Source organism: Triticum aestivum, chromosome 3A, assembly GCF_018294505.1.
Source record: "Triticum aestivum cultivar Chinese Spring chromosome 3A, IWGSC CS RefSeq v2.1, whole genome shotgun sequence".
Taxonomy (NCBI): Eukaryota; Viridiplantae; Streptophyta; class Magnoliopsida; order Poales; family Poaceae; genus Triticum; species Triticum aestivum.
Window position 1 is genome coordinate 421,269,110 of NC_057800.1, and position 144,179 is coordinate 421,413,288.

Below are 144,179 nucleotides of genomic sequence, written 5' to 3' on the forward strand. Positions count from 1 at the left end.
AATTCCTTCTAATTTACTGCACATTGAATTAACTCGCACACAAGTACACAAATATTATTTTTCAAACTGTTATGGTTAGTCGTTGCATGTAGGTGTAGTTCAAATTTGAATTAAGGTCATTAAATGGCTAGAAAATCACCTAGATATATTTAAAAGGTCGAATGACCACTGAAATTATCCAAATTTTCACATGACAGTTGTATTAGTGCATGTTAAACTTAGGAAAAACTTTGAAGGCCGTAAGAGGAAGCTATCTCCCATTCGTCATCAAACATGTATTGTTCCCTCTCGGAACCACGAGCCATCTAGTGAGTGGCTCCGGTTTGTGAGGGGTGTGTGCCCAAACTTTCGTCAAACAGGCAAATTTTTTACCACATCATCTTGGTGGCATGACATTACATCAAGCAAGGTTTCATGTTTTTCTAATCATTTTTTAATTTTTTGGAATTAAAATGCCATGGCACTCCATGTATGTGTCTATGTCGTGAGACCAATATGTTTGAAAATTCCTTCTCATTTACTGCACATGGAATTAACTCGCACACAAGTACACAAATATGATTTTTCAAACCGTTATGGTTAGCTGTTGCATGTACATGTAGTTCAAATTTGAATTACGGTCATTAAATGGCTAGAAAATCACTTAAATGTCTTTAAAAGGTCAAATGATCCAATTTTCCAAATTTCCACATGACAGTTGTATTAGTGCATGTTAAATGTAGAAAAAAATTGAAGGTCGTAAGGGGAAGCTATCTCCCATTCGTCATCAAACATGCATTGTTCCCTCTCGGAACCACGAGCCTTCTAGTGAGTTGCTTCGGTTTGTGAGGGGTGTGTGTCCAAACTTTCTTCAAACATGCCAAATTTTTGACCACATCATCTTGGTGTCATGACATTACATCAAGCAAGGTTTCATGTGTTTCTGGTCTTTTTTATTACTTTTTTTGGAATTTAAATGCCATGGCACTCCATGCTTAATTGTGTCATAGTCGTTAGACCAATATGTTTGAATATTCCTTCCAATTTACTACACATGGAATTAAATTGCACACAAGTACACAAAATATGACTTTTTAATCCGTTATGATTATCTATTGCATGTACATGTAGTTCAAATTTGAATTACGGTCATTAAATGGCTAGAAAATCACTTAAATGTCTTAAAAGGTCAAATGACCCCTGAAATTTTCCCAAATTTGACATGACAGTTGTATTAGTACTACAAATTTTCTTGTACATTTAAAACACCATCCATTGCCACTTTACTCCAAATTCGTCTTTCACAGCTAATAAAAAATATCCACAACATCACACACAGTTTTTTTGTAGGAACCGTTTGCAACGAAAATTTCTGGGTCTATTTAAGTCTTTCTCCTTAAGCTTCGCCGGCTCGTCTGCTCCAGTACCGGCAACCCCCTAATCCACGAATCCCAATCCCCATTCCTGCACCCCCTTCTTGCAAAGATGACGCCATGGGAATGCTTCGTGAAGGCCCGTATGATGGTCGCGTCCTCCCCGAGCGCTGCCGTCTGCGCTGCGAGAGCGGCCGCCTACGCCGAGAGTGCTGCCGCATCCGAATTGAGCGCAGCCGCATCCGCCGAGAGGGCGTCTGCGGCAGCTGACAAGGCAGCTGCAGCAGCCGAGACGGCTGTAGTTGCTGCTACGACGGCGCGGCTGCAAACGCCGAGAGCGCTCGAGCTGCCGTCCGTGACGCCGATGTCGCCCTGGCCTGGGTCGAGGCCATCCACTCCAAGATCAAGGACGCACATGGCAAGATATTCCAGGCCACCTCGGAATCCAGCATGCAACCCACGTCCGGAAAGGCGGCAGTGGCCATGGAGCACCTGCTTCCTCATGAGATCGCCGAGTGGGAGCTGGAGATGCAGGAGGCGGCGAAGATCAAGGAGCATCGGGAGGAGGATTTGCGCGTGGCCAAGGTCGAGGTAGAGAAGAGTTTGTTAGTCGAGGAATCAGCGGTGGAGTACCAACATGAGCTCTAGTGCAGCCAGTACTACGAGTACTACAACCTTGAGGGCGGCGCCGAGGACGCGGTCGACTTCATTAGGGGGCGCGGAGTCCACCAACAGCGGCATTTCGCCAGGACAAGTCATCAACGTCTCATCTCAAAACCGGCGATGCATAGGCCGGCGCAGCGGCGGATTTGTTAAAATTATGCATACTTAGCCTTTGTTTTTAATGATGGTCTTTTGCTAGAGGAATGTTTAGGTCAAATGGCTCTGTTTAATTACTAAAATTGCTTGATTCAGTAAGTGTGGTATGTCTGCTATACGCTCTTTTGTGTGCCCAAATTAGCAAGCGATGTTAAATTATGCAATGTCGTACCTGGGAAATTTCCACGAAAATTTGAATTATCAAACTCATCCCATGCGTGTAAAGCAGAAGAATCGTTTGCGATGCACACAATCGTTCAAAGCGAATGGTCTCCGGCGGCACCACGCACAAAGTTTCCTTCCACATTTCGAAATTTTTGGCCTACCGCCGAAATATCTACCCCCGCCCCCTTCCCCACCCCCTTTTCTCCCCGACCACAAGTCGCATTTCCCCTGTTTCCTCCTTCTTTCCTTCCTTCCATCCTAAGCTATAGCTGCTTCCTCGCTTGCTTCCTCGTTCTTGTCATCTCGCATCCTACCGCCGGGGTCGCCATGGTCTTCTTCAATGACCTCTCCAGTGGCTCCTCCTCCGATGACGACTCCTTCACCACCCGGGTATGCCTCTCTTCTCTGTCTTGGGCTATGACTTGGAATGAAAGATTTTAACCCAGCGGTCGATTTGAGTCATTTCTTCCTCTTGTAGCTCCCTAGGACCATCAGTTGCAACGAATGGAGCGGTGTGGCTGAAGATTTATCTGCTCGTTGTCACCATCAATCTCCATGCGTGAATCTAGTTGCATTTGAATCTGTGGACAGTGGGAGGAAGTTTCTGGCATGTGTAGAGAAGGTTAGACCCTCTTTCGTTGTTACAAATCATTTGTTAGATGTGATTCAGACACTGTTACGGTCCCAACCCATTCATACCATACCTTCAACCAAACGCATCCTAAGATAGTATCACAGTTTGTACCTAGTATCTAAAAATGTTGCCATCTCATCAGTGGTGCCATTAGAAAATTATTTGGCACCGCTTCAGCAATTTGTGCAGCCAACTTTGGTCCACACATCTGAGCAGCCAAACAGTAAAATACTAAATCTTTATGGCATGAAGGAACTGGGCATCAGAGCAACTAGGTGCTCTAGAGTCCGGGTCCCTGATTTTTTCCCGCTACATTGGCTCGCTAGTGTAGGGCACCGGTGCGATATGTAGCAATAGTTGTCTTTACACCGGTTTTGGCATACATAGTGGACAAACTTAGTGCTATTAGTTCTATGTTACTAAATTTGTTCATGTACACACCTGTTAGTATCAATTTGTTGTCATCCAAACACTGTCGCTATGTTGTTGCAGTTATATTTACCTTCCTCATAAAATGTTCAATTTGTTATTTATAGTACATGAGTATGAACTTGTAGCATTGTTGTAGTTAATTATAGCTTCTGGTGTTCCAGAATTTGGTTGTTGACTCAGTAGCAATTAATTCATTTGCACAATGATCTTTTTGAGAAGATATGTCATAATTAACATGTTTCTTAAGTTTTTTCAAAATAATTATTTGTGATTTTCTATTTTGCTATAAACCCATTTCCCCTACAATTGTTACTGATCTAGTTTTAAATATTATAGGATGAACGGACGTTTTATTACTTGGAGTGGGTTGATCAAGAGTGGCCATAGTCTTTGAAGATGTGCCTAGCAAAGCTCTGGAGCATGTATGAGGAACAAAACAGAGGTAGGCTTATAGAAAGTGTTGTCAATGCTGAAGAATATTTGAAGATGCGGGATAAAAAGAGGAAGGTGGAGAATGAGCTCAGATTTCTAAATCAGACTTTGCTAATATGGTGTTGGCGAAGGAGGAGGCACTTTCCTAGTTGGCCAGTGCAAAACAGGTTCTTACTGAACTGAAAGCAGAGGTGGATAAGATGAGCCTGGATGATCTCGATTAGGGAAATGAATATATTGTTCTAATATTGTTCCTATGAAGTTGAACTAGCTATATGATGTATTGTGTTGTTTTCAGGTAGCTATCGTACTGTGATGTTAAAATATATTTATGTGCCTGATATGAAATTGGAAAACAGCTATTCGATATGAAATGTGAATTTGCATAATACTAGAATTATTAATTGTAAACTAATAAACCTGCTAAATGTGTCATGGAACTTTGCAAACGGTTCTAGCAGTAAAAGCGCTTGTGATGGATAGCCCAATGCCACACCGTTTTCTTCATCGAATCGTGTGTGATGTAGTTGATAAAAGCAAACGGTCAACGAAGGCACAACGTGTGTGATAGTTACACCTATCACACATGAGACTACACATAAACCTGTGTGGGATGTACATACGAACGGAAACGTTTTCCCTGGATTGACTGTGTGGGTGTACATACGAACGGAAATGTTTTCCCTGGATTGACTGTGTGGGATGTACATATGAACGGAAAAGTTTTCCCTGGATTGACTGTGTGGGATGTACATAAGAACGGAAACTTATTCCTCGGATTGACTGTGTGTGATATACATACGAACGGAAATGTTTTTCTGGGATTCACCGTGTGGGATGTACATATGAACGGAAACGATTGGGTTTTGATGCCATGCCCGATCGCACACAAGCTCATTTTGCCCCAGCCTGTGTGCCAGGAGGACCTATCCCTGATGGTTTCTGGGTCATGTGGGAAGGACCCCCCTACCGCCCACACTCACTTGGTGACGGTTCCAAATGTCGTCATGGAAAGGGGTTAAAAACCGTGTGTATAGCACCGCCGCGTACTAGTATCATCAAGACATTCACCTAGTGGCACAGTACTATCAAGAAAAGAAGTAGTATCATCATAAGCATCATGCATAGCAGAAGTGGCATCATCAATAACATGCGACATATCAGAATCAACAGCGGGTGTAGGTGTCGCAAGTTTACTCAAAACAGAAGGTGAATTAAGTGCAGAGCTAGATGGCAGTTTCTTACCTCCCCTCGTAGTAGAGGGAAAAATCATGGTTCTAGTATCTTTCAAATTCTTCATAGTGATCAACAGATATAAATCACAAGTGACACAGAGAATAGAGCTATGGTCCCTGGCAACGGCGCTAGAAAAAGGTCTTGATAACCCACAAGTATAGGGGACCACAACAGTTTTCGAGGGTAGAGTATTCAACCCAAATTTATTGATTCGACACAAGGGGAGCCAAAGAATATTCTCTAGTATTAGCAGCTGAGTTGTCAATCCAAGCACACCCGAAAGACTTAATATCTACAACAAAGTATTTAGTAGCAAAGTAGTATGGAAGTAATGGCAACGGTGGCAAAAGTAATAGTAGCAGTTTTGTAGCAACCGTAACAGTGGCAACGGAAATGTAATGGAGCAAAGATCAATATGAAACGAACTCGCAGGCAATGGATCAGTGATGGATAATTATGTCGGATGTGATTCCTCATGCGATAGTTATAACATAGGGTGACACAGAACTAGCTCCAGTTCATTAATGTAATGTAGGCATGTAATTTTAATATAGTCATACGTGCGTATGGAAAAGAACTTGCATGACATCTTTTGTCCTACCCTCCCGTGGCAGCGGGGTCCTATCGGAATCTAAGGGATATTAAGGCCTCCTTTTAATAGAGTACCAGAACAAAGCATTAGCACTTAGTGAATACATGAACTCCTCAAACTATAGTCATCACCGGGAGTGGTCCCGATTATTGTCACTTCGGGGTTACCGGATCATAACACATAGTAGGTGACTATTGACTTGCAAAATAGGATCAAGAACTCACATATATTCATGAAAACATAATAGGTTCAGATATGAAATCATGGCACTCGAGCCCTAGTGACAAGCATTAAGCATAGCAAAGTCATAGGAACATCAATCTCAGAACATAATGGATACTAGGGATCAAACGGTAACAAAACTAACTCGATTACATGTTAAATCTCATCCACCCCATCACCGTCCAGCAAGCCTACAATGGGATTACTCACGCACGGCAGTGAGCATCATGAAATTGGTGATGGGGGATGGTTGAAGATAACGGTGGCAACAATTTCCCCTCTCCGTAGCCCAAAATGGACTCCAGATCTGCCCTCCCAAGGAAGAACAGGAGGTGGCGGCGGCTCTGTATCATAAAACGCGATGAATCCTTCTCTTTGATTTTTTTTCTCCCCAAATATGAATATATGGAGTTGGAGTTGAGGTCGGTGGAGCTTCGTGGGACCCACAAGGCAGGGGTGCGCTCCCCACCCCTGTGGATAGGTGGTGGGTCCCCTCTGGTCGATTCTTTCGCCAATATTTTTTATATATTCCACAAATATTCTCCATGGATTTTCAAGTCATTCCGAGAACTTTTATTTCTGCACAAAAATAACACCATGGCAATTCTGCTGAAAACAGCGTCAGTCCGGGTTAGTTCCATTCAAATCATGCAAATTAGAGACCAAAACAAGGGCAAAAGAGTTTGGAAAAGGAGATGTGATGGAGACGTATCAGCCTCGTCATAGTCTAACACGTTGGTTAAATCATCGATCGTGACGACTAGGTGGGTGGTGGGTGGGATATAAATTTCCCTTGGCTCTAAGTCCAATTTTGTCATAAACCGAGGTCTAACTGTCTGATATCTATAAGCTCATGATGCGATCGAGCATCTCGTTCAAGTGAGACAACTCCTCGAGGTTCATGGCCTGATCATAGGTCGAGCTGATCTGAAGTGGAATCGTGTTGGGAAATGTTGCATGGAAAACAAAAAATATATCCATGGAGATGTATAGCAACGAGAGGGGAGAGAGTGTCTACGTACCCTCGTAGACCATAAGCGGAAGCGTTTGTTAGCGCAGTTGATGTAGTTAAAGTTCTTCGCGCTCCAACCGATTGAGTACTGAACGTGCGGCACCTCCGCATTCAACACACGTTCAGCTTGATGACATCCTCTGCCTTCTTGATCCAGCAAGACGGCAAGGTAGTGGATGAGTCCCGGTAGCACGAGGGCATGGTGACAATTATGGTGAAGCTATCTCCGCAGGGCTTCGCCTAAGCACTATGAAAATATGACGAGAGGTGTAAACGGTGGAGGGGGTGTCGCACACGGCTAAGCAATTGTTCTAGTTGTGCTAGGTGCCCCTCCCACATATGTGTACGTGGGGCAGGAGGGAGCAGCCAGGAGGCGCCCCCCAAGTAGGCCGAATCCTACTTGGGGTCCTCCCCAAGTGGCGCCCCCTTTCCTTATTGGAGTGCGGGGGAAGGAGGAGGTGGCGCCCCCTCCCCCCTTTCCTTACTCTCCTGATGAGGGAAAGGCAGGAGGAGCCACCCCTCCCCTTTCCTTCCCTTAGGGCCGGCCGGCCATGTAGAGGGGTGCACCAGCCCCCAAGTGGGATGGTATGTCCCCTCCTTTGGCCCATTAAGCCCATACACTTATCGGGGGTGTGCGGAACCCGTTCCGGTGACCCAATGAATACCTGGTGCACTCCAAAACTATTCTGGTGTCCGAATATCATCATACTATATATCAATCTTTACCTCTTGACCATTTCGAGACTCCTCGTCATGTCCATAATCTCATCCGGGACTCTGAACAACATTCGATCACCAAATCATATAACTCATATAACACTATATCATCAACGAATGTTATGCGTGCGGACCCTACGGGTTTGAGAACTATGTAGACATGACCGAGACACCTCTCCAGTCAATAACCAATAGCGGAACCTAGATGCCCATATTGTCTCCTACACATTCTATGAAGATCTTTATCAGTCAAACCATATGAGAACATATGTAATTCCCTTTGTTCATCGGTATGTTACTTGCCTGAGATTCGATCATCGGTATCTTCATACCTAGTTCAATCTCCTTACCGACAAGTCTCTTTACTCGTTCTGTAATACATCATCTTTCCAATTACTCCTTAGTCACTTTGCTTGCAAGGCTTCTTATGATGTGTATTATTGAGAGGGCCCAGAGATACCTCTCCAATACTCGGAGTGACAAATCCGAATCTCAATCTATGCCAACTCAACAAACACCTTCGTAGATACCTGTAGAGCATCTTTATGATCACCCAGTTACATTGTGACGTTTGATAGCACACAAGGTATTCCTCAGGTATCTGGGAGTTGCATAATCTCATAGTCGAAGGAATACGTATTTGACATCAAGAAAGCAATAACAATAAACTCAATGATCAATCTGCTAAGCTAACGGATGGGTCTTGTCCATCACATCATTCTCCTAATGATGTGATCCCGTTATCGAATGAAAACACATGTCTATGGTTAGTAAACCTTAACCATCTTTGATCAATGAGCTAGTATAGTAGAGGCTTACTAGGGACACAATATTTGTTTATGTATTCACACATGTATTTAAGTTTCCGATCAATTCAATTCTAGCATGAATAATAAACCTTTATCATGATTAATGAAATATAATAATAACCATTTTATTATTGCCTCTAGGGCATATTTCCATCAAATCGGTGGGTCGCTTGATGCGTTATTAGCCTTGGGAGGGGCTGAGCCAGACATCGGGGCATATTCCGGATCTATCGCCGGGGTCGGTTCTAAACCTAGTGCAGTATCCGAAGCTAAACTCTGATCAGTATCGGGGCTTGATGTTACGATGGGGATGTCCGAGGCGGGGGGGGGGTAACTCCTCCGCGTATCCTAGCGGTGTTGAAGAGCCCGATCCAATGTCCTCAATGAAGATCGGTTTTGGAGTCAAGCCTCCGATGTTTGACAAGCCCTCAATCCGGCCGGGCGTCCAGCCTGACAAGACAAGCTCGTCGCGGGAATTCGTAGTGTACTCCAATCCTTCGAAAGTCATGATCTTCTCATCAGCATAGTTCTCGAAAGTGGCCAGACAGCCTGTCGAGTCAGCGCAGAAAATCATGCTGTCGAACACAAAAAGCTGGCCAGGGACATACACGTCCATGTAGCCGGCGCCATAGTTGATCTGCAGATGAGCCATCAATCCTTTCGCCGATCTCACAGCAGAACTCTCAATGAAAGCACTAGTATAGATACCAAAAACCTACAGACCTCGTGGTAGGGGCTCTCGAGCTGTGGATCTCGGAGAGATGGTGACAAGAACAAGGGAGACAATCTTTACCTAGGTTCGGACCCTCTTAATGGAGGTAAATCCCTACATCATGCTCTTGTTTATATTGATGGAGATGTATCGAGTACAAGCTTTATCTACCTCAAGATCATAAGTAGTGTCCTAACTCTAGGACTAGGTGAATGCAATTGTGTTCAAGGCCCCTCTACGGGCTAAACAACTAGGCTTATATACACACCAGGTAGGGTATATAGGGTTACATAGTCTGTATCAAGGGGATGCATGGTGGCAGCAGGAAATGTCTTAAACAGGCATGTAGCTTCAGAGTTTGTCTTGATGATAATGAGGCCCACTAGGCCAACCCGAGGACTAGGCTAACTAGGTTAGCACCCCCTAGTACAGGACACTGTTAGGGCCATCAATGTTCTTTTTGTATTTATAGGTTCATCATTTGTCTAACAATAATATCTCGACTACATACCATAGAGGTCTGCATGCGTTTTACCTAACCTATGTGGCTTAGTTGTAAGTTCGACCGAAGTATTAATATCTCATGTAGAGGCTTCTATATCAGTCGCAGTAGGAAACCCTGGAACTACTTGCAACGTTTCTTTACTTTGAACCCATGACAAAGATTATGCAATCTCGTCGAGTTACACTGGCCACCCACTCACTACTGCAGGATGCTGCTAACACGACACTATGATCAGAGACCCTTCGACGAAACTGTGTGTGATGCAATAATCACAAACGGTGGTGTAAAAACCCTGTCAAAAAAGATTGAAAACATTTGCGATGGAGGATGCATCAAACACAGTTCAGATTTTAGTTGCATGTGCGATACAGGGCATACGGTCTAGTTCAATTAACTGTTTGCGATGAGGAGGAACAAAAGAAACGGGGATCCAGATGAAGGTGTGTATGATATACATCATACGTTCACTCGGATGAACTGTTTGTGATTAGGCAACACAAAAGAAACGGTCAGGAAGATCAAGGTGTGTGCGATATACGGCATGCGGTTCACTCGGATGAACTATTTGCGTTGAGACAAGAGAACAGAAACGGTTCAACTTAACAAGATGTGTGCGTGATACGCGGCAAACAGGTCTGTAATTGGAAACATGTGCGAAGACCGATAACAACACAGATGATTGCTGCTAACAAGCCATGTGTGTTGTGAGCAAATGATTGCTGGTATACAATTGTGAGTGATTGATGAAAAGATCACCGATGGTTTCCATTGTTTAGTCCATGTGCGATGTGATTTTCTTTGTCCTCACAACATCTATGCTCTGTCTACAGAGCATCAACATGTATACTTAAAAAGACAGCATTGCATAACCAAATTAAGCATACAACTACACAAGTGACTACACACATAACATTTCCACACACCAAAGTAACCAATTACATGCATACTAAAGTAGGAGAAACGAGGATCTAATCATCTACTTATTGTTGCGTCGACGCTTGGCATTTCTCTACTTCCAGCTGGATCCCTGGCTGTTTTGGGGAAGGAAGAACTTCCTCATGTCAACGATCTGCCTGTACATGTCGTAGCTCGTGTACGCCTCCTTGGCCGCATACACGACGTGAGCTTTGTCAAGTTTCTCCATTCAGGCCGAGTGCCAGGCACGCTTGTCCTTGTTGCACGAATCCTTCATGTCTCTGTAGTAGGGGTCGATGATGGCCTCAACGAGGCGAACCAGTGAGTCCTTGATACGTCCATTTTGCATCATGCTTTTATATCGATATTTATTGCATTATGGGCTGTTATTACACATTATGTCACAATACTTATGCCTAATTCTCTCTTATTTTACAAGGTTTACATAAAGAGGGAGAATGCCGGCAGCTGGGATTCTCGTCTGGAAAAGGAGCAAATATTATAGACCTATTCTGCACAGCTCCAAAAGTCCTGAAACTTCACGGAAATCATTTGCATAATATATAATAAATACTAAGCGCGATAAGTTCACCAGGGGGGCCACACCCTGCCCACGAGGGTGGGGGCGCACCCTACCCCCTGGGCGCGCCCCCTACCTCATGGGCCCCCTGGTGGCCCTCCGGTGGCCATCTTCTGCTATATGGAGTCTTTGGATGAGAAAAAAATCATAAGCCATCTTTCCGGACGAGACTCCGCCGCCACGACGCGGAACCTTGGCGGAACCAATCTAGGGCTCCGGTGGAGCTGTTCTGCCAGGGAAACTTCCCTCTGGGAGGGGGAAATCATCGCCATCGTCATCACCAACGCTCCTCTCATCAGAAGAGTGCAATCTCCATCAACATCTTCACCAGCACCATCTCCTCTCAAAACCCTAGTTCATCTCTTGTATCCAATTCTTGTCTCTAAGTCTGGGATTGGTACCTGTGGGTTGCTAGTAGTGTTAATTACTCCTTGTAGTTGATGCTAGTTGGTTTATTTGGTGGAAGATCATTTGTTCAGATCCTATATGCACATTAATACCCCTCTGATTATGAACATGAATATGCTTTGTGAGTAGTTACATTTATTCCTGAGGACATGGGAGAAGTCTTGCTATTAGTAGTCATGTGAATTTGGTATTCGTTGGATATTTTGCTGAGATGTATGTTGTCTCTCCTCTAGTGGTGTTATGTGAATGTTGACTACGTGACACTTCACCATTATTTGGGCCTATAGGAAGGCATTGGGAAGTAATAAGTAGATGATGGGTTGCTAGAGTGACAGAAGCTTAAACCCTAGTTTATGCGTTGCTTCGTAAGGGGCTGATTTGGATCCATATGTTTGATGTTATGGTTAGGTTTACCTTAATACTTTTGTTGTAGTTGTGGATGCTTGCAATAGAGGTTAATCATAAGTGGGATGCTTGTCCAAGTAAGGGCAGTACCCAAGCACCGGTCCACCCACATACCAAATTATCAAAGTACCGAACGCGAATCATATGAACGTGATGAAAACTAGCTTGACGATAATTCCCGTGTGTCCTCGGGAGCGCTTTTCTCCACATAATAATTTGTCTAGGCTTGTCCTTTGCTACAAAAAGGATTGGGCCACCTTGCTGCACTTTATTTACTTTTGTTACTTGTTGCTCATTACAAATTATCTTATCACAAAACTATCTATTACCTATAATTTCAGTGCTTGCAGAGAATACCTTGTTGAAAACCGCTTATCATTTCCTTCTGCTCCTCATTGGGTTCAACACTCTTACTTATCGAAAGGACTACAATAGATCCCATATACTTGTGGGTCATCAAGACTCTTTTCTGGCACCATTGCCGGGGAGTGAAGTGCCTTTGGTAGGTGGAATTTGGTAAGGAAAAATTTATATAGTGTGCTGAAATTTATTGTCACTTTTTACTATGGAAAGTAATCCTCTGAGGGGCTTGTTTGGGGTATCTTCACCCCGACCAGTAGAGCAAAGAGTTGCTCGTTAACCTACTGAAACTACTAAAAATGAAAATGTCTTCTTTGAAATTCCTTCGGTATGATAGAAAAACAGCTAGCTAAACCTTTTACAGGAGATGAAACATTACATCCTGATGAGCACCTAATATATGTGGATGAACTTTGTGGATTATTTAAGCTTGCAGGTGTGCCCGGAGATGTTATTAAGAAGAAGGTATTCCCTTTATCTTTGAAGGGAGATGCATTGACATTGTATAGGCTATGTGATGATATGGGATCATGGAACTACAAACGATTGAAATTGGAATTTCATCAGAAGTTTTATCCTATGCATCTTGTTCATCGTGATCGCAGTTATATATATAATTTCTAGCCACGCGAAGGAGAAAGCATCGCTCAAGCTTGGGGGCGGCTTAAATCAATGTTATATTCATGCCCCAATCATGAGCTCTCAAGAGAAATGATTATTCAAAAAAATTATGCTCGGCTTTCTGATAACAATCGCACCATGCTCGATACTTCTTGTGCTGGCTCTTTTATGATGAAGACTATTGAATTCAAATGGGGTTTATTGGAAAGAATTAAATGCAACTCTGAAGATTGGGACCTCGACGAAGGTAAGGAGTCAGGTATGACACCTAAGTATGATTGTGTTAAATCTTTTATGGATACCGATGTGTTCCGTAAATTTAGCACTAAATGGACTTGACTCTGAAATAGTAGCTTCTTTTTGTGAATATTTTGCTACTCATGTTGATCTCCCTAGGGAGAAGTGGTTTAAATATCATCCTCCCATAGAAGTAAAAGTACTTGCACCTATTAAAGTTGAAGAAAAGACTATCACTTATAATGATCCTATTGTTCCTACTTCTTATGTTGAGAAACCACCTTTCCCTGTTAGGATAGAGGATCATGCTAAAGCTTCAACTGTGGTTCGTAAAAGCAATATAAGAACCTATACACCTCCTGAGCAAATTAAAGTTGAACCTAATATTACTATTGTTAAAGATCTCTTGTCTTATAATATTGATGGGCATGCTATTCATTTCTATGATGAGACTGCTACAATTGCTAAACCTTGTGCTAAAGATAAACATAGACCTGTGGTAGGCATGCCTGTTATTTCTGTTAAAATAGGAGATCATTGTTATCATGGCTTATGTGATATGGGTGCTAGTGCTAGTGTAATACCTTTTCACTTATACAAATAAATTATGCATGATATTGCACCTGCTGAGTTAGAAGATATTGATGTCACAATTAAACTTGCCAATAGAGATACTATTTCACCAATGGGAATTGTTAGAGATGTTGAAGTCTTGTGTGGGAAAACTAAATATCCTGTTGATTTTCTCGTTCTTGGTTCCCCACAAGATAGCTTTTGTCCCATTATATTTGGTAGACCCTTCTTGACCACAGTTAATGCTAAGATAGATTGCAAAAAGGATGTCGTTACTACTGGTTTAGATGATATGTCTCATGTATTTAATTTCTCTAAATTTAGTAGACAACATCGTGAAGAGGAATTTCCTAGTAAAGATGAAATTATTGGTCTTGCTTCTATTGCCGTACCTCCTAGTGATCCTTTAGAACAATATTTGCCAGACCATGAAAATGGTATGTTTATGAATGAAAGAAGAGAAATAGATGAAGTATTCTTTAAACAGGAACCCATCTTGAAACACAATTTGCCTGTTGAAATCCTAGGGGATCCTCCTCCACCCAAGGGTGATCCCGTATTTGAGCTTAAACCGTTACCTGATACTCTTAAATATGCTCATCTTGATGAAAAGAAGATATATCCTGTTATTATTAGTGCTACCCTTTCAGAGAATGAAGAAGAAAGATTATTTAAAGCTCTGAAGAAGCACCGTGCCGCTATTGGATATACTCTCGATGATCTTAAGGGCATTAGTCCCACTCTGTGTCAACACAAAATAAATTTGGAGGAAGGTGCCAAACCAGTTCGTGATCATCAATGACGGCTGAATCCTAAGATGAAGGAAGTGGTAAGAAAGGAAATACTAAAGCTTCTTGAGGCAGGTATAATTTATCCCGTTGCTGATAGTCAGTGTGTAAGTCATGTCCATTGTGTCCCTACAAAGGGAGGTATTACTATCGTTCCTAATGATAAAGATGAATTGATTCCGCAAAGAATTATTACAGGTTATAGGATGGTAATTGATTTCCGCAAATTAAATAAAGCTACTAAAAAGATCATTACCCCTTACCTTTTATCGATCAAATTCTAGAAAGATTATCCAAACATACACATTTTTTCTTTCTAGATGGTTATTCTGGTTTCTCTCAAATACATGTGTTAGCCAATGATCAATCAAAGACTACTTTTACTTGCCCTTTTGGTACTTTTGCTTATAGACGTTTGCCTTTTGGTTTATGTAATGCACCTGCTACCTTCCAAAGATGCATGGTGGCTATATTCTATGACTTTTGTGAAAAGATTTGTGAGGTTTTCATGGATGATTTTTCCGTCTATGGATCCTCTTTTGATGATTGCTTGAGCAACCTTGATCGAGTTTTGTAGAGATGTGAAGAAACTAATCTTGTCTTGAATTGGGAAAAGTGCCACTTTATGGTTAATGAAGGTATTGTCTTGGGGCATAAAGTTTCTAAAAGAGGTATTGAAGTTGATAAAGCCAAGGTTGATGCTATTGAAAAGATGCCATGTCCCAAGGACATCAAAGGTATAAGAAATTTCCTTGGTCATGCCGGTTTTTATAGGAGGTTCATTAAGGACTTCTCAAAAATTTCTCAGCCTCTGACTAATTTATTACAAAAAGATATACCTTTTGTTTTCGATGATGATTGTGTAGAAGCATTTGAAATACTTAAGAAAGCATTAATCTCTACACCTATTGTTCAGCCACCTGATTGGAATTTACCCTTTGAAATTATGTGTGATGCCAGTGATTATGTTGTAGGTGCTGTTCTATGGCAAAGAGTTGATAAGAAATTAAATGTTATTCAATATGCTAGTAAAAATCTAGACAATGTTTAGAGAAATTATGCAACTACTGAAAAAGAATTATTAGCAGTTGTATTTGCTTGTGATAAGTTCAGACCTTATATTGTTGATTCTAAAGTAACTATTCACATGGATCATGCTACTATTAAATATCTTATGGAAAAGAAAGATGCTAAACCTAGACTTATTAGATGGGTTCTCTTGCTACAAGAATTTGATTTGCTTATTATTGATAGAAAGGGAGTTGAGAACCCCGTTGCAGACAACTTGTCTAGGTTAGAAAATGTGCTTGATGACCAACTACCTATTGATGATAGCTTTCCTGATGAACAATTAAATGTCATAAATGCTTCTCACACTGCTCCATGATATGTTGATTATGCTAATTGTATTGTTGCTAAATTTATACCACCTAGCTTCACATACCAGCAAAAGAAAAAATTCTTCTATGATTTGAGACATTACTTTTGGGATGACCCACATCTTTATAAAGAAGGAGTACATGATGTTATTAAACATTGTGTGCCTGAGCATGAATAGGAACAGATCCTACGCAAGTGTCACTCAGAAGCTTATGGAGGACACCACGCTGGAGACAGAACTGCACACAAGGTATTGCAATCTGGTTTTTATTGGCCTACTCTCTTCAAGGATGCCCATAAGTTTGTCTTATCTTGTGATGAATGTCAAAGAATTGGTAATATTAGTAGACGTCAAGAAATTCCTATGAATTATTCACTTGTTATTGAACCATTTGATGTTTGGGGCTTTGATTATACGGGACCTTTTCCTGCCTCTAATGGATATACACATATTTTAGTTGCTGTTGATTACGTTACTAAGTGGGTAGAAGCTATTCCAACTAGTAGTGTTGATCATAACACCTCTATTAATTAAGATGCTTAAATAAGTTATTTTTCCAAGGTTTGGAGTCCCTAGATATTTAATGACTGATGGTGGTTCACATTTTATTCATGGTGCTTTCCGTAAAATGCTTGCTAAGTATGATGTTAATCATAGAATTGCATCTCCTTATCACCCACAGTCTACTAGTCAAGTAGAATTGAACAATAGAGAACTCAAATTAATTTTGCAAAAGACTGTTAATAGATCTAGAAAGAATTGGTCCAAGAAACTTGATGATGCATTATGGGCCTATAGAACTGCATATAAAAATCCTATGGGCATGTCTCCGTACAAAATGGTCTATGGAAAAGCATGTCACTTACCTCTCAAACTAGAACATAAGGCTTATTGGGCTATTAAAGAGCTCAACTATGATTTCAAACTTGCCGGTGAGAAGAGGTTATTTGACATTAGCTCACTTGATGAATGGAGAACCCAAGCCTATGAGAATGCCAAATTATTTAAAGAAAAAGTTAAAAGATGGCATGACAAAAGAATACAAAAGCGTGAGTCTAATGTAGGTGATTATGTATTGCTATACAACTCTCGTTTAAGATTTTTTGCAGGAAAACTTCTCTCTAAATGGGAAGGTCCTTACGTTATCGAGGAGGTCTATCATTCCGGTGCCATAAAAATCAACAACTTCGAAGGCACAAATCCGAAGGTGGTGAACGGTCAAAGAATTAAACATTATATCTTAGGTAATCCCATAAATGTTGAAACGAATGTTATTGAAATCGTAACCCTGGAGGAATACATAAGGACACTTTCTGGAACGTTTTAGACTCCGAAAAGGAATAGGTATGTGGTACGGTAAGTAAACCGACTCCAAAACAGTTCTAATGTCAATTTTCTTCCGTTTTGGAATACTTAGAAAAATAGAAAAATAAGAAGCAGTCCGGGAAGGACACGAGGGATCCACGAGGGTGGAGGGCGCGCCATACCCCCTGGGCGCGCCCCTACCTCGTGGGCACCTCGTGTGACTAAGTTCCGGCAACAGAAGACATCCTTCAACTTGATCACAATCTTCTTACCCCAACTGAGATCGAAGCCTTCAAGATGATTGAGTTAGCTCGTATACAAAATAAGTATCTCACATGTGAAAATATTTTGTTGAAGGAGCATATCATCGCACTCAAAGACATTATCCACAAGTTAGAAGACCTCCGACGCTCAATGTGCGACTATCCATCATCAACAACTCCACCTTCTTAACCAACAAAGAAGAACTGAGTATCTTGTATGGGCACTCCCCTTGGCAACTGTCAAGCTTGGGGGAGTGCCCCGGTATCGTATCACCATCACTTCTATCTTTACCATTTTTCCTAGTTCGATCCTTTTGGTAATATAATGATCTAGTAGTATAAAGTTTTTACTATGATCTAGTTGTGAGTTTTGCTTTATGATCCTTCTATGTAATCGAGTCCGTGAGCTATATATAATAAAGATTAGTGTTGAGTCAAGGGCTTGCTTGTTTTGCCGTGATCTTGAGTGAATAAAAGAAAAGAGAAAGAAATAAAAAGAAATAAAGAGATCATATGGATCTTATGGAGAGTAATGAGCTCACATAGAAAGAGTATGATGAATAAAAGTTATTGAGAGTTGACAAACATAGTTTTGGTCATCGTTGCAATTAATAGGAAGTAATAAAGAAAGAGAGGTCTTCACATATAAATATACTATCTTGGACATCTTTTATGATTGTCATCACTCATTAAAATATGACATGCCAAATAGTTGACGTTGGACAAGGAAGACAATGTAATAGGTTATGTTTTCTTACATCTGAGATAAATTATATTGTCATGGATCATCCAACATGATTGAGCTTGCCTTTCCCCCTCATGCTAGCCAAATTCTTTGCACCAAGTAGAGATACTACTTGTGCTTCCAAATATACCTAAACCCAGTTTTGCCATGAGAGTCCACCATATCCACCTATGGATTGAGCAAGATCCTTCAAGTAACTTGTCATCGGTGCAAGCGATAAAAATTGCTCTCTAAATATGTATGACTTATTAGTGTGGGAGAAAATAAGCTTCATACGATCGTGTGATATGGAAGAAATAAAAGCGACAGACTGCATAATAAAGGTCCATATCACAAGTGGCAATATAAAGTGACGTTCTTTCGCATTAAGATTTTGTGCATCCAACCATAAAAGCGCATGACAACCTCTGCTTCCCTCTGCGAAGGGCCTATCTTTTACTTTTATCTCCTACCTTACATAAGAGTCATGGTGATCTTCACCCTTCCTTTTTACATTTTATCTTTTGGCAAGCACAACATGTTAGAAAGATCCTGGTATATATGGCTAATTGGATGTGAGTTTTCATGAACTATTATTGGTGACATTACCCTTGAGGTAAAACATGGGGAGGCAAAACTATAAGCCCCTATCTTTCTCTGTGCCCGATTAAAACTCCATACCCATAAGTATTGCATGAGTGTTAGCAATTGTGAAAGACTATATGATAGTTGAGTATGTGGACTTGCTGAAAATCTCTTATATTGACTCTTTCCTATGTTATGATAAATTGCAATTGCCCCAATGACTGAGATTATAGTTTGTTAGTTTTCAATGAAGTTTATGATTCATACTTGAAATTGTGATTGAATTATTACTCTATCATAAGAGATCATATGACAAGAATTATATAAGTTGTTGTTCTAAGAATGATCATGATGCCCTAATGTTCGTATTTTATTTTTTTATCGACACCTCTATCTCTAAACATGTGGACATATTTTTCGATTTCGGCTTTCGCTTGAGCCCAACCGAGGTCTAAGCTTGGAGGAGTTGATATGTCCATTTTGCATCATGCTTTTATATCGATATTTATTGCATTATGGGCTGTTATTACACGTTATGCCACAATACTTATGCCTATTCTCTCTTATTTTACAAGGTTTACATAAAGAGGGAGAATGTCGGCAGCTGGGATTTTGGGCTGGAAAAGGAGCAAATATTAGAGACCTATTCTGCACAGCTCCAACAGTCCTGAAACTTTATGGAAGTCATTTTCAGAATATATAATAAATACTAAGCACAAGAAGTTCACTAGGGGGGCACACCCTGCCCACGAGGGTGGGGGCGCACCCTACCCCCTGGGCGCGCCCCCTACCTCGTGGGGCCCCTGGTGGCCCTCCGGTGGCCATCTTCTGCTATATGGAGTCTTTCAATGAGAAAAAAATCATAAGCCATCTTTCCGGACGAGACTCCGCCGCCACGAGGCGGAACCAATCTAGGGCTCCGACGGAGCTGTTCTGCCGGGGAAACTTCCCTCCGGGAGGGGGAAATCATCGCCATCGTCATCACCAACGCTCCTCTCATCGGGAGAGGGCAATCTCCATCAACATCTTCACCAGCACCATCTCCTCTCAAAACCCTAGTTCATCTCTTGTATCCAATTCTTGTCTCTAAGTCTGGAATTGGTACCTGTGGGTTGCTAGTAGTGTTAATTACTCCTTGTAGTTGATGCTAGTTGGTTTATTTGGTGGAAGATCATATGTTCAGATCCTATATGCACATTAATACCCCTCTGATTATGAACATAAATATGCTTTGTCAGTAGTTATGTTTGTTCCTGAGGACATGGGAGAAGTCTTGCTATTAGTAGTCATGTGAATTTGGTATTTGTTCGATATTTTGATGAGATGTATGTTGTCTCTCCTCTAGTGGTGTTATGTGAACGTCGACTACATGACACTTCACCATTATTTGGGCCTAGAGGAAGGCATTGGGAAGTAATAAGTAGATGATGGGTTGCTAGAGTGACAGAAGCTTAAACCCTAGTTTATGTGTTGCTTCATAAGGGGCTGATTTGGATCCATATGTTTCATGCTATGGTTAGGTTTACCTTAATACTTTTGTTGTAGTTGCGGATGCTTGCAATAGAGGTTAATCATAAGTGGGATGCTTGTCCAAGTAAGGGCAGTACCCAAGCACTAATCCACCCACATACCAAATAATCAAAGTACCGAACGCGAATCATATGATCGTGATGAAACCTAGCTTGATGATATTCCCATGTGTCCTCGGGAGTGCTTTTCTCTATATAAGAGTTTGTCTAGCCTTGTCCTTTGCTACAAAAAGGATTGCGCCACCTTGCTGCACTTTATTTACTTTTGTTACTTGTTGCTCGTTACCAATTATCTTATCACAAAGCTCTATGTTACCAATAATTTCAGTGCTTGCAGAGAATACCTTGCTGAAAACCGCTTATGATTTCCTTCTGCTCCTTGTTGGGTTCGACACTCTTACTTATAGAAAGGACTACGATAGATCCCCTATACTTGTGGGTCATCAGTCCTTCTCATGCTCCTTGCTGCCCCAGATCTTGTACTGGCCCGAGATGTCGACAAGATTCTGGCAGGCGCAATGCCCGAATTCTCGAGCGCCTTTACATCGTTGGTGATGTCCACCATAGCGAACATGTAGTGGGGGCTTTTGACAAACCTAGCAAAATGCTCGCAAGGCCTTGTGGACAGGCAATAGTGGTAGATGAGGACATGGTGGCGCACACACATCTGGGCGACGGCAACCTTGGGATGAGACCCGGCACGAGCGCGGGTGTATTCGAGGTCAAACCCGACCACCTTTTGTTCTCCTCGGCAAGCAACAACTCCATGATGTGGATGGAGTGCTCCACCCAGACCGGGTCATTGGTGTACACCACCAAGAGGTCCATGAACCCTCTGAGGGTGTCCACCACGGCATGCATGGTGAACCGTTGCTCGTCGTCGGCAGCCGCTCGGGGCACCATTGGAGCCGCGCAGGATACTCTCTAAGAATTTCTCGTGGTGGGTGTGCTTCTTGCAATGGTGGAGCGCGATCGAAAGGTTGAAGAGACACAAGGGTTAAATTGCCGTTGTAATAAATGGGGGGCGGCCGGCCTGTAATCGTCATGTATTGTCATGGCGTCCATAGCGGAGGATTCTAGTGCATGCTTGACAACACCGAACCGCACGCGTGGGCTCAAAGAGGCGCCAAATGTACCGTCGATGAGCCTGTTCCCACGCTACCGCGCAGTTTACCGTGCAAGCTTCCCGCCCGGCTAGTTTGGCCACGCATCGGCTAGAAGAGGGACAAATAGTGTGTGTTTATTGGCAAAAAGCTTTGTAAAAACGAAGTGTGTGGAATGACTTCGGTCATAAGTTTACCCGTCGGTGATGAGGCCAAAGTTACATAGAAGGGTGATGATGGACACTCGAGTGCGATAATTAATTTTGCGCTCTACATGGCACACGGTGGAAGAAACCAACTATGTGCAATAATGTCAAAGATTGCAGTCGAGTCAGCTATACCGATCGTGTGTTGTGAGATCGACAAGGTAAACAGATTCGAGAATGGTTAATAAAATCTAAGACCATTGCATATTATGGTCAAAATAGTGCTACCAATATACGAGTCTCATACGCTGCCATTTCAATGATTGTACCACAAAATCTCGAAATATTACAAGGTTCAAATTCCAGAGTTTTATGGCTCAAATTCGAAGATTACAAGGTTCAAACTTATATTAGAAATTAAATTCAGCTCATCAGCTGCAAATGCTCACATTGATCCGTTGAACATGGATATCAAAGAGGTTCAAACTAATATTACCACTTCTAAGTATGGTTTCGAAACCTCACAATTTTTGCAAAGGGGTCAGACACTGAGAAGTCATGTATGGGGTTGACACGATGACTTCCGATTACTCTGTCATCTGGAGTTCCAAAATGAAATTCAGCATTTTTGGAGCCTATCCCATTCTGCCACAGGCGCCGCCGCTGGTCAACAAACCATTCATATTTGCGAAATAAATGTAGGGAAAACCTAATTAGCATCAGCACCCTTACTCTGAGAACAAAGAACCTGGCAAATATAATCTCTGGTAAGGTCCCTCGGTAGGAGTTCAAAGTAATTTCTGAGAAATGCAAATCTAGGCATTCAACGTGATTGCTATATTGTATCACATTATCCACCACTGGGCCTAATCTTATCTGCAAAATAAGAAAACGTGTTAGTGCCTACATGCATTTTGAATATTACTACATGCCTATTTGGTTTGCAGGATTTGTAAAAGGCACTAACATGCCATCTTCGATCTGACATGATTAACATGGGCATTTGATTACATTGTAGAAAAATGTAGCCTTCTTCATAAGAGGTTGGAGTGGATGAAAAGTTCCCTAAGAAAACTAGTACAGATGAATCCAAAGGAGAAATGCTTATTGATTGTAACCATATGGATCAAGTAACCAATATGGGGGGACATGTATGTACTGAAATCCTCCAAAAGAATCCTTCAGAAATCGTAGTACATTGTCATTGTAAACTTGGAAAAACTATCACAAATTGAACTCCCTCAGAAAGGAACATCACCTAGATATATAGCTTCTCCAGGCACAGAAAGCAACTTAGCAAACTGACAACTTGCTCCAAGTTGGGGCCGATAGATTCTAGTGCGAAGACCTTCAGTGTGTGCAGTTTCGGGTCAAGCTTGTCGGAATCATTTTCTGAATGACAGACGAACAAACATCTTCAAAATTAGAAATAATGTTAATTTGTAGAAGGAGAGGTAGAAGGCGGCTGTTATACCTGAACGGGTGTGGATCCAATAACAAGTTCAGAGTATTTGTCAGACGAGTAGCCCACCACTGTCAATTTTGGCACAGAAATGAGATTGATTCTTGTTGGACCTTCTTGATCAACTACAAGTAATCTCTCAAGTGCAGGTGTGTCCTCAATGACCATACTGTGGTACATCTCTTGTGATGTCTTCCTGCCGCACCAGCAACACACATAAATAGTCCGGAGAGTCATGGAGGTGATGTGGAAGGTACTCAACCCATTGATCGCCTGAAGATAAAGGTAGTCGAGTGGAGTATAGCCACGGAGCAGGCGCTCCATGTCATCGTTTGAGAGGCAAATGGCGACGAGCTCGAGGTGCTTCAGTTATGGTAGAATAAGAGCGGGCGTGTCATTAAGGGGGGATGGCAGTTCCTGAACTTGGCAACATAAAGCGTGGGCGCGAGGCGGAGTGCGGACGTTGGTAGCGACCATATATGTCCATCAGCAAAAGTGAGCTCCTCGAGCTGATCTAGGGCGGGGGATCGGAACCAGTCGTCAAGCTTGGATCGGTCATTGTCGTTGGAATGGAACTTGCCCATTCTAAGGCCTCTGGTTGGTCCAAGGTGACTGCCGAGGATCTTGGACAATGCATCCAAATTTTTGCGATAGCTATGGAAGAGCTCGTGGGTGTCGATGAGGTCGAGAGGGCTGGAGTTCCATAGGGGGCACCACCACCGGGAAAGGATGGTTGTCCGTGCCCCATATTTGATTGGGAGGAGGGAGATGATGATTGTCAACATATATTCGTGGAGGTTGCTGATGAAGTCTAGGCCCGCTGGAGTCGCTTGCGGTTCTAGCTCGCCCCGCCTCCGCTTGTTGGCAGCCCCGTTCTTCACCTTCGGAGTCTCCTTGTCGGCGGCACTTTCTGATAGAAATGGGAGTACAGGGAATATTTAGTTAAAATAGGGCAATAGAAAAGTGTATTGGTAACTAGAAGTTATTAGGTAGGAATATAGTAAGAAAAGGGAATAACAGTTGGTTGCTTAAATACTACACAATTCATTTGATATTGCTGGGTAAGTCAACATGCAGATAGTTGAAAAGAAAACTTACTTCGAACAAAGCCTGGATGGATGATATCGTCAGGGAAGTTACCATATATCTCATGACCGGGCCCTTTTATGTGCAGTGCAATTCTAGTGCCAGCTTTTAGTTCATAAAACTTAGAAATTTCTTTCCAAAAGCCAGTGCCAAAATAGGAGTCACCACGTTCATCAAGTCTTACAGTAGCAACGATTGGTTTGTGTGTGCAGTATGACATCCATGCAGTCTTGATTTATGTGAAGGGAAAGATTGTGCACTACAGATTCTGTTGCATAGCAAGGGAGCGCTGCAGAAAACGGTAGGATTGTCAAAGAAAATATGGTAACATGCAAATATGGGCCCAAATTGAGAGAACTGTACAACAGTCGAAATCAAAGGACAAAAATCTATAATTAAACAGATATGGTAAACATGATGTCATGGAAATATGAGAGTAATCGAAAGAACAATACATCATTAATTTGCCTAATATAGAAAGAAGAGGGGGGGAATCCCCTTTGACGTATATGGTGCATGTGGCCCAAATGTAGTAATATTTAGAATATGTTCAGGAAAGTAGGCCATGCCAACCGATTTAGGGTGAGATTGAACATTCCACGCACATCCTCAAGTCATCTGGTACGGTGAGATGGAATGTCTAGTGGAGGCCTCAAGGTCCTGATGTGTCCGCGCACTGTACACTCTATGAACGGAAGAAAACCCTCAAATCAGCTCGAATAAAAATGAATTCACGACGATTTCGGCCGGCTGATTAAAGGAGGCAGATGAACTGGGATAAGAGATGAGATAATATCTCATTAAATTAGTTACCTTGTTGTCCATGAGAAAGAACCCTCAGTAAGGCAAATTCCCGAACTGAGCGGAGCTGGGTCGACCGCGAGCAGCATCGGGAAAAGTCGATGGCGATAGGCGACGGCAAGCGGAAGTGGCGAAATGAGGTGGGCTTTGCCGGTAGCCTGGCGGCGGCGGCAGGCGGCGAGCTAAGTGGTTACTATCGTGATAGGCGGTGCCATGCATAGATGCGGAGGAGCTTGTGCAGGTGTGAATAGGGACCGGAGGGGGTGGCGGGCGGGGTGAGGGTTTTTGTGACATGGGGATAGTGAGGGTTTTTTTTTGAATTGGGTGGTGAGGGTTTTCTTTTTTATTTTTTGAATTGGGTGGTGAGGGTTTTCTGTCCCACAAAGAATTTTGGAGGCGCCGGTTTGCTAGAGCCAACTGTGTGTGATTGACACAACATGCAAAATGGAAGTCATTACACAAAGTTCCAATTTTGGGAACCGCATGTGATTGACGTACTACCTCCGTCCTGGTTTATTGGTCCCCTTTGTAATTTTTACCAAATTTTGACCAAATATTTAACTAAGAAATGTTTATGCATGCCACCAAAAATTGTATCATTGAACACTATGCTCAAATACCCATCCAACGATATAATTTTTGCTGACCTGCACTAACATTTTGTCAGTTGAACCTTTGGTCAAAATTTAACACAAATTACAAAGGGGACCAATAAACCAAGACGGGGGATGATTCCATCAACCGAACTGATTGCATCCATATCCCACGGTTAGACATAAGTAAACATAGATTAAACATACTTAGTCAAAGATAATAAGCATACATGTACACAAGCATAGTTCAATCATAAGTACATAGTTCAACCGTCATTAAGCATACACAAGCGTACATATATAGTTCGACCCCACATCTCATCTCACATGTCGGCACGATCCTGAAGCTTCTCCAGGTACCCAGAGTACGCGTCATGCGCCACCCTGCGAGAATACTTCTTCTTGAAGGAGCCAACGGCCCGTCCTCTTACATGCGCCAGAACACTTAGATACACGTCATGAAGCTTGTGGTTGCAAAATGGGCATCGATAGCCGCCGTTCCAGGTCCTAATATGCCTGTTATGCTTTCCCACATAAAGCTCCCTCGGGATTTGCCTCTTGTACCTCCTATGGCCACCTTCATCCTCACTGTCCCCATCGTCATACAACGCCTATACAAATAGTAAAATTAATTTGGCATCAAATCAATGTTTACATGCCGTGAAGTAGGATTAGGAATTTATGGCTATTTATTTATACATATCCAGAGATTATGGTTCGATTTTTAAGCACAGTCGTCTATGTACAGACCAATCTTGAAGAAAATAATGGCACAAACATATGTAGGTCATTCAAAATCAATTGTCAAGTCCTGGCTAGGAATTATTAGCACGAACACTAACCCTAGTCGGATTACTAGCAGAAATCATTTGCAAAGATGAAACAACTAATCACTTATCACTTGTACCATTCAAACAATCAACACTACACGGATCTAACAAAACTTACTCGGATTTCAAGGATGGGGAGAACATAACCATAGGATTTCTATTCCAAAAAGGAGGAGGCAGGAGTAACCAGAGAAATCCCTATGATCTATTTGACACATAAATGGGAATAGATGACTAACTAGTTGTCCGTCGTCGTCGGAGTCATCTCCGGAGTGGTCGTCGGAGTTGTCACCGGAGTCGTCACCAGAGTCGGTGTGGAACTCCGCCTCCGGCTGTGGAAGCTCGACGATGTCAGGGTGCGGCGATAACTCGCTGGCGGTGACAACAACCTCTGTCTTCATATCGACACCGTGCTCCGGTGCTTTAGCAGCCCCGGCATCGCCACTCCCTCTGATGGGGCACTTCGGCGGCATCCTCATACACTGACGACTTTGAGGACTGAGAGCGGCGTCGAGGATGCAACCAGAGAGAGAGGATTGTGTGTGTGGCGACGATGGGGTGCGGCTGCTCAGGTGCACCATTAATATGGAGTAGTGGGAGTTGGGGGAGAGAGGCGGGCGGTGGTCAAACCGATGGCTCGCCTCCCGGTGAGCCTGCGCACCGGACTGCTGGCATGCCTACCATCGTTTCACACAGCTACTCGCACGCCTCCTGATGACACTGCGTAGCGAGCACGCCTCTGTCAACTCACACACCTGCATGCACGCCTCCCGGTCTACCTATGCGGCGGACTGCTCGCATGCGTCCCGTCAACTCACGCCTTCTCGCACGGCACACGGGTCGCGCGGCGGCACATATATTGTTTTTCTATTTGGATGATTAATGTTGCCGCTTTGCTTAACCGAAGCATGGCACGTATCCACTGTTGGTCTAACGCTCATGGTTCGAATAAATAATCCATTTGGGATATTGGTTCCCAGTTATTAATAATCTCCCGTTTGTAATTAGATAAAGATTACATCAAAACTGGTCTCAAATTTGACAAAAAAAGTACAATGTCAGTTTGTATTGGTGTCCATATGACAATACGATAAGTTTCATGAACTTCAAATAAGTGTTGGATGTACTAGAATTTAAAAATCAAGATTCTCAATGTTTGAAATTTGTTACACGGGGAGTAAACAAGCACCCAGTGAGACACATGTGTTTTTGCAATCCATTTAGGTGCACTGTCACGTGTGCATGTAGCTCAAATTTGATTTTTACACATTAAACCCATAGAAAATCAATCAATTAATGTACTAAAATGTCTTAATGATCTCTGTTTTTTTAATTAAAATGTCCCTCCTTTGGTAACATATGTTCACCACGGGATAATTAATTTAACATGCATCGTAGTTGCGGTAGATTCGCGGTGTGTGTGTGTGGGTGTCTGCGTCTAGGGGTGGCGGGTGGCTCGCAGTATACTACGAGTTGTGAGCCACCGTGTGGGTTGGCCGTTTTGTTAGGCATGCCAGTGCCACATCAGAGTCGTGAATTCGTTATTGAAAACATTACACAACCCTTTCATACATACATGTTTTGGCCACATGCAGTCGATGGTTGTCCTACACAACACTCGATACTCACGTGTGATGCTTTCTGTGGGCCCGCGAGGTCGTCGTCCATCACTTTGACGAACAGCCGGCAGTGAGGTTAATTTGACCAGCAAGGTAGAATCTTTTTGTTTGTGTTATGGTGGTATATAGTACGCGTCAAAGAGGTGGGAGGGGACTAGCATATATACTATACGTACGCGTCTGTGAACAAGTACACCTCACTCAGTGTCAGGACTTTTCGGTTTTCGAGGCATGTGCCACATCAAAATTATGAAATTGGCTATTCAAACATCACACAGCACCTCTTTGGGCCACATGCATGCACGCGGTGGTTATCCTAGCTAGGACACTCACGTGTGACGCTTCCATCTGTGGGCCCACGAGGCCATCATTGATGCATGCATGCATCACTTTGACCTACATCGGGAGAGGTTAATTAATTTAACCATCAATGAGGATTCTTTTGGGTTGTACATATTACGGTAGGAGCATATAGTATGCGTCGAAGAGGGGGGAAGGGGACCGTCATATGTAGTATGCTTCATGAACCTTGCTCTGTGTGGGTGCCTGGTTTACGGTTTTTGAGGCATGTGGCACATCAAAGTTGTGCATTTTGGGTATTCAACATATATATGTTTGGCCCACATGCAAAGTGATGGTGGTTTTCCTCTCGCACCCACTTAAGTGGTTATCAGCGATATCGATGCTTTCCATCTGTGGGCCCGCTTGGTCCATCACTACTTTTTGCCTAACAACGAGAGAGGTTAATTTGACTTAGGAGGGGATTATTTTTTTGCTTTTAATATGGTATATATATAGGTCATGCTCTGGGATGACATGCATGATACAGTTTGAGCACACACACATGCATGTGTACGCATGAATCCCTCCCGTCGAGTCGAAGTGGCTAGTACAACGACACGTCATGAACCGATCTCGCTCTATGTGGGGAGTGTACGATTTTCAACGCACGCGCCACATCAATGTTGTGAAATGGTATTCAAACATGCATGCACACATCACCTCAATACATATGCATGTAGTGGTTGCCTTCGAATGGTACACTCCCTCGCGTGGTTATCGGCGACAAGCCTATGGACATCCATGATCACTTTGACCGACAACAATATAGGTTACCATGGCGGATTCTTCATTTGGTTCGTGTTATCATAATATAGGTCATGGTGAGATTAAGACCTAATTAAGTTTGAGCGCATATACTATGCTGGCATGCATGCATAATTCCCCGTCGTTGGCTTGAAGTGTGGTGTAACATACATATGCATCGTCAACCTAACCCTCACTCGGTGTGGGGATTTCCAGTTCGAAATCACGGTGCCACATCAAAGTTGTTCCATTGTGTACTTAAAAACACACCTCTCCATACATATGTTTGGGCCACACACATGTAGTGGTTGTCTTCGGGGACTAGCTACTTGCGTGATTATTGGCGAGCTAGCCCATCTCTGGGGTCGCATGGATGGCCATCACTTTGACCAACAACAAGAGAGAGGTTATACGACCAAGGTGGATTATTCTTGGTCAGTTTTACGATCCATCTTGGTGAGATATGCCTCTCTGGCCCGCCGATTGAAAGTGTGTGGGGGGCTGCTACTTCGCACTTTGCTAGGTGAACCTCGGTTGGGGGGTGGCATGCATTCATAGCTTAGGATTCCCTTCGTGCCGACACAAGAGGGGGGCTGCTAGCTACTTCACACTCTGCTAGGTGAACCTCGGTTGGGGGGAGGGGCATGCATTCATAGCTTAGGATTCCATTCGTGACGACACGAGGGAGGGGGGCTGCTAGCTACTTCGCACTTTGCTAGGTGAACCTCGGTTGGGGGGAGGGGCATGCATTCATAGCTTAGGATTCCCTTCGTGCCGACACGAGGGAGGGTGGGGGCAAGCAATACTGTGCGCTTTGCGAGATATGTGTCACATCGAAGTTGCATTTGGTATTTGAAAACCAAACCGCCCTTTTCATACATAAATTTGGTCCACATACAAGTGTGTTCGTGTTCTGACCCTCTCCCGCATCATTTTTTGCCAAATTTATGAACATTAGACAAGTCGGATGACGCAACAGACTCGGTTCACTCAAACTAACCATGTGCATTGGGCTCCACAAGGCTTCCCCTCTCAAAAATATCTACCCGCCTACAGCTTTTTCTGTTTGATAACACACGATTATTGTGTTTCAACCGCGTGTGATGTTTCTTGTTCCCAATCCCGCCTACATCCCTTGGAAATATCTGCCCGCCTCGAGGGTTTTTCTGTTTCATAACACACGGTTGTTATCTTCGGACCGTGTGTGATGCACCATCATCAAATTTTTCAATAGCCCCAACATTTCACTCCCGCGTTTGACTCCCACGTAGTAAATTTTTCAGTATTCGTGTCATTTCCTCAAACACCCCCCTCCACACACACACACGCACCAAAACCTCCTTGGGCATGTGTGCGCACACACACACACACTCCCTCGCTCGAACCCCTAGCAAGGTCCCCCCTCCCGCCGCCGCCGCAAGGCCTCCATTGTCAACATCTGCTGGTTTGCCCATGCAGCTTACCCACCAATCTCCATACCCAGGCCGCCCTGAGTTTCTTAGATGACGCCTGCCAAACGCCCCCTTTCCTACAGATCCCCATCCCCCACTCTAGAGCATCGCAGCCTAAGCCCGGTTACGCTTCCCATGGAGCTCGAGGAGCGACTAGCCCAAAAGAGGTGTATCGCGGTCTCTTCACCCGATCTCGCCAAGGAAGCTGACGACCATTACTGGCGGCAGGCACTCAAGTAGTGGGCTAGAGTATGCGGGCATCTCTCGGCCGCTGGCTACAACATCGCGGTCATCGACACCGGCGGCCTGGGGCGGGCTATGTCACTGGTTAAGTGGCCCACCCCAACCCCTCGGGTTCAACCGTCGTTGATCTCATCCATGGCCCCGCTGCTAATCTCCTCTAGCTTGTTGTCAACAATTTGCCATCCTACATCGCCATCATGTTGAAAATAAGAGCAAATTGCTACAAGATTTAATCTGAATAAATAGAATATAGTTCATGACAGCACTAGTTGACATTAAACTAATCATGGGAACTAGCATAGCAGATGAACAGATCACATCTAGGGCACATACTAAAAACATGAATTCTACCACGATCACGAATAGGACCAGCGGGAGCAGCACCATTGGTGTTGATGTTGTCGCCCGTATTATTGAGGATGAGGTTGCCGAGGTCGGGGAAGAAGTCGTCGTTGGCGAAGTCGTCCTTGCTAGCAGTCGCGCGAGCGCACTCCCCAAAAACCTGATCACCCCTCTCACGTACAGGATCACGAGAGGCAGGTTTCTGGAGGCCTGCTATCCCTTCTCACGGTGCACTCTGGAAGGAGGGATGGAGAAGACTTGCGTGGCGGCACAATGCTCTGGAACGGTGGTGTGAAACCATATGATGTGGCGGCGGCTAGGGTAGACGTCTGCCTAACTATATAATGCGGGCCGGGTAGGTCGTGGAGAAAACCCCACGTCCAAGTAATAGCCCCACTATCCAAAAGGATCGGAAACGGCTGAGTAATTAATGTGTCCATTATTATTAATTAATGACTTATTAATTATTCCGAGTAGCAAAAATATAGAATACGTGCATAGCTCTGTCCTCAGCTCGGCTCATTCCCGCAACCCGCGGCGTGTCATGACGAGGCGTGGCGTGGCGAGGCGAGTGAGGAGGAGGCGCGCTCGTGTAGATGTCCTCTTCTCATGCTCATACAAGTGCACTGGTGCGCGTCGGTCCTAAACAAACGGTTTTTAACCCCTTTTCGCGACCGCATTTGGAACCGTCGCCAAGTGAGTGTGTGCGGTAGGGTGTCCTTCCCACACGACCCAGAAATCATCGGGGATAGGCCCTCCCGGGACCCAGGCTGGGCCGTGTGCGGTTGGGCGAGGCATCGAAACCCAATCATTTCCGTAGGTATGTACATCCCACACGGTAATCCGAGAAAATCATTTCCGTAGGTATGTACATCCCACACGGTAATCCAAGAAAATCATTTCTGTAGGTATGTACATCCCACAAGGTGAATCCCAGAAAAACATTTCCGTTCGTATGTATATCACACACAGTCAACCCAAGGAATGCGTTTCCGTTCTTATGTAAATCCCACACAATCAATCCAGGGAAAACGTTTCTGTTCGGACGTACATCCCACACAGTTTTATGTGTAGGCTCATGTCTAAAAGGTGTAACTATCACACACGGTCTTCCTTGGTTAACTATTTGCTTTTATCAACTATATCACACACAATTTGATGAAGAAAACCGTGTGGCATTGGGCTATCCATTGCAAAGATCCATGACACATTTAGCAGGTTTATTAGTTTACAATTAATAATTCCGGTATTACGCAAATTCACATTTCATATCGAACAGTTGTTTGGAAATTTCATATCAGGCACATAAATATATTATAACATCACAGTACGGTAGCTACATGAAAACAACACAGTACAACATATAGCTAGTTCAACTTCATAAGAACAATATATTCATTTCCCTAATTGAGATCATCCAGGCTCGCCTTATCCACCCCTGCTTTCAGTTCAGTAAGAACCCATTTTGCACTGGCCAACTGGGAAAGTGCCTCCTCCTTCGCCAACACCATCTTAGGAAAGTCTCATTTAAAACATCTGAGCTCATTCTCCACCTTCAACTTTTTATCCCGGATCTTGAAATATGCCTCAGCGTTGACAAGACTTTCTCTAAGCATATGTGTGTTCTCTTCCTCATACATGCTCCAGAGCTTCGTTAGGCACATCTTCAAAGACTGTGGCCACTCTTGATCAACCCACTCCAAGTAAGAACACTTCCCTTCATCCTATAATATTTAAAACTAGATTAGTAACAATTGTAGGGGAAATGGGTTTATAGCAACATAGAAAATCACCAATGCTTATTTTGAAAAACTGAAGAAACATGTTAATTATGACATATCTTCTCAAAAAGATCAATGTGCAAATGAAATAATTGGTATTGAGACAACAACCAAATTCTGGAACATTAGAAGCTATAATTAACTACAACGATGCAACAAGTTCTTACTCATGTACAATAAATAACAAATTGAACATTTTTTGAGGAAGGAAAATATAACCGCAACAGCATAATGATAGTGTTTGGATGACAGCAAATTGATACTAACAAGTGTGTACATGCACAAATTTAGTAACATAGAACTAATAGCACTAAGGCCGTCCACTATGTATGCCAAAACTGGGGTAAAGACAACTGTTCCTACATCTCGCACTGGTGCCCTGCACTGGCGAGCCGATGCAGTGGAAAAAAATCAGGGACCCGGCTCCGGAACACGTAGTTGCTCTGATGCCTAGTTCCTTCGTGCCATAAAGATTTAGTATTTTACTACTTGGCTGCTCGGATGTGTGGACCAAAGTTGGCTCCACAAACTATTGAAGTGGTGCCAAATAATTTTCTAATGGAACCACTGATGAGATGGCAACAATTTAAGATACTAGGTACAAACTGTGACACTGTCTTAGGATGCGTTTGGTTGAAGGTGTGGTATGAATGGGTTGGGACCATGACAGTGTCTGAATCACATCTAACAAATGATTTGTTACAATGAAAGAGGGTCTAACCTTCTCTGCACATGCCAGAAACTTCCTCCCACTGTCCACTTAATCAAACGCAACTAGCTTCACACATGGAGATTGACGGTGACAACGAGCAGATAGATCTTCAGCCACCCCACTCCATTTGTTGCCATTGATGGTCTTAGGGAGCTACAAGAGGAAGAAACGACTCAAATCAACCTCCGGTTAAAAATCCTTCATTCCAATTCATAGCCCGAGAGAGAGAAGAGAGGCATACCCGGGTGGTTAAGGAGTAGTCGCCGGAGGAGGAACCGCTGGAGATGTCTTTGAAGAAGACCATGGCGACCCCGGTGGTAGGATGCGAGACGGTGAGAGCGAGGAAGCGGCTATAGCTTAGCAAGGAAGGAAGGAAGGAAGGAAGGAGGAAACTGGGGAAATGTGACTTGTGGTCGGGGAGAAAAGGGGTGGGGAAGGGGGGAAGGGGGGCGGGGGTAGATATTTTGGCGGTAGGGAAAATTTTTGGAAATGTGGAGGGAAACTTTGCGTGTGGTGCCGCCGGACCATTCACTTTGAACGATTGTGTGCATCGCAAACGATTCTTCTGCTTTACATGCATGGGATGAGTTTGATAATTCAAATTTTGGTCTCAAGGCATGGGCACATTCACTTTGAACGTGCGCGGTGCCGCCGGACCATTCACTTTGAACGATTGTGTGAATCACAAACGATTCTTCTGCTTTAGGCGCATGGGATGAGTTTGATAATTCAAATTTTGGTGGTAATTTCCCTGGGTACATCATTGCATAATTTAACATTGCTTGCTAATTTGGGCACACAAAAGAGCGTACAGCAGACAGACCACACTTACTGAATGGAGCAATTTTAGTAATTACACAGAGCTAGTTGACCAAAACATTGCTCTAACAAAAGACCAGCATTAAAAACAAAGCCTAAGTACGCATAATTAAAAATCTGCCGCCGCGTCGGCCTATGCATTGTCGGTGTGAGATGAGACGTCGATGACTTGTCTGGCGACATGCCGCCGTTGGTGGACTCCGCGTCCCCCCTGCTAGAGTTGACTGCGTCCTCGTCCTCGGCGCCGCCCTCAAGGTTGTTGTACTTGTAGTAGTGGTTGCACCAAAGCTCGCGTTGGTACTCCACCGCCGAGTCCTCGACAGACAGACTCTTCTCTACCTCAACCTCGGCCACGCGCAACTCCTCCTCCCGGTGCTCCTCGATCTCCAGCTCCCGCTCGGCGACCTCATGAGGAAGCAGGTGCTCCATGGCCACCGCCGCCTTTTCAGACGTGGGTTGCATGCTGGAGTTCGAGGTGGCCTGGAATATCTTGGTGTGTGCATCCTCGATCTTGCCATGGATGGCCTCGACCCGGGCCAGGGCGACATCAACGGCATGGATGGCAGCTCGAGTGCTCTCGGCGTTTGCAGCCGTCGTCGCAGCAGCAGCTGCAGCCATCTCGGCTGCTGCAGCTGCCCTGTCGGCTGTCGTAGACGCCCTCTTGGCGGAAGCGGCTGCACTTAATGCGGATGCGGTGGCACTCTTGGCGTAGGCGGCCGCACTCTCGGCGTAGGCGGCGGCGCTCGAGGGGGGGGGGGTGGACGCAGCCATCGTATGGGCCTTCAAGAAGCGTTTCCACGGTGTCATCTTTGCAAGAGGGGGTGCTGGAATGGGGATCGGGATTCGGGGATTCGGGGGTTGCCGGCACTAGAGTAGACGAGCCGGCGAAGCTTCAGGAGGGAGATTTAAATAGACCCAGATATTTTCATCGCAAACGGTTCCTAGAAAACAACTGTGTGTGATGTTGTAGATATTTTTTATTAGCTGTGAAAGATGAATTTGGAATAAAGTGCCAACGGATCGTGTTTTGAATGAACGAGAAATTTTGTAGTTCAAATACAACTGTCATGTCAAATTTTGGAAAAATTCAGGGGTCATTTGACCTTCTAAGACATTAAAGTGATTTTCTAGCCATTTAATGACCGTAATTGAAATTTGAACTACATGTACATGCAACAGCTAACCATAATGGTTTGAAAAGTCATATTTCATGTACTTGTGTGCGATTTAATTCCATGTGCAGTAAATTGGAAGGAATTTTCAAACATATTGGTCTAACGGCTATGACACAATTGAGCATGGAGTGACATGGCATTTTATTTCCAAAAAATAAAAAATAAATCAGAAACACATGAAACCTTGGTTGATGTAATGTCATGCCACCAAGATGATGTGGTAAAAAAATTGTCATGTTTGACCAAAGTTTGGACACACACCCCTAACAAATCGGAGCAACTCACTAGAAGGCTCGTGGTTCCGAGAGGGAACAATGCATGTTTGATGACGAATGGGAGATAGCTTCCTCTTACGGCCTTCAAAAAAATTCAACGTCTAACGTGCAGTACTACAACTATAATGTGAAATTTTTGAAAATTCTAGGGGTCATTTGACCTTTTAAAGACATTTAAGTGATTTTCTAGCCATTTAATGATCGTAATTCAAATTTGAACTACATCCACATGCAATGCCTAACCAAAATAGTTTGAAAAATCATATTTGTGTACTTGTGTGCGAGTTAATTCCATGTGCAGTAAACTAGAAGGAATTTTCAAACATATTTGTATCACGACATGGACACATATGCATGAATACCTATGCATGGAGTGGCATGGCAATTAAATTCCAAAAAAATCAGAAACAAATGAAACCTTGGTTGATGTAATGTCATGCCACCAAGATGATGTGGTAAAAAAATTGGCATGTTTGACGAAAGTTTGGACACACACCCCTCACAAACTGGAGCAACTCGCTAGAAGGTTCATGGTTCCGAGAGGGAACAATGCATGTTTGATGATGAACGGGAGATAGCTTCCTCTTACGGTCTTAAATTTTTTCTACGTCTAACATGCACTACTACAATTGTAATGTGAAATTTTGGAAAATTCTAGGGGTCATTTGACCTTTTAAAGACTTTTAAGTGATTTTCTAACCATTTAATGACCGTAATTCAAATTTGAACTACATCTACATGCAACACCTAACCAAAATTGTTTGAAAAATCATATATGTGTGCTTGTGTGCGAGTTAATTCCATGTGTGGTAAATTAGAAAGAATTTTCAAACATATTGGTCTCACGACATGGACACATGCATACGTATGCATGGAGTGACATGGCATTTTAATTCAAAAAAATAGAAAAATGATCAGAAACACATGAAACCTAGGTTGATGTAATGTCATGCCACCAAGATGATGTGGTAAAGAAATTGGCATGTTTTGACGAACGTGTGGACACACACCCCTCACAAACCGGAGCAACTCGCTAGAAGATTCGTGGTTCCGAGAGGGACCAATACATGTTTGATGACGAACGGGAGATAGCTTCCTCTTACGGCCTTCAAATTTTTTCCTACGTTTTACATGCACTAATACAACTGTCATGTGAAAATTTGGAAATTTTCAGGGGTCATTTGACCTTTTAAAGACATTTAAGTGATTTTCTATCCATTTAATGACAGTAATTAAAAATTGAACTACATCTACATGCAACGCCTAACCATAACGGTTTGAAAAATTATATTTTTGTGTACTTGTGTTCGAGTTAATTCCATGTGTAGTAAATTAGAAAGAATTTCCAAACATATTGGTGCCAAGGCATTGGCACATGCATGGAGTGCATGCCATGGCATTTTAATCCCAAAAAAATAAAAAATGATCAGAAAAACATGAAACCTTGCTTGATTTAATGTCATTCACCAAGATGATGTGGTAAAGAAATTGGCATGTTTGACGAAATTTTGGACACACACCCCTCACAAACCGGAGCAACTCACTAGAAGGTTCATGGTTCCGTGAGGGAACAATGCATGTTTGATGACGAACGGGAGATAGCTTCCTCTTACGGCCTTCAAATTTTTTTCTGCGTCTAACTGAAAGTGCAACTATCCCTAGGTGGTTTTGGTAATTCCTAACGACATATAGCTCATTGAGCTAATGCTATTTCAAGATTAATATCTCAGGAAAGCTCAATGATTGGCATGACATGGATGAGAAAAGTGGACACGTCAAAATGCTAAGGACAAAGGATTGGCTCAAGCTCAAAGCTCAAGAGTCTACATTTTCTATTTTTGTGATCCAAGATCGCATTGAGTCTATAGGAAAAGCCAATACTATCAAGGAGGGATGAGGTGTTGCTTAATGAGGTTCTTGCTCAAACTGCTTAGTGATATGCTCCAAAACCCTCAACTACTTTCTCACATCCACATATGACCTAAACCAAAAGTCAAACTTGGCCCCACTTATTCTTTCTATCCGATGCCACTGAGTTTCAAATGTCATAGGCACTGCCACAAACCCTAGGTAAATCGGTCTCACCGAGATAGGGTTGTAATCTCTCTGTTTCCCTTCGTAACATTTTGGTCTCACCGAGATGAGCGATCGGTCCCACCGAGATTGCAATGTAAACTCTCTGTTTTCCCTTCGTAACGTTTCGGTCTCACCAAAATGAGCAATCGGTCCCACCGAGTTTACCTAACCAACTCTCTGGTTAGCTTATTACCAAAATCGGTCTGACCGAGTTTGTGTAATCGGTCTCACCGAGATTACGTTATGCCCTAACCCTAATCATATCGGTCCTACCGAGTTGCATGTCGGTCCCACCGAAAACCCTAACGGTCACTAGCTTTGCTAAATCGGTCAGACTGAGTTTAACCATTCGGTCCCACCGAGTTTGGGAAGTTATGTGTAACGGTTAGATTTTGTGTGGAGGCTATATATACCCCTCCACCTCCTCTTCATTCATGGAGAGAGCCATCAGAACAAACCTACACTTCCAACCTATATTTTCTAAGAGAGAACCACCTACACTTGTGTTGAGACCAAGATATTCCATTCCTACCATATGAATCTTGATCTCTAGCCTTCCGCAAGTTGCTTTTCACTCAAATCTTCTTTCTACCAAATCCAATCCTATGAGAGAGAGTTGAGTGTTGGGGAGACTATCATTTGAAGCACAAGAGCAAGGAGTTCATCATCAACACACCATTTGTTACTTCTTGGAGAGCGGTGTCTCCTAGATTGGCTAGGTGTCACTTGGGAGCCTCTGACAAGATTGTGGAGTTGAACCAAGGAGTTTGTAAGGGCAAGGAGATCACCTACTTTGTGAAGATCTACCGCTGGTGAGGCAAGTCATTCATGGGCGATGGCCATGGTGGGATATACAAGGTTGCTTCTTCGTTGACCCTTCGTGGGTGGAGCCCTCCGTGGACTCGCGCAACCGTTACCCTTCATGGGTTGAAGTCTCCATCAACGTGGATGTACGATAGCACCACCTATCGGAACCACGACAAAAACATTTGTGTCTCCAATTGCGTTTGAATCCTCCAAACCCTTCCCTTTATATTCTTGCAAGTTACATGCTTTACTTTCCGGTGCTCATATACTCTTTGCATGCTTGCTTGAATTGTGTTAAGATTGCTTGACTTGTTCAAAGTTGCTAAAATCTGCCAAGAACTAAAATTGGGAAAAGGCTAGATTTTTATTTGGTCAAGTAGTCTAATCACCCCCCTCTAGAGATACTTTCGATCCTACAAGTGGTATCAGAGCTTTGATCTCCATTTGCTTTGATTTTCATAGCTTTTGGAAGTCATAGCCTTGGTTTCACAACCTAGGAGAGTATGGCGTCTAGCGAGGGAAATTACCACCGTAGAGGTCCTTACTTTGATGGTACTAATTTTGCTAGTTGGAAGAATAAGATGAAAATGCATATTCTTGGACATAACCCTGCCGTTTGGGCTATTGTGTGTGTTGGCTTGCAAGGTGAATTCTTTGATGGGAGAGAACCAAATCGTGAAGCTACCGCGGAAGAGTTGAAAATGCTACAATAGAATGCTCAAGCTTGTGATATCCTCTTCAACAGATTGTGCCCCGAAGAATTCAACAAAATTAGCCGTCTTGAGAATGCAAAGGAAATTTCGGATACTTTGATTGATATGCACAAAGGTACCAACTCCGTCAAGGAATCCAAGTTGGAAGTGCTTCAAAGTCAACTTGACAAGTTCAAAATGAAGGATGGTGAAGGTGTCGCTGAAATGTACTCTAGGCTTGCTCTTATCACAAATTGGATTACTGGCTTTGGAAGTGAAGAGATGACCGACAAATTCATCATCAAGAAGATCCTAAGAGCCTTGGATGGAAAATAGGATACCGTATGCACATTGATCCAAATGATGCCAAATTACAAAGATCTCAAGCCAATGGAAGTCATTGGAAGAATTGTTGCTCATGAGATGTCACTTAAGGATAAGGAGGAGCTCCATAACAAGTCAAGTGGTGCTTACAAAGCCTCATGTGAAGCTCCCACATCATCAAGTGAGAAACAAACCTTCAATGAAGAATTTAGACTAATGGTGAAGAACTTCAACAAGTTCTACAAGAATAGAAGCAAAGAGAGAAGTTCCAAGTCGAGGTCCTACAATGACAAAAGATCTTCTAGTCAAGAGCGAAACTGCTACAATTGTGGAAGACCTGGACACTACTCCAATGAGTGTACGTCTCCCCACAAGACAAGAGAAGATTCTCCCAAAATAAGAAGTAGAAGAGAAGAATCACCGTCGAGGGAGAGAAGGAGTAGGGATGATCGTTATGAACAAAGACCCTCCCGGAGAAGCAAGGATACGGAAAGGAAGGACAAGTCATCAAGGAGCTACACAAAACGAAGACATCAAGCTCATGTTTGTGAATGGGTATCCGGCTCCGACTCCGACAATGACTCCGAGAGAAGCTATCACTCCGACTCTGAATATACTCAAGATGAAGGTGTTGCCGGTCTAGCACTTGTGTCAACCAACTCCTATGACATATTTGATTCACCAAATGAAGGAATTGGAAGATGCTTCATGGCTAAAGGCCCAAAGGTATCACACCCCGAGTATGTTGATTTCAATAGTGATGAAGATGACTTGTTAGGTGATGATGATTTACTTGTTAACAACTCTAGTGATGAATACTATGATGAAACGTCAATTAATCATGCTAATCAAGATGAAACAAATAAGGAGAAGATTGAGTCTCTAACTAAAGAATTAAACACTCTTAAGTTAGCTCATGAAACTACCTTAGGAGATCATCGAGAACTATTAAGGACTCATGAGAAATTATGTTTTGAGAAGCTCAATGTTGAGCAAGAGCATGAGTTCTTAAAGGCAATCAATGATGATCTTCGCAAGAAAAGTTCTTCTTACATTGCCAAGTGTTTACTCTTATCCACTTACATGCCTCAAGTCAAGTCTAGTAACAAGAACAAGAAGGATTCTTCTTCTAGTAGTAAAAATAATCATGCTAAATCCAATATTGTTGCTTCTAGTAGTTCTCTTGATTCCACTAATGATTCTCTTAGCCAAGTTACACTTGAGCAAGAAAATAGATTATTGAAGGGAATCATAGAGAAAGGTGTTTACAAGAGCCTTGCCAGGAGTAAGCAATTCGAGGAAATTGTACGCAAGCAAGGAAGGCACCGGAAGAATCAAGGTATTGGTTTTGAACGAAAGTTCAATGCCAATGGAGTTGAGTGGGAAGAAGATCAATACCCCAAGACGAAGTTTGTTCCTCAACAAGAGAAGTATGATCCTACTTCTTTCAAGGGGACACAAGCTCAAGATGATCTTCCACCACAAGACCATAAGGAAAAAGGCAAGGACAAACTTCAAGAGGAAATTGATGCATTTGAAGAAGCTCCTAAGGCCTTGGTCAAGTGGGTTCCCAAGACTACATCAAGTTCCACTTCATCAAGTACAACTACAACTCCGAGGATTCCCATCAAGATGGTGTGGATCCCAAAGAAGAAGAACTAGAGAGTTCTTGAGGGTGACTCTGCCAACATACTTCACTCTTATCATTTTGGCAAGAACAAGTGCAATCAACTTCCACATCTTGCACTAGTTCAAGGAGTCACAAACCCTCTTGTTGGTAAGACAAGGGACAAGGTAACATAATGCTTTCATGGACATCATATTGTGTGTGCATCACTCTATGTCTATGGATATCCTTGTTTGTTCCTTGTGGGACTAACCCGTGTAGGTATTGAAAGTGCAACTCACTCCAAAGGATAGCTCCGAATGATCTACATCAACTTAGAGCATCCACATCTTCAACACCTACATGAAGTCATCATCGACAAAACCCAAGGTTAGTTCATCCCTCTTAGGGGGGATCTCACATCTAGGGGGAGCTTTACTCTAACAATTGAGTTAAAGCAACTCCAATGGTGTGAACACAACAATGCTTTATGTAAAAGTGGTAACCCCACTTGTGCTTAAACGATGAGTATGACCTATGATCAAATGTTCTCATTTTACTCCTAAGTCAATATACTCATATATAGATGACCTAGTCATCGCCAATTGCTTGATAGATGCTAGAATTGTTTGTGCATGCTTTGCCACATATTTCATTTGTCATTTTATTGTGTGAGCATGTTGGTTGCATAATTTACTCATTCGAGGACATCCACTTGTTGTTTTGATTGGTTGGTTCCTTTTCTTTTGCCAAGTGGATGGACAAGAATGCCTAAGAACCTTCTCTAGCTATCTATGCTTTTGTTGTCTCAAACTCTATTCATGCTGCATCACAAAGTTTGATCAAGTCAGATTCGAACCACTCTGTGTGAGGAGCACTCGGAGTCCCCGATTTGTCATAGACTTAAAAATCCAAAACTTCTTTGTGCGTTTCGGTCTGACCGATTCATCCATTTCGGTCATACCGAGATCACTAAGTCGATATAGGTTTTCAATCTCGGTGCAACCGATTTGAACTTTTCGGTCACACCGAGTTTTAGTAACTGCTTGCAGTTATGAATCTCGGTGCCACCGAGTTGTTCCACTCGGTCACACCGACAGGGTCAGGCTATATATATCCATGGGCCAAATTTTGGAAAACTTTCCGAACCTCCTCGCCCGCGCTTAGCCTGCTCTGCCTCCCTGGGTCTCCGGATCATCCTCCTCGTCGCCAGGCGCCTCCTATCGCTGGTCTCCGCCGCCATCAACGTATCGTCTCCGTCGTTGCCGTCGTAGCAAGTTCATCGGTGAACTAGGGTATGGACTTGAACTTTGTGTTGTTCTAACTCTGATTCCCCAGCACATTGCTTTGCCATGTATCTTGCCACGATTGAGATCAATCTATCCATCGAAAACACTCCATAGTTTAGTCGTGAATTGAAAATTTAGGGTTAGGTTTCTGCCGAAACCATCTCAGATCGACCGAGTTGATTATATCGGTTCCACCAATTTGGCTCATGCCATTGCACATGTGATTCTCGGTCTGACCGAGAATTGCAAATCAGTGTGACCGAGTTCAGCACTTTGTGAAACCCTAGCAGTCTCGGTGCCACCGAACTGTGACTCGGTCTGACCGAGTTCACTAGTTTAGGTTCCAAAAGCTGCTTCGGTATCACCGAGTTTGCAAATCGGTAGATCCGAAATGCTTTCTGTGGAAAACTAAAACTAAGTTTTAATTCATTGTTTTGCAAAAAACCTCTGCACTTTGTGATGCTCATCCACTCTACCTCATCTATAATCTATTCACAGGGTCTGATGTCAGTGTTTGCATCATGTCAGATCAGAGTGACAGTCCGAACAAGCCCGAGGAACAGGTTCACGTGAGTGAGGGTACTAGTCCCTCTAGCAGCTCAGATGATGGAAGCAGGAGCACACCCAGCAATCTGCCAAAGGCTGCCACAAGGGCCAGCAAGAAAAGAACCTCAGAGTCAGAGGATGAGGACTATGTGGCCGAGGAAGAAGAAGCCACCTCAAAGAGGAAAGTGCTCAAAAAGTAATATGGCGCAGCTGCTGCCACCAAGCCAGGGATGAAGCAAAAGGTTCCTGCCAAGAGAGCTCCAATGTCTAAAGCCACAACATCTACTCAAGAGACTTTGGGATCTGCACCCAAAGAGCAGGTTGTGGCAGAAAAGAAAAGAAAGGAAAGGGTCAAGAAGACCACTGCCAGAGTGCTTGGGAGATCTTCAATCATGAAAGACTCTGAAAAAGAGGAAGAGGAAGAGGATGCTGCACCAGCACCTAAAGCTCAGAAACTTATGGGAGATTCCATAAGATCAGGGGCTGCTTCATCTAAGCCCAAAGGAACTCCTAAGCCAGCTGCTCCAAAACCCAAAACTGCACCCAAGAGGAGCACCAGGAACATCCCAGCAGCAGAGAAGAACAAGGCCCCAATGCCTGAAGCTGCAATGGAAGAAGAAGATGATTCTGTTGTCTTGAGGAAATTGAAGCCAAAAATTCTAGATCACAATGATGCTCATCCAGTTGCAGAGAACATGAAAGTCAGGAAGGACTCTGGTCTAAGGCTATGGAGAGAGTCTGATCCATATGCCACTAGGAGAAGGATTGTTGTGGACAACACGTTCCATACAAAGGAACAGCAGGACTTCTATGAGACCATCTTGGTTGACAAAAAGCCAATAGTGTGTGACATGAGATGGGTTGATTGGAAATTCATTGAGGAAAATGAGGATCACTTCCCTCGTGTATATGCAGCTTCAAGGCTTATGGAGTTGATGAGTTTGTGGCTCATAAGCTCACAAAATGGAATGATGAGCTCATCATGTAGTTCTACTCCACAGCTCACTTCTACCCAGATGGAAGGATATTGTCTGGATGTCTGAAGGTACTAGGTACCAGTCCACAGTTGCAGAATGGGCTAAGTTGATCAATGCCCCAGAAGAGAGTGAAGATGACTTGGATGTCTATGCCAAGAAGAAGAAGGATCACAACACGATGGCACACATGTACAAGGAGATCCCAGATGCTGCTCTTGAAACACACAAGTTTGGATCAGTACATTACCTTCTATCAGGATTGCCAACTATCAACTAGATCCTCAGGCACACTCTCTTGCCAAAGTCAGGTGATCACAAGATGATCAGAGGCCATGCAATTAACTTGCTTCACATCTTTGATGTCCCACAGAAGTTCAAAGTCATGAGCCTAATAGTGGAAACCATAAAGAGGACAGTTGCAGATCAGAAGAGGAGTTGTGGATATGCCCCACAGATCTAGGAGCTGATTAACTCCAAGATGGGCACTGGCACATATCTGCTGGACAAGGAGCACCTGCCCATCTACCCAGACTTTGAGGACAACACTATGGTGATGGACGAAAATGAACCATCTTATGTGCATGCACAAGCCAAGAAGGAGAAGGCAAAGGCTAAAAAGGCTGCAAGGATGCCAACTACTGAAGAAGCATCTCAGTATCTTCTGAAGAGCAAGCAAGATCAGCTTGGATACTTGATTGCCTCCACTCTGAGGATTGAGAAGGAACTGGCCACCCTGACTCAAAACGAGGAGAGCTTGGAGAGGATCGTGGAGCAGAAGTTCTATGACCTAGATGTGAAGGTCACTGAGATCTAGTCAGTCGTTGAGAAACTTCAGGATGAAGTGGAGGAGAAGAAGGGCAAGACAACCACTGATGCTTTTGCTAGAGTACCCAGAGGTCAGAGGTCTGCTGCAGTGCATATTCCAGACACCAGAGCTACTTCATCTGCACCAGCTACAGCTTCAGTGCCACCAACTCTAGCACCTACTCCACCAGCTCCATCTACATCGACTGATGCCTTCGTTCTTGGAGTTCTGTCTACACCACCACCTGAAGACCAAGCCTGAGTGTCGATCTAGCACTATGCATTTTTATGAACTTTTTGGTAACTTGTTGCCAAAGGGGGAGAAAATGTATAGATCATAGGCTTCGAGAGAGAGCATTTCTTTTTATTATCTCTTTTTGTTTGGTGGTTAAACTTCGTTTATTTGCATGGTTGAGATACTTTATACTTTGTGCTTGCTTGGATGATCATGTGTTTGATCATATGCTACCTTAATGCTGGTTGGATGACATTATCCTTTTTATATTCCATATGATCATTCACTTTGCTTGGTGATGAGTGCATGTATTTTAATTATTATCATTTTGAGCGCTCCACCAAGATGTATGTGACATGGAAGAGTAACCCATGATCCTAACTCTTTGTGCATTTGCAGTCCAAAGCAAATCTTAAACTATGCACAAACTTAGGGGGAGCTCTTGCTTTTCACATACTTCTGAAAGCGACAATGTTTTTCACTCTTATCATCATTTGTCGAAGCTTTGATCTATATGTTGTCATCAATTACCAAAAACGGGGAGATTGAAAGTGCAACTATCCCTAGGTGGTTTTGGTAATTCCTAACAACATATAGCTCATTGAGCTAATGCTATTTCAAGATTAATATCTTAGGAAAGCTCAATGATTGGCATGGCATGGATGAGAAAAGTGGACCCCTCAAAATGCTAAGGCCAAAGGATTGGCTCAAGCTCAAAGCTCAAGACTCTACATTTTCTATTTTAGTGATCCAAGATCACATTGAGTCTATAGGAAAAGCCAATACTATCAAGGAGGATGAGGTGTTTCTTAATGAGGTTCTTGCTCAAAATGCTTAGTGATATGCTCCAAAACCCTCAACTACTTTCTCACATCCACATATGACCTAAACCAAAAGTCAAACTCGGCCCCACCGATTCTTTCTATCTGGCACCACCAAGTTTCAAATGTCATAGCCACTGCAGCAAACCCTAGGCAAATCGGTCTCACCGATAGGGATCTCAGTCTCACCGAGATAGGGTTGTAATCTCTCCGTTTCCCTTCATAACATTTAGGTCTCACCGAGATGAGCGATCGGTCCCACCGAGATTGCAATGTAAACTCTTTGTTTTCCCTTCGTAATGTTTCGGTCTCACTGAAATGAGCGATCGGTCCCATCGAGTTTACCTCGCCAACTCTTTGGTTAGCTTATTACCAAAATCGGTCTCACCGAGTTTGTGTAATCGGTCTCACCGATATTACGTTATGCCCTAACCCTAATCATATCAGTCCTACCGAGTTGCATGTCGGTCCCACCGAAAACCCTAACGGTCACTAGCTTTGCTAAATCAGTCAGACCGAGTTTAACCATTCGGTCCCACCAAGTTTGGGAAGTTATGTGTAACGGTTAGTTTTTGTGTGGAGGCTATATATACCCCTCCACCTCCTCTTCATTCATGGAGAGAGCCATCAGAACAAACCTACACTTCCAACCTATATTTTCTGAGAGAGAACCACCTACACTTGTGTTGAGACCAAGATATTCCATTCCTACCATACGAATATTGATCTCTAGACTTCCCCAAGTTGCTTTCCACTCAAATCTTCTTTCAACCAAATACAATCCTATGAGAGGGAGTTGAGTGTTGGGGAGACTATCATTTGAAGCAGAAGAGCAAGGAGTTCATCATCAACACAACATTTGTTACTTCTTGGAGAGTGGTGTCTCCTAGATTGGCTAGGTGTCACTTGGGAGCCTCCGACAAGATTGTGGAGTTGAACCAAGGAGTTTGTAAGGGCAAGGAGATCGCCTACTTCATGAAGATCTACCGCTAGTGAGATAAGTCCTTTGTGGACGATGGCCATGGTGGGATAGACAAGGTTGCTTCTTCGTGGACCCTTCATGGGTGGATCCCTCCGTGGACTCGCGCAACCTTTACCCTTCGTGGGCTGAAGTCTCCATCAACGTGGATGTACGATAGCACCACCTATCGGAACCACGACAAAAACATCCGTGTCTCCAATTGCGTTTGAATCCTCCAAACCGTTCCCTTTACATTCTTGCAAGTTACATGCTTTACTTTTCGCTGCTCATATACTCTTTGCATGCTTGCTTGAATTGTGTTAAGATTGCTTGACTTGTTAAAAGTTGCTAAAATCTGCCAAGAACTAAAATTGGGAAAAGGCTAGATTTTTATTTGGTCAAGTAGTCTAATCACCCCCCCATCTAGACATACTTTTGATCCTACACTAACGTGCACTACTACAATTGTAATGTGAAATTTTGGAAATTTCTAGGGGTCATTTGACCTTTTAAAGACATTTAAGTGATTTTATAACCATTTAATGACCGTAATTCAAATTTGAACTACATCTACATGCAACGCCTAACCAAAACGGTTTGAAAAATCATATCTGTGTACTTGAGTGCGAGTTAATTCCATGTGCGGTAAATTAGAAGGAATTTTCAAACGTATTGGTCTCACGACATGGACACATGCATACGTATGCATGGAGTGACATGGCATTTTAATTCAAAAAATAGAAAAATGATCAGAAACACATGAAACCTTGGTTGATGTAATGTCATGCCACCAATATGATGTGGTAAAGAAATTGGCATGTTTGACGAACGTTTGGACACACGCCCCTCACAAACCGGAGCAACTCGCTAGCAGGTTCGTGGTTCCGAGAGGGAATAATGCATGTTTGATGACAAACGGGAGATAGCTTCCTCTTACATCCATCAAATTTTTCCCTACGTTTAACGTGCAACTGTCATGTGAAAATTTGGTAAATTTTAGAGGTCATTTGACCTTCTAAAGACATTTAAGTGATTTTCTAACCATTTAATGACCATAATTCAAATTTCAACTACATCTACATGCAACGCCTAACCAAAATGGTTTGAAAAATCATATTTTTGTGTGCTTGTGTGCGAATTAATTCCATGTGCAGTAAATTATAAGGAAATTTCAAACATATTGGTGTCAAGGCATGGGCACTTGCATGGAATGCATGCCATGGCATTTTAATTCCAAAAAATTAAAAAATGATCTGAAAAACATGAAACCTTGCTTGATTTAATGTCATGCCACCAAGATGATGTGGTAAAAAAATTGACCTGTTTGACAAAAGTTTGGACACACACCCCTCGCAAACCGGAGCAACTCACTAGAAGGTCCGTGGTTCCGAGAGGGAACAATGCATGTTTGCTGATGGACGGGAGATAGCTTCCTCTAATGGCCTTCAAATTTTTTCCTATGTTTAACGTGTACTAATACAACTGTCATGTGAAAAATTGGAAAATTTCAGTGGTCATTTGAACTTTTAAAGACATTTAAGTGATTTTTTAACCATTTAATGATCGTAATTTAAATTTGAAGTACATCTACATGCAATGCCTAACCAAAACGGTTTGAAAAATTATATTTTTGTGTACTTGTGTGCGAGTTAAAAAATCATCAGATGATGTAAATATCTGGTGTTCAAAAACGAAAATGTAAAGATCTAGCAAGACAACCGGCCCCCACACGATTGAGAGTCTATCTCGCAGCTCGAGGTTTGGTAGGTGAATGGCGGGGGTCATTAATCATACACGGCTCTACATTGGAAACTGTCAGCTATTATGTTCACATACGGATTTTGGCTATTATGTTCACACATGGATTTTGCTGCAGGAATCCTGTGTAATTCAAACTATAGTACTCATAAATTCCAGCGACCGGCATTTGTACTGTCCACGTCGATCTATATTCCGGCCACCAATAAATACTACCTTGCTCACATCGTCCAGCCTGCATTCTCATCTACATCCTCCCCTCGCTCGCTCTCTCTCTCTCTCTCTCTCTCTCTCTCTCTCTGTCAGCGTTCTGGGAACGGGGGTCCCCAGACTTGCCTGCCTGCGGCCTGCGGCGTGGCTCAAAGGGGGCCCAGCACGGCCCATCTTCATCAACACAAGACTCAAGACCCTCGCGAGGGGCCAAGCCTCGCGGGGCGGACGATGTGGAGCTTCCTCAGGCACGGCCTCAACAGGAGGGCTCACGAGGAGGCGGAGAAATCAAGGCGGGGTACCTCGCGAGGTGCCCGTGACGCAAGCCATGATGACTCGGGGCGCCAGACGGGTGCCAGCCCGCGCAGCGTCCTCCTTTCCTCTTTGGTGCAAAGGGGGCAAGCGCAGCCGCGAAGTACCGAGGCATCAGGAAAAGGTTGCCATTTCGGTGCAACGAGGCCAGGACCAGGAGGACTACGAGACGGAGGTCACCGTGGAGCCCAAGACGGCGTCATCACCAGAGCTTTGCACAGGCGAAGACTGCTTTTGTCAGGATAGTTGATACTTGTTGTCCCCCTTCAAATTAGCCCGCCATTGTTGGCTCCCTTCCCGCTCGATATTTGGGAAGAGGACCAGGGCCTCTATAAATAGGACCAGCCACCCACATAGCAAGGGCCAGCCGGCGAGTAAGAGTAAGGCAGTGAGTGAGAGAGAGAGAAAGAGAAAGGTGGCTGAACTCCTCCCAGCACTTCATCGCCCCATCCAAGAACAGACCCTCGCGAGGCTGTTCTTCCTTGTATTGCTCATCATCATCAGCCCCAAGAGGCAATCCACCCACCACACACTGGAGTAGGGTATTACACCACAACGGTGGCCCGAACCAGTATAAACCATGTGTCTCTTGTGCAGTTCTTTCAGTAGTCTAGATCCTTGCGAGACGGAGAGGTAGAAGGCGTAATCTCCGCGTGCACCCCAGTGTTCGAACCTTAAGGGTCTGCCGGAACCCGAAATCCGACATTTGGCGCGCCAGGTAGGGGTGCGCCAGAATTAGTCTTCCACCGCTCCATGCCCCGTCGCGTCGCCATCATCATGCCTGGTGACCAGGAGGGCAGCCCCGCCCCATGGGCTGCATGGCCCGCCCGCGCGGAACCGCTCGCCTCGGGCGACCCCGTGCCCAGGCAGCTCGCGGTCCGCAGGGCGCTGCGGGCCGCGGGTGACGCGGACAGACTTCAACAACTCTTACACCGCGACAGGCATGGTCGGCAGCAAGGGCCTCCAATCACGCCGCGACCATGACGCCGTACACCCGCCGGGAGCAGGCGAACTCGAGGGCCGCACTCACGGTGGCCCGAGAGCTGTTGCAGTGCAGACTGCTGGAGGGCAGCCACGACGTGCTGCTGGAGCGAGTGGCGGAGCTCCTCGGCTTCGCCCCCTCGGGGGCTCACCCCTTCTCCACCCAGCTCCCATCTCAAACCCAAGGCGACCCACGCGGGGGCTCCGCGCGCGCCCGCGGGCTCCAAGGCTACTCCAACGCCAGTGAAGCTGTCAGCACTAGACCGGCGGCGGCGCTGCCCCCGCCCCCGGCCCGCGAAGAAGGACTCAACGTGACCCGCGGCCCCAGTGGGCGGCCGCGCTGCCACCCCGCAGTGGGCGTGGCAGGCAGGACCGCGTGGCATGCGGGGCATTACGGCGTAGCATTCGGGATGACCGCGCCGGAGGAATACGTGCCCCTCATGATGGACCAAGGGCACCCTCACGAGAGCAGACAAGGATCGCTCCTCAGCCCAAGCTGGGGGGAAGAGGCACTGGAAGCTGGGCCTTTTCAGGAGCCCCGAAACGGTCCCACTGGCCACGCTGGAGGCAACGATTATCGGGCACTGCTAATTCTTCAGGAGCAGGTATACGCTAACCATGGATCGCAGGAGGTGCAGGTCGCCGCAGCAAGCAGCTGCCCCGCTCCCACGGTCTCCTACCCCTCGGGAGGAGGGCGCAGGGGGCTGCAAGAGAGGGGCAGGGATCCGACATCGCCACCGTGGCATTCGGAGCAAGGCGTTCCCATGAGGTAGGCCCTCCGCTGGGGAGGTGCCCCAGGGCCTACCCCCGGCGGAGGACCCGTGGTCGTCGAGGGAACCGCTGGTGACCGCTCTACCCCATCGGGCGGCATCCTGGTTTCCGATCGTTGCTGATGGCACTAGAGTGTGGCGCAAGGCGAGGCCCTCATCTGGCGATATGAAGCAAGGCCAGTACCTGTGAAGAAGGCCCAGTGCCTGTGAAGCTCGCCGCCCCGTGACACTCTCACGTAATAATGAGTGGGGCTGTACATGCCCCGAAGTCTCAGGGGTGCCAGCCTCAGGCCCTGGGGCTCCCTCCCATGCCCAGTGGCAGCACTTAGCTCCGCGCTGGTGAGAAGACGTCCAAGACTAGACTAGGTGCCAGACGCGGCCTTTTGTTTGCTTTCGTTGCCTTTCCCTTTGGCTGTATCTTTTCCCTCGCTGGATTTAAGTTGGATTCGAATTTGAGATTTGCGTGTGTTCAGGGAAGGGGTGATTATTCTCGTTCGAGCCATTTCTCGCATTCTGGCTACCACTTCGCCACAGCTGCCTCCCCTCGTGAGCCCCTCGCGAGCTGGGTCAGGCCTGGCTCGTGCGCAACCCAAACTGCCACTGTTGCTCCCTCTCGGGAGGATTTTCGGGTGCCTGCGGAGGTTGTCCTGCTTGGAAAAGGCCTAGAGCCTGTGAAGCAAGGCGAGTGCCTGTGAAGCTATCGCGTTCAGGAAAAGGCCCAGAGCCTGTGAAGCAAGGCGAGTGCCTGTGAAGCTATTGCGTTCAGGAAAAGGCCCAGAGCTTGTGAAGCAAGGCGAGTGCCTGTGAAGCTATTGCGTTCAGGAAAAGGCCCAGAGCCTGTGAAGCAAGGCGAGTGCCTGTGAAGCTATTGCGTTCAGGAAAAGGCCCAGAGCCTGTGAAGCAAGGCGAGTGCCTGTTAAGCTATTGCGTTCAGGAAAAGGCCCAGAGCCTGTGAAGCAAGGCGAGTGCCTGTGAAGCTATTGCGTTCAGGAAAAGGCCCAGAGCCTGTGAAGCAAGGCGAGTGCCTGTGAAGCTATCGCATTCAGGAAAAGGCCCAGAGCCTGTGAAGCAAGGCGAGTGCCTGTGAGGCTATTGCGTTTTGGAAAAGGCCCAGATCCTGTGAAGAAGGAAAATGCCTGTGAAGCCGTCGCATCTGGGAAAAGGCCCGGAGCCTGTGAAAAAGGTCAACGCCTGTGAAGCTCCCCGCAGGCGACACTCTCATATCCTACGGATTCAACTAAAGAACACCCAAGACATCACGCCCTCCCACAGGCAGCTTCGGGGCTTGCGCGAAACAAAGGTAAACCAGCCAACCACTAGGCACGGGCGCTCGTGCAATATGACAACTACCAATACGATGAACACAGGTTTTACATGAGGGGCTTCCCCTCCCAAAATGCTCTCACAGCCATCAGGTCAAAAACCTGAGTTCTATTCGTGTAGGGTAAAAAAGACAGGAGCGATACACACTCAGTCGGACCAATCCCCCAATGCGTCCTCGGAAGCACCTCCCGAGCCGTCGCTGGCGTTGCCAAACTCGCCGTCGTCGTCTGCGTCGCCACCAGCGGCGTCAGGACCGTTCGCCGCACCACCCTCGCCAGCAGCCACGATCACGTTGTCATCGTCCGAAGCGAAGGCCCTGACAAGGGCGTCCACGTTGTCTTCCACCCAGTGTGCCAGATCGCCTCGGACGGCCTGGGGAACTGGGGTGATGACGGCGTCAAAATCGAAGTGGGAATCCATGTTCAGGAGATGACTGGAGACACGGGAAAAGGCGCGCCCGAGCAGGGCGCGGCTCCTCTCTTCCACCAACCTGTCGGCCCTGGCCGACCGCGCCTCCAGTTGCGTCACCACGGCGGTGAAAAACTGAAGGTTGCCAGCACAGTTGGCTGTGTGCGGCTCGCCAACAGCCGCCTCACAGATGTTGCCCAAGGCTGCGCTAGCTCTCTCCCGGAGCGTGGCGAGCATGGGGCTGTGCACGTGCTCCAGGACCTGCCGCTGGCATATCTCATCCGTGTTCTGGTGCGACGCCCTCAGCCTCCTCCACCTGCTGGCGAAGACGGAGCATCTCGGCCTGGGAGGCGGCTAACTCCCCTTGCGCTACCTCAAGGGAGGCCCGGGAGGCATCGGCCAGCCGCGTCGCCTCCTCCCGCTTGACCCTCAAGGCTGCGGTCCTCCCTTCAGCTTCGACCTGGATCAACTCCAGCCTCCTTTCGAACTCGCGCTCGAGGTCTTGGCGCGCCATCGCCACCCGACGTCCGACCTCTTCCAGGACACGAGCTTCCCGTGTGGTGACATCGTCCTCCGCCTGCATCACCAAGCGCTCCCTCGTCTCCAGCCGCTCGTACTCGCGGGTGCGTTCGGCAACTTCCAGTGTCAACGCTTCTTCACGCTTCTGGAGCTCAGTTGGGTTGCCAGAGGCCACCCGCATCGATGCAAGGGCCGACTCGTGCAGCTCCACTTGCTCCTCCAGTAAGTGGCACCAGGCCAGGAGCTCCCGAGCCTGCTCCTCCGCCGCCTCTCGCCGTCGGTCAGCTCTCCGGGCCTCCTCGGCAGCCTGGGATCGGGCCACCCGAGAGGCCTCTAGCGACGCCTTCGCCTCTTCATCGTCAAGGCTGACGGCACGCGAGGACGATGGCGGCCTCCAGCTCGCGCCTCCCTGCAGCCAGGCGCAGGCCCTCGGCCTCCAGGCACGCGTCTTCGTCAGCAAGCTCCTCCCCAAGCAGGTTCACTGCGCCAGTCGCCCTTCGAAGGAACCCTCGGCGGCGAGCGCGGTGCTCCCGGGCGCGCTCAAGCATGTCTTCCACACCATCGTCAGCCCCAAGCAAGCGCCGGGGACCACGAATCATCGTTCCCCCTCCGGGCAGGGGGCTGGGGGCTAGCACGCTCGCGACGGCCGGGTGCGCCGCACCAGAAGCCCATCCTGGAGCCAACCCGTCTCCAGATAAAGGGCGCAGGGGGCGCTTCAACCAGTCGCAGTCCGCGACCAGACGAGAAGCCCACGGCAGGATGGCTATGCCTCGAGAGGGCCCGTGAAGGAAAATCGGGGGGAATGAAGGGCCGCGGTGCACCTCGGGGAGGTCCACCCCTTCGATCGCCCTCACCACAAGGGCAGAGCTGCTCGGAGCACTTGAGGACGGTAGATGGGGCGAAGCCAAAGGAGGCGGCACCTCGGCTACTTCCGCGAGCTCGGCCGGAAGGGGCCTGCGGAGCAAGGATCAGTGAAAGCAACAAGAGGATCAGGAACCAGAAAGGAAGAAGACTTACTCGTTAGTGGCGAAGTACTTCCTGCGCTTCAGCACGCGACAAGGGAAGTCATCACCCAGAGCCTCCCTTTTCCTCCGGAGGGCCTCAAAGTCCACGCGGAATTGGCCCAAGAGAAGAGCGCAAGGATCAACCTGCGACGAAGACAGAGCATCAAGGCAATCCGCGTCAGGGGCGCCTGCCTGGCGCGTGCCGCCCATCACCTCGCCAGAAGACGCGGCTGGGGCCTCCGAGGCCTCAGCCCCGGGCGCTGGGAGCGGCTGCATGCCGCCCTCAGCCTCAACGGCACGGGTCCCAGGAGCTGTCCCCTCGAGAGCATCACCCGGCGCTGTCACCTTGTCGGGAGCCCCCTCGGCCTCCGGCGCCTCCTGCCTCCCTGCTCCGCCACCTGAGGAGGAGTCGCCTTGGCCGATTGGAAGGGCAGTCACCACCACTGGATTCTCATGAGGTCCCTGGAGGCCGGCGGGGCGCAGCCCCCACTCATCAAAGACGGGCATCTGCTTTATGAAGTCGACCCTGCTCTGGCAGAGATACAGCAAGGCCCCTCCCTGCCTGACGCTGCCGGGGTTGGGGTCCCCGGCCAAGGTCAAGAGCGCCGACTCCAGCACCTCAGGAGCCACGTCCTCTTCCTGGAGCCTCATGCTATCCTCACGCCCACGGAAGGCCCACATCCGGCGAGAGTGGCGTTGAAGGGGAGCGACACGGCATAACAGAAACTCCTTCACCACCTTGGGCGCTGTCACGCCGAGCTTCCTCAGGGGCGCGAAGCGGCTCTAGACGAAGACGAACCGGGGGCTCTCGAGCGTCTCCTGGCCCCAACCCGAATTGGGGACAGCAGGCGAGGTCGGCCCCGATAGCAGGCGGATGGGCACCCCTGCGTCCACATACAGCCACCTTTCGCGGAACCCAGCCACGGGCAGGGGGAGCTTGAAGTCAATCCCAGAGGCTGCAGTCTCAGGCTCGGCAGCGAAGCTCACACACGCCCAGCATTGGGTAGGGTCGACGAGATGCAGCGAGAAGAAGTGGCGCAGCAAGGCAACCGAAGGAGGGATGCCCACCATGGCTTCACAAACGAAGGCAAAGACCGAAAGGAGGGTGATGGACTCGGGACTTAGGTGCATCATGTGGATCTGATAATGGGAGAGCACGGCATTGAAGAAATCGGAAAAGGGGGGAACCAGACCCGCCCACAGGGCGTTGTCAAAACATGGGACCTCGGTAGCTATCATGTCGATGGAGAAGTGGGGCGCGGGCCAGGCCGTCGTCCTCCCGCGCTCATTGAAGATGGTGGCCAGAGCCAAGCTGACCTTGCCCAGGCACTCTCGATCGAGTATGGTCGACTGGCCGACGGCGGGAGCCACCGATGGTGGCACACAAGATGGAGGCATGGGTTTCTTCCCTCTCTCCTTCTTTGTTGGAGCCATGGCAATGGGAAGGAGGGGGAAGATTCGAGATTGGATTGGAAGCAGGAGCTGGCATTTGAAGGGAGGAAGAACAACGGACACTCGAGCAACAGGAAGGGGAGCGGCTGTGTACAACTACAAGTCCGCCTAGCAGGGCGCAAAATAAGGGGGCGTGGGGGAACAGTGCCGCCCACGTCCAATCAACCGCCACGCAGCGCCCAAGGCCACAGGCTGTTAGGGCCCACGGCGCTTCGCCCTTGCCCTTTCGCCTCTCAGCACGGCCAAGTCCGGGCGTGCCTTGGGCCCGAGGGCTACTGTCTACGTTCTGGGAATGGGGGTCCCCAGACTTGCCTGCCTGCGGCCTGCGGCGTGGCTCAAAGGGGGTCCAGCACGGCCCATCTTCATCAACACAAGACTCAAGACCCTCGCGAGGGGCCAAGCCTCGCGGGGCGGACGATGTGGAGCTTCCTCAGGCACGGCCTCAACAGGAGGGCTCACGAGGAGGCGGAGAAATCAAGGCGGGGTACCTCGCGAGGTGCCCGTGACGCAAGCCATGACGACTCGGGGCGCCAGACGGGTGCCAGCCCGCGCAGCGTCCTCCTTTCCTCTTTGGTGCAAAGGGGGCAAGCGCAGCCGCGGAGTACCGAGGCATCAGGAAAAGGTTGCCATTTCGGTGCAACGAGGCCAGGACCAGGAGGACTACGAGATGGAGGTCACCATGGAGCCCAAGACGGCGTCATCACCAGAGCTTTGCGCAGGCGAAGACTGCTTTTGTCAGGATAGTTGATACTTGTTGCCCCCCTTCAAATTAGCCCGCCATTGTTGGCTCCCTTCCCGCTCGATATTTGGGAAGAGGACCAGGGCCTCTATAAATAGGACCAGCCGCCCACATAGCAAGGGCCAGCCGGCGAGTAAGAGTAAGGCAGTGAGTGAGAGAGAGAGAAAGAGAAAGGTGGCTGAACTCCTCCCAGCAGTTCATCACCCCATCCAAGAACAGACCCTTGTGAGGCTGTTCTTCCTTGTATTGCTCATCATCATCAGCCCCAAGAGGCAATCCACCCACCACACACTAGAGTAGGGTATTACACCACAACGGTGGCCCGAACCAGTATAAACCTTGTGTCTCTTGTGCAGTTCTTTCAGTAGTCTAGATCCTTGCGAGACGGAGAGGTAGAAGGCGTAATCTCCGCACGCACCCCAGTGTTCGAACCTTAAGGGTCTGCCGGAACCCGAAATCCGACACTCTCTCTCTCTCTCTCGCAAATCTCTGCCATGGCGCCGCTAGTCTGCCCACGCACCGACGAGGAGTCGCCGCCCCCCGAGGATGCCCACTTGATTAGCAGCGACGAGGACCCCTACGCACTGTCTGACGAGGTTGCGCCGGGCCCCCCAACTTTGGATTGGTTTTGGGGCCAGTACAATCTTTATCTATTGAAATCGCTGCCGCCAGCTGAGAAAGCCAGGAAAGTGGCTTTCAAGAAGGATATGGCGGAGGAGGAAGCCAGGTACCAGGTGGCATGTGAAACCCGTGAAGCCGCCTGGAAAAAGGAGGCAGTGGAGCTTTGGGGGCGGGTGCGTCGTCGTGCCTAGGAGGTGTACGAAGACGGGTACTTCGCGAGGAAGGACATAGGCGCTGGGCGCCTCATCGCTACGTGGAGGTGGGCTGATAAGCTCTAGCGTGCCATCGACGAGGAGCTCCGATGGGAGCCCAACGAAATGGCAAGATCGGCCGCGCGCGTCCGCCAGCAAAAGGCAGATCGGTACGTCAAGCGCTGCGAGGCGGAGGAGTTGGAGTACTGCCTCCGCACTAGGAAGACACCGTGCACCAACGAGCTGCTGGCGAGGGGCTACAGGAATACTGGCCCCAGGAGGGAATATTAGTTTTACTATTGATCGTTTTCAATTTTATGCATTGTATCTAGTAGTTAAGTATCATCACGTATATGTGATGATATTATATATATATATTCTGTGATGATCTAATGAACAATTAATATATATATATATATATATATATATTATGAATTCCATTTTCTATCTATTTTTGTATACTAATTTGAATCTAGATGTTATCATCCACATATACAGAATGGAAACCGTATATACACACATTGAAACAGAACACATAAGAATGAAAAACAGAGTACACACATTGAAACAGAGCAATAAACAGAGCTGATACGTCCATTTTGCATCATGCTTTTATGTCAATATTTATTGCATTATGGGCTATTATTACACATTATGTCACAATACTTATGCCTATTCTCTTTTATTTTACAAGGTTTACATAAAGAGGGAGAATGCTGGCAGCTGGGATTCTGGGCTGGAAAAGGAGCAAATATTAGAGACCTATTCTGCACAGCTCCAAAAGTCCTGAAACTTCATGGAAGTCATTTTCAGAATATATAAAAAATATTGAGCGCAAGAAGTTCCGGAGGGGGGCCACACCCTGCCCACGAGGGTGGGGGACGCGCCCTACACCCCTGGGCGCGCCCCCTGCCTCGTGGGCCCCTGGTGGCCCTCTGATTCCCATGTTCTTCTATATGGAGTCTTTCGATGAGGAAAAAATCATAAGCCAGCTTTCGGGACGAGACTCTGCCGCCACGAGGCGGAACCTTGGCGGAATCAATCTAGGGCTCCAGCGGAGCTATTCTGCCAGGGAAACTTCCCTCCGGGAGGGGGAAATCATCGCCATCGTCATCACCAACGATCCTCTCATCGGGAGGGGGTCAATCTCCATCAACATCTTCACCAGCACCATCTCCTCTCAAACCCTAGTTCATCTCTTGTATCCAATTCTTGTCTCTAAGTCTGGGATTGGTACCTGTGGGTTGCTAGTAGTGTTGATTACTCCTTGTAGTTGATGCTAGTTGGTTTACTTGGTGGAATATCATAAGTTTAGATCCTATATGCATATTAATACTCCTATGATTATGAACATGAATATGCTTTGTGGGTAGTTACGTTTGTTCCCGAGGACATGGGAGAAGTCTTGCTATTAGTAGTCATGTGAATTTGGTGTTAGTTCAATATTTTGATGAAATGTATATTGTCTCTCCTCTAGTGGTGTTATGTGAACGTCGACTACATGACACTTCACTATTATTTGGGCCTGGAGGAAGGCATTGGGAAGTAATAAGTAGATGATGGGTTGCTAGAGTGACAGAAGCTTAAACCCTAGTTTATGCGTTGCTTCGTAAGGAGCTGATTTGGATCCATATGTTTCATGCTATGGTTAGGTTTACCTTAATACTTTTGTTGTAGTTGTGGATGCTTGCAATAGAGGTTAATCATAAGTGGGATGCTTGTCCAAGTAAGGGCAGTACCCAAGCACCGGTCCACCCACATACCAAATTATCAAAGTACCGAACGCGAATCATATGAACGTGATGAAAACTAGCTTGACGATAATTCCCATGTGTCTTCGGGAGCGCTTTTCTCTATATAAGAATTTGTCCAGGCTTGTCCTTTGCTACAAAAAGGATTGGGCCACCTTGCTGCACTTTATTTACTTTTGTTACTTGTTGCTCGTTACAAATTATCTTATCACAAAACTATCTATTACCTATAATTTCAGTGCTTGCAGAGAATACCTTCCTGAAAACAGCTTATCATTTCCTTCTGCTCCTCGTTGGGTTCGACAGTCTTACTTATCGAAAGGACTACGATAGATCCCCTATACTTGTGGGTCATCAAGACTCTTTTATGGCGCCGTTGCCGGGGAGTGAAGCGCCTTTGGTAGGTGGAATTTGGTAAGGAAAAATTTATATAGTGTGCTGAAATTTACTGTCACTTGTTACCATGGAAAGTAATCCTCTGAGGGGCGTGTTTGGGGTATCTTCACCCCGACTAGTAGAGCAAAGAGTTTCTCCTCAACCTATTGAACCTACTGAAAATGAAAATGTCTACTTTGTGATTCCTTCGGGTATGATAGAAAAACTGCTAGCTAATCCGTTTGCAGGAGACGAAACAATGCATCCTGATGAGCACCTACATCCTGATGAGCACCTAATATATGTGGATGAAGTTTGTGGATGATTTAAGCTTGCAGGTGTACCCGATGATGCTATTAAGAAGAAGGTCTTCCCTTTATCTTTGAAGGGAGATGCATTGACATGGTATAGGCTATGTGATGATATGGGATCATGGAACTACAAACGATTGAAATTGGAATTTCATCAGAAGTTTTATCCTATGCATCTTTTTCATCGTGATCGCAATTATATATATATATATATATTGGCCTCGCAAAGGAGAAAGAATCGCTCAAGCTTGGGGAGGCTTAAATCAATGTTATATTCATGCCCCAATCATGAGCTTCCAAGAGAAATAATTATTCAAAATTTATATGCTCGGCTTTCTAATAACAATCGCACCATGCTCGATACTTCTTGTGTTGGCTCTTTTATGATGAAGACTACTGAATTTAAATGGGATTTATTGGAAAGAATTAAACGCAACTCTGAAGATTGGGACCTCGATGAAGGTAAGAAGTTAGGTATGACACCTAAGTTTGATTGTGTTAAATCTTTTATGGATACCGATGTTTTTTGTAAATTTAGAACTAAATATGGACTTGACTTTGAAATAGTAGCTTTTTTCTGTGGATCTTTTGCTACTCATGTTGATCTCCCTAGGGAGAAGTGGTTTAAATATCATCCTCCCATAGAAGTAAAAGTAGCTGCACCTATTAAAGTTGAAGAAAAGACTGTCACTTATAATGATCCTATTGTTCCTACAGCTTATGTTGAGAAACCACCTTTTCCTATTAGGATAAAAGATCATGCTAAAGCTTCAACTGTGGTTCGTAAAAGCAATATTCGAACCTATACAACTCCTGGGCAAATTAAAGTTGAACCTAATATTGCTATTGTTAAAGATCTCTTGTCTGATAATATTGATGGGCATGTTATTCATTTCTGTGATGAGACTGCTAGAATTGCTAAACCTTGTGCTAAATATAAACATAGACCCATGGTAGGCATGCCTGTTATTTCTGTTAAAATAGGAGATCATCGTTATCATGGCTTATGTGATATGGGTGCCAGTGCTAGTGTTATACCTCATGACTTATACAAAGAAATTATGCATGATATTGCACCTGCTGAGATAGAAGATATTGATGTTACCATTCAGCTTGCCAATAGAGATACCATATCACCCATTGGAATTGTTAGATATGTTGAAGTCTTGTGTGGGAAAACTAAATATCCTACTAATTTTCTTGTTCTTGGTTCCCCACAAGATAGCTTTTGTCCCATAATATTTGGTAGACCCTTCTTGAACACAGTTAATGCTAAGATAGATTGCGAAAAGGATGTTGTTACTATTGGTTTAGGTGATATGTCTCATGAATTTAATTTCTATAAATTTCATAGACAACACCGTGAAGAGGAACTGCCTAGTAAAGATGAAATTATTGGTCTTGCTTCTATTGCCGTGCCTCCTAGTGATCCTTTAGAACAGTATTTGCTAGAGCATGAAAATTATATGTTTATGAATGAAAGAAGGGAAATAGATGAAGTATTCTTTAAACAGGAACCCATCCTGAAACACAATTTGCCTGTCGAAATCCTAGGGGATCCTCCTCCACCCAAGGGTGATCCCGTGTTTGACCTCAAACCGTTACCTGATACTCTTAAATATGCTTATCTTGATGAGAAAAAGATATATCCAGTTATTATTAGTGCTAACCTTTCAGAGCATGAAGAAGAGAGATTATTGAAAACTCTAAAGAAGCATCGTGCTTCTATTGGATATACTCTCGATGATCTTAAGGGCATTAGTCCCACACTATGTCAACACAAAAAAATTTGGAGAAAGATGCCAAACCAGTTCGTGATCACCAACGACGGCTGAATCCTAAGATGAAAGAAGTGGTAAGAAAGGAAATACTAAAGCTCCTTGAGGCAGGTATAATTTATCCCGTTGCTGATAGTCAGTGGGTAAGTCATGTCCATTGTGTCCCTAAAAAGGAAGGTATTACTGTCGTTCCTAATGATAAAGATGAATTGATTATGCAAAGAATTATTACAGGTTATAGGATGGTAATTGATTTCTGTAAATTAAATAAGGCTACTAAAAAAGATCATTACCCCTTACCTTTTATTGATCAAATGCTAGAAAGATTATCCAAACATACACATTTTTGCTTTCTAGATGGTTATTCTGGTTTCTCTCAAATACCTGTGTCAGCTGATGATCAATCTAAGACCACTTTTACTTGCCCGTTCGGTACTTTTGCTTATAGACGTATGCCTTTTGGTTTATGTAATGCACCTGCTACCTTCCAAATATGCATGATGGCTATATTCTCTGACTTTTGTGAAAAGATTTGTGAGGTTTTCATGGACGATTTCTCCGTCTATGGATCCTCTTTTGATGATTGCTTAAGCAACCTTGATCGAGTTTTGCTGAGATGTGAAGAAACTAACCTTGTCTTGAATTGGGAGAAGTGCCACTTTATGGTTAATGAAGGTATTGTCTTGGGGCATAAAGTTTTTGAAAGAGGTATTGAAGTTGATAAAGCTAAGGTTGATGCTATTGAAAAGATGCCATGTCCCAAGGACATCAAAGGTATAAGAAGTTTCCTTGGTCATGCCGGTTTTATAGGAGGTTCATTAAGGACTTCTCAAAAATTTCTCGGCCTCTGACTAATTTATTACAAAAAGATATACCATTTGTTTTTTATGATGATTGCGTAGAAGCATTTGAAATACTTAAGAAAGCATTGATCTCTGCACCTATTGTTCAGCCACCTGATTGGAATTTACCCTTTAAAATTATGTGTGATGCTAGTGATTATGTTATAGGTGCTGTTCTAGGGCAAAGAGTTGACAAGAAATTAAATGTTATTCAATAATCTAGTAAAACTCTAGACAATGCTCAGAGAAATTATGCTACTACTGGAAAACAATTTTTGGTAGTTGTATTCGTTTGTGATAAGTTCAGACCTTATATTGTTGATTGTAACTATTCACACGGATCATGCTGCTATTAAATACCTTATGGAAAAGAAAGATGCTAAACCTAGACTTATTAGATGGGTTCTCTTGCTACAAGAATTTGATTGACATATTATTGATAGAAAGGGAGCTGAGAACCCTATTGCAGACAACTTGTCTAGGCTAGAGAATGTTCTTGATGACCCACTACCTATTGATGATAGCTTTCCTGATGAACAATTAAATGTCATAAATGCTTCTCGTACTGCTCCATGGTATGCTGATTATGCTAATTATATTGTTGCTAAATTTATACCGCCTAGTTTCACATACCAGCAAAAGAAAAAGTTTTTCTATGCTTTGAGACATTACTTTTGGGATGACCCACATCTTTATAAAGAAGGAGTAGATGGTGTTATTAAACAATGTGTACCTGAGTATGAACAAGAATAGATCCTACGCAAGTGTCACTCCGAAGCTTATGGATGACACCATGGTGTAGATAGAACTGCACATAAGGTATTGCAATCTGGTTTTTTATTGGCCTACTCTCTTAAAGGATGCCCGCAAGTTTGTTGTATCTTGTGATGAATGTCAAATAATTGGTAATATTAGTATACATCAAGAAATGCCTATGAATTATTCACTTGTTATTGAACCATTTCATGTTTGGGGCTTTGATTATATGGGACCTTTTCCTGCCTCCAATGGATACACACATATTTTAGTTGTTGTTGATTATGTTACTAAGTGGGTAGAAGCTATTCCAACTAGTAGTGCTGATCATAACACCTCTATTAAGATGCTTAAAGAAGTTATTTTCCAAGGTTTGGAGTCCCTAGATATTTAATGACTAAAGGTGGTTCACATTTTATTCATGGTGCTTTCCGTAAAATGGTTGCTAAATATGATGTTAATCATAGAATTGCATCTCCTTATCACCCATAGTCGAGTGGTCAAGTAGAATTGAGCAATAGAGAACTCAAATTAATTTTGCAAAAGACTTTTAATAGATCTAGAAAGAATTGGTCCAAGAAACTTGATGATGCATTATGGGCATATAGAACTTCATATAAAAATCCTATGGGTATGTGAGGGAGTCCTGGATTAGAGGGTGTTCGGGTAGCCGGACTATACCTTCAGCCGGATTCCCGGACTATGAAGATACAAGATTCAAGACTTCGTCCCGTGTCCGGATGGGACTTTCCTTGGCGTGGAAGGCAAGCTTGGCGATGTGGATATTCGAGATCTCCTACCATTATAACCGACTCAATGTAACCCTAACCCTATCCGGTGTCTATATAAACCGGAGGGTTGTAGTCCGTAGGCAATAAACTCCATATACAACAATCATACCATAGGCTAGCTTCTAGGGTTTAGCCTCCTTGATCTCGTGGTAGATCTACTCTTGTACTACCCATATCATCAATATTAATCAAGCAGGACATAGGGTTTTACCTCCATCAAGAGGGCCCGAACCTGGGTAAAACATCGTGTTCCCTGCCTCCTGTTACCATCCGGCCTAGACGCACAGTTCGGGACCTCCTACCCGAGATCCGCCGGTTTTGACACCGACATTGGTGCTTTCATTGAGAGTTCCTCTGTGTCGTCGCCTTTAGGCCCGATGGCTCCTTTGATCATCAACAACGATGCGGTCCAGGGTGAGACTTTTCTCCCCGGACAGATCTTCGTCTTCGGTGGCTTCGCTCTGCGGGCCGATTCGCTCGGCCACCTGGAGCAGATCGAAAGCTATGCCCCTGGCCATCAAGTCAGGCTTGGAAGCTTAAACTACATGGCTGACATCCGCGGAGACTTGATCTTCGACGGGTTCGAGCCACGGCCAAGCGCGCCGCACTATCTCGAGGGGCATGATCTAGCTCTGCCCCCGGACAGTGTCCTGGAGGCCGCACACACATCGGTTCCGACCCCTAACTCGAAGCCTATTGCGCCAATCGAGGATGAGCGGTTGGACGTCACCTCGGAGGCTGCGATCTCAAAAGTGATCGAGCCGAACACTAGCCCCGCACTCTGCATGATCCGTGACTCCGAGGATCCGGACTCCTTTCCAAACTCCGAACCCCGCACGCCCCTGCCGATCGAATCCGATTGGGCGCCGATAATGGAGTTCACCGCCGCAGACATCTTTCAGCACTTGCCTTGTGGCGATATCCTGAACTCTCTCAAGTCTCTCTCCTTATCAGGAGAGCCCTGGCCGAACTACGGTCAGCGAGGATGGGATACGGACGATGAAGAAATTCAAAGCCCACCCACCACCCACTTGGTAGCCACTGTCAACAATTTAAACGACGTGCTCAACTTCGACTCCAGAGACATCGACAGCATGGACGACGATGCAGGAGATACCGACGAACCAACGCCCATAGGGCATTCGACAGCCACCTCATCTCACGATGTGTACATGGTGGATACCCCTAAAGGAAGCGACAACGAGGAAAAAGGGGATGGGACGGGAGATCGACCCCCCGAAAAACAATCAAAGCGTCGGCGTAAACACCGACCCAAGCCCCACCTCGACAAAAACCTAGCCATAGAGCAGGACGAGCCGGTAGACGACGAGCAAGCCTTAGAACAACCGTCCGAACAAGGCAACACGGATAGAGAAACCGAACATCCCGCCTCCGGCGAAAACGACATTTCGGACGACCTCACGCCGGATAAACCTATGGAGCAGAAGAATCTCCACGAGAGGCTCGTTGCAACTGCACGCAGCCTAAAAAAGCAGAAGCGGAAGTTAAAAACAGCGGAGGATGCACTCCGGATTAGATGGAGCAAGGTAATCAATACCGCAGATAAATACGGCGACAGTCGCCGCACTAAAAGCTATCCAAAAAGAAAGCTATTGCTGAATTCGACGAAGAGGCCCTAGAGCCCTTGCATTCAAAAAATGAGAAAGCCACACGGTCGGATAGACGACCCCATAAAGCGGCAAGCGGCGCCGCACCTAAATCGGCATGCGACCCACTTAAGGATTCGCATCATGGCCCAGTCAGGTCCACTTATGGGCCAAGAAAGCAAGCTCTCGTAAGCAACGCTATGAAGCCATCATCAGAATCCGGCACACCCAAATACAGGGGCGCCACACACCCCCTATGTTTCACCGATGAGGTCCAGGACTATGAATTTCCAGAGGGATTCAAACCCGTAAACATAGAGGCATATGATGGAACAACAGACCCTGGAGTTTGGATCGAGGATTATATCCTCCACATACACATGGCTAGAGGAGATGATCTCCACGCCATAAAATATTTACCCCTTAAGCTTAAAGGGCCAGCTCGGCATTGGCTTAAAAGCCTTCCCGAAAACACAATTGGAAGCTGGGAAGAGCTCGAGGATGCTTTCCGAGCAAACTTTCAAGGGACCTATGTCCACCCTCCGGATGCAGACGATCTTAGTCACATAACTCAACAACCCAGAGAATCAGCTCGGCAGTTCTGGACTAGATTCCTCACTAAAAAGAATCAGATAGTCGACTGTCCGGACGCCGAAGCCTTAGCAACTTTCAGGCATAACGTCCGAGACGAATGGCTCGCCAGACACCTCGGCCAAGAAAAGCCAAGAACAATGGCCACACTAACAAGCCTCATGACCCGCTTTTGTGCAGGGGAGGACAGCTGGTTGGCAAGGCGCAGCCCCAGCGATCCAAGTAGATCCGAAACTAGGGATGGAAACGGAAAACCGCGACGCAACAAGGACCGTCGCCGGACTAAGGACAAAAGTCCGAAGAGCACGGCAGTAAATGCCGGATTCAAAGGCTCACGACAAAATCAGGCAAAATCGCCCCCACAAGATAACAGGGACGATCCATCCAACCTAAATAAAATCCTGGATAGGATATGTCAGATACACAGTACTCCCGGGAAGCCTACTAACCATACCCACAGAGACTGTTGGGTCTTCAAACAATCCGGCAGACTCAATGCCGAACACAAGGGGCTCGACACACCAAGCGAAGACGAGGACGAACCCCAAAAGCAGAGCACCAGGAAACAAAAGAAATTCCCACAAGAAGTAAAAACAGTGAACTCACTTCACATAACAAAACGTGCGGCGCCCGTAAAGGTACGCACCACACGGCCCATCCCCAAAGGGTCCTGCCACTGGTTGTCAAAACCGATCATCTTCGATCAGCTAGATTATTCTAGAAATATCAAGAATGTAGGCTGGACTGCCTTGATACTCGATCCAATAATTGGCGGGCTCCAGTTTTCAAATGTCCTTATGGACGGCGGCGGTGGACTAAACCTGATATATTAGGATACAATCCAGCACATGGGGATAAACCCAGCAAGAATCCGCCGCAGCAAAACCTCCTCTCAAGGGGTAATACCTGGTCTGGACACCCATTGTATGGGTTTTCTCCAGCTCGAATTCATATTCAGCTCTGCCGATAACTTCCGCCGCAAAAAGCTGACCTTCCATATCATCCCATTCTCAAGTCGCTATCAAGCACTACTGGGATGCGAAGCTTTCGCTCGCTTTAACGCAATACCGCATTATGCATCTCTTACGCTTAAGATGCCCGGTCCACGAGGCATCATCTCTTTGAAAGGGAAGCACTAAAGTGCGCCTCCCCAAGCAAAGGACTGTGTGGTCGCTTTGACAGCCCCACAGCAAAATGGCCTCACCGGCCAAAAAACTTCGAAATAGGTCATTCAAGACCACGAACGCGGATAGATGAGTTCGGTGCAAAATCATCATTGATGCAGGCCTAGAAGACATATACCCCCACACTAGGGGCTCCATGCATAAGAGACAATAAAGCTCAATCTTATATATTTCACTTTATACTTTATTTATTTTAAACTTTTTCGGCACGACCCGTTTTCAACTCAGTTCCTCTCTTTTATAGATGAACGTCGTGCGGTGCCCGTCCAGGATACGGCACAACGGAGACACAGGCGCAGACGTGCAGTAGGGACCCATCCTAAAGGATTCTTTTTAGATTAAGACCCTGCGTAAACCTTTTTTACTGTCTCTTGTTGCTAGACATCTCCTGGTTTTTTCTGATATAACCAAGGAGGAGGCTGGCGTCTTGGCATGTGGCCATGTCAGAATTTTTGCACGTACCTGGACACTAGGGGCTTTCTTTTTTAATATAGAGTGTTGTTTCGCCCGCACTCATAAAGACCGAACACCTTAGGGAGTGTTCGGCGTCGTGAGTTTTGGCATTATATGCATCAGCTCCGAGTCATGTCTTTGGTCAAATGTTGGGTTGCCCGGCTCCTGAGTTCGGCTACCTTACGTTCCGCTCTATCGGCTAAGGTAGCACCAGGAGAACTACTGCGATTGTGCCCCGGTTCGGCCGGGCGAGCACCTCAGTAGAGAAAGCCGAAAACTAAATGTCATGATGTAGCGTGAGACTGGTCAGCCACTCGATGACCTATCAGAATCTATCAGATTCCTCCGCTTTAACGAAGGGCCGCTTCCCGGTCAGGCACATACGCGTCCCGAACTCGGACGAGCGCAGTTGCCACCAAGGAGCTACCTAAATAGTCTCACTGTCAAACTCCTATGGCTAAGTGAAAGTGTTAAAGCATTATAGTCCGGTTGCCTGGCCCGCTGCGCTATCACCTCCTTTGTAGGACCAAGACACTGGGTTAAGTGTGAAAATGCGTCTTCTGCGAGCACCCCCGCACTATGTGCGTGGGGGCTGAAGCCAACGACTGCCATCTTTCAGATTTGTATATATATATATATATATATATATATATATATATATATATATATATATATATATATATATATATATATATCTTAAAACGGCCGCACAGGAGGTGTTCCCAATACTTGGAGGCACAAGTATAAAAAAGGCCACTACAGTTTATCAAAATATTACTTTATAATTACATATGCTATCATAACATAGCATCTTTCGGGCACTGCGTCTCTATTACACGAGCGCCTTCAAGAACTTCCTGAAAATAGTGCTCGGAAGGTACTCGGCTTTTGTCCGAATCTCGGGACGCAACAACGGTGGTCTCCATCTCTGCCCAGTATGTCTTAACACGGGCAAGAGCCATCCTAGCGCCCTCTATGCATGCTGACCTCTTCATTGCATTTATACGCGGCACCGCGTCAACGAATTGCTGCACTAAGCTGAAATAACTCTTCGGCTCCGATCTCCCCAGCCACAGGTGACCCATGACGTACTTCATGGCGAGTCCAGACAACCTATTCAGTTCGGCCCATTGAGCCAAACGATCATCCACTGCCAGTGGACGCTCTGGATTGTGAAACTGCGACCAAAAAAGCTTTTCCACTTCGCGATCTTTCTGATCTCGAAAGTGTTCGGTCACATCAGCAGCACTCGCTGCCAAGTCCAGATAGGTATCCTCCACACTCCACATGCGGTCCAACGGAGCAAACTTCAGATCGCAAAATTTCCTTCGCAGCATAAAGGGCTTTCCAGCCGCAATCTATTCGGCCTGACGCAGCTCCTCCTTCGCAGCTCTCATCGCAGAGCGTGCGTCCTTGGCAGTGGCAACGGCCTTCTCTAAGTCCGCCTGTTTCGCCTGGTCTTCTTTTTCAAGAAGTCTGCAACGGTCTGTAGCACTTTTTAACTTTTGGGCCATCTCGGCCATCTCTTCCTTGCTTCGGCAATGAGCAGCCTGTTCGGCTCTCAGCTCTTCAAGGGCTTTCCTGGTGGCCGCATCACTTTCGCTGGCTTGTTCTTTAGCTCGGGCAAGTTCTGCCCTAAGACTCTCCACGGCGGCTGCACCATCTGCGTCAAGCACACACATCGTAAGACACAGGCATAAAACTGTTCTTACCTGATGCCGCCCGAGGAATTACATACCTTGAACCTCATCCAGCTGCTTATTGACAAGCGTGATGTCGGCATCTGCCACGTCCAGTTGCCGCTTTAGATCGGCAAAATCGTCAGTTCGGCTCGATTCCGGACACCCTGCTGCCTACATTCAAAGGCGACATCTTAGACCTGGGATTATGATCCTCCGCGTGCCGTCATTTCTTGATGACGCGCAGAGTCTCAGGGGCTACTATCTACACAGGGCGCATCTTATTCATGCGCAACTGACAAAAGTATACATTATCTAATGTACCTCGAAACCCGTCAGTAAACTTTTGACGGCCTCATACAATCCGCTCTCTGCGGATGAATCCTTTCAATCACCGTGCCCATCAATGCGCGGTGCTCCTCTGAGATAGAAGCTCGCCCCAGCAGAATCTTTAGCTCCTCCGGTCGAGCACCAGACGGTGTCGGGCTCGTCCCATGACCTCTTTCGAAGGCCGGACACGGAGAACCTCGGGGGGGCACATAGCTACCTTCCGCCCCTGCCGGATTCGGAGAAACCCTCCGCGACGACACCTCAGGGTCGCCCGCCTTGCTAGGCAGCACGGCAGGGGGAGGCGTCCCGCTCTCCATCATCTCCGGAAGGAGATCCCCCGAAGACGAGCTCTGCTGAGAAGGGCTGAGGTCCGAGCTACAAGGTAAAGGTTTGGTTAATCTTCTCAGATATAAATCAAGGATTTCCCTCATCCCTCAAAAGGAAAATCTTTCTCCACTTACGGCTCGCTGGAGGGCTGATCCCGTTGAGGGCGTAGTCCGGCCGAGGAACTCCCCGGCGTCGGACCCTCTGACGAGGATTTTCTCCCCCGCTTCGAGGCCATGGTTTCTGGGTCGTCAGAGGCGGCTCTCTTCTTCCCCTTAGGAGAGGAATTGTCGGTTCCTCCCTTCGGAGCAGCCTCCTTCGAGGAGGCCATAGCTTCCTTGTCCTCCCCCTCCAAAGGCATTATCTCCAGCATCCTCACCAGCACGGGATCTGGCCTGGTTTCGAGAAGGGGAGCTGGACACCTGATCAGCTTTGCCTTCGCTATCCACTCCTGTTTAAAAGGACGTCTCTTTTAGGGGCAAGTTTATGACAATTATACGGATAGAAGGTCCGGGCACAAGGTCGCTTACTTGAGTATCCGGGCGATTGCAGCTTAGTCCTGCGTCCTCGGTTAAATTCGGACACATCTCTTGTGATCCGAAGAACAGTCTATACATCTCTGCGGGCGTCGCGCCCATAAAGTTCTAGAGAGCTCGCGGTCCCTCTGGATTAAACTCCCACAGGCGAAGGGGGCGACGTTTGTCGGGCAATATTCGGCGAATCAGCATGACCTGCGTCACCTTGACCAAGCTGAGGTCTCCTTCCAAGAGATCCTTAATTCGGCCCTGTAACAAGGGCACGTCTTTGGGCAAACCCCAATCTAACCCTCTGTTAACCCATGACGCTAGCCGTGGTGGGGGACCCGAGCGAAAAGCAGGAAGCGCCACCCACTTGGCGCTCCGGGGAGCGGTGATATAAAACCACTCTCGTTGCCACAAGCCAAGCTCCTCTTGAAAAGAGCCCTCGAGCCATGGAGCATCAGCATTTTTGCTTATAACAGCGCCTCCGCACTCTGTGTGCCGTCCCTTGATCATCTTCGACTCCACTTTGAAAGTCTTGAGCCATAATCCGAAGTGAGGGGTAACACGGAGGAACACTTCGCATACAACGATAAACGAGGAGATATGGAGGATGGACTCCGGAGCTAAGCCGTGGAATTCCAGCCCGTAATAAAACAGCAGTCCCCTCACAAGGGGATCCATCGGGAAGCCTAACCCCCGAAGGAAGTGAGACACGAACACTACGCTCTCACCGGGCTGGGGACTGGGGATAGCCTGCCTTTGAGCAGGCAACCTGTGCGGAATTTCAGCGGTCAAGAACTTAGCCTCTCTCAACTTTAGCACGTCCTCCTCCGTCGGCATCCATCGGCCTTGAAGGTCGGAACCAGACATTGTCGAAGGTCTGAGGCGCCCGGAATCTGGAGCCTAGGGTGTTGGAACTCGAGGCGACGGGCGAACTTGTTTTGGGATTGGAGAAAAGGAGTAAGGCCCTGGTCTCTTTATAAGAGGTTGTATACCAGGAGACCTCCCCGTAACCGTTTGGGACTCGCCTTTAATCGAGAAAACATGCTAACGGGCACGATTGGGTTACCCATGTCCGTATTGATGAGAATCCCGTAAGAGGGGGGCACATGATCTCTGCTTTGACAAGACGTGGCAAGGAAACCGCCTCGCAAAACATGCTGAGGTGGAAAAGTGAAAACGATTCGAGTGAAGGACTTGGCTGTAGTGTGATGACGCACTGCGGAATACGTCAGCAGATTTGATTTGTGTTAATATTATTCTCTCTATGGCAATATGTGGAAGCTTATTTTGCAGAGCCGGACACTACTCCTGGTGTTTACAATCTTCTATGAAGGACTTGGAGGAGGAACCCGCCTTGCAATGCCGAAGACAATTTGCGCGACGGACTCGTCGTCATTGAAGCCTGGTTCAGGGGCTACTGAGGGAGTCCTGGATTAGGGGGTGTTCGGGTAGCTGGACTATACCTTCAGCCGGACTCCCGGACTATGAAGATACAAGATTGAAGACTTCGTCCCGTGTCCGGATGGGACTTTCCTTGGCGTGGAAGGCAAGCTTGGCGGTGCGGATATTCGAGATCTCCTACCATTATAACCTACTCAATGTAAGCCTAACCCTATCCGGTGTCTATATAAACCGGAGGGTTGTAGTCCGTAGGCAATCAACTCCATATACAACAATCATACCATAGGCTAGCTTCTAGGGTTTAGCCTCCTTGATCTCGTGGTAGATCTACTCTTGTACTACCCATATCATCAATATTAATCAAGCAGGATGTAGGGTTTTACCTCCATCAAGAGGGCCCGAACCTGGGTAAAACATCGTGTTCCCTGCCTCCTGTTACCATCCGGCCTAGACGCACAGTTCGGGACCCCCTACCCGAGATCCGCCGGTTTTGACACCGACAGTATGTCTCCATATAAAATGGTTTATGGAAAAGCATGTCACTTACCTCTCGAACTAGAACATAAGGCTTATTGGGCTATTAAAGAGCTCAATTATTGGTTCAAACTTGCGGGTGAGAAAAGGTTATTTGACATTAGCTCACTTGATGAATGGAGAACCCAAGCCTATGAGAATGCCAAATTATTTAAAGAAAAAGTTAAAAGATGGCATGACAAAAGAATACAAAAGCGTGGGTTTAATGTAGGTGATTATGTATTGCTATACAACTCTCATTTAAGATTTTTTGCAGGAAAACTTCTCTCTAAATGGGAAGGTCCTTACGTTATCATGGAGGTCTATCGTTCTGGTGCCCTAAAAATCAACAACTTCAAAGGCACAAATCCGAAGGTGGTGAATGGTCAAAGAATTAAACATTATATCTCAGGTAATCCTATAAATGTTGAAACCAATGTTATTGAAACCGTAACCCTGGAGGAATACATAAGGGTCACTTTTTGGAACGTTTAAGACTCCGAAAGGGAATAGGTATGTGGTACGGTAAGTAAACCGACTCCAAAACAGTTCTAATGGCAATTTTCTTCCGTTTTGGAATATTTAGAAAAATAGAAAAATAAGAAGCAGTCCGGGAAGGACACGAGGGCTCCACGAGGGTGGAGGGCACGCCCTACCCCCCTGGGCGCACCCCCTACCTCGTGGGCACCTCGTGTGCTCTCCGGACTCCGTTTTCTTACACATCACGTATTTTGGTCGGCAAAAATTCATTATATAACCTCCCGAAGGTTTTGACCACTGTATCACGCAAAAATCTCCTGTTCTTGTTTCGAGCTGTTTTCTGCTAGGGTTGTCAAAGCCAAGCACCATGTCGTCTCCCTCCTCCTCCAACAATGAGGGCAACGTTGCTAGGCTAATGAAGATAGAGCTGAAGAGAGAAGAACCCATGGAGATCAACAAGGATGAAGGGATCAAGAAGGCCACAGAGGACCAAGTTCCAGCAACAGAAGACGTCCTTCAACTTGATCACAATCTTCTTACCCCAACTGAGATTGAATCTTTCAAGATGATTGAGCTAGCTCGTATACAAAACAAGTATCTCACACGTGAAAAATTTTGTTGAAGGAGCATATCATCGCACTCAAGGGCATTATCCGCAAGTTGGAAGACCTCCTACGCTCAATGTGCGACTACCCATCATCACCACCATCTTCTTCACCAACAAAGGAGACATAATCACATGGGTATGGGCACTCCCCTTGGCAACTGCCAAGCTTGGGGGAGTGCCCCGGTATCGTATCACCATCACATGGGTATGGGCACTCCCCTTGGCAACTGGCCATGAGAGTCCACAATACCTACCTATGGATTGAGTAAGATCCTCCAAGTAAGTTGTCATTGGTGCAAGCAATAAAAATTGCTCTCTAAATATGTATGACTTATTAGTGTGGGAGAAAATAAGCTTTATACGATCATGTGATATGGAAGAAATAAAAGCGACGGACTGCATAATAAAGGTTCGTATCACAAGTGGAAATATAAAGTGACGTTCTTTCGCATTAAGATTTTGTGCATCCAACCATAAAAGCGCATGACAACCTCTGCTTCCCTCTGCGAAGGGCCTATCTTTTACTTTTATCTCCTACCTTACATAAGAGTCTTGGTGTTCCTCACCCTTCCTTTTTACATTTTATCTTTTGGCAAGCACAACATGTTGGAAAGATCCTAGTATATATGGCTAATTGGATGTGAGTTCTCATGAACTATTGTTGTTGACATTACCCTTGAGGTAAAATGTTTGGAGGCAAAACTATAAGCCCCTATCTTTCTTTGTGTCCGATTAAAACTCCATACCCATAAGTATTGCGTGAGTGTTAGCAATTGTGAAAGACTATATGATAGTTGAGTATGTGGACTTGCTGAAAAGCTCTTATATTGACTCTTTCCTATGTTATGATAAATTGCAATTGCTCCAATGACTGAGATTATAGTTTGTTAGTTTTCAATGAAGTTTATGATTCATACTTGAAATTGTGATTGAATTGTTACTCTAGCATAAGAGATCATATGACAAGAATTATATAAGTTGATGTTCTAAGAATGATCATGATGCCCTCATGTCAGTATTTTATTTTTATCGACACCTCTGTCTCTAAACATATGGACATATTTTTCAATTTCGGCTTTCACTTGAGGACAAGCGAGGTCTAAGCTTGGGGGAGTTGATACGTCCATTTTGCATCATGCTTTTATGTCAATATTTATTGCATTATGGGCTGTTATTACACATTATGTCACAATAATTATGCCTATTCTCTCTTATTTTACAAGGTTTACATAAAGAGGGAGAATGCCGGCAGCTGGGATTCTGGGCTGGAAAAGGAGCAAATATTAGAGACCTATTATGCACAGCTCCAAAAGTCCTAAAACTTCACGGAAGTCATTTTCAGAATATATAAAAAAATAATGAGCGCAAGAAGTTCCGGAGGGGGGCCACACCCTGCCCACAAGGGTGGGGGGCGCGCCCCCTTGCCTCATGGGCCCCCCGGTGGCCCTCCGATGCCCATCTTCTGCTATATGGAGTCTTTCAATGAGGAAAAATCATAAGCCAGCTTTCGGGACGAGACTCCGCCGCCACAAGGCGGAACCTTGGCGGAATCAATCTAGGGCTCCGACGCAGCTATTCTGCCGGGGAAACTTCCCTCCGGGAGGGGGAAATCATCGCCATCATCATCACCAATGATCCTCTCATCGGGAGGGGGTCAATCTCCATCAACATCTTCACCAGCACCATCTCCTCTCAAACCCTAGTTCATCTCTTGTATCCAATTCTTGTCTCTAAGTCTGGTATTGGTACCTGTGGGTTGCTAGTAGTGTTGATTACTCCTTGTAGTTGATGCTAGTTGGTTTACTTGGTGGAAGATGATAAGTTCAGATCCTATATGCATATTAATATTCCTCTGATTATGAACATGAATATGCTTTGTGAGTAGTTACGTTTGTTCCTGAGGACATGGGAGAAGTCTTTCTATTAGTAGTCATGTGAATTTGGTATTCGTTTGATATTTTGATGAGATGTATGTTGTCTCTCCTCTAGTGGTGTTATGTGAACGTCGACTACATGACACTTCACCATTATTTGGGCCTAGAGGAAGGCATTTGGAAGTAATAAGTAGATGATGGTTTGCTAGAGTGACAGAAGCTTAAACCCTAGTTTATGCGTTGCTTCGTAAGGGGCCGATTTGGATCCATATGTTTCATGCTATGTTTAGGTTTACCTTAATACTTTTGTTGTAGTTGCGGATGCTTGCAATAGAGGTTAATCATAAGTGCGATGCTTGTCCAAGTAATGGCAGTACCCAAGCACCGGTCCACAACATACCAAATTATCAAAGTACCGAACGTGAATCATATGAACGTGATGAAAACTAGCTTGACGATAATTCCCGTGTGTCCTCGGGAGCGCTTTTCTTTGTATAAGAATGTTTCCAGGCTTGTCCTTTGCTACAAAAAGGATTGGGCCACCTTGCTGCACTTTATTTACTTTTGTTACTTGTTGCTCGTTACAAATTATCTTATCACAAAACTATCTATTACCTATAATTTCAGTGCTTGCAGAGAATACCTTGCTGAAAACCGCTTATCATTTCCTTCTGCTCCTCGTTGGGTTCGACACTCTTACTTATCGAAAGGACTACGATAGATCCCCTATACTTGTGGGTCATCAAGAGCAATACTATGATTGCTATGAATACATAGCTATCCATGTCGAAACGACTTTTCAAAATAAAACGCGTCCATGAGATCATGACCAATAGCCCTTACCTAGGGTAGCTCTTGGCTTTGCCTGAACTCGTGCAGGCGTTCATCCAAGCGGTCGACACGCTCGCGGTACATCTGGAGCGTGATCTCGAGCTCCAAGTTGGCTATTTCATCGGAGATCACCAGCTCGAGGATGCGACGGCCATGTTCCTCTACTGCGCCCAGGTGGACACCTGGGCCAAGTTGGCGGTCGAGCCTACGGACTAGCACGTTGGCATCCAGAGGGCTGCGGACAAGGTGAACGGCGGCACCCATGCGAACGGCATGGCGGGCGTCCGGTGCAAGTACGGCGCGGCCGGCCTTTGGTGCAAGTACGGCGCTGAGGGCCTCTGCCCACTCCTGGCAAGGAATGGGGGTACTGACGGGACGTGTACCCAGCTGCGACGCCGTGTCGACAGGAGGCAAGCGCCGCTTGATCCGCTCTTGCTGTGTGTCGCGCCGTGCCTCTCACTCTGCGGCCCTCCAACGGTCTCGCCGTGCGGCGAGCCACAGCCTATCAGCGCGGACACGCCTAGCTTGCTCGCAGCGTGCCATCGATCATGTTGTGCGGCGAGCTGCAGCCTGTTGGCGCTGACATGCCTATCTTGATCCACGGCACTCAAGCGCCATGCGCCAAAGGTCTTCTCAACCCTGGCGATGACGCGCATCACGGCATCGTCCATCGTGTTGCCGGAGAGCACCTCGGCCTCGACAGGTCGTGGCGCCTGCTCGTTTTCCTTGTCGACAAGGTTGATGGCAGAGGCGGTGCATTGGTGGGTTGGCATGCTTGGAAAAGGTGGATGTGCTACAGGTTGCGCTTGTGGCCTCCATGCGTCGCACGCCCCCTATGCGCAATATAGCAGGGTGGTGGGAAACAAGTGAGGAAATGGCGGGAAACGGTGGCGTGTTCATAAAACGCCGTCAATTAATGGAAACTTAGCATCGAGCTAGCACAAGAAGTAGATGATGATCATATGAACACGGACCACACTAGGGAACCCGTCGGTGATGAATTCATCAATCCCAAACGGTTGAATACTAGCAAGCGTTTGCCCATAACACACACGGCCTATTCCATCACAAATAGGTCGGATGGATCAACTGTATGCCGCCTATCGCACATTTTCAAAAAGTAATGCGGTAGACCTTCTTTAACATGTGTTAAAAAACAAGGACCTCGAGGTTAAATTAGCTGAGGGAATGGGGCATTTCATTCATTTGACCGAAATGACCCATCCCATCACCTAATTTAACATCGACACAACTTCCCATCCAGACACCCATCCGATGGCATGTAACGCCCCGAGACCGATGTGCCAGTTGTCCTCTAGTTATTCGCTGTTGTTGCCTTGTCATTGCTTGCGTGTCATGCTTTGCATATCATGTCATCATGTGCATTTCATTTGCATACATGTTCGTCTCATGCATCCGAGCATTTTCCCCGTTGTCTATTTTGCAATCCAGCACTCCTATATCACCCGGTGTCCCTTTCTACCTCTTTTCGTGTGAGGGTGTTAAACGTTTTTGGATTGGACCGATACTTGTCATGCTGCCTTGGTTTACTACCGGTAGACCGCCTGTCAAGTTTTGTGTCATTTGGACTTCGTTTGATACTCCAATGGTTAACCGAGGGACCGAAAAGGCCTCGTGTGTGTTGCAGCCCAACACCCCTACAATTTGGCCCAAAACCCACCTAACCTACTCAATCATCTCGGTCGTTCGATCACGATCGCGTGGCCGAAAACCGCACCTCATTTGGACTCTCCTAGCTCCCTCTATCTATAAATATGTGCTCCCCTCCGAAATTCGCGGTCTAACACTAGCCTTCCTCTTCCTCGCGCCGCCGGACATGTTCGTCCGCGCCGGACGCGTCCGCCGGCCACCTCATTCCGCCCAATGGCAGTTTGCCACATCGCCGCCGCCAGCCTATCTGACGCCGCCACCTCACCGCCTCCTCTCTCCTCCGTCGCCGCGGGCCCACGCGGCCCAGATCCGGCCCGCGGGGCCCGAACCGCCGCCGCCCCGCGCGTGGGCATCCCCGCCGCCTCGGGTGCTCCGCGCCGCCGCTGCCCGGCTGCACGCCCCGCGCCTTCCGCTCGCCGCCCATCGCCGGCGAGCCGCGCAGCCCCTCGCCGCTGGGCCTCATCGCCGGCGCCGCCCATCGCCGCCGCGGGGCACCAGCTCCGCCGTGCCGCCTGCCTCTTGCCCCAAGCGCCGCGCCATCACGCCACCTTGGCAGCTCTGTCGGCCGCCTCGCTCCTTCTCCGGCCACGGGACCGTGCCGCCCCGTCGCCGGAACGCCTCGCCGCCGACCTCGCCCGGATCGGCGCCTCGCCGGAGTTCTTCTCGGGCCGGATCCGAGGAAGATGGATCAGATCCATCACTTCCCCATCCAAACACGCCCCGTCTCAGATCTGCACCGCTCCATCCCGGATCTCCCCATCCCGTTGACTTTCTCGGAGAGGTCTATTTTCTTCTAAGTCCCAGTAATATTTTGCATTTTTCAACGCATCATAACTCTGCATCCGTAGCTCCGATTCATGCGTGTAGCATATCAAAATGTTCGTCTCGACGAGTACATCATTTCATGGCATTGCATCATTTTCATTTGAGCTCATCTTGATGCCTGAAATGCTGTTGGAAGAGGGCTATGTGATGAATATGTCAGATCTGTTTCAGCAAATGGCCTTTTGTCATTTTTGCCATGATTAATGTGTGCATGCTATCATCCTGAGCTCTACATGTGTTTTGTTATATGCCATGCCATCTTTACAGGGGTGTATGCCATGTATTTTTGTGATCTTTGTGGTGACTAGCACAAGCATGCAAAGTAGCGTAATCGTTGATGCTGATTTCAGGGACTTAGAATTTCACTAAGTCCTTGTCCTGCTTTTGTTGTTATGCCATATGTTCATGTTGTTTCCTAGTGATCCGTGCCTCTTTTGAGGATGATCAGTAAGGATGTATTGTTAACATTGTGGTGCTCTATCCATCCATGTCTTTATTTGCATTTATGGAGGAGCCTAGCTTGAGTCAATCAAGCTCTACTTTTGCTATAGAATAATCCTGGCAGATTGTTGACATGTTTAGCGATTTTGCCGAGGATGTTGCTATTGATCCGTGCATTCTATGTTATTGTTCTTGCCATGTCTAGTTTCTATGCCATGTATTATTTATGGGTGTATGCTTAGTTTGTCATGCAATGCCTCGTAGTGAGTGCATCGAGCTCGTAAACATGCCTACTCGTTATCTCTTTTGCATGCTCTAGTTTTTCACTAAGTCTGAATCTGTTTATGTTTCTGCTATGTTCACATGCTTGTAATTGTATTTTCTGATCCCTTTTGGCTCAAGGTCACTAAGGGACTTTTGTTACATGCTTTGAGTAGCTTCATGCCATGCCTTTCTTTTCCATGATATGTTCCTGTAGCATGTAGTTTTCATGCTCTAAAGATTGCTTCCTGATGATAAATTCCAGATTAGTTGTTATTTCACTAAGTCTGTATCCTGTTATCATTTGCTATTTTGCCATGCTTGTTTGAACCTGTTAATGGATGAATTAGCCGGAGCTCAGTGTTCATCTTTTATCAAGCATCACGAGTGGATCCCTGCCATGTATTTTGTTGCCATTTTGAGTGTTGTAGCATATTTATCTTGATGCATTTAGATGGCTACTTGCTGATTATCGCAGTCCGGTGCCATATTTGTTTTGCTTGCCTTTTCCAAACCGTGCATCCGATTCCGGTGATCTTTATATCGATTTCAACCGAAATAACCTCACCTTTCCAGTGGCACTCTTGGATTTCCAAGTTGAGGCCAGGTTCAATCATTCCTTTCCAAATCATGCATATGCACCGCATACCGCATCCCGCATATCATACCATATTCGTGTGTTGGTTGTTTACTATGTTGTGTGTTTCTTTCCGGTGTGCTTCTTCGGGTTGGTTCCGATAACGTCGCGTTTGTGAGGAACCGTTCGACTATGTCTGTTTATCTTCTTCATGGACTCATTCTTCTTCCTTGCGGGATTTCAGGCAAGATGACCATACCCTCGAAATCACTTCTATCTTTGCTTGCTAGTTGCTCGCTCTTTTGCTATGCCTATGTTGCGATACCTACCACTTGCTTATCATGCCTCCCATTTTGTTAAGCCAAGCCTCTAACCCACCTTGTCCTAGCAAACCGTTGTTTGGCTATGTTACCGCTTTGCTCAGCCCCTCTTATAGCATTGTTAGTTGCAGGTGAAGATTGGAGCTTGTTCCATGTTTGGAACATGGTTATCTTGTTGGGATATCACAATATCTCTTATTTAATTAATGCATCGATATACTTGGTAAAGGGAGGAAGGCTCGGCCTTATGCCTGGTGTTTTGTTCCACTCTTGCCGCCCTAGTTTCCGTCATATCGGTGTTATGTTCCCGGATTTTGCGTTCCTTTCACAGTTTGGGTATAATGGGAACCCCTTGACAGTTCGCTTTGAATAAAACTCCTCCAGCAAGGCCCAACCTTGGTTTTACCTTTCGCCACCTAGCCTTTTATTTCCCTTGGGTCGGCCAGCCCAAGGGTCATCTTTATTTTAACCCCCCCGGGCCAGTGCTTCTCTAAGTGTTGGTCCAACCCAGAGCACCGTGCGGGGCCGTCCCTTGGCAACTTGGGTTATGTTGGCTCCCGTATGCTTAGCTTATCCGGTGTGCCCTGAGAATGAGATATGTGCAGCTCCTATCGGGATTTGTCGGCACAGCGGGTGGTCTTGCTGGACTTGTTTTACCATTGTCGAGGATGTCTTGTAACCGGGATGCCGAGCCTGATCAGATTGTCTTGGGAGAAGGAATATCCTTCGTTGACCGTGAGAGCTTGTGATGGGATAAGTTGGGACACCCCTGTAGGGATTGAACTTTCGAAAGTCGTGCCCGCGGTTATGGGCAGATGGGAATTTATTAATGTCCGGTTGTAGAAAACCTGAAGTTGATCTTAATTAAAATGCATCAACCGCGTGTGTAGTCGTGATGGTCTCTTTCCGGCGGAGTCCGGGAAGTGAACACGGTGTTGGAGTTATGCTTGACGTAGGTTGTTCTAGGATCACTTCTTGATCATAGTTTCTTGAACGTGCTTTGCCTTCTCTTCTCGCTCTCATTTGCGTAAGGTAGCCACCATATATGCTAGTCGCTTGCTGCAGCTCCACATCATACCTTACCTTACCTTACCCATAAGCTTAAATAGTCTTGATCGCGAGGGTGTGAGATTGCTGAGTCCCCGTGACTCACAGATACTTCCAAAACCAGCTTGCAGGTGCCGTTGAACCGTGCAGATGACGCAACCAAGCTCAAGGAGGAGCTCTACGAAGATCGTGTTCTTTATGTTGTTCCGTTTTTCAGTCGATCAGTAGTGGAGCCCAGTTGGGACGATCGGGGATCTATCTAGCATTTGGGGTAGTCTTCTTTTATTTTGGGTTCCGTAGTCGGACCTTGATTGTATCTGGTTGATGTAATGCTTTATTCATGTAATTGTGTGAAGTGGCGATTGTAAGCCAACTATGTATCTCTTTCCCTTATGTGTTACATGGGTTGTGTGAAGATTACCTCACTTGCTGAAAGGACATGCGGTACCCCCATGTGTGGTTTTGGTAATTGATGACATTCTCTGTGGACTAATGGTTGCATTGAGTTATATTTGAAGGATTTTTCCATAGGCATTTCTTGAAGTCCATGTGTTGGTTTCAAGGAGTTTATGGGTTAACCAAGGTGCTATTAAGGAATTATCCAAAGATTGGTCATGTGAGTGTTGAGCTTATTGCAAGCATGTCTTGAAGAAGAAGATTATGTGATCATTCATGTTTACCTTCAAGACATCATCCAAACGAAGAGAGTTGGAAAGATTCAAGGTTGATCAAGACTAAGTCAAGAGTGAATCAAGTTGATCAACTCACAAAGAGTAGAAGATGTACCGAGAGGGATCAAGTGATCCCATGGTATGGTAAGCATTGTCCGTTGCACTTTGTGTACTAACCCATGGTCTATGTGAGAGTCTATGTGGGGTTAGGTACATGTCCATGGGCTTGCGTCAAGAGGATGATATCATACAACCCATGGGAAGGATGACATCAAGTGGTGATCATAATCAAGATTGTCGTGTGCAAGTTCAAGTGGAGAATCACGAAGAGATCAAGTGCTTGAATCTTGCCATCCATTGTGGTGTCAATGGACTTGTGAAGATGTGCCTAAGAGTGGCTCACCCATAGTGGAGTACGGGGGAGCAATCATCTAGTCTCCATCGACCCAACGCAATCGAGAAAGGTGGTCCATCTTGAGGAGGACAAGATCGTCATCATCTAGCTCAAGTGGATCATGTGCAAGGGAAAGGTTTGCCCTTGATAGTTTTTCTATTTTACCGGTCTCATGGTGGTAGTTGGGAGACCGGGTTATAGGATTGATAGCCATACTATCAAGGGGGGCTCTCAAGTGAGTAGCTTGATCGTATCGTTCGTCGAGAGCTCAAACCATTGCATCATTGCATCGTGTTTCTTGGTTCTTGTTTGGTTCTCTTTGTGAGTCTTAGAGCTTATGGTCGTCTTGATTACAAGCTTGAGTTTATCGAAAACGGAGTTTGCATGCGTCTTCTATGATGTTTTCGGTGTTGGAGGTTTCTCTGGTCTTTTCCGAGGAAGGGTTCTCACCATTTTCTTTTGGGCCTTTTCTCATTTGCTTCTTATTGGTATTTATATCAAGATTGTGTTAGCCCTTGTCGCTAGCTTTCCAACAAACTTGGTTTCGTCGAATTCGGAGTCCGTTTGCAGAAGTTATGGCTGTTTTTGAAAAGGCTGCAGCGGTACTACCATGGCTAGAGCGGATGTAATTTTTTACTACCGCTCCAGAGCAGTACTACCGCGGCTCCTGAGTGGTAGTACCGCTCCAGAGCAGTACTACCGCGGCTCCTAAGCGGTAGTACCGCTCCGGACCAAAATCTCGTGTTTTGCTCAGCGGAAGTAGGCACGGAAGTATTTTTTTTTGTAGAGCTCGCAAGCAGTAGTACCGCTACCATTTGCGGTAGTACCGTGAGGACGAGCGGTAGTACCGTGAGGACGAGCGGTAGTACCGCTCCGGCGGTTCTACTGGCCTTTTGCCTCCTCGCTGTTGTTTTTCAAAGGGGTACTTCCGCCCTAGCGGTAGTATCGCTCCTTGGAGCGGTAGTACCGCTCTGTGCGGGCTGTGAGCATAACGGTTGGATTTTTTCCCACCTATAAAAGGGGGTATTCTTCCCCAATGAACCTTATCCTTTGAGCTCGTGTTCTTCCCCCATTGTTGACCTTCTTCGAGCTTGCTAACTCTCAATCCCTCCATGGATTCTTGCTAGTTTTGAGGGAAAAGAGAGAGGAGATCTAGATCCACGTTTCCACCAATCACTTTCTCCTCTAGGAGAGGGGAACCCCTTGGATCTAGATCTTGGAGTTCTTGGTGTTCTCCTTCTTGTTCTTCCTCTCATTTTCCTCCCTAGCATTAGTTGCTCCGGTGGGATTTGAAAGAGAATGACTTGGGCACTCTGTGTGCCCTTGCCGTTGCATTTGGTGCATCGGTTTGAGTTCTCCACGGTGATACATGGAAGTGAAGTTTGAGAAGCTTATTACTCTTGGGTGTTTGGGCACCCTAGAGCTTGTTCCTCTGGGGTGCCTTGGCGCCCTAGACGGTTGGTGTTGTTCGGAGCTCAATCATTGTGGTGTAAAGCTCCGGGCAAGCGTCGGGGTCTCCAATTAGGTTGTGGAGATCGCCCCGAGCAATTTGACGGGTACCTGTGACCGCCCCCAAGGGTTGCCAAAGTGTACGGGTTCGGTGACCGCCCCCAAGGGTTGCCATTTGTACGGGTTCGATGACCGCCCTCAAGGGTCCCTTAGTGGAATCACGGTATCTCGCATTGTGTAAGGGCGTGAGGAGATTACGGTGGCCCTAGTGGCTTCTTGGGGAGCATTGTGCCTCCACACCACTCCAAACGGAGATTAGCATCCGCAAGGGTGTGAACTTCAGGATACATCGTCGTCTCTGCGTGCCTCGGTTATCTCTTACCCGAGCTCTTTACTTATGCACTTTACTTTGTGATAGCCATATTGTTTCTTATCATATATCTTGCTATCACCTAGTAGTTTATCTTGCTTAGCATAAGTTGTTGGTGCACATAGGTGAGCCTAGTTGTTGTAGGTTTTGTGCTTGACAAATTAACCGCTAGGTTTATTCCGCATTTGTTCAAGCCTAAACCGTAATTATTTTAAAAGCACCTATTCACCCCCCCCCCTCTAGGCGACATCCACGATCTTTCAATTGGTATCAGAGCCTCATCTCTCTTTGTTAGGCTTAACCGCCTAGAGAGTAAAGATGTCGACTAGGGGATTAGGATTCTCTCACACTCTTAGTTTCGATGGCACAAATTTTGTTGTTTGGGTAATTCGCATGCTTAATCTCTTTAGGGTCATGGACCCGAATTTAGAGCAAATTGTAGATATGGGTTTTTCTCCTCCAAAGGATCCCCAAAGATTATCTTTAGAGGATGAGAAAAACTATTATCTCAATGCTCAAGCTTCTAATGTGCTTTTCGATGCTTTGAGCAATGTAGTTATATTTCAACTCATGCCTTTTCAGGATGCTCATGAGTTGTGGACAAAGCTTCAAGATCAATATGGCGTATCCAAGTTTTGTGGGGATGATTGTTCTCCCTCCACCTCCGGCCGTGTTGTGTTCTCAACTTCTTCTACTTCACCTACGTGTGGTTTGCCACAAGGTAATGATATGATGAGTAGTGTTGGTCATTTCAATGATGATAGTATGCTTATTGTGGATGATCCTTCATCACTATCTTATTGCAATGATCCTTCTTTGGGCTTTAACACTTCGAGCACTCCAAATGTTTCACATGCTTGTGTTGATAGTCCTTGCATATCATGTAGAAATTGCTTGACTAAATCTCATGATGATATGTGTACTATGCCTTGTTGCCATGATAAAAATACATATATTTCCTCGAATTGTTGTGCTAACAATGTAGAGGAAACCCAACACTCCATGGAACAAGATGTGATGTTTAATGGTGCCTCAAGGGATCCTACATCATCATCTACTGCTTTTTGCCTTATGGCTAAGGCGTCAAAGGTATCTCCTACTTTGTACCCCAATATGTCTCTTGATGATGATGTTGATGCTAATGATGATGAGGATAATGATGAAGAGAATGATAATGTTGTCTCCTTAAAAACTATGGGGGAAATGATTTTTAAAGCTCTTCACAAAAATAAACTTGCTCGTTCCAACTTCATGGAAATCATGTCTATTGCCATTGAAGGCAAGAAATATATTAATGAGTTGGAATCTCGTCTTGAGGAGCATGAGGTCACCATTGATAAAATGGAAGGTCATGAGCATGATTACGCTAACGAGATTGCGGACCTCTCTCAAGCTCTTAAACTTGAACAAACCACCAAGGAATCTCTTGAGGAGACTTTTGCTCTAGAATTGTCTAGAGTGAGGGAATCTCGTGATAGAGCTCTTGAGGTGGCCAATGATTTTGAAACTAAAAATGAGGAGCTTGAAGTTGTGCATGCTAAACTCCTTGAGGACTTTGAGCACCTCGAAAATGGCTCAAGGGTCATTAAGAGTGAGCTCATCAAACTCACCGAGTCTCATGCTCAACTTAAAGCTTCGTATTCAAGAGAGCTTGCCAAGTTGTCTTCTCCTCTTGTTGTTAATGATGATGCTTGTGCTACTAACTCTATCTCTTGTGAAGCATCCATATTGAAGGAGAATGTTGAGCTAAGGGCTCAACTTGATTTGCTATCTAGAAATTATGGGATGTTGGAAGAAAATCATGTAAAGCTCACAAGCTCTCATGATGATCTTCTAGTATCCCATAATGTGCTAAAGTTGGCTCATGAGGCCATGATTGCTAAGGTAACATCTAGCGAGCCTCATGTGGATACTAGCACTACTTCTAGTCAAAATGCTATGTTGCCATGTGCTAGTCCTAGTAATTCATCTATTCACAATGTTGGTACATCTTGTGATGAATTGCTTTCCTTGCCTTGTTGCTCTAACGATGAAGCTTATACTTCCTCTAGTACTTGTGTTGAGACTAACCATGTAGAGGAAATCAAAGAGCTCAAGGCCCAAGTCACTTCTTTGAAGAAAGACTTGGAAAAGAGTCATGAAGGGAAATTCACAGTCAACAATATCTTGAGTGTGCAAAAATCCCCCAATGACAAATGTGGACTTGGATTCAACTCCAACACGAAGAAGAAGTCCAAGGTGAACAAAAAGAAGGGCCAAGAACAAGTCAAGAATTCGGCCAAGATTGTTTGCTTCAAGTGCAAAGTAGAAGGGCATCATGTTAGATCTTGCCCATTGAAGAAGAAGCCCATTAGTGACAAGCAACAAGGGAAGCGGCCACAAGTTCACTCTCATTCTCAACCTCAAGTTGAAGAAAAGCCTCTTCCCAAGAAGACTCAAGCTTATGCTTCTCAACTTGAGAAATCAAGTGAGAAGAAAGTGAAGAGTAGACGTTGCTACCTATGTCGCGAGAAAGGTCACCTCGCTTCTTCATGCACTAGTGGTAACTTATCCAACCCAATTATTATTGATGATGTCTATTCTCTTGGGAAGGATAAGGTTGGCAATGTGGTTGCCAAGTTTGTTGGTACTCAAAGTGGTTTGAAGCAAAGAACCATTTGGGTAGCCAAACCTATTGTGACTAACCTCTTAGGGCCCAACTTGGTTGGGGACCAACAAGCTCAAACTTGATCAATAGGTGATGTTGGAGGTCATTGGAGACTTGGCTACATTAGGAATAATTAAGGGGACTTCATCATTCTCATTGTCTCAAGCCAAGTCATTCGGATTATCAAGTTTCTATCTTATATCCAATGTTCCTCCTTGCGATAACTCGTGCTTAAATTGTTTACATTGAAAGTTACTTGCCCCTTTGCATGTTTGGCTTTGTTCCTTGCATGTGTTTGTATATGTTGTGCTTCCAACTTGATTATCTTGAGCAATCAAGTATGTGTGTGTTGGTTTGCACATCATGTACATGTGTGTCGTTCGTTGAGCCTTTGTGCATCTTGGTCATATCTTAGTTGGCTCTTGTCAGAGATTAATGGAATATCCCATTATGGGGGAGTGATGTGCTTTGTGCACTTCACAATCCTATAAAGGTGGGTACATGGGGAATACCACTTAGTATTGATATTGCAAGCTTATCTAGTCGCTATGTGGTATGTCTTCTCATGAGAAATTCAAATTCTAAATAGTCCATTAATTATCTCTTGATGGATCCTTTTCTTTGCCTCTTGTTTATCTTTAATTGGTATCACATTATGGGGGAGTAATATGCTATGTGTATATTACTAGCCTAGAAAATGCGTACATTTGAGATATTGTCACCTAGAATTGATATTGTAAATTATCTTGTTCCTAGGTGGCATGTTAGCTCTACAAGTTGCAATTTGGTTGTGTTTGGTGTGAAGATGATGTTGGATATCCTTGTTATCTACCACCAGGAATTATTTCCAAATACTTCTTGTCTTTTTACAATTGGTACTCACTTATGTGTGGTAGAAATTATTGATCATCTTTACATTAGCCTTTGCTTTTATTTGCCTTATCTCTTGCCTAGGATTGTGTCAACTCCCATTGTATTCCATACCACTTGTGGATCTTGTTAATTTCTTGACCTTGTCTAGTGTTTTCTAGATATAGTGAAAGTGGTGATCCCACCTCGTGCATTTTGTATTCAAATGCAAATTCTCTATAATGCAATAGTCTTGGGGGAGCTGTCCTATTCTCTATAAAACACTCATCTTGTGATCCTTATCAAGTGTGTGTTTGTGGAAGGCAAGCCGTTTCTTTTTGGTGCTTTGTGCCATCATGAAACTTTGTAGAGGGCTTGGTTTGTTTGGAACCATTCTCTCTTTTGGGAGTTTGACATCTTTCTTTTTGAGTGTATCAATGGATATCTCATTCCTTCATGTATCTTTTATGGATATCCTCCAAGTGATGATTTATTCATTTGGTATCTTGTCTCCGCTTGGTATTTCTTTGTCTTTTGGTCTCGGTTCTTGAAAGTCTTGAGCATGCATATTTACTTCTTGTAGTTTCTATGGAATGTTTTCTTTCTTTGACCCAATATATAGGGGGAACTCCATCAAGTCTCAAATTGGATGAGATGTGCATGAAATTCATTTTCATATCTATATGCACATATTTATGTGGAGTTTGTCCTATGTGTTGTTGGTTCTCTAACTCTTTGGTCCCAATGAGTTTGGGTACCATTTTGTTTGTGTTGTTGTTCTAGGAACAAGTGGAGATGCATTGGATGCTCGGCTCACTCACAAGGAAGGTGTTGCCACCATATGTTTATTGGAGTCAAGCTAGGATGATCAATGAACTACTTTGTACCTTCAATTGGTATCTACTACATCCTTCCAATGTTATCTCGGTAACAAGTATCTTCATATACTTCATGCACACATTTCTTGCATCAACCTTGTGTAGGTTGTATCATGGCATGTTATCCATTCTTTCTTGTGATACTTGTTTCCTTTCTCAAAGCATCCCAACAATGATGTCTTGTTGCTAGTTGTGATGTCTTTGATGTTCATGTGGTTGGAATTCATTTATATACAATAAGACCATATCTTGCCATGTGTTATGCTCTCAAGGAAATATCTTATTGGTATATGTATGACTTCCTTTTGGATATCTTGTTCCTTCGTGTTGTAACTATTTCGGGTGTACATCCTTCTTTGTAGATATATATATCATCATGATTCCGTCTACCTAGAATCTTATACATTTGAGAGAAGTTGCATATCTAGATGATATCCTTTCTTTCACGTCCACCTTGTCTTTCTTATGTTATTTCTTTGGTGTCTCCGTGAAAGCTTTTGCCTTGAGTGTGTGTCTTCTATCGTTGCATCTTGATGCGCTCTTGTGTGGTGAAGATTATTTTCCTCATGCTTATCTTTACGAGGTTTTTGCCATCTTAATTGGCATCCCTCGTCTTGATGCGCCTTTCATCTTCTATCTTCACCGCGGGTTGTCACAAGCATAGGTTCTCTATATGCTTATTAGTAAGCTTGTGAACCCATTTGCTAGTTGTGTGTGGGAATGATAGGCCTTGCACCGTGTGCCTCATTCTTTGAAGACTTTATTGATGCTTAATGCTCTTCTGTACATTAGTCTTCTCAAGTGCATTGCCTTGACTCACACACATCTTTTTGGTTGAGCCCACTCTTAAGTTGCCTCTCTTACTTGTTTGTTGCAAGTACTAGGCTTAGTTTCCTATATGCTCTCTTGCACTTGTTGTAAGTTTATATTGATTTTGGGGGAGCTATGATCCTATTTTGTGCACTTTGTATCCAAATACAAAAATTCTTGATGTGCACAAATCATGGGGAGATTCTCTAGTTTCTTTAGAACTCTGCTCCGCTCTTATCATAATATCCTTTATTCATGTGGCTCGTAGGATCATTTGCCTAGTTGGTTCAATTGGTATCTTTTGATAGCTTGCTTCAATTGGTATCTTTTGATTGCTAGATTGCTTGTTTCTCTCTTTGATTATGTCTTTGTGGCATATCTTCCTTTTGCAATCTTTGGGCCTCAATATAGTTTGTCTTCCTCCAAGGATTTACCGTTGGATATGTGTTTTGCATTCCACTCTCTTGTTGAGAAATACACAATTTATGGAGGAACACATTTTATACTGGCCTTCTAAGCTTTTAGCCCATTTTGGCAATCGATGCCAATGGGGGAGAAGTTTCAGAGAGTTTTGCGGAGAAGTTTAGAGAGTTGTCTCTTCTGGCTTTGGTTTGTTCCTAAGCATACGCATCTCCTACGCATGCATTATTGGTTATTGCATTGCATGGTGATGCATAATTCCTTATATAAACTCTCTTGAAAGTGATTGTCATCAATTACAAAAATGGGGGAGATTGAAAGGACATGCGGTGCCCTCATGTGTGGTTTTGGTAATTGATGACATTCTCTATGGACTAATGGTTGCATTGAGTTATATTTGAAGGATTTTTCCATAGGCATTTCTTGAAGTCCATGTGTTGGTTTCAAGGAGTTTATGGGTTGACCAAGGTGCTATTAAGGAATTATCCAAAGATTGGTCATGTGAGTGCTGAGCTTATTGCAAGCATGTCTTGAAGAAGAAGATTGTGTGATCATTCATGTTTACCTTCAAGACATCATCCAAACGAAGAGAGTTGGAAAGATTCAAGGTTGATCAAGACTAAGTCAAGAGTGAATCAAGTTGATCAACTCACAAAGAGTAGAAGATGTACCGAGAGGGATCAAGTGATCCCATGGTATGGTAAGCATTGTCCGTTGCACTTTGTGTACTAACCCATGGTCTATGTGAGAGTCTATGTGGGGTTAGGTACACGTCCATGGGCTTGCGTCAAGAGGATGATATCATACAACCCATGGGAAGGATGACATCAAGTGGTGATCGTCATCAAAATTGCCGTGTGCAAGTTCAAGTGGAGAATCACGAAGAGATCAAGTGCTTGAATCTTTCCATCCATTGTGGTGTCAATGGACTTGTGAAGATGTGCCGAAGGGTGGCTCACCCATAGTGAAGTATGGGGGAGCAATCATCTAGTCACCATCGACCCAACGCAATCAAGAAAGGTGGTCCATCTTGAGGAGGACAAGATCGTCATCATCTAGCTCAAGTGGATCATGTGCAAGGCAAAGGTTTGCCCTTTATAGGTTTTCTATTTTACCGGTCTCATGGTGGTAGTTGGGAGACCGGGTTATAGGATCGATAGCCGTACTATCAAGGGGGGCTCTCAAGCGAGTAGGTTGATCATATCGTTCGTCGAGAGCTCAAACCATTGCATCCTTGCATCATGTTTCTTGGTTCTTGTTTGGTTCTCTTTGTGAGTCTTAGAGCTTATGGTCATCTTGATTACAAGTTTGAGTTCATCGAAAACGGAGTTTGCATGCATCTTCTATGATGTTTTCGGTGTTGGAGGTCTTTCCGGTCTTTTCCGAGGAAGGGTTCTCACCATTTTCTTTTGGGACTTTTCTCATTTGCTTCTTATTTGTATTTATATAAAGATTGTGTTAGCCCTTCTCACTAGCTTTCCAACAAACTTGGTTTCGTCGAATTCGGAGTCCGTTTGCAGAAGTTATGTCTGTTTTTGTAAAGGCTGCAGCGGTACTACCGTGGCTAGAGCGGATGTAATTTTTTACTACCGTTCCAGAGCAGTACTACCGCGGCTCCTGAGCGGTAGTACCGCTCCAGAGCAGTACTACCGCGGCTCCTAAGCGGTAGTACCGCTCCGGACCAAAATCTCGTGTTTTGCTCAGCGGAAGTAGGCACGGAAGTATTTTTTTTGTAGAGCTCGCAAGCAGTAGTACCGCTACCATTTGCGGTAGTACCGTGAGGACGAGCGGTAGTATCACTCCGGTGGTTCTACTGGCCTTTTGCCTCCTCGTTGTTGTTTTTCAAAGGGGTACTTCCGCCCTAGCGGTAGTACCGCTCCTTGGAGCGGTAGTACCGCTCTGTGCGGGCTGTGAGCATAACGGTTGGATTTTTTCCCACCTATAAAAGGGGGTATTCTTCCCCAATGAACCTTATCCTTTGAGCTCGTGTTCTTCCCCCATTGTTGACCTTCTTCGAGCTTGCTAACTCTCAATCCCTCCATGGATTCTTGCTAGTTTTGAGGGAAAAGAGGGAGGAGATCTAGATCCATGTTTCCACCAATCACTTTCTCCTCTAGGAGAGGGGAACCCCTTGGATCTAGATCTTGGAGTTCTTGGTGTTCTCCTTCTTGTTCTTCCTCTCATTTTCCTCCCTAGCATTAGTTGCTCCGGTGGGACTTGAGAGAGAATGACTTGGGCACTCTGTGTGCCCTTGCCGTTGCATTTGGTGCATTGGTTTGAGTTCTCCACGGTGATACATGGAAGTGAAGTTTGAGAAGCTTATTACTCTTGGGTGTTTGGGCACCCTAGAGCTTGTTCCTCTGGGGTGCCTTGGCGCCCTAGACGGTTGGTGTTGTTCGAAGCTCAATCATTGTGGTGTAAAGCTCCGGGCAAGCGTCGGGGTCTCCAATTAGGTTGTGGAGATCGCCCCGAGCAATTTGACGGGTACCTGTGACCGCCCCCAAGGGTTGCCAAAGTGTACGGGTTCGGTGACCGCCCCCAAGGGTTGCCATTTGTACGGGTTCGGTGACCGCCCTCAAGGGTCCCTTAGTGGAATCACGGTATCTCGCATTGTGTAAGGGCGTGAGGAGATTACGGTGGCCCTAGTGGCTTCTTGGGGAGCATTGTGCCTCCACACCACTCCAAACGGAGATTAGCATCCGCAAGGGTGTGAACTTCAGGATACATCGTCGTGTTTGCGTGCCTCGGTTATCTCTTACCCGAGCTCTTTACTTATGCACTTTACTTTGTGATAGCCATATTGTTTCTTATCATATATCTTGCTATCACCTAGTAGTTTATCTTGCTTGGCATTAGTTGTTGGTGCACATAAGTGAGCCTAGTTGTTGTAGGTTTTGTGCTTGACAAATTAACCGCTAGGTTTATTTCGCATTTGTTCAATCCTAAATCATAATTATTTTAAAAGCGCCTATTCACCCCCCCCCCCTCTAGGCGACATCCACGATCTTTCACTTGTGACATTGCTTTCAATGCGGTTATGCCTCTAAGTCGTGCTTCGACACGTGGGAGATATAGCCGCATCGAGGGCGTTACATGGCTGCTCCAGCCTGAGCACACTTAACTTGATAGTTTTCTTACATGAGCTACTGGTGGAACAGCTAGTCCTTGCTGATAGGAATGCCTCTTCACATCCTTATGGCGTATCTGGATGACCGCCCTTCCCACAATGGCCAATAGATGTTGTGTAGATAGAGCATATCACATACATCTTATTAGAAGCAATCGTCTGCGTTATTATCGGTCTTCGCACACATTTCTGATTACAAACATGTTTGCCATGTATCACACACATTTTGTTATATTGAACCATTTCTATTCTCTTGCCTAATCACAAACAGTTCATCCGAGTGAACCGTATGTTGTACATCGCACACACCTTGATCGGGCTGACCATTTCTTTTGTGTTGCCTAATCACAAACAGTTCATCTGAGTGAACCGTATGCTGTGGATCGCACACGCCTTCATCTGGATGCCCGTTTCTTTTGTTCCTCCTCATCGCAAATAGTTAATTGAACTGAACCATATGCCCTTCATCGCACATGTAGCGACCCGACCTCAGACGGTCAAGTCTCTGTGCTTCAGTGTCATCCCTAGATCGGTAATGCTGACACACACAGTACTAGAAGGATTTATAACAGAGTAGCAATCACACACTTATTACATTGAATGTCTCAAAAGAGAACTTATTACAATAGATATGGCTTAAGGCCATCTAGATAAATAACACAGAAGGCTTGGAAGATAAAGTGAGTCCAACAACTCCAACGACATAGCTGAGTGCATGACAATCGACCTAGCGCACCTTACTCCTCGTCTGAAAAGTCTGCAACATGACACGTTGTAGCCCGAAAATGGGTCAGCACATGGAATATGCTACCAATATAACACAGTAGAGCAATGAACAGATAAATACTATCACTACAATGCATGTATGGCTGGTGGAGGCTCTAAGGCTATATTGTTTTACGAAAAGCCATTTTTCCCTACAACAAAAGAATATATTTTATTTAACTATCATGTTGGTTGAAACATCATTAAGAAGGTTCCTCCAACTCAATCCCAATTAAAGTATTCATTATCAGCCCAACAATTTAATTTAGAGTGATGAGATCAAATCAATAATTCAAGTACCAGATACTCAAGATGTCCATAACCGGGGACACGGTTAACCATGATTAGTTTTTACACTCTGCAGAGGTTTCCGCACTTTTCCCCACAAGACTCAATCTCCTCCATTGGATTTCTCGCACTACATGGTGTTTGAGAGACGGATAACCAAGACACAGTCCTTCAGAAGCATTAACTCTAACCCTGGGTAGACAGTACCAACCTACATCCCCTACATCTGCTAGCCTACCACTTGAAGAGGTCATGCAACTTACTCAACTATGCTAGAGCCCACAATAGCTCGTGGCTGCACACGGAAGTTTCTAGCATGAATAATCTTATGATCCCTTTGAGCCTGGGTGGCGAACCATATGATGATCACACGGGTACTCCAGGATATCCTAGGACAACACTGGATTCTCCAGGTGCCCGCAACCAATCCACCGAGATGTGTATTTAAGTAGCCACCTTAAGTTAACCATTAATTAACAATCTCACATCCCTCATGGATACACTCAAACCTAATCCACGTCTACGAGCATAGCATGGCAATAAGCATAGCATAGAAGTAACTCCCAAGGGTTTGATAATAAAAGGGCAATAGGTTCTACCTCATCAACTACTTCCCAAAACCCGCAAGTTAATCACATCCTAATCATGCAGTGTTTGAGGGCTTGCAACTAATGCATAAAAACTGGGTATGAAAAGAGTATGATCAATGTGTTACTTGCCTTGCTGATGATCCGCAAAACCTAGTGACTCCTAGTAGCATGCTTCGCACTCCAGGAATTCTATCGTAAACAAACAATAACATACATACTCCCTCCGTCCGTGAATAAGTGAACATATAGGTTTTGTCCTAAGTCAAAGTTTTAAAACTTTGACCAACTTTATAGGAAAAAGTAGCAGCATTTATGACACTAAATTAGTATCACTAGATTTGTTTTGAAATGTTCTTTCATAATATATCAATTAGATGTCATACATGCTACTATTCTTTTCTATAAAATTGGTTAAAGTTTTAAAAGTTTGACTTAGAACAAAGGCTAGATGTACACTTATTCATGGACGGAGGGAGTAAGAAATCAAGCAAAGATGCACGAGTAAAGCTCAAATAAGAAGATCTAACCAGAAAGTTCAACTGAAGAACTCTGGTTTGCAAAAAGAATCAAATCAAACGGAGCAACGAAACTCAAACTACGAAAGAAACAAGATTCGTTTACTAATCTGGACTAAAGTCAAATTTTATAGTACCAAAATCTTGTTCAAGTTGGTTAAATAGAAAGAGGGCTTCGAGATGAAGATCTAGGCACTTGTTTCACCTGATTTGGATAAACAAGCGAAAAGATAAACTAAAACGAAGATCAGGGCAGAAATCGCGATCGAAAATAATCGCGTAAAAACCCTGGAAAATAAAATGAAACGAACAGGCTAACGAACAAACTTTCGCTGTCTGCAGCTAACTGACGAACAGCGTTCGTTAAAACGAATGTACGGACGAACGTCCGCTAAACAACTAAACTGGGAAAAATCGAACCGATTCTAAAAAATGAATCTAGGGGTTTATAAAAAACTAACGGTTCTACCGTTTAGCCGGAAAAGACCGGCGGCGGTGGATCCGGCAAGCGGCGTCTCCAGCGGGGCGGGGCGGTGGTGAAGCGGCGCGGCGGCGGCGGAGTGGCGTGGCGACGGCGGCAGAAGGCGACGACGGCACGGCTGCTTTGGCTGCGGGGTGGCGCGGCGATGTGGGGCAAGGGAGGGGGGGGCAGCGGTGGTATTTAAGAGGGGGTGGTGGCGTGGGGGGGGGGGCAAGGCAGCGGGGCGAGGCGGAGTCGGCCACGGCGCGGTAGCGTACGGGCGGTGGACTCCCGCTCAGGGTCGGGGTGACGCATCACGTGGGCCGGCTGGGCTTTCGCCCCAGTCGGTCGTCCGAAGCAAATTTAAAAAAAAACGATTTCGCCGAAATAAAATCCTAGAAAATAAAATAAAAATCTAAAAATATCAAAACAAATTTTCACCGTCTAAATAGAATATTTAGAGCAAACTGAATATTTTCTTGGCCTAAAATGCAATTTTTGAAAAAATGCATATTTTTCTAATTCAAATAAAATAGCAATAAGATCCAAATAAAATTGTTTATTTGATTTTAATATTTTTCCTCCAATATTCCTTTTATTTTGGAGAAGTCATATTATCTCCTCTCATATATTTTAATATGAAATATTTTCGGAGAGAAAAACAATTAAAACCAAAGTGATCCTTGTTTCGATATTGGATAAATTTTCAAATATGAGAAACGTGAAATCCCCAACTCTCTCCGTGGGTCCTTGAGTTGCTTAGAATTTTGAGGATCGCGAAATGAACGGCAATAAAATATGATATGCATGAATGACCTATCTATATCATTCCAAATTGAAAATTTGGGATGTTACAAACCTACCCCCCTTAAGATGAATCTCGTCCTCGAGATTCGGGTTGGCTAGAAAATAGGTGTGGTGGTCTTTGCGTAGATCGTCCTCTCGTTCCCAGGTGGCTTCATCCTCGGTATGGTGGCTCCACTGAACTTTGCAACACTTGATAACCTTGCTACAAGTAACTCGGCTGGCAACCTCAAGAATCTTTACAGGTATGTCAAATCACTATCCAACTGAATTGCTTCCAAGGGTACTGTATCTCTCAGGGGTATATCGGCCATCTCTGCATGGCACTTCTTCAACTGGGAAACGTGAAACACATCATGAACTCCTGACAGTCCTTCGGGTAACTCCAACTTGTAGGCAACCTCTCCCATGCATTCCAAAATACTATACGGTCCTCCAAATCGCGGGGCTAACTTTCCCTTAACTCCAAAACGTTTAACTCATCGTAGTGGTGACACACGGAGATATTCTCTATCTCCAATTTCATAGACTACCTCCTTACGTTTTGAATCTGCATAACTCTTCTTCCTGGACTGAGCTACCTTCAGTCTATCTCGAATCAGCTTAACCTTCTCTTCTGACTCTTTAATCAAATCCGGTCCAAACAACTGGCGGTCTCCAACTTCATCCCACATCAACGGTGTTCTGCACCTCCTTCCATACAAGGCTTCGAAAGGTGTCATCTTCAAACTGGCTTGGTAGCTGTTGTTGTATGAGAACTTCACATAGGGCAAATTATCATCCCAGCTAGATCCATAATCTAGCGCACAAGCTCTCAACATGTCCTCCAGAATCTGATTGACTCTCTCGGTCTGTCCATCTTTCTGTGGATGAAAAGATGTACTGAACTCTAGCCTGGTACCCAAAGTCTGGTGCAGCTAGTGCCAAAAGTTTGAAGTAAACTGTGTTCCTCTATCTGATACAATAGTCCTCGGAACTCCATGCAGACATATGATCCTGGTCATGTATATCTTGGCCAACTTCGCACTGGTATAGGTGGTTTTCACTGGGATAAAGTGAGCCACTTTGGTCAAGCGATCCACTACTACCCAGATAGAATCATATCCCGATTGGGTCATGGGTAATCCGGTGATAAAATCCATGTCAAGCTTATCCCACTTCCATTAGGGTATCGGCATAGGCTGCAATAATCCTACTGGCTTCTGATGTTCTGCCTTCACTCTCTGACAGACATCACATACGGCTACATACTCAGCAATGTCCTTCTTCATACCCGTCCACTAGAAACGCTCCTTCAAATCCAAATACATCTTGGTGTTACCAGGGTGTATCGAGTATGGCGAGTCGTGAGCCTCCTGAAGTATCAACTTCCTAATCTCTACATTATTGGGCACATAAACACGGTCCTCAAACCACAAGGTGTCGTGCTCATCCTCATGAAAACCTTTGGTCTTTCCTTTGCACATTCTCTCCTTTATTTCAGCAATTTCCTTGTCATCCTTCTAAGCTTCATGAATCTTTCCCAACCATGTAGATTGAACTTCCATCGCTGCAACAAAACCTCTAGGAACAATCTCCAAACAGAGTTCCCTGAGATCGTCGGCTAACTACTTTGGCAAACCTCCTGTTACTAAGGTATTAGCATAACTCTTCCGGCTCAAAGCGTCTGCTACGACATTGGCCTTCCCTGGATGATAGTGCAACTTCATATCGAAATCCTTTATGAGCTCCAACCATCTCCTTTGCCTGAGATTCAACTCCTTCTGTGTGAAAATGTACTTCAAACTCTTATGATCCGTGTACACATCACAATGATTTCCAATAAGAAAATGTCTCCAGGTTTTGAGTGCATGCACTACGGCTGCTAACTCCAAATCATGTGTGGCATAATTTAATTCATGTGGTCAAAGCTATCGTGAGGCATACGAAACAACTCTTCCGTCTTGCATAAGTACACGTCCAAGTCCTAAGCAAGACACGTCGCAATACACTTGGAAATCCTTACGTATAGCTGGCAGAATCAGCACTGGGGCTATAGTCAAACGTTTCTTCAACTCCTAGAAACTTGCTTCGCATTCTTCAATCCAATGGAACTTGGTGTCCTTCTTCAACAATGTCATCATAGGCTTCGCAATCTTGGAGAAATTCTCAATAAATCTCCGATGATATCCTACGAGTCCGAGAAAACTGCGGATCTCTCCAACTGAGGTGGGTGCCAACCACTCAGTGACTAACTGAACCTTAGTAGGGTCTACAGCTATATCTTCTCCTGATATAACATGTCCAAGGAATCCAACTTCCTTCAACCAAAACTCACATTTGCTGAACTTGGCGTATAACTGATGTTCTCTGAACTTCTCGAGAACTAAACGCAAATGCTCCTTATGATCCTCTTCATCCTTCGAGTATACCAAGATATCATCAATGAACACCACGACAAACTTATCCAAGAACTCCATAAATACTTTGTTCATCATGCTCATGAAATAGGCAGGGGAATTAGTCAGTCCAAATGACATAACTGTATACTCATATAACCCGTACCGTGTGGTGAAAGCTGTCTTAGGTATATCCTGTTCTCGAATCTTCAGCTGGTGGTATCCTGATCGCAGATTGATCTTGGAAAATACTTTAGATCCTTGTAACTGATCAAACAAATCATTGATCATCGATAGTGGGTACTTGTTCTTGATCGTCACTTCATTCAATGCGCAATAATCAACAACCATTCTCAGTGATCTATCCTTCTTCTCAACCAAGAGCACTGGGGCTCCCCATGGTGATGAACTTCGTCGAATGTAACCTTTCCCCAATAACTCCTTGATCTGCTTCTTAATCTCCTCCAGATCATTCACAGGCATCCGGTATGGTCTCTTCGATATTAGTCTAGTGCCTGCCAACAGCTCTATCAAAAACTCAATATCACGATCTGGCGGCATGCCTGGTAATTCCTCTGGAAATACATCCGGGTAATCCTTCACTACAGGCACTTCTTCCTGAACAACTCCCATGAGGGAATTTACGTGAGTACTCTTAGGAGTATTGTAACAGCCTGGTTTTTGGCCCTTTTCTTTTTCTTTTTGATTTATTTAGTTTTTGCTATGTTTTTTTGGAGTGGTTCTGTCGCCTTGCCACCTGGGAAATCATCCTCATTCCCCTCCCAAGTGGCTCATCATTCTCAAAAACTTGCCAAGATCATGTCACTTTACTGCTTGACCAAACCCTAATTTCTTTTTCTCAGGAATATTCCTTTTCCTATTAAAGGAATAACCCTATCTGCCCTAGGTTGTGAAGAAACCCATATTTATGTCCATCCAAAAATTCCAAATAATTCTCATAATTTCTTTGGGTCATATGTTGATCAAATATGCCCAAACCTTCCTGTCCTAGCCCAAGAATAATTCCCCAATAATTATTCTTCATTTCTGTCCAGAGGGGCACTTTGTGAAGGAAGTGTCACCTATCCAATCTTGTTTGCTCCCAAACTTGTTGGGCATTCGTTTATGTCCAAATCATTGCCACATGCCAAAATTCAACTTTATTTTCCTAGGCAATCTTCCTTAGTGATTTTCAAAGTTTTTGTCAAACAGAAGCCACTGTGAAGGAAGTACTAGCTAGGAGCATCCAAATGAGTTGAAATTTGGCATGCCTCTTCATGTGCTCATATAATTAGCCTCCTATAAATTTCAGCACCATCCAATCGTCTATGTGAGCACAGGATCAAATATTTGCTTCTCAGGTTGTGAAGCAAGTGCATTTTATATTGCTTCAAAAATCCTGATAAATTACCAGATCACTCTCCTACCTATATAACTTCTCTCCATCAAATTTGGCACCATTTCACCTAGCCAATATTTATCCAAAATTCTTGCAAGATTCTGGTCAGTGAAGATAGCTGTGAAGGAAGTACCATTTTGGTGAATCCAATTGGTATGAAATTGTTACAGCTTCTTACTATGAACAAATGGCTAAGCCTTGCCAAATTTGAGCTCAATTTGATGCTCCATGTGAGTGCATCATCCAAATCTTATTTCTGGACCAAAAATACAGTTATGAAGCAACTATATTCATTACTGGTCCTAATCCTCTCCAAGTTACCAGGGCGAAAGTCCTTCTTTACCTAAACCTCGCAGACAACTCATTTGCTCTCAATCACCTTCCTGTTGGTCACCAGTGCTCACCCAAGTTTACTGCAGTAAACTTCAAATGGTGATTACCATCTAACTAGAGCAGTTTTTATCGATCTACCGCCGAGTTGGAACCCCCCTGGATGAACTTGGCCGTAGACAAGAATATCCAGTCCATATTCCCCGCTACATGCCAGTGCACGCGGTGACCGCGTTAATGGCATCACTGTGCACACGCTCTGTGTGCAGTGGCCGCGTCCAGTGGCCGTTTGTGCTTCCGCACCTCCTCCTCTCGTCGGCTTCGCGCGCGTGAGCGTGTCCAGCAGTTTTACCGCATCGTCGCCACCCTCCTGTACCTCTCTCCCTCTCCGTAAAATCCCCCGCCGATGCTCACCGACGCTCGCCCACAGGTGCGTTGTGCTCCGCTTGGCTCCGAGCTCGGTTCGACCTCTTCCTCTGCTATCCGGCGTCGCCTACCCCTCCGTGAGCTCTGAATCAATAGCTCGTCGTGTTCCCGTGCCCTCCCATGCTCGCTGGCCTCGTCAGAGCCTTGGCTGGATCCCCGCGTGACACCCGGCTCGGCCTCCCTCGCCTGGCTATAAGTAGCCATCACCGGCCTCGTCCGAGCACACCAGCAGCCCTCCCTCACTCCCAGAGCCCCGTCCGACCATTCCACCGAGCTCGAGGAGCTCCAGTTACTCCTCCACGGCCGCCATGCCCGCCTCGGTTTCGGCCTAAATTAGCCCAACGCCGAGCCCTCCTCCATCTCTAGCCACCACCATTGGCTTCTTCGTGCCTCGTAGAGCCTCCCCAACCCATTCGTTCGTCGCCGGAGTGCATGTGGTCGTGGCTCCCACGGTTGGTCGCCGCCTCTGCCCTCGGCCGCTGCAACTCTTAGCCGCCATCCCGCTTCTCCACGGCGCCTGCTAGCCCTATGGATGGGTGCGGTGTGCCCTCCCGCATCCGTCGGTGCCCTCGCCTCGGACAATGGTGGTCGGAGCTGGCCGGGCCACCACCGGCATCGCCCTGCCTCGCCTCTCCTCTGTCTCGCTCGGGGGGAGACCAAGCAGAGGAAGAAGACGAGTGCCTGGACCGCCTCCTCCCCGTGGACCCTGCCTGTAAGTCTCACATCGTTGATCCAGCCCGGGCCCTCTCATTTTAAGTGGAAACGTATTCACCTATTTGCGTTTTCATTAAACGAAAGTGTAAACTGATGCAGCTTCTAGCAAGAATACGTTTCCCTGTTTGAAAAGAGCATTTCCACCTACTACGGCCTAAAGTACGTTTTCCTTTTTCGAAAAATGTAATCCGCCGAGTGCGCTTTCGGTTTTAGCCACCAGGGGCCTGCCTACGAATAGAAAATTTACAGATTGGTCCCTGTACTTCAAACAGCTATAACTTTTTGCTCGCAACTCCGTTTGAGGTGAATCCAAAGCCCACATATTCGTCTCTTCGAGCCCAAACTTTTTTTATCATTTTCATTATGTTTCAACATTCTGAAAATGGCCATTTTGCCCTTGCAATAAATCAGCCCCCTTCAAGAGAAAAGTGTTTCCAGCGAATCTTTATGCGATCTTTCCGCACAACTTCCTGGTGATTTCTTCATCCCCAGGCAAGCCACACCCTCCATTGGCATGATTACAATGCAGTGACATGGTTTATTTATTTGAAATTGTTTAAAATACTGCATTAGCTATGTATGATTTGTTCATGGCATTTTTCAGAGTATGGTTTTTGATCTAGATGTTGCCATGATATTGCTTGGAGTTCTAGGACTTATGTTTTGATGATTATGTGGATGACATGTGCCTTTGGATTCTTAGTGGCTATTATGATTATTTTCATGATGGTATCTGGTATTATTTTGGAGTATTATTTTGGATATCATGTTGCCTTTGGATTATTAGTGGTTGGTGGTAGTTTCGTCATGATGCTAGTTGATATTATGTTTTGGAGTATGATGATGGAGATGATGCTTGCATGTGGATCATAGCTGGATAGTTAGTTCTTGATATTGGAGTATTAGTATTATCGTTCTTGGATTCATCCTGATAGTAGTGTTACAAAATCCTCGAAGTATCCTGGTATGATGTTATGATGCTTGGATTATTTGTTGGGTATGCTATGACTTGGATTATAGGTTGATAGATGATATCGGAGTATCAGTCATTACAGTTATATTTTTGGGGATAAATTCCGTCATTAAGTTGGTCAGGTGCCACCGAACCGGGCTTTCTCCAGTGCAACCACATTTTCCTTTATGGGAAGGCCCTAATGCAATGTTATTGTCGTGTCTCTCGCCGGTGCCTCCAACGAGGGAATTATGGGCACGCGCTACCCTGATCAGATCCGCGCTTTGACCCTTTCTGCGTATGGGGCAATGAGATATCGATGAACCCGCATCAAGTGGGGAAGCTGATAAATATTGTTAGTAAAATGGGTCCAAAGATGGCAGTTAAACTATTTGTTTACACTTTATCCAAGACAACAGTGAACTGCAGGATGGTAAGTAAGAACTTTGCAACCTTCTTTTTACTGCCCATAATGAGTTGTGTTAGATGACAATGTCTGAATCTTTTTCCTTTGTAGTGGTTGCCAAAGCAGTTTACTCAAGATTACCTCTGAAACTACATGATTGGTGGGCATGCAGAGGTTAAAGTATTTCTACCAAAACACGGTGATTATCTAGATGTTTTCATGAAGACCGTGAAGGATGGGCGGTCGGCCATCACAAGCGGTTGGACTAGAGTCGTGTGTGCCTTCTGCATGGAGGAGGGCATAATATGGGCATTCCGCTTCACCTTGTTCAGCAACCAAAATGTATTTCGCCTCTTTCTTTACCGTCTTTAATAGTACAAGTGTACAACTATGGTTCATCATTCTTTATTTGGTTCGTATGTAATTCTTGAATATATGTCACTGGTATGCGTCGGTGCTATACAAACGGTTTTTAATCCCTTTCTGCAACGGCATTTGGAACCATCGCCAAGTGAGTGTGGGCGATAGGGGGTCCTTCCCACATGACCCAGAAACCGTCGGGGATAGGGACCTTATAGTACTCCTACTCATTTTTTGCTCGCATTGCCATCACATTCGGTATTCTGTGGTGCTACGTTTACGATGCGCGGCCCATCATAAATGGTTCACTATTATAGAACGTGTATGGTGCATGGCCCATCACAAACGGTTCACTATTAAGAAGATTAGCTAATCGTCGTATGAGCGTCGGACAGGATTACGAAATGTTGGACCATCGTAACATCGCCGTACACGACAACTATCGCACACGCTATTCTGTGGTGCAACGTTTACGATGCATACTTCATCAGAAATAGTTCATGGTTGAGAATCTTGTACGATAAGGCAACTAACACAAACGTTTAGTTTGCCCGCACCGGTTGTGATATTGTCTGACATCGCACACGCTTTGCAAACGGCAACTGTGTGCATGCTTGCACACATTTCCTCTCTGTGAACCATCTTGGATTATGGTGTATATCGCAAACGTTTGTGTTTTACCAACCTTGTGTGTCGTAACAATCTGGAGAGTGTAATTTCACCGTAATTTAATTGCTACTATTTCAAATTGTATCGGATTTGAATTTGAATTTGAATGTATGCTACAGCTTTATTCATATCCATAAGGTTCAAACAACCAATGCATTATTTGATTCATAGGTACATATGTTCAAGAATTACATAAGAACCAAATAAAGAATGATGAACCACAGCTGTGTACTTGTACTATTAAAGACGGTAAAGAAAGAGGCGAAATACATTCTGGTTGCTGAACAAGGTGAAGCGGAATGCCCATATTGTGCCCTCCTCCATGTAGAAGGCACGCACTACTCTAGTCCAACCCCTTGTGATGGCCGACCGCCCATCCTTCATGGTATTCATGAAAACATCTAGATAATCATCGTGTTCTGGTAGAAATACATTAACCTTTGCATGCCACCAATCATGTAGTTTGAGAGGTAGTCTTGAGTAAACTGCTTTGGCAACCACTGCAAAGGAAAAAGATTCAGACATTATCATCTAACACAACTCATTATGGGCAGTAAAAAGAAGGCTGCAGAGTTCTTACTTACCATCCTGCAGTTCGCTGTTGTCTTGGATAAAGTGTAAACAAATAGTTTAATTGCCATCTTTGGACCCATTTTACTAACAATCTTTATCAACTTCCTCACTTGATGCTGGTTCATCGATATCTCATTGCCCCATACACAGAAAGGGTCAAAGAACGGATCTTTGCCAATGACATATGTACCTAAAAGCACCAAGTTAATATTAGAAGCTAAACAACAATTGCACAATGATGTAGTACAACACTCTTTTATAATATGTCTATATACATCCATATGTGGTGGTCCATTTGAAATATATAAAAAGACAAATATTTAGGAACGGAGAGAGTATCTTATAACATCCAATATACTCAGATATTAGATGAATTAAAATCTTATATTATGGGCCGGAAGGAGTTTAGTGCATTCTTACAAATTATCAGCTGATTAACTGTTGTTGTATCCATGGGTTACAATTAGTTTGAGCTAGTTCGGGCTCAAATAGCCCTAAAGTATGTCTAAACATGAGGGCTAGTTTGAGCTAGTTGCATCTATAACGAACCCAAAAAAACTATCTAACCCAAGCGGTGCTAATTGGAGCTAGTTCTCCTAGTGCATTTATTGTCAATCTAACCCTGCCATCCAAACAACTCTTTGGGTGGAGTTAGTTCAGGGTTAGCCACGAGCTAGAAACTAACTCTAACCTCTAGCTAAGTTGAGTATCCAAACAGGAATGTGTTGTTGTTGTTACTGCTGCTGCTGTTCTTCTACGTATATCTAGACATCATCAAAATATTAATGTAACACTCTTCCTTGTTGCTATGTAGCCTAGGATTGCATATTTAGACATTATGTACAGTGCGTGTTGCTATGTAGCCTCAGATATATTACATATGGCCCTAGTTAACCTAACGATAAATGGCTTGCAGATATATTTAGTTAAAAGTCCGATTCACCGATTAGTCCCTTATCAGCCGGCGGACTATATGGTACCAGCTACCGATATCCCGAACAGTGAGCAGATATAAGCCATGGGATGAAACTAACCTCAATGGAAAACAACAGTCGTTCACTACAGGAATCAGGAACTTTGCCGTCAGCCATTGCGGATGGCAAAGGCACACATCGCGGACGGCAAAGACCTTTGCCATCCGGCTGAACAGGCTACAGCAAAGGCTACTTGCCGTCTGCTGGCAGACGGCAAAGATACAAAGGTCTTTGTCGTCCGCCAGCTGATGGCAAAGAGCCTGGACGGCACACGTTTTAGCTTAGGTCCATTAAGGGGTTAACGACGTGCATTGCCGTCGGTTGGCGGACGACAAAGACCTTTGTATCTTTGTCGTCAGCCAGTGAATGGTAAATGGCATTGAATCATTGCCGTCGGCCAGCGGACGGCCAAGCATGCCACGTGGCAGCACCTGGGGGCTGGCCTATTTGGTAGCTTTGCCGTCAGCTGGCTGATGGCAAATATTAAACGTTCTTTGTCGTCCGCTGGCTGATGGCAAAGCAACAAAATAGGCAGCCTACCGCCCCAGATTGCACAGGTAGCTGACATGTGGCATGTTTGCCGTCCTCTAGCTGATGGCAAAGCTCTTTGCTGTCCGCCAGCGGACGGCAAAGAGTGTAGATAGCCCCTATTTTTTCTTGAAATCATTCAATTTGACAGAATTTCACATATATATACACACATATGAAAAATACTTTCGACAAGCATACCAACACATATACATACCAAATCATATCCCTGCCATATGGATATGATCATCCAGCACATATACATAGCAAATGGTTTCATCCAACACATATACATAGCCAACATATCCAACAACAAGCATACAATGGTTTCATCCATACATACATATGTAGGTAGCAAGTTTGACATTGTTCATTGTACAAAATCAAAACAAGAAGGAAGCATAAAAGAGAAGAGTAGACTCTATCAACACAAGCTTCCTCATCTAAAGCAAATCTGCAAATTGGGAAAGAAGCAAGTTAGAAGAAGACTATCTAGAAAAAGAAGAAGAAGAAGAAGAAGAAGAAGATTTTTTTTCTCTTTCTTTTTCTCCTCTCCTCTATTTCATCTTCTTCTTCTAACTAAGGTAGGTAAAAATGCTATTTTATTGCTAAGCTAGGTAAAAATGCTAAGTGTAGGTCATTTTAGAGCTAAGCTAGGTAAATAGGTCATTTTGGAGCTTACTAAGGTTATTATGTCATTTTCGAGGAAAGTAAGGTAAGTCTATATCATTTTGGAGGTAACAAAGATTAACATGACATTTTTGAGGAAAGAAAGCTAAGTATAGCTCATTTTTTATCTAACTTAGGTATTTATTCCATTTAGGAGGAAAGTAAGCTAAGTATGCATTTGTTAAGAAAAACACTAGAGAAAACTTACCCTCATCACAACAAATGGGATGAAGATCACAACTAAGGTAAAGATTGATCCAACGGCATAATGATACCAAGCCTCATTATCAATGGCATATTTTCTAATCTTCTTAAGCTTTAGGCGCATTGCATCCATCTTCAAGCGCATTGCATTCATCTTCATCTTGTGATCATCGACGACATCGGCAACATACAACTCCAATGTCATCTTATCTTCTTCAATTCTTTTAAATTTTTATTTCAAATACTCATTCTTTTTCAACTAAATTTAACTTCTCGACAAGAGGGTCGGTTTCAAATTCCAGTTCACATACCTCCTAGATTAAAATATCTCTATGTCAACTTGATGGCCATAATTGTCATAAATGAGAAATGCAACAAATAGTTATGAAAGAGAATTTACCACATCTGAATCATAAAGCGGGCGAGGGCCGACGGGGACAGACATCAAGACCATGGCACTATGTATAAGAAAGAATAATACGAAGTAAGAAAAATATACAAGTAACTATATAAGTCATACAATCATGCAAGTAACTATATAAATCAAGTACAACATAAAAAATTGAATACCTAGTCATAATCTGGTTCAATAAATGCTTCAGGATCAATAAATGCATCATCATCATCCCTATCAGTAATGACATGCTCATCATCATCATTAATAAATGCATCATCATCATGTGGAAGGCCACCTCTATGTAATATGTCAAGCATTGACAGGTCATCGGCTGCAGTAACCTCTTCTAGTTCAGGCTCTTCTTGTTCCGGCTGAGGGATGAAGTCGGGTTCACTGTCTACTTCAATGTTCTGGGGTGAAGTAGAGCGGTTCTTGAAACGTTTTTTGGAAATACGCATTTCTTGGAAGAATTCTCCTTCATATGTGTCTAGGTTAATGTGAGGTGCATAATCATCTTCATTGGGGGGAGGTGGTCTAACACGTGGCGGCACTTCATAAACTACATCCCAACCTTTGAGATTAGGATCACTTTGATAGGCCCACAGTAGATAGAAAACTTGGGTAGCCTGTTGAGCCATAATATAGACATCGGGAACATCCAAATGGGTGCTTTGATTGATTTCCACTAGCCCTATATGTTCATGAGTCCTTCTAGTCTCCTTCGGTTGGAACCAATAACATTTGAAGACTATGACATTTGGTGGGTATGCACCATAGAATTGAAGTTCATAAATTGCTTCAACTCTTCCAAAATACTCGGTATCTCCTTCGCCGATAGTAGAGACACAACAATTTGTAGACTTTCGGTCGGCCATACATAGCTCTTTGCCATAGGTACGAAAGCAATACCCGTTGATGTCGTATTTGTCAAATGAACGGACCTTATAGTCAAAACCATTAGCGACTTGTCTCAATTCGGCGTCCATAAGCTCTGAATTAGCCTACAAGTTTAATATGAAAGGGATTATTGCATTAGCCACAAATTAGACGAAGAAATGAAATTATCTAATGGAAATTACCGTTTGTTTGAACCAAGAGATGAAACCAGGATAGTCGCGTCCATGATTTGCCAGAAGCTCATACTCTTCGCCGGAATCCTTTTGGATCACCGCTACATACGAGAATATGGCGACGTATCGACTGTGTCAAATTTATCCAGCAATAAGAGTAGTGCAAAGGAATTAGAAGTTACGAAACAATGTACCAAGAACTTACTCGATGTACGGCCGCACTTCAGTTAGGTTGGTGAAGATATACAACGAAATGATCTACCATTCTTTGAAATCCAATGTTAAGGAATTGCACCAGCTGGTGCGAGATCCCCATTTAATAGGCTAAGGTTGGATCCACCCTTTTTAGGTTCGTCAGCATTGTACCGAGGCTTCAGCTTATGCAAATGGCGATTTTTGGCTTCGTAGTGTGCTGTCACGAAGTTTGCCGCCTCCTCAGTAATGAATGCCTCAGCCATCGATGCTTCAATTCTATGTTTATTTTTACATTTTTCTCGTAGCGTCTTCTGCATCCTCTCAGTGGCGTAGCACCAACGATTTTGCACAGCCCACCCCCCCAATCTTGCCTCAGTTGGGAGATGCAAAATCAAGTTCTACATTGGATTAAAGAAGCCCGGCGGAAAGATCTTCTCTAACTTGCAGATCAACTCCGGCGCCAACTCTTCCATTTCTTCTAGCATGCCAGGCGATAGTTCTTTCGCACAAAGAACATGGAAGAAATATCTCATCTCTGCCAGTACTAGCCATTCATCCTTAGGGATGAAGCCACACAACATCACTAGCATTACCCGCTCAATCCATATGTGCCAATCATGACTCTTAAGACCAAATATATTCAATTTATCAAGACTGACTCCCCTCCTTAGATTCGCTACATACCCATCGGGGAACATCAACTGTTGTTGCACCCATAAGATAATTTCCCTCATAGCTGGCCTTCCAAGATTGAACCATGCCTTTGGCTTCGTCCAGTTCTGCTTTCCTTTTGGTTCTTTCATGTTTTGTAACAGCCTATCACATAGCGCCTCCAGATCGACTCTTGACTTAGTATTATCCTTTAACTTCCCATCTATGCCGAACAATGTACCAAAAAGTGTTGGGGAACGTAGCAGAAATTCAAAATTTTCCTACGCGTCACCAAGATCTATCTATGGAGAGACCAGCAACGAGTAGAAAGGGGAGTGCATCTACATACCCTTGTAGATCGCTAAGCGGAAGCGTTCAAGTGAACGGGGTTGATGGAGTCGTACTCGTCGTGATTCAGATCACCGATGATCAAGTGCCGAACGGACGGCACCTCCGCGTTCAACACACGTACAGCCCGGTGACGTCTCCCACGCCTTGATCCAGCAAGGGGAGAGGGAGAGGTTGAGGAAGACTCCATCCAGCAGCAGCACAACGGCGTGGTGGTGATGGAGGAGCGTGGCTATCCTGGAGGGCTTCGCTAAGCACCACGGGAGAGGAGGAGTACTTGGGAGAGAGGAGAGGGCTGCAACCAAAGGCAGAGATCGAATCACGTGTATTCTGTGTATCTCATGGGCAGCCCTATGCCTCACTATTTATAGGGGGAGAGGGGGGCTGCGCCCCCTTTAGGGTTTCCCACCCCAAGGGGTGCGGCCAGCCTCCAGATGGCATCTGGTGCGGCGGCCAGAGGGGGAGGAGAGGGAGGCGCAGGGAGCATGGGCCTTAAGGCCCATCTGCCCTAGGGTTTGCCCCCTCCCACTCTCCCCTGCGCCTTGGGCCCCTTGTGGGGGGCGCACCAGCCCATTTGGGGCTGGTTCCCTCCCACACATGGCTCATGCAGCCCTCCGGGGTTGGTGGCCCCACTTGGTGGACCCCCGGGACCCTCCCGGTGGTCCCGGTACAATACCGATAAACCCCGAAACTCTTCCGGTGTCCAAAACAGGACTTCCCATATATAAATCTTTACCTCCGGACCATTCCGGAACTCCTCGTGACGTCCGGGATCTCATCCGGGACTCCGAACAACATTCGGTAACCACATTCAAGCTTCCTTTATAACCCTAGCGTCATCGAACCTTAAGTGTGTAGACCCTACGGGTTCGGGAGACATGCAGACATGACCGAGACGTTCTCCGGTCAATAACCAACAGCGGGATCTGGATACCCATGTTGGATCCCACATGTTCCACGATGATCTCATCGGATGAAACACGATGTCAAGGACTTAATCAATCCCGTATTCAATTCCCTTTGTCTAGCGGTATTTTACTTGCCCGAGATTCGATCGTCGGTATCCAATACCTTGTTCAATCTCGTTACCGGCAAGTCACTTTACTCGTTCCGTAACACATCATCCCGTGATCAACTCCTTGGTCACATTGCGCATATGATGATGTCCTACCGAGTGGGCCCAGAGATACCTCTCCGTTTACACGGAGTGACAAATCCCAGTCTCGATTCGTGCCAACCCAACAGACACTTTCGGAGATACCTGTAATGCACCTTTATAGCCACCCAGTTACGTTGTGACGTTTGGTACACCCAAAGCATTCCTACGGTATCCGGGAGTTGCACAATCTCATGGTCTAAGGAAAAGATACTTGACATTGGCAAAGCTCTAGCAAACGAACTACACGATCTTTGTGCTAGTCTTAGGATTGGGTCTTGTCCATCACATCATTCTCCTAATGATGTGATCCCGTTATCAACGACATCCAATGTCCATAGCCAGGAAACCATGACTATCTGTTGATCACAACGAGCTAGTCAACTAGAGGCTCACTAGGGACATATTGTGGTCTATGTATTCACACGTGTATTATGATTTCCGGATAATACAGTTATAGCATGAATAAAAAGACAATTATCATGAACAAGGAAATATAATAATAACTTATTTATTATTGCCTCTAGGGCATATTTCCAACAGTCTCCCACTTGCACTAGAGTCAATAATCTAGTTCACATCGCCATGTGATTAACACTCACAGGTCACATCGCCATGTGACTAATACCCAAGAGTTTACTAGAGTCGGTAGTCTAGTTCACATCACTATGTGATTAACACTCAATGAGTTTTATGTTTGATCATGTTGCTTGTGAGAGAGGTTTTAGTCAACAGGTCTGAACCTTTCAGATCCGTGTGTGCTTTACAAATCTCTATGTCATCTCCTAGATGCAGCTACCACGCTCTATTTGGAGCTATTCCAAACAACTGTTCTACTTGGAGCTATTCTAAATTATTGCTCCATTATATGTATCCGGTTTCTCTACACAGAGCTATCCGGATAGGTGTCAAGCTTGCATCGTCGTAACCTTTACGACGAACTCTTTTACCACCTCCATAATCGAGAAAATTCCTTAGTCCACTAGTTACTAAGGATAACTTTGACTGCTGTCCTGTGAGCCATTCTTGGATCACTCTTGTACCCCTTGACTGACTCATGGCAAGGCACACTTCAGGTGCGGTACACAGCATAGCATACTGAAGAGCCTACGTCTTAAGCATAGGGGACGACCTTCGTCCTTTCTCTCTATTCTGCCGTGGTCGAGCTTTAAGTCTTAACTTCGTACCTTACAACTCAGGCAAGAACTTCTTCTTTGACTGGTCCATCTTGAATACCTTCAAGATCATGTCAAGGTATGTGCTCATTTGAAAGTACCATTAAGCATTTTGATCTATCCTTATAGATCTTGATGCTCAATGTTCAAGTAGCTTAATCCAGGTTTTCTATTGAAAAACACCTTTCAAATAACCCTATATGCTTTCTAGAAATTCTACATCATTTCTGATCAACAATATGTCAACAACATATACTCATCAGAAATTCTATAGTGCTCCCACTCACTTCTTTGGAAATACAAGTTTCTCATAAACTTTGTACAAACCCAAAATCTTTGATCATCATCAAAGCATACATTCCAACTCCGAGATGCTCACTCCAGTCCTTAGAAGGATCGCTGGAGCTAGCATACCTTTTAGCATCCTTAGGATCGACAAAAACTTTCTGATTGTATTACATACAACCTTTCCTCACGAAAACTGGTAAGGAAACTCGTTTTGACATCCATCTGCCAGATTTCATAAACACAGCTAATGCTAACATGAATCCGACGGACTTTAAGCATCGCTACGGATGAGAAAAATCTCATCGCAGTCAACTCCTTGAACTTGTGAAAAACTTTTCGCCACAAGTCGAGCTTCATGGATGGTGACATTACCATCCACGTCCGTCTTCTTCTTAAAAGATCCATTTATCTCAATGGATTGCCGATCATCGGGCAAGTCCACCAAAGTCCATGGATCCGTTCTCGGATTTTATGGCCTCAAGCCATTTATCGGAATCCGGGCCCACCATCGCTTCTCCATAGCTCGTAGGTTCATTGTTGTCTAGCAACATGACCTTTAAGACAGGATCACCGTACCACTCTGAAGCAGTACGCGTCCTTGTCGTCCTACGAGGTTCGGTAGTGACTTGATCCGAAACTTCATGATCACTATCATAAGCTTCCACTTCAATTGGTGTAGGTGCCACGGGAACAACTTCCTGTGCCCTGCTACACACTGGTTGAAGTGATGGTTCAATAACCTCATCAAGTCTCCACCATCCTCCCACTCAATTCTTTCGAGAGAAACTTTTCCTCGAGAAAGGACCCGATTCAAGAAACAATCCATATTGCTTTCGGATCTGAATTAGGAGGTATACCCAACTGTTTTGGGTTTCCTATGAAGATGCATTTTATCCGCTTTGGGTTTGAGATTATCAACCTGAAACTTTTTCATATAAGCGTTGCAGCCCCAAACTTTTAAGAAACGACAACTTAGGTTTCTCTAAACCATAATTCATACGGTGTCATCTCAACGGAATTACGTGGTGCCCTATTTAAAGTGAATGTGGTTGTCTCTAATGCCTAACCCATGAACGATAGTGGTAATTCGATAAGAGACATCATGGTACGCACCATATCCAATAGGGTGCAACTATGATGTTCGGACACACCATCACACTATGGTGTTCCAGGCGGTATTAATTGCGAAACAATTTCCACAATGTCTTAATTGTGTGCCAAAACTCGTAACTCAGATATTCATCTCTATGATCATGTCATAGACATTTTATCCTCTTGTCACAATGATCTTCTACTTCACTCTGAAATTACTTGAACCATTCAATAATTCAGACTTGTGTTTCATCAAGTAAATATTCTCAACATCTACTCGAATCATCTGTGAAGTAAGAACATAACGATATTCACTGCATGCCTCAGCACTCATTGGACTGGACACATCAAAATGTGTTACTTCCAACAAGTTGCTATCTTGTTCCATCTTACTGAAAACGAGGCTTTTCAGTCATCTTGCCCATGTGGTATGATTTGCATATCTCAAGTGATTCAAAATCAAGTGAGTCCGAACGATCCATTTGCATGGAGTTTCTTCATGCATATACACCAATAGACATGGTTCGCATGTCTCAAACTTTTCAAAACCGAGTGAGTCCAAAGATCCATCAACATGGAGCTTCTTCATGCGTTTTATACCAATATGACTTACACAGCAGTGCCACAAGTAAGTGGTACTATCATTACTATCTTATATCTTTTGGCATGAAAATGTGTATCACTACGATCGAGATTCAATGAACCATTCATTTTAGGTGCAAGACCATTGAAGGCATTATTCAAATAAATAGAGTAACCATTATTCTCTTTAAATGAATAACCGTATTGCGATAGACATAATCCAATCATGTCTATGCTCAACGCAAACACCAAATCTCGATGGTAGAGGGAGCGTGCGATGCTTGATCATATCAACATTGGAAACACTTCCAACACATATCGTCAGCTCACCTTTAGCTAGTCTCCGTTTATGCCGTAGCTTTTATTTCGAGTTACTAACACTTAGCAACCGAACCGGTATCTTATACCCTGATGCTACTAGGAGTACTAGTAAAGTACACATTAACATAATGTATATCCAATATACTTCTATCGACCTTGCCAGCCTTCTCATCTACCAAGTATCTAGGGTAATGCTGCTCCAGTGGTTGTTCCCCTTATTACAGAAGCACTTAGTCTCGGGTTTGGGTTCAACCTCGGGTTTCTTCATTGGTGCAGCAGCTGATTTGCCGTTTCATGAAGTATCCCTTCTTTCCCTTGCCCTTCTTGAAACTAGTGGTTTCATCAACCATCAACAATTGATGCTCCTTCTTGATTTCTACTTTCGCGATGTCAAACAACGCGAATACCTCAAGGATCATCATATCTATCCCTGATATGTTATAGTTCATCACGAAGCTCTAGCAGCTTGGTGGTAATGACTTCGGAGAAACTATCACTATTTCATCTGGAAGATCAACTCCCACTTGATTCAAGTGATTGTTGTACTCAGACAATCTGAGCACAAGCTCAACGATTGAGCTTTTCTCCCTTACTTTGTAGGCTCAGAAAATTGTCGGAGGTCTCATACCTCTTGACGTGGGCACGAGCCTGAAATCCCAATTTCAGCCCTCGAAATATCTCATATGTTCCGCGACGTTTTGAAAACGTCTTTGGTGCCTCTACTTAAACCATTTAACTGAACTATCACGTAGTAATCAAAGCGTGTATGTTCGATGTTCGAAACATCCACAAACGACGTTTGGGGTTCAGCACACTAAGCAGTGTATTAGGGACATAAGCTTTCTACTGATCGCATAATCGCTACTATCAACTTTCAACTATATTTTCTCTAGGAACATATCTAAACAGTAGAACTATAGCGCGAGCTACGACATAATTTGCAAAAGGTCTTTTGACTATGTTCAGGATAATTAAGTTCATCTTATGAACTCCCACTCAGATAGACATCCCTCTGGTCATCTAAGTGATCACATGATCCGAGTCAACTAGGCCGTGTCCGATCATCACGTGAGACGGACTAGTTAACGTCGGTGAACATCTTCATGTTGATCGTATCTACTATACGACTCATGCTTGACCTTTCGGTCTCCGTGTTCCGAGGCCATGTCTGCACATGCTAGGCTCGTCAAGTTAACCCTAAGTGTTTTCGCTGTGTAAAACTGTCTTACACCCGTTGTATGTGAACGTAAGAATCCATCACACCCGATCATCACGTGGTGCTTAGAAGCGACGAACTGTAGCAACGGTGCACAGTTAGGGGAGAACACTTCTTGAAATTTTGTAAGGGATCATCTTATTTACTACCGTCGTCCTAAGTAAACAAGATGCATAAACATGATAAACATCACATGCAATCAATAGAGTAGTGACATGATATGGCCAATATCATATAGCTCCTTTGATCTACATCTTCGGGGCTCCATGATCATCTTGTCACCGGCATGACACCATGATCTCCATCATCATGATCTCCATCATCGTGTCTTCATGAAGTTGTCACGCCAACGACTACTTCTACTTCTATGACTAACGCGTTTAGCAATAAAGTAAAGTAGTTTACATGGCGTTCTTCAATGACACGCAGGTCATACAAAAAATAAAGACAACTCCTATGGCTCCTGCCGGTTGTCATACTCATCGACATGCAAGTCGTGAATCCTATTACAAGAACATGATCAATCTCATACATCACATATATCATTCATCACATTCCTTTTGGCCATATCACATCACATAGCATACCCTGCAAAAACAAGTTAGACGTCCTCTAATTGTTGTTTGCATGTTTTACGTGGCTGCTATGGGTTTCTAGCAAGAACGTTTCTTACCTACGCAAAACCACAACGTGATATGCCAATTGCTATTTACCCTTCATAAGGACCCTTTTCATCGAATCCGTTCCGACTAAAGTGGGAGAGACTGGCACCCGCTAGCCACCTTATGCACCAAGTGCATGTCAATCGGTGGAACCTGTCTCACGTAAGAGTACGTGTAAGGTCGGTCCGGGCCGCTTCATCCCACAATACCGTCGAAACAAGATTGGACTAGTAACGGTAAGCATATTGAACAACATCAACGCCCACAACTACTTTGTGTTCTACTCGTGCAAAGAATCTACGCAATAGACCTAGCTCATGATGCCACTGTTGGGGAACGTAGCAGAAATTCAAAATTTTCCTACGCGTCACCAAGATCTATCTATGGAGAGACCAGCAACGAGTAGAAAGGGGAGTGCATCTACATACCCTTGTAGATCGCTAAGCGGAAGCGTTCAAGTGAACGGGGTTGATGGAGTCGTACTCGTCGTGATTCAGATCACCGATGATCAAGTGCCGAACGGACGGCACCTCCGCGTTCAACACACGTACAGCCCGGTGACGTCTCCCACGCCTTGATCCAGCAAGGAGAGAGGGAGAGGTTGAGGAAGACTCCATCCAGCAGCAGCACAACGGCGTGGTGGTGATGGAGGAGCGTGGCTATCCTGCAGGGCTTCGCCAAGCACCACGGGAGAGGAGGAGTACTTGGGAGAGAGGAGAGGGCTGCAACCAAAGGCAGAGATCGAATCACGTGTATTCTGTGTATCTCATGGGCAGCCCTATGCCTCACTATTTATAGGGGGAGAGGGGGGCTGCGCCCCCTTTAGGGTTTCCCACCCCAAGGGGTGCGGCCAGCCTCCAGATGGCATCTGGTGCGGCGGCCAGAGGGGGAGGAGAGGGAGGCGCAGGGAGCATGGGCCTTAAGGCCCATCTGCCCTAGGGTTTGCCCCCTCCCACTCTCCCCTGCGCCTTGGGCCCCTTGTGGGGGGCGCACCAGCCCATTTGGGGCTGGTTCCCTCCCACACATGGCCCATGCAGCCCTCCGGGGTTGGTGGCCCCACCTGGTGGACCCCCGGGACCCTCCCGGTGGTCCCGGTACAATACCGATAAACCCCGAAACTCTTCCGGTGTCCAAAACAGGACTTCCCATATATAAATCTTTACCTCCGGACCATTCCGGAACTCCTCGTGACGTCCGGGATCTCATCCGGGACTCCGAACAACATTCGGTAACCACATACAAGCTTCCTTTATAACCCTAGCGTCATCGAACCTTAAGTGTGTAGACCCTACGGGTTCGGGAGACATGCAGACATGACCGAGACGTTCTCCGGTCAATAACCAACAGCGGGATCTGGATACCCATGTTGGCTCCCACATGTTCCACGATGATCTCATCGGATGAACCACGATGTCAAGGACTTAATCAATCCCGTATTCAATTCCCTTTGTCTAGCGGTATTTTACTTGCCCGAGATTCGATCGTCGGTATCCAATACCTTGTTCAATCTCGTTACCGGCAAGTCACTTTACTCGTTCCGTAACACATCATCCCGTGATCAACTCCTTGGTCACATTGCGCATATGATGATGTCCTACCGAGTGGGCCCAGAGATACCTCTCCGTTTACACGGAGTGACAAATCCCAGTCTCGATTCGTGCCAACCCAACAGACACTTTCGGAGATACCTGTAATGCACCTTTATAGCCACCCAGTTACGTTGTGACGTTTGGTACACCCAAAGCATTCCTACGGTATCCGGGAGTTGCACAATCTCATGGTCTAAGGAAAAGATACTTGACATTGGCAAAGCTCTAGCAAACGAACTACACGATCTTTGTGCTAGTCTTAGGATTGGGTCTTGTCCATCACATCATTCTCCTAATGATGTGATCCCGTTATCAACGACATCCAATGTCCATAGCCAGGAAACCATGACTATCTGTTGATCACAACGAGCTAGTCAACTAGAGGCTCACTAGGGACATATTGTGGTCTATGTATTCACACGTGTATTACGATTTCCGGATAATACAGTTATAGCATGAATAAAAGACAATTATCATGAACAAGGAAATATAATAATAATACTTTTATTATTGCCTCTAGGGCATATTTCCAACAGTCTCCCACTTGCACTAGAGTCAATAATCTAGTTCACATCGCCATGTGATTAACACTCACAGGTCACATCGCCATGTGACTAATACCCAAGAGTTTACTAGAGTCAGTAGTCTAGTTCACATCACTATGTGATTAACACTCAATGAGTTTTATGTTTGATCATGTTGCTTGTGAGAGAGGTTTTAGTCAACGGGTCTGAACCTTTCAGATCCGTGTGTGCTTTACAAATCTCTATGTCATCTCCTAGATGCAGCTACCACGCTCTATTTGGAGCTATTCCAAACAACTGTTCTACTTGGAGCTATTCTAAATTATTGCTCCATTATATGTATCCGGTTCTCTACTCAGAGCTATCCGGATAGGTGTCAAGCTTGCATCGTCGTAACCTTTACGACGAACTCTTTTACCACCTCCATAATCGAGAAAATTCCTTAGTCCACTAGTTACTAAGGATAACTTTGACCGCTGTCCTGTGAGCCATTCTTGGATCACTCTTGTACCCCTTGACTGACTCATGGCAAGGCACACTTCAGGTGCGGTACACAGCATAGCATACTGAAGAGCCTACGTCTTAAGCATAGGGGACGACCTTCGTCCTTTCTCTCTATTCTGCCGTGGTCGAGCTTTAAGTCTTAACTTCGTACCTTACAACTCAGGCAAGAACTCCTTCTTTGACTGGTCCATCTTGAACACCTTCAAGATCATGTCAAGGTATGTGCTCATTTGAAAGTACCATTAAGCATTTTGATCTATCCTTATAGATCTTGATGCTCAATGTTCAAGTAGCTTAATCCAGGTTTCTATTGAAAAACACCTTTCAAATAACCCTATATGCTTTCTAGAAATTCTACATCATTTCTGATCAACAATATGTCAACAACATATACTCATCAGAAATTCTATAGTGCTCCCACTCACTTCTTTGGAAATACAAGTTTCTCATAAACTTTGTACAAACCCAAAATCTTTGATCATCATCAAAGCATACATTCCAACTCCGAGATGCTCACTCCAGTCCTTAGAAGGATCGCTGGAGCTAGCATACCTTTTAGCATCCTTAGGATCGACAAAAACTTTCTGATTGTATTACATACAACCTTTCCTCACGAAAACTGGTAAGGAAACTCGTTTTGACATCCATCTGCCAGATTTCATAAACACAGCTAATGCTAACATGAATCCGACGGACTTTAAGCATCGCTACGGATGAGAAAATCTCATCGCAGTCAACTCCTTGAACTTGTGAAAAACTTTTCGCCACAAGTCGAGCTTCATGGATGGTGACATTACCATCCACGTCCGTCTTCTTCTTAAAGATCCATTTATCTCAATGGATTGCCGATCATCGGGCAAGTCCACCAAAGTCCATGGATCCGTTCTCGGATTTTATGGCCTCAAGCCATTTATCGGAATCCGGGCCCACCATCGCTTCTCCATAGCTCATAGGTTCATTGTTGTCTAGCAACATGACCTTCAAGACAGGATCACCGTACCACTCTGAAGCAGTACGCGTCCTTGTCGTCCTACGAGGTTCGGTAGTGACTTGATCCGAAACTTCATGATCACTATCATAAGCTTCCACTTCAATTGGTGTAGGTGCCACAGGAACAACTTCCTGTGCCCTGCTACACACTAGTTGAAGTGACGGTTCAATAACCTCATCAAGTCTCCACCATCCTCCCACTCAATTCTTTCGAGAGAAACTTTTCCTCGAGAAAGGACCCGATTCAAGAAACAATCCATATTGCTTTCGGATCTGAATTAGGAGGTATACCCAACTGTTTTGGGTTTCCTATGAAGATGCATTTTATCCGCTTTGGGTTCGAGCTTATCAACCTGAAACTTTTTCATATAAGCGTCGCAGCCCCAAACTTTTAAGAAACGACAACTTAGGTTTCTCTAAACCATAATTCATACGGTGTCATCTCAACGGAATTACGTGGTGCCCTATTTAAAGTGAATGTGGTTGTCTCTAATGCCTAACCCATGAACGATAGTGGTAATTCGATAAGAGACATCATGGTACGCACCATATCCAATAGGGTGCAACTATGATGTTCGGACACACCATCACACTATGGTGTTCCAGGCGGTATTAATTGCGAAACAATTTCCACAATGTCTTAATTGTGTGCCAAAACTCGTAACTCAGATATTCATCTCTATGATCATATCATAGACATTTTATCCTCTTGTCACAATGATCTTCTACTTCACTCTGAAATTACTTGAACCATTCAATAATTCAGACTTGTGTTTCATCAAGTAAATATTCTCAACATCTACTCGAATCATCTGTGAAGTAAGAACATAACGATATTCACTGCATGCCTCAGCACTCATTGGACTGCACACATCAAAATGTGTTACTTCCAACAAGTTGCTATCTTGTTCCATCTTACTGAAAACGAGGCTTTTCAGTCATCTTGCCCATGTGGTATGATTTGCATATCTCAAGTGATTCAAATCAAGTGAGTCCGAACGATCCATTTGCATGGAGTTTCTTCATGCATATACACCAATAGACATGGTTCGCATGTCTCAAACTTTTCAAAACGAGTGAGTCCAAAGATCCATCAACATGGAGCTTCTTCATGCGTTTTATACCAATATGACTTACACAGCAGTGCCACAAGTAAGTGGTACTATCATTACTATCTTATATCTTTTGGCATGAAAATGTGTATCACTACGATCGAGATTCAATGAACCATTCATTTTAGGTGCAAGACCATTGAAGGCATTATTCAAATAAATAGAGTAACCATTATTCTCTTTAAATGAATAACCGTATTGCGATAGACATAATCCAATCATGTCTATGCTCAACGCAAACACCAAATCTCGATGGTAGAGGGAGCGTGCGATGCTTGATCATATCAACATTGGAAACACTTCCAACACATATCGTCAGCTCACCTTTAGCTAGTCTCCGTTTATGCCGTAGCTTTTATTTCGAGTTACTAACACTTAGCAACCGAACCGGTATCTTATACCCTGATGCTACTAGGAGTACTAGTAAAGTACACATTAACATAATGTATATCCAATATACTTCTATCGACCTTGCCAGCCTTCTCATCTACCAAGTATCTAGGGTAATGCTGCTCCAGTGGTTGTTCCCCTTATTACAGAAGCACTCAGTCTCGGGTTTGGGTTCAACCTCGGGTTTCTTCATTGGTGCAGCAGCTGATTTGCCGTTTCATGAAGTATCCCTTCTTTCCCTTGCCCTTCTTGAAACTAGTGGTTTCATCAACCATCAACAATTGATGCTCCTTCTTGATTTCTACTTTCGCGATGTCAAACAACGCGAATACCTCAAGGATCATCATATCTATCCCTGATATGTTATAGTTCATCACGAAGCTCTAGCAGCTTGGTGGTAATGACTTCGGAGAAACTATCACTATTTCATCTGGAAGATCAACTCCCACTTGATTCAAGTGATTGTTGTACTCAGACAATCTGAGCACAAGCTCAACGATTGAGCTTTTCTCCCTTAGTTTGTAGGCTAAGAAAATTGTCGGAGGTCTCATACATCTTGACGTGGGCACGAGCCTGAAATCCCAATTTCAGCCCTCGAAATATCTCATATGTTCCGCGACGTTTTGAAAACGTCTTTGGTGCCTCTACTTAAACCATTTAACTGAACTATCACGTAGTAATCAAAGCGTGTATGTTCGATGTTCGAAACATCCACAAACGACGTTTGGGGTTCAGCACACTAAGCAGTGCATTAAGGACATAAGCTTTCTACTGATCGCATAATCGCTACTATCAACTTTCAACTATATTTTCTCTAGGAACATATCTAAACAGTAGAACTATAGCGCGAGCTACGACATAATTTGCAAAAGGTCTTTTGACTATGTTCAAGATAATTAAGTTCATCTTATGAACTCCCACTCAGATAGACATCCCTCTGGTCATCTAAGTGATCACATGATCCGAGTCAACTAGGCCGTGTCCGATCATCACGTGAGACGGACTAGTTAACGTCGGTGAACATCTTCATGTTGATCGTATCTACTATACGACTCATGCTCGACCTTTCGGTCTCCGTGTTCCGAGGCCATGTCTGCACATGCTAGGCTCGTCAAGTTAACCCTAAGTGTTTTCGCTGTGTAAAACTGTCTTACACCCGTTGTATGTGAACGTAAGAATCCATCACACCCGATCATCACGTGGTGCTTAGAAGCGACGAACTGTAGCAACGGTGCACAGTTAGGGGAGAACACTTCTTGAAATTTTGTAAGGGATCATCTTATTTACTACCGTCGTCCTAAGTAAACAAGATGCATAAACATGATAAACATCACATGCAATCAAATAGTAGTGACATGATATGGCCAATATCATATAGCTCCTTTGATCTTCATCTTCGGGGCTCCATGATCATCTTGTCACCGGCATGACACCATGATCTCCATCATCATGATCTCCATCATCGTGTCTTCATGAAGTTGTCACGCCAACGACTACTTCTACTTCTATGACTAACGCGTTTAGCAATAAAGTAAAGTAGTTTACATGGCGTTCTTCAATGACACGCAGGTCATACAAAAAATAAAGACAACTCCTATGGCTCCTGCCGGTTGTCATACTCATCGACATGCAAGTCGTGAATCCTATTACAAGAACATGATCAATCTCATACATCACATATATCATTCATCACATCCTTTTGGCCATATCACATCACATAGCATACCCTGCAAAAACAAGTTAGACGTCCTCTAATTGTTGTTTGCATGTTTTACGTGGCTGCTATGGGTTTCTAGCAAGAACGTTTCTTACCTACGCAAAACCACAACGTGATATGCCAATTGCTATTTACCCTTCATAAGGACCCTTTTCATCGAATCCGTTCCGACTAAAGTGGGAGAGACTGGCACCCGCTAGCCACCTTATGCACCAAGTGCATGTCAATCGGTGGAACCTGTCTCACGTAAGAGTACGTGTAAGGTCGGTCCGGGCCGCTTCATCCCACAATACCGTCGAAACAAGATTGGACTAGTAACGGTAAGCATATTGAACAACATCAACGCCCACAACTACTTTGTGTTCTACTCGTGCAAAGAATCTACGCAATAGACCTAGCTCATGATGCCACTGTTGGGGAACGTAGCAGAAATTCAAAATTTTCCTACGCGTCACCAAGATCTATCTATGGAGAGACCAGCAACGAGTAGAAAGGGGAGTGCATCTACATACCCTTGTAGATCGCTAAGCGGAAGCGTTCAAGTGAACGGGGTTGATGGAGTCGTACTCGTCGTGATTCAGATCACCGATGATCAAGTGCCGAACGGACGGCACCTCCGCGTTCAACACACGTACAGCCCGGTGACGTCTCCCACGCCTTGATCCAGCAAGGGGAGAGGGAGAGGTTGAGGAAGACTCCATCCAGCAGCAGCACAACGGCGTGGTGGTGATGGAGGAGCGTGGCTATCCTGGAGGGCTTCGCTAAGCACCACGGGAGAGGAGGAGTACTTGGGAGAGAGGAGAGGGCTGCAACCAAAGGCAGAGATCGAATCACGTGTATTCTGTGTATCTCATGGGCAGCCCTATGCCTCACTATTTATAGGGGGAGAGGGGGGCTGCGCCCCCTTTAGGGTTTCCCACCCCAAGGGGTGCGGCCAGCCTCCAGATGGCATCTGGTGCGGCGGCCAGAGGGGGAGGAGAGGGAGGCGCAGGGAGCATGGGCCTTAAGGCCCATCTGCCCTAGGGTTTGCCCCCTCCCACTCTCCCCTGCGCCTTGGGCCCCTTGTGGGGGGCGCACCAGCCCATTTGGGGCTGGTTCCCTCCCACACATGGCCCATGCAGCCCTTCGGGGTTGGTGGCCCCACTTGGTGGACCCCCGGGACCCTCCCGGTGGTCCCGGTACAATACCGATAAACCCCGAAACTCTTCCGGTGTCCAAAACAGGACTTCCCATATATAAATCTTTACCTCCGGACCATTCCGGAACTCCTCGTGACGTCCGGGATCTCATCCGGGACTCCGAACAACATTCGGTAACCACATTCAAGCTTCCTTTATAACCCTAGCGTCATCGAACCTTAAGTGTGTAGACCCTACGGGTTCGGGAGACATGCAGACATGACCGAGACGTTCTCCGGTCAATAACCAACAGCGGGATCTGGATACCCATGTTGGCTCCCACATGTTCCACGATGATCTCATCGGATGAAACACGATGTCAAGGACTTAATCAATCCCGTATTCAATTCCCTTTGTCTAGCGGTATTTTACTTGCCCGAGATTCGATCGTCGGTATCCAATACCTTGTTCAATCTCGTTACCGGCAAGTCACTTTACTCGTTCCGTAACACATCATCCCGTGATCAACTCCTTGGTCACATTGCGCATATGATGATGTCCTACCGAGTGGGCCCAGAGATACCTCTCCGTTTACACGGAGTGACAAATCCCAGTCTCGATTCGTGCCAACCCAACAGACACTTTCGGAGATACCTGTAATGCACCTTTATAGCCACCCAGTTACGTTGTGACGTTTGGTACACCCAAAGCATTCCTACGGTATCCGGGAGTTGCACAATCTCATGGTCTAAGGAAAAGATACTTGACATTGGCAAAGCTCTAGCAAACGAACTACACGATCTTTGTGCTAGTCTTAGGATTGGGTCTTGTCCATCACATCATTCTCCTAATGATGTGATCCCGTTATCAACGACATCCAATGTCCATAGCCAGGAAACCATGACTATCTGTTGATCACAACGAGCTAGTCAACTAGAGGCTCACTAGGGACATATTGTGGTCTATGTATTCACACGTGTATTATGATTTCCGGATAATACAGTTATAGCATGAATAAAAAGACAATTATCATGAACAAGGAAATATAATAATAACTTATTTATTATTGCCTCTAGGGCATATTTCCAACAAAAAGTGCCTCGGCGATATTCTTCTGAGTGTGCATCACGTCGACGTTGTGTGGGCAAAGGAGGTCTTTGAAGTAAGGCAGATCCCACAAGCATATCTTGTGAGTCCAGGCATGTTTCGAATTATACCCCTTGAAATACTTTGGACGCTCTTGATCTGGCTTGAGAGCATTTAACTGATCTAGTGTCTCTTGGCCTGTCAACGCAGGTGGTGCAGAGTTTTTGACAACTCTACCTCTGATGAAGTTCTTATTGTCTTTCCTGAACTTATGGCTAGGATCCAGGAACTGTCTATGCATGTCAAAGCAAGAAAACTTGCGACCGGCCTGAAGCCAACGAAACTCAAGAGCACCCTTGCATGTGGGGCACGAGAACCTTCCATGCACACACCAGCCAACGAATAGCACATACGCCGGCAAGCCATGCGTCGAGTACATGTACCAGACACGCATTATGAAGTTCCGTTTGCTAAAGGCGTCGTATGTCTTGAACCCATTATCCCAGGCTTCTTGCAATTCGTCCTTCAGCGGATGCATGTACACATTCATATTCTTCCCCGGATAGTTGGGCCCGGGAATTATCAACGTCAGGAAAATGCTCTTTCTTTGCATAATCTGTCCGGGGGGGAGATTGAGTGGAAAGACAAATACGGGCCAACAACTGCATTGGGCTGCCGTCAGACCAAATACACTGAACCCATCCGTGCTGATGTCGACTCGAGGATGCCTCGGATCTGCCACTTTGTCATCATGCAATGCATCGAAGCTCTTCCATGCTTCACCGTCCTATGTGTGCACCATCATCAGCTTCCCATATGCATCTAGTTGGGTTCTTTTTCCCATTTTGTGCCATGTCATCTGTCCTGCCGTCTCTTTGACCATGAAAAGACGTTGAAGTCTTGGTACGATTTGCATATACCAAAGAACATTAACGGGGATTTTGGTCTGCGTCTTCTCACCCATACCGTTGTCTACCATAACATACCTGGATGACTTGCAAATGGGACAATAGGTCAAGTCCGCATACTGAAGCCTAAATAAGACACATCCTTTCTCATAGGCATGTATCTTCTCATAGGGCATCTTAAGAGCACGGAGAATTTTGTCTGACTGGTACATGTTTGCAGGTAGGACATGGCCTTTGGGTAGAAAACATCCAAATATTGTCATAATTGCGTCATAGCATTCTCTGCCCAAGTTGAATTGAGCCTTCAGAGCCATTATTTGTGAGATGGCATCTAGCTGACAAAGCTCGATGTGCTCGTGGAGAGGACGTTTTGAAGACTCCAACATTTCATTGAAGGCCTTTGTAGATTCCTCCATCTCATCGTCCGAGTCCCGAGCATCATCAAAGTCTTGTACCATGTCTTGCATCCCTGTACCATGCTCGTCGGTGCAACGACGAAGCACCTCAGCTCTGGCACGTTGGGCAGACTCGCCATGAAATGTCCACATAGTATAATTGGGTGTAAAACCCCACTTCTGCAGGTGTTTGCCCATTTCATCCTCTGTCCTCTTATGCCAATTGTTGCACCCGGCGCAGGGGCACCATGTTATCCTCTGGCCATTTGCAAATGCGTCTCTCAGAAACCCCTTGGTTCTTGTTAACCATTCAGTGGTCATGTCTTTCTGACTAGTGTGACCGGTGTACATCCACGTACGATCAGTCATCTTGCCTAGCAAATGGACACATAATAAATATATATATAAATCAGCATGTATATATTCATCAGTTAAAGGAGTTTGTCACTTCTATTACGTCCATGCAACCTAGACGCTAATAGGTAAATATAGGTCCTAATCCCACCCGAGTATGTGTAGATTGGGTTTGTTTTCCAATGCTCTGCTCCGGATCCGACGCAAAATTTCGGTAGCACCTCCCCGCTATTCTCCTGATAAACATCTCGGCAATAAGCAGAGAGGATGTGTACCCGAAGAACAACAGGGAGGCACTGACGAAATTCTGCATCGGATCCGGAGCAGAGCATATGGGAAAACGAACCCAATCTACACATACCTGGGTTGTCCATAGATAACGTTCGACAATTCGAAAGAATTGCGGTTATAAATATGCAAATGCATGCATATTTATAGATGTAACTCTTTCGAATGGGAGATGCATAATGGTCACGCGTACTGATGATTGAAGACACCTATAGCTAGCAAGTTTCATCAGCACGAAGACCAAAACAGAGCAAATCAAGGGGGAGGAGATGTCATTTGTGCTAACCCACGAATGCAGGGGCAGAGCTCATCGAACACTAGACCCTCGCAGCAACGAAAAAACTGCACATTTAAATCAAAAGATGAGTTTCATAGAAATATTGTTTTTCGTCAACTAACTGAATATTTACAACAGGATGAGTGGGTTAGGGGTTCCTCGGCGTCGATAGAACCCTAAATAGCAACTACCATCGGTGCAAGGTACATGAGGCGGTCGTCGTTGAACACTAGATCCACGTCCCACAAGTGACGCCGGCGCCCGGCGTCCCGCAACAATAGTTCTGGTGGTCGATGACGGTCGAACACCTTGGCAAATTTGTATGGAAGTCTCTGCGATGAGGATTAAAGCCAAGTTTTGAAATTTCAAACAACCAAACCGACTTGAGTCAGTTTGGTTGTTTCAAGTTTCAACACTTAGCTTTCAATCGTCATCTCTGAGGCTGCCAGACAAATTCGCAATGGTGTTCGACCGCCATCGACGCCGAGAACTGTTGTTGTGGGACGCGGGACCCCTGTGTCACTTGTGGGACGTGGATGTAGTATTCGAGACCGACGGCCACATCTGCCTCGCACTGACGATACTTGCTATTTAGGGTACCATCGACACCGAGGAACCCCTAACCCGCTCGTCCCCGGGTAAACTAAATTAGCATGCATTCAATAAGCAAAACAACATCATCTCTTGCGTCCGTACATCGTCGAATATTATCACTAATACATCTCAAATAGTATCATACATATAGCATCGCTAATACAGCTAGAACCGTAGCGAACGACGGGTATCAGCGCGGGCGGTGGACACCCAAAGAGAAGGAACCATCACAGGATCATAGCTCCAATGAGATCCCTGAAGAACCTACCAGGTATTGTCCAACCTACCCTCCAATGCAACCATGTAGCGACGGACGTGCTCATCCTCCTCGCTGACACGGTGACATACCACCTCCGCGGTGTCTGAAAGCCTCGGCACCGTCGCTGGCCCATGCAACCGCCACCAAACAAGGTTCGGGTCAATGATGGGCTAACTCCTCACCAACCTGCGCCCCCCGGAAGGTAGAACCTCCTAGTACCAGCCCGGCAGAGCTCAGTCTCGGACATGGCCCCTCTGATCAAGCAGGCCTCCTCCATCGAGTCGACGACGAGGATGCGGGATAGGCATCGTTGACATCGAAGCGGGAATAAATGCTTGAACTAAAAAATAACAATAAATTTCACATGTTCAAAATAAACCAGAAACTTAACCTAAAGTAAACTAAACCTAAACCTAAACTAAACTAAACCTAAACTAAACTAAACTAACTAAACTACACCTAAACTAAACCAGAAACTTGACCTAAACTAAACCTAAACTAAATTATACTAAACCTAATTAAACTAAATCTAAAAACAGCGAGAGAAAATGAAAATATCTCACCTTGGAGCGGCCGGGGCGGCGAGGCGGGGCGGAGCGGCTGTGGCGGCGAGGCGCCGCAGCGGGGCGGCGACTCGGCGCGGTGGGGCGGTGACTCGATGCGGCGAGGTGGCACGTCGGGCAGTCCGGCGGGGCGGCCGGGGTGGGGCAGGCCAGTGCGGAGGGGCGGGGTGGGGCAGGCCGGTGCGGAGGGGCGGGGCGGCCGGGATGGGGCCGGCGCAGCCTATGGGGGCGGCCGAGGCGGGGCGGCGGCACGGGGCGGGGCGAGGGGGGGCGGCCGGGGCAGGCAGCGGCGCGGGGTTGGGATTAGGGGAGAGGGAGAGGGAGAGAGGGGCAGGGCGCGAGGGCGTTTTGATACATATAGGGCTAGGCTCTTTGCCGTCCGCTAGCTGACGACAAAGAGCGTAGCTAACGGACGTTAGAACGGCCACTTTCTTTCCCGTCCGTTAGCGGACGGCAAAGTTTCTTTGCCGTCAGCTAGCCGATGGCAAAGAAAGTGGCTGTTAGCTGCCCCCCTATCGGCCCACCCTACCTCTTTGTCGTCCGCTAGCGGACGACAAAGATGGAGCTAACGGCAAACACTTTCTTTGCCGTCAGGTTTCCTCAAGCTGATGGCAAAGACTCTCTTCGCCATAAGCTAGCTGACGGGAAAGAAGCGGCTGACGGCAAAGTTCCTGATTCCAGTAGTGGTTCCCAAAATTGTCCTGTGCAGGTACATCAAGAAGCATGTTAAGCACAACAGGCTAAGCATCAACCAAAATTATCCATGGCACACAAAATAATCTCCAAAAGATAGCTTCAGTGTGCAGGTTTAAGCACGCTAGTAAAGCAAAACAAGTGGAAAGGTGTGCTAACTGCAACATGCCTAACATTTAACAACAAGCAAACATAGTTATTCAAACTGGTATTGTGCCAGTCTAAGTACACTCGTTATTATTAAATAAAAATGGAAAGGCGTGTTAACTACATGATGCAGCAACCAAATGTAGTCATTCATAGTGGTATTGTTGAAACTGGTACTGATGAAATTGAACTGCACTGTTCATACTTGCACATATAGAACATCACATTGTGAATAACTGGAATAAACAAGGCATACTACGAACAACCAAAGATAGCATTTCAAACTGGACATATGCTAACTACAAACAACTGAACAATCAAAAACCTTTAAAAGAGGCATATGCTAGCTATAACAGGCTTAACAACAAGCAAATATATGCATTCCTATCGGTATGTTTAAAACTGGATTGATGAAATGTACTGCACAGTAAATAATTACACATATAGAGCATCACATTGCGAACAACTAAAATAAACAGGGCATACTGCAAACAACCAGGTATATCAATTAAAACTGGACATATTCTCACTACACTACAAAAGGGACTCGACAAAGCAAATCATGGGTTTCCACCTGTGAAGAGGCACGACAAAACAAATCGTGGGTTTCTGTAACACCCCCAGTGTCATGCTACAGTAATCCCCTGTTGATGGTGCCCTGTCCTCACACTACTGTTGCTAATCCTCACTTGATCCAAATCACTGTTCATGTTCAAACTCAAATTCAAAGTCAAAAATTCAAATTTGCCAAACATGAAAACTAAAATGTTCAAAGTGTGGCAAATAATCACTGAGTAATTGTCATGTTGGAACCAACCTCTTCTGAATTCCCAAAATGCCCATGGGAATTAATTCAGTGCTCCAGCAACAATTAAATTGGCCTTTTCGATTTCTAAAATTAATTAGGCAACTCCTTTGGCCCCAAACTTTTTGTTCCATCTCAAGGTATTGTTTTAGTTTTATGTGCCAAGTTTTGTTCAAAACAAAACTCATTTGGTACTAAAAGAAAATGCAAAACAGAGCAAATAAAAGAAAACAAAAAAAGAAAAGGAAAAGGAAAGAAGGAGAAGGAAAGCCCCTGCCCCACTTGGGCTTCGGCCCACCCGAGCCAGCTGGCCCAACAGGCCGGCCCACTCCCCCTCCCCGGTCGCCTTCTCCTGCTCCTCGAGCCATGTCACTACACGGGCTGGTTCCCGCCGAACCACCTCGCCGGCGACGACCCCCGCCGCGAGAGGATAAGGACGCCGCCCCAGACGCCTCGAGCCCTCCCCCTCACCTACCGCCACATCCACTCCCCCTAGACGCCTCGCCATTCCCCCCTTCTCTCTTCCTCGCTCGCTCACTCCCCTCTCTCCGAATCGAGCGCGCCCGCTGCCATCCTCCATCGTCACCATGGCCACCGGAGTCGTCTCGCCCTCCTGACCTATCCAGTAGCTCTGCCGTCGTCGGCTACCTCGTCCTCGTCCACGAGCGGAAGCCGGGGAGCACCGCAGGCCACGGATCGAGCTGCCCCCTTCCGCCTCGGTCGCCGGCGATCTCCCTCCTCTCCGACGTTTCTGCAGCTCCTAAACCACCACGGGCCATCGTGTGAGCCACTTGGTGAGCCTCTCTTCCTCCCTCATCTCTCTGGCCGTCCTCGCACGCGCGCTAGCTACTTTCCCTATGTGCGCCCGAACGCAGCACCGCGGAGCTCATCGTCGGCGAGTCTCCGGTGACCAAATGGTCACGGGCGTGTGCCCGTTAGCCTCACCGCGTCACGCAGCACGTGCGTAGCCCTTTCGCCTGAGCTATAGCGCATCGTAGCTCCGTTTCGGTCGTTGACCGTAGTCGCCCCACCGCAGACCTCGTCGACGGCGACGTTTACGGCCAGGTTCGGCGATACCACCACCATCACTCAACGCGCGGCCGAGTGGCCATTCAAACGCGCGGCCGAGTGGCCATTCAAACGCGCCTTGCTACGCCCCTCCCCATGCCCCGTAGCGCGTTCCCGACGAGGTCCCGAACCCCACCGCCGCATCCACTCATCGTCGGCGCAGTTCTGGCCAGCCGCGAGCCCAGCTGACCTCACCACACGACGCGGCGGGCTCTCGTCGTTTGAACGTGCCCGCCCGCGCCCGTGTTGGCCCCTTGTGGGCGAATCCCGGCCGTCTCCGGCGTTCGGCCGCCGCAGATGGCTTCGCCGGTGTTGCTCCGGCGCGGGTGCTGACCGAGCACCGGCAGGGCCTGCCTCTGGGTCACTGCCCGTGGGCCCCCTAGCTCCAGTTGACCAGTTGGCCTGGTCAACTGTGCTGACTGGGCAGGCCCCAGCCACTGACGCGGGCCCCACTGCTTATTCCACTAACTAAAATGTTTTAATAATTAAAACTAATTAGTTTAGTTAATTAGTCTATGACAGGTGGGGTCCAGTAGCTAATTAACCTAGATTAGTTAGTTTAATATACTGTTAGACTAACGGAGGCTGACATGTGGGTCCCACTGGACCCACATGTCAGGTTTGACCTGGTCAGCGAGTCTGTTAACTGCTGACATCATCAACGTGTCATGCTGACGTCATTTTTCCTTTTCTGTCAATTTAACTAATTTCTGGAAATGCTTTAATCTTTGAAAATTCATAGAAATTAAACCGTAACTCCAATGAAAATGTTTTCTATATGAAAGTTGTTTAGAAAAATCCCACGAATCCGAATGCGTGGTTCATTCACCCTTCACATGCCCGTAGCATGCTGAACATGGAACCGTCCCCTCTCTTTCATCTGTCTGGAATTCATCTAACGCCGGGGATTCATCCTCGGATGTTTATCCCCTCCGTCTGCAACGTGTAGTACTACGTTAGGGCAACCCTAGCTCCTCCTATCATCATGTTATGCCTTGTGATGCATTGTTTGCTCTGTATTTACCGTTTCTTCCCCCTCTTCTCTCCGGTAGACCCCGAGACCGATGTTGCCCCTGTGATCGACTACGTCGACAAAGACCCCTCCTTGCCAGAGCAACCAGGCAAGCAAAACCCCCGTGGGCATTCTGATATCGCCCATTTCTTTCCCTCTCATGCTTGCATTAGAACTGCTACTGCTTTCTGTATGATCCTACTCTAATGCATAGCCTGTTGTTGTTACCTGCTTTCATACCTTACCTGCTTATCCTAAACTGCTTAGTATAGGTTGGTTAGTGATCCATCAGTGACCCCCACCTTGTCCCAGTTGCCCCGCTTTATGTTCGATGACTCGATCACGTGACCAATGTCCAGGCCCCGACACCGCACATCACCCCCCCTAGTTGTACGACTCTGCAGAGTTACTATCGAGTGTCGAGGGTGGAACCTCTTACATCACTCCTGATGAGATCTCTGTAGTGTAGCTATACGGTCGAGGTCATCGAGGGTGATTTCCTCCTTAACCACTTCCGACACGGCTCTGTCATGCAACTTACCAAATGTGAACCTCGAGGGTGGATCCTCTTACGCTCACCTTGATGATAACATCGAGTGGAATTCACCGGGGGTGATTCCTCGGGTTTTCCCCTTGGTGTTAAACACAGTTACTATGGTTACTATGACTTTGCACTGAGCCATGTTACTAAAGATGGGTCGGCCCTGAGAGGTACCCGCGCGAGCTTAATAGCGAGTGATGTGGAATCGGGTTAACCTGGAAGGTGCCCATGAGATACTTACGAGGCATGGCCGAGCATTCTTAGCCCTTGCCACAAGTACTCCAGACGGGGCGACGGGGTCACATCGATCATGAGTCTCTGCTCGTGACCGCGTGCTCCTAATCCACTACGGTTTGGATATTTGATCCAAGGGTCCTCTGGCTTGATAGCACTAACCATCACGTGGGCATAGTATGGGCGTTCTGCGTCGTATGCATCAGCCGAAGCTTAATAGACGTCAACGACTAAGCGGCGCGCGCCGGGTCGGACTGCGTAAGCTCCTGCCTTGTTGAAGGAGGTAGCTAGGTCTACTCACTGGTCACCCACGCAATGTGCAGGAGTTCCCGGGGCGATGGCCCATGACCCCTGGGGGCATAGGTTTAGTCCGGCGTGCTGACCTCTCTATTAAGCCTAGGTCAGGTTGTGGCGTATTGTTTGGCCAAGGCCGGGCGTGACCCAGGAAAGTGTGTCCGGCCGGAGTTAATCGAGCATGGTGGGTAAGTTGGTGCACCCCTGCTGGGAAGAAAACATCTATCGATAGCCTGTCCTACGGTAACGGACACTTGGAGTTGTATCCCGATTGATACAACTAGAACTGGATACTTGTGATGAGAAATTGATTGTGATGAGAAATGGATAGTATGGCTCTGGGATTGCTTTCTCATAGGGAGTCGAGAAAGGATCTCTGGCCGAGGTTGATAACACTTCTACTACTTTACTTTATGCTACTCTACCCCCTCCTATTGCTGCAAGATGGTGGTTTCTAGAAGATGCTAGTCTTCGATAGGCTAGGCTTTCCCCTTCTCTTCTGGCATTCTGTAGTTTAATCCACAGATACAACCCATTCCTTTGATACAGATGCAAACTTAGTTTAGATCTAATGTAAGTCTTGCAAGTACTTTGGATGAGTACTCACGGTTGCTTTGCTACTTCTTTTTCCCCCATACCCGATTGTTGCGACCAGATGACGGATCCCAGGAGCCAGACGACGCCACTGATGACTACTACTACCCGGAGGATGCCTATTACTACGTGACGGCCGCTGGCGACTTGGAGTAGTTAGGAGGCTCCCAGGCAGGAGTCCTTGCCTTTTCGATCAATGTTGCTTTTGTGCTAGCCTTCTTAAGTCAAAACTTGTCTAACTTATGGCTGTACTCAGATATTGTTGCTTCTGCTGACTCTTGTGTATTTGAGCTTATGTATTCGAGCCCTCGAGGCCCCTACTTGTAATATAAAGCTTGTATTATTTTAATTTGTGTCTAGAGTTGTGTTGTGATATCTTCCCATGAGTCCTTGATCTTCATCGTACACATTTGCGTGTATGATTAGTGTATGATTGAATCGAGGGCGTCACAAGTTGATATCAGAGCCGACTGCCTGTAGGATTCCCCTTTCCAACTCCTTGGCCGAAGTTGAGTCTAGTCACTACAAAAACTTTTACTAACATGGTTATGTGTCTTACGGGCCCACGTCGCTATTTGGGTGGTATTAGGATCTTTTATTCCTCGTCTATACTCTGGGACTCTGATCTCTCTTCTATTCGGGTTAAATGGTTTTACTAACTCGAACATTAGGATCTTGTGATCACATCTGCCCGGAGAGCCCCTTATTTTAGATGATCGCCTGCTGCATCAGAAGATTCCGAAGATACTCTACGATATTTTCTCGAGACTTTGTGCCTGTTGCCTTTGCAATTCCTTACCACCGAAATATCCTTATGGATAACTACACAGACGTACCAATCTTACATTCTATCCCATTGATCTTGTTATTACAAGATGCCCTGAACTGCTCTCCTTTTTCCGAGAATCCTTTGAGCTTACTGCCTTGCAGTTCCTTGTCATCTGAATACCCCTACGGATAACTTTGTGCACCTATCGAGTATCCGCTCATCCTCAGTTGATTCTTGTACTTCTCTAAAGTCTTTGTAATACCATTCGTTCTTGTGAAAATCCTCAACGGCCCATTGTTCTTGAATTTCTTGCTTGCTTACATTATCGTTAATACCATAAGTCTAGTAATCTTATTGTCAGCCTTTGTCATTACCATTTTGAGTCCGTTGATACAATATGTTGCGAATGCTCGCAATCCTCAACCAGATCCTAGAATTCATCCTTCCGGCTCAGACGTCATCTTAAACATGAGCTGGATCTTGACCAATCATATTGCCATCAATTGTACCTCTAAGGCTATTCAACCTATCCATCCCTAATCAGGGCATTGCTTCTGATCCCTTGTCTTGGAATTCTTAATTCCTTTGCATTTGAGCTTTGAGTTAGTCAGTTGTTTCTATAATCTGATCTCCTTGCATTCTTTATTCTTTTGATTGAGTACCAATGATCACATCAGGTCCCTTGTGGACCACCAGATCCTTTGTTGGGTTTATCCGACAACGTCCTTCATATTCAGTAACCTTGTAGCCTTTTCCTTGGATACATAATGCTTTTCGTAAATTGTATCCCCTGCTTTTGTCAACCATGCTCCGCTACCGAGCTTGTGTTATTTATTCTTGAAATTTATGATATATGTTCCTAAGATGCCCCGATGGGTTCAACCTATGCCTTCCCTAATCTGTGTGAACTTGAAAGTTATGCGGATTATACTCTACTGGCTTTTCGTCAGATAAAATTTCAATACTACAACTTCATCAAGAGCGAGAAGTAAAATGAAAGGTTATGCATGGTAGAAGTGGGAGTCGACCCTGAACCTTTTTGTTCATGCCCACGGACACGGTGTGGAACTTATCATGAAAGCTTCTTGCAAGGATATTTAATCATTTGAATAATTCTTCCGGTATCGTAAATTGGATCCCTTGCAGTTATGGTCTCGACCATATTTCCTCCTTGATCCCATTTACTGGGTAAGTTAAAATTACTTATCCTCTGCAAATCATTTCCCCGTCCAACCTCTACTCCGATTTACCTTCTGGCATTACACCTAGTACTTGATACTGGGAAGCTTTATACCCCATCACATCATTCCTAGCCTAAACGACTATATTTTATCATGACAACTTTTAACTGTGCTACCTGGTCCTTATGCCCGGAGCAACTTCCGACGATGAGCTAAGCTTACATCGATCTTCCTCATCTTATCATTTCACCTCGAGCAACAAGCTTGACTTTGAGCTTGTGTCGAATCCGTGGTTCTCATAGCCTTTCACTTCATCCTCCCTTTCCTGCTTGAGGGCATCTTCATAGAGTCTCTCGACAAACTTTGTCTTGATCACCGTCACACTTTGGCTTCTTCAGAGATGTCAATTGAATTCATGGCTAGAAATACCATCCTTGTCTCTCGATGATTTGTGTCAGCATCAACAACATTCTTGTCTTCTCCCCAACACAAACTTGATCATATTGATTTTGGGATTACATCCTTTTTGACATGACGATGGATTGCTACTGAGCCCGTCGGCCACACCCTCATCTTTTCCCTGCTAAAATTGTATGACCTTTTTTCTTATAAGTTGTTTCCGATGGATCCTTTGTGTATCCAAAGTCTGACCTTTGCTTGAAACCATGTCAATGCTATCTCAAAGCATGTCTGTGGTAATCTGATCTCCAATAAGAACATTTGAAGCACGATACTAAATTTTCTTTATCAGTTATCCAAACACCGTTGTATGGGTAATGTCATGAAATTTCTTTCCCTTTACCTAATTGGTTATCTACTTACTATCATGTCATGGATATCTTGCTCTCCTTGTCCTTGGGAAGGATATACCCTTGAAATATGTGTTTAAACACATTTTCCTTTCCATTGTTCTGTTTAATCTGACAATTACATTTTCCTTTCCATTGGTTTGTTTAAACCTTATTGTGATCTATATTATATAAGCAGTAATATTTCCCTGCTTATATCAACACCTCATTGTATCTCTCTGTCATTAAGACCCTGTTACTATTGTTGATGACATTCCGGTAGCCACCGATGGACGAGAACTTTGCCTAATGGCCCGCCTCGTTCCACGAGCAGGAAAATGGTTCTCTTCGTCCCTCGCCCTTGGTAGCGACGTTGTTGCCGATATAACTGACAGGCTGCCCTCTGACATGCCTTGCTATCATGACCATGCAAAATGCTAGCGCCCTTTCTACTTTTAACCCACATGGTGGGCCCATAACCCACAGTTCCATAGGATCGAAACCTGACTCTCCTGTACCCCCTTGCTTCTAAGGTTATTCCTCACGCTTGGCTTCGTATCTTGTCACGAGCCACCTTCCGAGAGATGATCTATTCCTGATGCTCTGAACTCCTTTCTCACACTCGGTTCAGGTATCAGTCGTTTGTCCATCCGCTTGTAACTTCCTATTGTACCTTCATACTTTGCTCTTGATGTTTTATTAAGTTTCAACTCGAGAGATACTTCTGCCTCATTCCCTGCCTTGTTCACCAAACAATTAACCCTAGAAGGGTCAGTTCACCTGAAGTTACTCTTTACTTCCCCACTTAAATCTCGGGACGAGATTTCTTGTAGTGGAGGAGATTTGTAACACCCCCAGTATCATGCTACAGTAATCCCCTGTTGATGGTGCCATGTCATCACACTACTGTTGCTAATCCTCACTTGATCCAAATCACTGTTCATGTTCAAACTCAAATTCAAAGTCAAAAATTCAAATTTGCCAAACATGAAAACTAAAATGTTCAAAGTGTGGCAAATAATCACTGAATAATTTTCATGTTGGAACCAACCTAGTCTGAATTCCCAAAATGCCCATGGGAATTAATTCAGTGCTCCAGTAGCATTTAAATTGGCCTTTTCGATTTCTAAAATTAATTAGGCAACTCCTTTTGCCCCCAAACTTTTTGTTCCATCTCAAGGTATTGTTTTAGTTTTATGTGCCAAGTTTTGTTCAAAACAAAACTCATTTGGTACTAAAAAATGCAAAACAAAGCAAATAAAAGAAAACAAAAAGGAAAAGGAAAAGGAAAGAAGAAGGAGAGGGAAAGCCCCTGCCCCACTTGGGCTTCGGCCCACCCGAGCCTGTTGACATGGCTTTTGACCAAACCAAAATAGCGTGCAAATACTGTACCAAAAGTTAGATAAATGCGAAACGGCAAAAAACTGTTTTATAATGAAAATGATCAATTAAAAAATATAATCAACCGCTCAAATCAACGACCAAAAAAATAGGCATATTATATATTCGAACGTTGATAATGCACACTTTAAACCGACAATTATAAAATATGGCAAAACAAATTTGTCTTGTATGTACGCGCATCATCGCCGATGGATGCTGATCTAAAATTTCACCGTCAAGGACGACGCCAATATTATCGAAGCATCAAGCAGTATGTTCCTCCATCAGAAGAATATTGTTGTATCTTAACCGATGCACACGAAATATAATTTGATAGAGAAGCCAATCATAAGGTTGATCGTTGCGTAAAAAAACCATTTAATAATGAAAGGGAACAATTTAAAAATAATGGTACGATATATTTTTGATATTACGAACATTGAAAAAAGCCGATGATTATACAATAGGACGAAAATCATCTAGTTTTGTCATAAGAAAATATGGAGGATGCATGGCGTGTACGCACGCGTTACCGACGGCGGAATTCTAATTCTTAAATAAATTTAAATTGTGATAGGCAGTGTTGATACTGCCAAAATACTGAATCATCAAGTAAATGCGAACATTATTCCAATAATATTAAACGCATATAAAAGAAAAATGCCCTGTGTGACAACATATTAAAAAATGTCAGACAATTATTGAATTATTGGCAAACACCGAGATTGCTAACAATGAAAAGGGACAATAAATAAATATGAGAAAACAAATAATACTCATCAAATTTTTGTCCTAAGGAAATTTCATCTACGATAGAATTCTAATGTTAACATAAAATCAAATTATCATGACCGGCGCCAATGTTGCCAAAATATTATTCCACAAAATAAATGTGAGCATGTCATTCTACGACATCTAATGAAATATTGGTGCAATGCTTGAATAAAAATGTGTCACACACCATCGTATAATTATCAATGAAAGAATATATTCTCATATCTCTATCTCATGCACGTTAAGAAAATTTGCCTTAATCAGGCCTAGCCCATTTTAAAAATGTCTACATACGTGTGCATGTGTAACCACATCCATCGGCCAATCACGCACATAAGTAAATGGGTCAGCGACGTTGCCAGTCAATTAGTGATTAAACAAATAGAAAAAAGGAGCCATCACGCTCCCACGATCCCACGATCCCACGATTAGTGGACGTGGACGTGGACGCACACACCTCCAGCCGCTGCAGCGCTGCACGCTCCGTCCCTATAAATAGCTGGCTCCTAGGCGTACACAGGGTTGGATTCATTTTTGCTCCAGAGTTCTTTGGTCTTCTTCCTCCTCTAATAGCAATATTCTACTACAAATCATAAATAATATAAAAGCACATAGAAAAAGAAGAGGCCGGCGTGGTGCTTGCTGCAAAGTTGAAGGTGAGATTCATGGCTCTTCCCTAGCCCCTGATTTGGCCATTGTGGTACAGATCAGGGAGCTTTCTTCCTCCTCCTCTCTCAAAACTCTAGCCCTTGGTTCGGCCATCGTGGTACAAATCAAGGAGCATATTTCATCTCTTCAAAATTATCGTCCTTAGTCCGGCCATCGCGGTACAGACTAAGGTGCATGTTTAATCCATCTCAAATTTTTGTCCTTGGTTCGGCCATCGCAGTACAAACCAAGGGACATGTTATATACACACCAAATTGTTGCCTTTGGTTCGGCCATCACGGTACGAGTCAAGAAGCATGCATGGTTCTTGTAAGCACGGTTCCTTTCAATGTTGCGTGCGCTTCGTCCTATTGCTCTGTCATGGTTCGGTCCCTTTAGCGATACAAGTCAAGATGAACGCCTCGTTCCTTGGTTTGGTCACTATCCATGGATACAAATCAAGATAGTGTCATAGGTGCGAAAACCTCATAAAAATTGACTTAATTTAGTCATCATAAAAAAATGGATATGACTAAGTTGGAATGAAATTATGAAGTCACTAAACCGGACTCATGATAATCTCTTGTTTGGTTGTGTCACGGACATTATGTGTCACGCTAGTTGCAATACAAACAAGAGCACAAAAATATATTCCCTCACTTGGTTACGCTGCACGTGGGCATTATCTTAATGCCACGCGGTGTTAGTAGTAATACGAGCAGGGCAAGACTTGATTAAAAATTGTGTTCACGATACACACCTAGAAACCAAATCAAGCAAGATGAATGATAAAACATGTTGCATCATAAAAAACCAATCTTACTTGGTTGCGCTACACGTGGGCATTATCATAATGCTACACGGTGTTAGTAGTAATACAAGTAAGAGAAAATTAAACAAAGTATTCAGGCCACATATTTGGTCCAAAGTCAAATAAAACATGTCATGAAATGCTCCAATGCTATAAGAACCTAAACTATTAGCATCGTCATAAATGGATATCACAAACTCACTTTACTTGGCTTATACTACACACGAGCGTCAATAATGTGACACTATGTGGAGTTAGTACTAACACCATGTAAGGTACAAACATAAGCGAAAATGATAAATGAAAAATGACTCATGCAACATCATAATTGCTCCACAAACCTTTGCCTGGTTATGCTGCACGCGGGCATTATTTTAGTGTCACGCGGTGTTAGTAGTAATACAAGTAAAGCAGAACTTAATAAAAAATAAGTTCACTCCACATCCACATATGCATACAAAATTCATGCAAAATACATGATAAGGCATATTTCATGTAGCCCACATAGGCTTTAAACAAATAAAAAAATATCATAAACAAACTCCATTCGGGTCAAGCTATATGTGTGTGTCATATCATTGCACCGCGTGGTTAGTTTTGATACCGTGTGAAGTCAAAGTCAAAAAAATATGGCACATATCATATGCACTATAAAAAGCATCAAAATTGTGTCAGAAAGCTTCAGTCCATTACGCTACACACGGGCATCATGTCAGTGTCGCGCGGTGATAGTAGTAAAGTGATGATGCAAAACTTATTAAAATTGACATGTCACATGTATCCATGCCACCAAAACCAAAGATGTCATATAAAATTCCCAAAGAAAAACGTACCCATATCCTATGTGCCAAACGTAGGATAAAACTAAGCCTAGCCAAAACCAACCTTCATTCTGCACCATCATATAAATGAGGTTGAACACAAATAAATTTGTTGCATGTTAGGAAAATATATACTCCAACATATCAAACATGAAATTATGGAGAAGTACTTGCATGAAAGCAAACTTCAAGTACCCAAGCGGGAGTGCATCGACGATCGCGAGGAGGATTTTTCTTGTAGCATATTGTAATAGGAATGTGTTGCAATCTTATGTAATAGATATGTTGGAATTCTTAATCAGGGGTTTTCTCTTCGGAGATGTAATTAACAGAATTTTTATGTAAATGTAAGAGTTCCGAAAATAAAGTACCTGCAATGTTTGATCCTATTTTATTGTATGCATCTACGCATTTAAATTATTAACTCTGTATCAATGACGTGGACGTGTGTCTCACGGCCGCCATTTTCCCGTCATCAGATTCTGGCACGCCCGGTGGGACATATTTCTCCCCTCATCTTCGAATTCCAACATAGGATTGCAACATATGAATTTCCATAGTACATAAAGCATGAAACATTATGTACGCATATACAAGAAAAAATTGAAGAAAACTAATATATGGTTTTCTTTATTTTGAAGTTATGGAGGGACAAGTCCAACAATTTGTCACTCTCCGCTTTGGTGACCTCTGGCTGGATGTGCCAATTGCTCCGCTTGTGGCTGCAGTTAGCAAGAGTTTGGAAACAACAGCTGCATCCCCGGCTAAGCCAGAAGAAAAGGAAGTCTCCTCTACACTGAAGGAGGGGTTTACTCATGTGCTCACAAAGTCAGCAAAGAGAAGGATGCGTGCAGCTGCAAGAGCATCTAAGGATCAGCATGTACGCGAAGCTTCTTCATCTACTTCAGTTCCTCCTGGTTTCACAAAGATGTCACCTACCAAGGTCATGAGTCATGAGGTACCACCAAATGTTGTTCGCATGACACCCGAAGAGTGGCCTGTTCTCGCAAAACGGACAGGATCACTAAAGGTGGCATCGCCAAGACAATCTGCTTCAACTACATCGACCAAAGTCGTAGTGCCCCTTACACCTTCAAAACTTAGGGTGGGCGCACGCGAAGGGTTAGGAGAAAGCTCACATAAGATTATCCCAAGTAACGTAGGGGCAACACAAAGGGCTTGCTCCACGGACAAAGGAAAAGGTGTAATGGCTGAGGACACTGAGTCTTCCTCACTTGAAGGATCGGCTCGTCCAAGAAACCAACTTCGTGTTGATGCACCTGAATTTATCCCCACCATGGGCTATAATCCCATTGAACCATGCCTAGTGGGTGAGCCAAGCAATAGACGCTCGCTCCAGTGGCAGGGGGTGTTTGTCACTTCAGATGACTTCCAAGCTAGTCATGTGGATCCAACTGCTACAATATCAGATCCTTTGTCCTCATCGGTGCCAGCACCAAGACCATCATTTGAGGGTTCAATTGATCCAGCATGTCGTCGTCGTCGACGACAGAGGGCTCACCGTGCATGGCTTGATTTCCCAGTGGCAACTGATGCAAACATGACCAATCAACAACGGAAGCAAGTGGCATATCCCATCAGAAATAGAGAAAGGAAGATCAATGCGAGGATTCGCGGAGGGAGCCATGCTAGCTTCCATGCCGTCATGACACAGAATGTTTGCCAAGCTTTGAAGGAAGTACTTCCAGGATGCTCTATCTCTGCTGATAATGTTGGTGACGCCATCATGCGGTGTGTAGAGACTCTATCGAAGTGGCCAGAATATGAAGAATTTGTGAAGGCAGATCCACGACGACAAGAGTATGTGAAGCAGGCTGCTCATGCACGCAAAAAGCGGGCCGCCCTGAAACAAAGAGAGATGGAAATACGAGCCGATTCGGGTTATAGCAGAATACAAGGAAAAGATTCTCCATCAACAAGCCAAGTCAGTAGAGGAAATGGAGCAAAAGAAATGGCAAGTACAGAAAACAAGACTACCAGAACTCTCGCTCCATGGCCAACTCGTAAGAAGGTCTCGGGAAACTCATTTGAAGTATTCAACGCAATGCCAGTTGGTGTCAAAGGGGTGACAGACAATAGTAGTGAAACCTCCTCAGCATCAATACACTTCAAGAGGAAGAAGGCATGTAAGACTGTTGTAGAAGGTCCTTGCCGCACGACATGGAGCCAGAAGGGTTCAGATCATGAAGAACTTGGGTCAAGCAATGGGGGGTCTTACAATCCCCTATCAGATAGCACTCCTTGTCCTTCTGAGAATGAGATAGAACTTCACCATGGTGCAGAGCATACAGAACAAGTCCTAGCTGCGAATGAAACTCGTCCCGTTGAGGAGCAATTAGCCAACCTTACGGCAGCGCTTCAGCAAAAGGAAGACGAGCTAGCAGCCCTTTGAATTCATATGAGCAATAACCAGAGCAAAGGAAATGAAGGGGATGGTGGCGCAAGTGCTAGTAGCCAACATGGAGGAGCAGGGCTTAACCTTGAGGCGATCCAAAGAATGATCACTAAAGGGGTAAAGTCGCAATTAATGCAAACTCAGTACTCGATGAGGCCAGGGTATGTTAAGCCGTACCCACCTGATGTGGACCTAGTTCCTTTCCCAACAAATTACAGGCAGTCGCAGTTTAGTAAGTTCAACGGGAGTGGATCTCCCCATGAGCACATAGCACACTTCCTTGCTGCTTGTCAGGATACAGCTAACAACGGAGCACTTCTCCTTAGGCAGTTTGTACAGACATTGTCTGGGCC